Source organism: Pygocentrus nattereri, chromosome 23, assembly GCF_015220715.1.
Source record: "Pygocentrus nattereri isolate fPygNat1 chromosome 23, fPygNat1.pri, whole genome shotgun sequence".
Classification (NCBI taxonomy): domain Eukaryota; kingdom Metazoa; phylum Chordata; class Actinopteri; order Characiformes; family Serrasalmidae; genus Pygocentrus; species Pygocentrus nattereri.
Genome location: NC_051233.1, coordinates 19,448,423 through 19,589,238, shown reverse-complemented (window position 1 = coordinate 19,589,238; position 140,816 = coordinate 19,448,423). Strand labels below are relative to the sequence as shown.

The 140,816-nt window shown below is 37.7% G+C and overlaps 2 protein-coding genes across 4 annotated transcripts; both read right to left on the bottom strand.

Annotated features, from left to right (window-relative positions):
* Positions 1–20,631: 20,631 nt before the first annotated feature.
* On the bottom strand, positions 20,632–48,075 carry rabl6a (RAB, member RAS oncogene family-like 6a). 2 transcript variants are annotated; one of them, XM_017698318.2, is made up of 17 exons: positions 47,937–48,075; positions 44,854–45,245; positions 43,143–43,277; positions 40,947–40,994; positions 40,721–40,750; positions 39,408–39,460; positions 37,579–37,670; positions 36,712–36,852; positions 34,781–34,886; positions 33,226–33,329; positions 32,336–32,703; positions 30,057–30,219; positions 29,218–29,421; positions 26,984–27,224; positions 26,052–26,241; positions 25,914–25,972; positions 20,632–25,245 (listed from the first exon to the last, which is right to left on the bottom strand). In XM_017698318.2, exons 2-17 carry the CDS (start codon positions 44,981–44,983, stop codon positions 25,060–25,062), a joined length of 2,250 nt encoding a protein of 749 aa, XP_017553807.1. In that variant the 5' UTR covers positions 44,984–45,245; positions 47,937–48,075; the 3' UTR covers positions 20,632–25,059. The 2 variants fall into 2 exon arrangements, with proteins under 2 accessions (XP_017553807.1, XP_017553814.1); XM_017698325.2 differs by lacking the exon at positions 40,721–40,750.
* A 2,902-nt stretch (positions 48,076–50,977) lies between these two features.
* On the bottom strand, positions 50,978–132,393 carry zmp:0000000846 (tenascin). 2 transcript variants are annotated; one of them, XM_037533132.1, is made up of 23 exons: positions 132,242–132,393; positions 116,213–116,769; positions 111,221–112,534; positions 110,466–110,729; positions 106,553–106,668; positions 103,773–103,926; positions 100,590–100,856; positions 95,774–95,959; positions 95,501–95,590; positions 94,231–94,494; positions 82,840–83,115; positions 70,545–70,814; positions 68,456–68,578; positions 67,394–67,540; positions 65,639–65,758; positions 65,342–65,485; positions 62,420–62,550; positions 61,351–61,495; positions 59,781–59,932; positions 59,002–59,098; positions 57,809–57,970; positions 54,076–54,239; positions 50,978–53,972 (listed from the first exon to the last, which is right to left on the bottom strand). In XM_037533132.1, the coding sequence occupies exons 2-23, from the start codon at positions 116,685–116,687 to the stop codon at positions 53,862–53,864; spliced, it is 5,172 nt and encodes a 1,723-aa protein (XP_037389029.1). In that variant the 5' UTR covers positions 116,688–116,769; positions 132,242–132,393; the 3' UTR covers positions 50,978–53,861. The 2 variants fall into 2 exon arrangements, with proteins under 2 accessions (XP_037389029.1, XP_037389028.1); XM_037533131.1 differs by lacking the exons at positions 70,545–70,814; positions 82,840–83,115.
* Positions 132,394–140,816: the final 8,423 nt, after the last annotated feature.

The window sequence follows — 140,816 nt, the reverse complement described above, 5'->3', positions numbered from 1 at the left end:
AAAGGAAAACACAGGAAGTGGTCAAACCAAGACAATATAGAGACAAATTTAAATCCATCATCAGATGACATCATCACAGAGCAACAGCTAACGAAGCAGAAGAGGGAAATGAGTACAGTAATCATAATGGCCCTTCAACAAGCAAATGAATGTGAGGAAACTACGGGGCTGTCTGAATCTAATGACATCTCACTCAGTTCTATTCCTGTGATGATGAGCACCTGAGATACTCTGAATGATTAACAACATGAAATGGTGCAGTAGACTGGAGACTGTAGTGATCAACGAGTGATCAATACATTGGTTCAGGATACAGCCAGAGTAGTGTAAGTAGTAGTAGTAGTAGTCTTTTGGACACTAGGTGGTGCTAGGGGGACAAGAGATGCAAAAAACCTATACACCCCCACCTCCCCAATCATCCCCCCACCCCACTTTGAGACAATTGAGAGAAATGATAAAAGTGTCCTATGAAAAAAAAAATTTTTTATCTACATATTTGGAATAAAATTGAGTAACTATACAATTTGTTGCTCTCTTAAAGCTAAAAACAGACATGAATACATTTTAAAGAATCCATGTTAATGATATTATGAAGTCATTTTTTGATTTCTTGGAAGAGAAATGAGTTTCCATCTTTCGTTCAGACATCCTGATGAGTGGACCCTAAAAAAGAGACACAGTTGACTCTAAGCACTTGTATCCAGTGACTGAACATGACCTGAACTCAGATATATAGGTTGAAAGTATAGCTTGGGCTTTTAAAAAAGCAACAAAAAAAGGTCTGTAAAGGGGAATTATGATTTTTTTTAAATAATCATTAATTAAATAATTATAATTAAATAATTAAGATGTAAAGTTGTTCAGAGCAGTTTGATGTGAAATGCACCATCCTAGAGAAACTTAATGAGCCAGGATTGTTCACAGCAGTGGTGGCAGGAAACAGATGTCTGAAGCATTTAATGCCTCTCAAGGCTAGTTCACAGAAATGTATTATTTGTTATTTATTAATTTAAAACATGTTTTTTATATCAATTCTTGACAGAGAGGTACATGCATGGCATTTTAAGGCAAAGTAGTCCCCACCAAAAACTCTTCTATTACCATTATCAGCAGTGTGGTAAAGGTGGTTTTGAATAGTAAATAAAATGGCTATATTTGTGTTGTGTGTCATGACCTTTGGTTGTGTGTCATGAACCACCCCCCACCCCCCCCATCACCACCACTGTAAAGAATTACCACAATAATCCATTCATATTGAACCACTCTGAATTAATTTGTTTGCATCTGAATTATGAGGAAATTTTAAAAAGTTGGTGGAATTTCACTTTAAGGACCTCTGCACTATTGGCATCTCTTTACAAGCCATTGTGAGAACATGTAGAGTGGAAATGGGTTGCAAAACAAAAAGGGCCTTTGATGAACCTTAAAGTATCATGCAGTTCTGCTTAATGCTTAGTAGTAGAAAAAACGTTTTTTTAATAACATTCTTTTCCAGAACAAGAATTACCAAAACCACAATTAATAATGAACAAAAGAAGACAGTAAAATATAGCAGCCAGCAGCAATGTTGGGGGTCCAAGCACTTTAAGGAAACTAGGCCCCAGGGTGCAATTACTGTTAGATTCCCAAGTGTTCAAACCAAATGTTACTAAGCTCAAACTAATGTGGCACCTAATGTGAATGGCAGTAACACAGCAATTTTGTCATTGAAAGCTACCTGCTCAACTGCTCTAGTTTCGCCATTACCATTCAGTGCTTAATATTACCTTTGAGTTCCAGGTGGTATTCCATAGATGGTCAACAACAGTACTTACAGGTCACAAGAAGTGCAGGCCCACGGGCATGCAAAAGCATGCATTACACCCTCAGTTTGAATTTCTGCATTCTCAATTGAAATTTGAAGAAAAGGTAGTTAAGCACCCTATTGTCATGTGATAAAGACTATGTTTAACTTGTATAATGCCTCAAATGTACATGAAATCTCTCTGTGAACAAAATGGTTTTATTTTATTTATTGCTTGTGAATGCAATGAGCATGTGCACCTGCCATTCTGCCCTATTAAATCATGCTGCTAATTGATTATTTATAGGTTTCGCAATTTTCCCAAGTCCTCATTATTGTTGTGATAATGAGTAGGCCAATCCCCTTATAGGTAAAGACATAACTGGGAAAAAGACCTCCCTGCTGAAAAAAACACAGATTTTATGAGTACATGCTAGTCTTTGCTGTTTTATGCTGGTCTAGTGCTGCTCACACTTGTTGACCAGCATACCAGTACCCAAAACACAACATATGGTGGCGTTGCTGGTGACCAGCATGTTGACTGCTGTTGCTGCTGACCAGCTTACTAGCATTCAAAACACAACATGTGCTGCTTTTCTTGGTGACCAGCCATGCTGATCTATGCTGGTCTAGCAAGGCTATCATATTCTATGTCTCACAGGGCGTTTTCACACTTGGGCTATTTCAGCGTCTGAAGTGGACTCAGACTGCTGAGTCATGGACAGTGACAGTGAAACTACATGAATTTGAAATTTTTTTTTTTTAATTTTGTGCTTGTGTTGCCATTTTTGCTAGATTTTACCAGTGATTTCATTTGTTTTTGAAATGCTAGTCCAGCTATTAGTTTCAAGTTTAGAAGTCTCACTTCATTGAAATAAACAGGAGTGTAACTGAGTGTAATGCTGTAAAATAGCCTCTGAAGCATAGCAGTGGTGAACCAAGGCTTAGAGCTAGGCCTTCAATTTAAGCCATAAAAGACAAAACTTGGTGGGGAAAACCATAAGGAAAAGAAATAACCTCAACAATAGCACTAACTTCTCCTAGGGCCCCATGGGATTCTAGTAGTTTGTTAGCACTAATGCTAACAATGATTCATATAAACATTTCTTGGCAGTTCTAGATGAAAAACATTTGAAGCTTCTTAAAGACTCCAAAGTTTCTAAAAAGATATTCTATGCTTTACTTGAAGTTTGTGACAGACAGATTAGCATATGTTTTACACTGGAACAGTTTCAAGTTACTCTCAGTGTGTCAAGATTGGCCCCTCCCAGTCCGGTCCATGTGCATTTGTTTTGGTTTAGCCCATGTGTTTTTGTTTTGGTTTTTAGTCCAGCCCCCTCATTTCATGACTCCACCCCTGATTGTTTCCACCTGTTTCCCACCTGTCCCTCGTTTACCCTGTTATTTAATCCCTGGTCTTTGTTCTGGTTATACTGTGTGTTATTTGACTGTCTTGTTTGTTTGAAGTACTTTGGATTTCTGTACATTTTGTCATGACTTTAGATCTCTCCGTGTTGGCCATCTGACTTTGGACCATTATGATGATTTTGGATTTGCCCACAATAAAAGTGTCACTTATCTCAGTGTATACGTCCGTCTCCATGCTTCCCGTTACACGGTGGAGCTGCTGCTGCTATTTTCCATTGATGATGCTGCTCATGTTCACTGTAAGTGACATATCCAGGATTAGAGTGAGTTCTTACATAAACTGTCAGCATAATTATGAAGTATGTTACATTTGAAGGTATAACCACTAAGAGAGCTTGCTTAGTTTACCTAGATACTGCAAAGAAAAGCAATTGCTGGTGGCCAATTTTCTAATAATTCTACTCTTTTGTTTCTGTCCTGAACTTAACAATAAAACAAGTGTAGTCTTGTGATGATTCCACTAAATACAAATCTACAACAGTTACAGATATGTAATTTTTAGTTGCCAGAAATCATGAGCTTGGCACAGATGTGTCTAGATAGACATATCCAAGCCATTGATATTATTAATGTATTCCTTTTGCAGCTCTGGGTTTGGAAACAGAGAGTGGCTTGAATATTCACAGGAAGACAATGCAGTACAGGAAGGTTGGTGTAGGGAGGGGAATGAACCAGGTTATTTTTTCCTGTATGTGTAATGTATACTGTGCTAATATGTGCACCCTTATTAATTGTCAGCACACCCTCAATGATTATGAGGGCAACGCCTGCACCCCAGAGCCTTTCCATGATCCCTCATCTAACAAATTAGTTGAAGGTGCAGTCCAAACTTTGACAAGGTGGCTTAAATACAGCACAGGGGATGGCACTGAAACCTCATGCCCATTCCATGTAATAAATTGGAAGGATAGAATACTCCTCCACAAGGAAAGCCAGTACCTGTCCAGCAATAAAGAATTTCAGAAGGATATAGATGTGTAGCTGACAAGAAGCTGTTACTGAGGAAGGAAACTCAAACAAAGAAGCTGGTCTCAGAACTGGAAGACGTGGAAAACGCAACCAATTTCTAAGCCTAAACTTTGAACATGTGGAAAAATATCCTTGCAGATTTCTTTAAAAAACTGAAAAAAGTGCGGGCAGCTCTTATAAAGACAGAGTGGACAGACAACATACTGAAAATAGTGGTGTTATATTTAATTAAGGCTTCTGGGTAATTTTCTGTTAAATGTGTTTTCTGCTTTTTTTCCTGACACTGAAAGTTGAAAAACTAGCACTTAATGGCGAATTTGATTGAGGGTGGTGTCTTTTTGCACAGCCATAACCACAAAGCCGCATTGTACCATGGTGTTCCTTTTGTCCTGCTGTAATTACTTTGAGTTTGACACTTTACAACCAACAATCTCAGCTGAGGTTAGGAGGCAATTTAGTCACATTGTGTGCTAACAAGGTACTTGCTGCCTCTGACAGAACATACATTAAAACATACCCAAGCTTTTGAAAGAAGCCGCACATTGTTGATTGTGATGAAGGCTTTTCTAGCTAATTCCTGCATATTGTCAGCGAATTCTCATTCAAACATTGAATGAGAAATCGTCTCTCTCTCTATCTGTTTCTGTGTTTAGATTGTCCTTGATGTTAGAACTACATTGCCCTTACTGCTTCATGTATGGATATCTAATTCCCCTGGAAGACTGCAGTAAGCAGAGTTTCCAGGAGTGAGAATGGATTCAGCCCAGCTCAATATTGATCGCCTTCTAGGAAGAAGAAAAATATGCTGAACAGCACGAACACCTACTAGCATATCACAGGACACTGACAGCACCTTCTCTGCAAGAGGCCACTTCATATGAAATCACATTTAGAACCACAAGAGAGGCCCAGCAGAATATTGTCTATGATGATCAGTTATCCATTGTTAATTATCATGCTATTAAAGGGGAATTTCATTGATTATTCAACATTTCTGCATAATGAAATCTTTAACATGTAAGCATTCAAAAGTGTTTTGATGAGAAATGCTCTATTCTCAACTAACCTACCAAATCAGAATTGTTTGCAAAGGAGGATTGTTCTAAAAGCTATGCATGTAGCTTGGTGAAGGGGCACATTGTGAGGCAAAATAGTCCACAAAGAAAATATGTTTCAGGTTTATCACTGTTTTACCATTATTAACAGTACATATAAAAACTCAGAAGACACATGTAGAAATTTAAAAAATGCACAGAATTTGCTACGTTTTTGCTCTGGTAGCAAAATCAATAAAGGCAGCAGGAAAAGTTCTCGTACTGATTGTCTTATTTCATACTTATGATGCACCACTGCAGTTGTGCAATAGTTGTATATATACACTGACCGGCCACTCCTTGTATCTACACTCTTTATCCATTATGTCAGCTCCACTTACTATATAGTTGCTCTTTGTAGTTCTATAATTACAGAGTGTAGGTCATCTATTTCATCCTTTGTTAGCCCCCTTTTACCCTGTTCTTCAATGGTCAAGACCCCCACAGGACCACCACAGAGTAGGTATTATTTGGATGGTAGATCATTCTGATCCACTTGTACCAGCCCAACACACACTAACATGCTACCACCACATTGGTGTCACTGAACATGTAGCCACAGACAACAACAAACAACAACATCACATGGATAGCTGGGCACTTGTGCACCTTTTACCTGGGGAAGTGAAGGCATCATGGCATCAGGATGCACTGTGGGAAGAAGACAAGCCAGACGAATGAGTGTGATTCTCTTAGCAATGTTCTACTGGGAAACCTAGGGTCCAGGCATTCATATGGATGACGATTTGACTCATGCCACCTACCTAAACATCATTGGACCAGGTGCACCCTTTCATGGCCATGGTATTCCTCAGTGACAGTGGCCTCTTTTAGCAGGATGATGCACCCTGATCTTGTCTGAGGAATGTGACAAAGTGTTCAAGTTGTCCTGGCCTCAAAATTCCCTGGATGCCTATCATATCAAGCATCAGTGGGATGTGCTGGAGCAACAAGCCTAATCAGCGGCAGCCTAAACTCTTAAAGAATCTTTTTTACTGACATCTTGGTGACCTTTAGAGGTCTTGAAGAATGCATAGCTTTGCGGATCAGACCTGTTTTGGCAGCACGTGTAGGACCAATAGCATATTAGGCAAGTGGTCATGTGTTGGTGTTTTGGTGTACATCTGGCTATTCAGCCTACAGAGGTTTAGCAGTTTAGCCCTGCCCACTGATGCTGAAGTTAAAAGGAGACTACTTTTTGAATGAACCAGTCAAAACAGAGGTCACTTACATACATCAGTCCTAAACACAGAGTAACAAAAGCAGCATATTTCATTCTAAGGGATAAAGAAAGGTTGGAAAATGGCCATAGACACATTAGTTATGGGTACATAAACCCACATAAACATTATAAGTGGATCTCAAGGAAAAAATTAAGTTTTAAAAGGAGTTCAGAGAAGATTGTAGCTATTTTTAAAAGTGAAAGTTTTACCAGACATTATGTAGTTGATGTCAAGCTTTATGATGGCTCCATAAGGCAGTGAAATGAGCAGCAGTCTGAAACTGCAACAGGCTTTGTGAGCCAGCGCCTATTACATAACCTTCTCTAAATGCTTTCAGCATCTGATGAAGCAGCCTGAGCTCCAGATCAAAGGGGCAGTCTTAAACCAGCTTTGAGTGGCACAACTGTGAGGGCTCAAATTTCAAATGTGGGCCCATATGCAAAGACCTCGGCTTCTGTAAGGGGGAAACCAGATGTAATTATTATTGTTCATTGCTACAGAATAAATGTATTATTTTCATAACACACATCTTTGAAAGATTTTTTGCTGGGGTTTATTGAGTTTTTCAGTCAGACAAATCAGTGACTGGATTGTACAGAAAAAAACACATTACACATTTAAATAGAAAACAACATTTCAAATATGTTCGCTCAAAAAGGAAATCTGTACAAAATCTTGATTGCAATATAGTCAAAAGCTTAAAGCCACATGAAAGAATGTTGCAAACTATTTGTTCTTGTACATAACAGTGACGGCTGGCTGTGTTTTACGCAGAAGTCATCACTTTGTTTCTTCCTTCATGGAAGGCTGATGGTGTCACGAATGTCTGAGTTCTGTGAAACCGTTACAGATGGTAGTTGAGTGGATGCTTTGGCTGATTCATGTCCTTAATCAGTCTTACATTAGCCTATTCCCTCTCTGTGTAAATCAGACAGATATAAAGGGACCCCTAAAATCTTGTCATTATTTTGATACTCTTTTTCTGAAACTTGCACATGGTAGCTCATTGTACATCCCACAAGCAAAACCACCCCTACTCTAAATATGGTGTAGTATTATATATAAAACAGGTTTTCAACAGGGGCCATATTTCTCACTATTACGGTCTTTTAAGGGGTTTATCCACTACACATTCAAAAACTCACCAAAGCTTATGATTCTAGTTCATTTTCTGCCTACCTGAGAGACAGCTGGAACCACAATGATATCTGCGATTAACTATTTATTGTCATTTTGGTCATGTAACACCACTCTAAAACACGCTAATTAGCAACATTGCTGGCTCTTTATAGTTAGCTTATCTATTGACATGAAATGGAGGACTGCAATTTTGCACTTACACACTTGCAAAAATGTCTATAATAACAAAATCATGCGCTGAAGCAACATTTTTGGCTGTCCAGTGTGACAGTATGACCAAAACTACCCATTCTGTGAAAGATAGCTTAAATGCTAACAGCCTCAGCATTAGTTTCATAACTAGCTTACTTTAGCAAACTCTTCACAACGCACTTATTCTAAATATAGCATTTTTTGCACCAACATACCATCCTAGTTTCCATCCTGGTGCACTTATTGGTTATGTAGTAGTGCTTGGTAATTTTACCTTTACCTAACGCAGTTCCAGTTCTAGTGTCAAAATTTGTGATGCTTTATGCAGTGGGAAAATGCTCTTACTTTAAGAGGGTGGACGAAAATGCCTTGTTGATGTGAGAGGTCAGAGGAGAATGGGCAGACTTGTTCGAGATGATAGAAAGGCAACAGTAACTCAAATAACCAACCAAGATCTCTGAGGAATGTATCCAACACCTTGTTGAAAGTATGCCACAAAAAATGAAGGCAGTTCTGAAGGCAAAAGGGGGTCCAACCTTTAAATAGCGTAGTGTACCTAATAAAGTGGCCGGTGAGTGTAGATCCCAAGAAACTTATAGCTATCAACTCTCTCTACAGTAGTTCCGTTTGCAGAGGTGGGTCTGTGGTTCACTTCCTGAACTGAATGATTCTCCTGAAGTTAATGATGAGCTCCTTAGTCTTGCTGACATTGAGGCACAAATTGTTCTTGGAGCACCAGTCTGCCAACTGTTCCACCTCCTTCCTGAACAGCATCATCAAGCAAAACAAAACATTCCAGCTGCTTATTCCTCAAGATGCATACATATTCCACACCTGATTCACTTGGAAGAATAGGTTTCACATTATCTATTGGTGAGTCATGATTCTGCAATGAGAACAGCCCTTTTATTAAACTGGGCAGGCAGAATGGCACATAACGGCAAGGCCATGGAGATCACCCCCAGCCACAGGCTTTAATTTCACGGTGACCCCCACTCACAAACCACCTGCATCCCAGACACAGAATAACACATACACATACTTTAACTAAACAACAGCACATTAAAAACAATAGATTACATAAATAGTAGCTTTTTTACTGGGGCGCATGCCTCCCATGACCCCCTTTATCCAGCTCTCTGCGATGCTAGCTCCTGGTTGGCAACATGCCTCATGGCTGCTGTCACAATACATTCAAACATCTTACTAGCAGCAGCCGTTAAACACGTTATGAAGTCGAAATCAAGGCAAATTTGGGCTTCTCTGAATCAGCATCATTAATAGGCATCAGGGATAAAAAAACACAAAGGCTTACAGCAGCTTTCCTTGTCCATACTTACTTTTGGAAAAAGGAGAGAAAAAGGACAAATATTAAACACAAGAATTTACAGAGAAAGCACAGGAATATGGATAATGACAATGGTTCATATGCGGAGAACCACATGCAAGAACAGAGAGAGTCTAAACACAGAACTTAATAAGACAGATGTAACTAATGACTAAAGGAGGGTACCAGGGTGGAGGCAAGGTAGTGCTAGAAAAGAACAAATCCAGGACATGGCAGAGCCAATGCCCAACCTCCTCAACAGGTCCTCACACAAATAGGGGCCCCAAATCACAGAAACGAGTTCAGGCCAATAGAGTGCAGTAGCAGTGGTATGACAGAAAGGACGTCTGGAAGAAGGACTGAGTCCACAACAGGATCTGATGCCTCTTCCTTGACAAGGCTCAGATAGAGGACTAGGACCTTGATGTGAGTAGAAACAGACAACAAGACAAAAGCAGGGATAGAGACAGGGACGGGACCGTCTGAGATAGTAACAAGGTCAGGTGTAAACTGGACTAGTGACAGTGAAAGGGGCAAGAAGAGGAGAGGTATGAAGAGCAACAGATACAAGAGCAGAATCAACAGGGACCATAGATGAATTGGTGACATAGGAACTGGACAGTCTCAGTGAACTGCCTTAGAGTGCTCAAGGCCTGGTGTCAGGCCATAGAGGAGGGAAAATGCTTGTGCTCAGGGTAACTGGGGAATTGCAAAGTCTTTGGTCCAGCCCCATATATGTTTCTCCAAAATAAGAACTTAAGTTTAAAGACTAAAGAGTTGCAGAAGCTGAATGAGGTGTCTGAATTTGACAGTTACAGTGGGGTAAAAAAGTATTTAGTCAGCCACTGATTGTGCAAGTTCTCCTACTAGGTCTGTAATTTTCATCATAGATGCACTTCAACTATGAGAGACAATATGAGAAAAAAAAAATCCAGGAAATTACATTGTAGGATTTTTCAAGAATTTATTTGTAAATTATGGTGGAAAATAATTATTTGGTCACCCACAAACAAGCAAGATTTCTGGCTCTCACAGACCTGTAACTTCTTCTTTAAGAAGCTCTTCGGTCGAGTTACCTGTATTAATGGCACCTGTTTGACCTCGTTACCTGTATAGAAGACACCTGTCCACAGCCTCAAACAGTCAGACTCCAAACTCAACCATGGCCAAGACCAAAGAGCTGTCGAAGGACACCAGGAAGAAAATTGTAGACCTGCACCAGGCTGGGAAGAGTGAATCTGCATTAGGCAAGCAGGTTGGTGTGAATAAATCAACTGTGGGATCCACTGTTAATCTCCCTCGATCTGGGGCCCCACGCTATATCTCATCCCGTGGGGTCAAAATGATCATGAGAACGGTGAGCAAAAATCCCAGAACTACACGGAGGGACTTGCTGAATGACCTGCAGAGAGCTGGGACCAAAGTAACAAAGGCTACCCTCAGTAACACACTACGCCGAGAGGGACTCAAATCCTGCAGTACCAGCCGTGTCCCCCTGCTTAAGCCAGTACATGTCCAGGCCCATCTGAAGTTTGCCAGAGAGCATATGAATGATCCAGAAGAGGACTGGGAGAATATCATGTGGTCAGATGAAATCAAAATTGAACTTTTTGGTAAAAACCCAACTCGTCGTTTTTGGAGGAAGAAGAATGCTGAGTTGCATCCCAAGAACACCATACCTACTGTGAAGCATGGAGGTGGAAACATCATGCTTTGGAGCTGTCTTTCTGCAAAGGGGACAGGATGACTGATCCATGTTAAGGGAAGTATGAACGGGGCCATGTATCATGAGATTTTGAGCCAAAACCTCCTTCCATCAGTGAGAGCATTAAAGATGGAACGTGGCTGGGTCTTCCAGCATGACAATGATCCCAAACACACTGCTCGGGCAATGAAGGAGTGGTTCCGTAAAAAGCATTTCAAGGTCCTGGAGTGGCCTAGCCAGTCTCCAGACCTCAACCCCATAGAAAATTTGTGGAGGGAGTTGAAAGTCCGTGTTGCCCAGCGACAGCCCCAAAACATCACTGCTCTAGAGGAGATCTGCATGGAGGAATGGGCCAACATACCAGCTACAGTGTGTGCAAACCTGGTGAAGACTTGCAGGAAACGTTTGACCTCTGTCCTTGCCAACAAAGGTTATGTTACAAAGTATTGAGTTGAACTTTTGTTATTGACCAAATACTTATTTTCCACCATAATTTACAAAAAAATTCTTTAAAAATCCTACAAGGTGATTTCCTGGATTTTTTTTTCTCATATTGTCTCTCATAGTTGAAGTGTACCTATGATGAAAATTACAGACCTCTCTCATCTTTCTAAGTAGGAGAACTTGCACAATCAGTGGCTGACTAAATACTTTTAGCTAAGCACCCTGCGAAGACCTGGAACCTGTTAAAAAATAATACCTTGCTCTGACGCATATCCTCTATATCATTCTATGGGGTTGACTGTGGACTCATTCATCCTCAGGAAAATAAAACCCAGCTTTTCTCCTGGCAGAAAATTGGGGATGGGCTTTTTTGGATTTGACAGGGTATTGTCCCTCACTTCTCATCTACAGCCTCCTCCCTTACAGATATGACCTAAACCAGCCAGACAGGAAGCAGTGGAGCCCCGCAGGAGAAAAAGCTTTCCAGACTTTGAGACTGAGTATCTGCCACTTGCAGCGGCAATGTAAAAGGATCAGTGCCAATGTACTGAGCAAAAATGGGTCTACCATTGAAAAATCAGAGATCAAAATTATGTGGCAATTCATGAAGAGTAAATCAACAAAGAAAATACATTCACTGCCTGCCCTACAGGAATTCCAAAGAGTTGCATCCAAAAATAAAGGTAGCCTTGTGCATCTTTTATACAGTAATAAAAAAACAGCAGCACACAGAAAGCTCAGATTCCACATGCTAACACATTTTACTCTGGCCAACGTGGACTTCTTAAGAGATCTTCAAATTCTCAGAATGGATCCCTGGCAAGACGTTCAATTCAATAAGGTTAAACTTGGTTTATAGTGAGTCCAGTCTTAAATGTTAGGTACATAGAATTTTTTTTTTCGTGCTACAAAAGCAGAAATTATTTCTTACTCTACAGAAGAAAATGTATTTTGGATCATTTATTCATATCTCTATTGTGACAGGGTAACACCAGGCTCCACTGTCATGAAGTCAGAGTGAGTCATTAGGAGTTTGGTCAAGTAAACACTTATTACATATGGTAGGTACACCGGCCAGCCAGCAAATGACATTGCAAAGAGCCAGGACTGACACCACCATCTGTTCCAAGCCTACTCCACAGCCTGGGCATGTTTGAACCCACACAGACATACTAATAAGAGGGCTGCATGGAATAATCTGAGCAATCAAATGGCCAGCATGAACCATATGCAGCCATATGGACATCTATTGTGAAATCTGAGCACACATTCATACTTTATTAACATTATTAGGTACTGTCCGACTTCTGGGGACCATATGGATAGCGTTTCTACAGAGTATCCTGTCTTCTATTCAGGCCTTTAGGTTTTTTAACTATCCCTGATCGCATCCATACATCTAGTCGTTGGCTGTCCTCTTCATTTTTTTCTTGCCTGTAATTAACTGCAAAACTAAGCATTTTGGTAATGTGCTTTACATTGGATCAGCGCTGCCTGTATGATGCAAATGCTGCATAATGTGTCATTAACTCGAAGCACTCATCCTGATTCACTGCTCTGTGTTCAGGCTAGATCACTCTAAAGATTTACTTTCAAAACAGCTCTCAGTGCTCCAAAGAGTCAGTTTTTTTGTTATATATGACAGACTCCTTAACACTGCTTAAATTCAAAACTTCTGCAAAAAGTAGTGCAAAAAGAGGGAAGACTTCAAGAGAGAGTAAGGAGATTTTATGAAAAGCACATATAAAACTGGTCATTATATTTTAGCCTTCAGTTAAGGCTTATATAAAATAAAGCAATTGCAAGGGGAAATTTCATGAATACATTTAAGTTGCTATCCCAGTGGTTGCTAAAGTGTTGCTAGGCTATTACTATGGTATTGCAAGTGGTTGCTAAGGTGTTGCTAGGTCATTTCTGTGGTATCTCAGGTGGTTGCTTATAAGAATGTGTATAGACTATATGGCCAAAAGTATGTAGACACCCCTCTTAATTAGTGAGTTCAGATGATTCAGTTACACCCATTGCTAAACGGTACTTAAAATCAAGCAAAAAATGGCACACAATCTTCCTAGAGAAACACTGGCAGTCAAATGGGTTGTACCAAAGAGCCCAGTGACTTTAAATGTGGCACTGTCCTAGGATGCCATTTTTGCCACAAGTCAGTTTGTGAAATTTCTGCCCTGTTAGGTCTGCCCCAGTCAACTGTAAATGCCTTTATTGTGAAGTGGAAGTGTCTAAAAGCAAAAACAGCTCAGTGACGAAGTGGTAGACCACACAAACGTACAGAGCTGGACTGGCTAGTGCTGAAGCGAGTAGTAAATAAATATCACCTATCCTTCATTGCTTCACTCACTACAGTTCCAAATTGCCTCTGGAAGCAACATTAGCACAGGAGCTTCATGAAATGGGTTTCCATGGCCAAGCAGCTGTACACAAGCCCAAGATTATTATGTACAATGCCAAGCATCAGCTGGAGTTGTATAAAGCACACCACCGCTGGACTCTGGAGCAATGGAAATGTGTTCTCTGGAGTGATGAATCACACTTCACTATCTGGGAGTTTAATAGACTAATCTGGTTTTGGGGATAATGGTCTGGGGCTGTTTTTCAGGGTATGGGCTCAGTGAAGCATACTGTCGATGCTACAGCATACAAAGACATTTTAGACAATTACATGCTTCCAACTTTATGGCAGCAGTTTGGAGAAGGCCCTTTCCTGATCCATCATAACTGTGCCTCTGTGCACAAAGCAAGGTCCATAAAGACAGGGTTTGACAAGTTTGGTGTGGAGGAACTCCAGCGGCCTGCACAAAATCCTGACCTCAACACCACTAAAAACCTTCAGTATGAACTGGAAGGTCAATTGTGAGCCAGGCCTTCTCACCCAAAATCAGTGCAGTGAACAAATAAATGCACTTTTGGCTGAATGAGCACGCAGGGCTGGCTCTTAGCCCTAAGCAGGATTTTCTTGCTGGCTGATATATAATTAGAGGCTAACTAATAAAAAACCACCATGTGTTTAAATTACCTAAACTTATAACTAGCTAATTGCGTATTGCTGATGATTGGATGCTCATTTAGGTAGCTAATAAGGTATAGTATACTGACATTTCATGCACCCAAGCTGAAACTCTATATTTGTATTTAATTTCTAAAAGATGCAACTTCATGACTTGATTTTCAATCATGCTTATTTTTTTACTTGCTTTACAAAAGAGAATTATTCTGTATTTATGGTCTAACAAACAAATGCAGTTAGGTTCACATTACATTCTGTGGCCTGAATGGGAAAAAAACTAACAAACAAAAAAAATAATTATTTATCCTGATAAAGACATTCTGCTATTGGCTATGATTCATGTGAATTTAGCAACAGTTTCTGGATTATAAGCAACACATATGGGGCTGGTTTCCCAGACCTGTATTAAACACAGCGTTGGAGTAAAGTGCAACTCTTCTCCCTAAGTTTTTTATCCAACTTATTAAAAACATTTTTTTTTCTAAACAAGGATTAATATAAATATTTTACTGTATGTTGTTTCAATGTTAAACACATTTACTGGAAAACATTTTTTAAACAATTTGCAAATAAAGGAAGGCCATTACTTGGATGTCTCTATGCAAGCACTTTTAAAGTCCAATTGACTTATTTCTCCCCTTTAAATACAATTTATCTGTCAGGCAAAAAGCATGTCTTTAAAAGGTCTTTGGGTAAAGTTGTTAGCTTTCCATCAGGCTGCCAACGTGCTCCCCCCTGTGGTCATGTACCAGTACTGCACATACGCCCAGTACAGGAACAGTTGATTGCAAACGTTTGGGTGCCACTGGTAAAGCGAATCCTCTACAGAAAACACACTCCTGCACATTTTCATTTCTGATTATTTGCTTTTTTTAAAAGATATTGGGGAAAAAACCTTTATCCTATGCAAAAGTAAAAGTATATGTTTTAAGTTTATATTTTTTGTCCCCCCAAAGTTTTCTAACCCTTTTCTAACAAGCTTGACATTGTAACCTTTTTGGTGCTTTATAGAACTCTTTCAGATGTTTCTAGATAGAAACATGTACAGCACATTCTCCATCAATGCAGAGAATCGATTCAGCATGCAAAGAACCATATAAACATGTAAATGGCTCTTTGGTGATTCATGATTGTATATAGAACCACTGTCTTTACTAAAGCACACTTTTTAAGGTTGTACTTGAGTAATCGAGTAACGTTTTACGTATAAACACAACCTGAAAACACTTCTGAATTAACTTGGTAAAATCAGTGAAAATAATCTGTACAAACAAAAGCCAAACATATTACATGAGCAAAAACGTCTGAGTGCCGAGACTGATGACACTACGCTCTGCTAGTGCACATTTACATGTCTTTTCCTGAAAGGCTGCAGGGAGTTTCATACGGTTTCATTTTTTCAGTTTGGCCTTTAAAATGTACTTGATAAAGGGTCAAAATAGGATGTATGTAAAAATAAAAATGTATGTAAAAATGTCGTCTTTAGTGAATGCTAACATACATTAACTCAAAGGTATCGTGATAGACGAGTTTTAAATATCTGAAGCTTACATTTACAGGAATACTAGCTCACTAGTGAAAACACTACATTTTTGACCAAGGTAATTGCAGATAGTGTGACATTTGCTAAGCAGTGATTGGAGGAGAAAATGAAGCAGATGTTTAAAAAGTCAGAGCATCAGTATTGTGATTTGGCCAGAACACAATGGACAAGGCTTAAATATTTTTTTTATTTATTTAGCTGTGCTGCCACAGCCCTATGGAGACGAATTCATGCCAAATTGAAAATTGCTAGAGTTAAAAAAAATTTGAAATGCAATGCACACAACACTATTTTCCATAGTGACACAGAAAACATGCCAAAAACAAAACCTCTATTACATTGTTTTCACTTTGCTTGACATCTTTAATAAAAACAATGCATGAAGATTGGCATTTTAAAAATGAAATAATGCTGAATTCAGGCCAGAATTGAATACAATCCACCTTGAAATGTAATGAAGGCACAGCTGTTGCCATTTGCCATCATTAAAGTCTTAGCTACTGCTTTCCACCTTGCAGTACATCTCGTACGAACCTTGTAGTACATCTCAAACTCAAAGCAATCTTCTGTCGAGACTAACTGGAGACAGGAATGGCATTTTTCCTTGAATAGAATTTATTATGCAATTGAAAAAGGTCACAGAAAATGCAGGGAGTGAAACAGGGAAGGACAAAAATAAACAGGTGTTTCTTTATACAATCATTATCAGATAAACAAAAAAACAACAAAGGCTTTGGAATATATCTGATGAGCAAAGAAAAATCTATATAGTCTATAATGAAGATAAACAAAAGGACCACGAAGGGTGAAAGGTGGTAGTTTCATACAGAATTCCAGATTTCCTTCCCATTCTTGTGAAAATAAGTTAACACAAAGATCTCTTATTAAGCAGTATGCATGTCTGGGATGTGTTGACGGAGAAATAACCCTGGTTATTTTGCTGTTTGCCCAGCTCAAACACACCTGACCCAACTAATCGGCTAATTATAAAACACTACCTGAGTTGAAGTGGGTGTGTTAGTGCAGGAAGACTCTACAATGTGCAGGACAGTCCAGGATTGAGAACCACTGCAGTCTAGATGAAGGCTAATACAAAAAATAAAAGGAGAAGTTCCACATTTGAGGTGCTCTTTGCTTAGACTGGGGTGGGCTGCACTAAGGTAGTGACTCAGTCTGACAGTGAATGTTTCAATGTAGCCAAGTAAAAATCACAGTGAGCATGCAGAGACCACCAAATCACAGCTCAGTGCTACAATTTCATAAGAATCCAGGCTCGTCCTCAGCAAACAGCGATCTCTGTAGGCAGCTGTAAACAATGTTAGCATTACTACACTCTTAAAAATGAAGGTTCCTAAATGGTTCTTGACTTGGACATACAGTGACCCCAAAAAGTACACCTTAACTGCTGAACCCTTGTTAGACTTCAGTGAAGTCAGAGGTTCCTTTAGAAGCTTTACTGGGGCTGCAAACACAAAAGAAACTCATATTCTAAGACAACAAACATGAAAAAAGACGAAAAAAAAAAAGATGACATGAAAGTGTGGGGTGAAAGATCTCTGATCTTATCTGTCCAAAAGATTCAGGCCAACATCACCAGGACAGCCACACTTACAGCAAATCACCAACTGTTTCTCTTCTTTTGCAATTCAGTTTGTAGATTAACTTTTCCACATTATACAGCCAACACAAAGCAATGCAAACAAACCCTCCTGTGTTAACTGATGTAGTCATGGTGTAGTGATGTTTTACTCTGTTTTTCTGCACTATGAGTGCGCTAAAGCCCTCTAAAGAGAAGGAAACGTTAAAGTCTGGGGCTGCTTTTCATACAACAGTGTCAGTAAGCTTCTGTTCATTATGAGATCATGAACATTAGAAGCGTACAAAGATATTCTGCATGCAAACCTGCGGATGTCTGCAAAGAAACTGACATTGCCAAAAAGAAAATCATAATCTTGGAACTGACACAAATGCCCAAATACTTTCTGGAGCCACTGTACAGTTCTAGAAAATCCTTGATTGATGTAGAACCTTTACATTCTGTGGAGGTTCTTGACACGCTCATTTGATCTACAATAATAGTTCTTTAAAGCACCATCCATTGAAAGGAACCCTAGGGAACCAAAAGTAGTTCTTCTATGGCATCATTCCAAACGATCTTTTTTGGCACCTTTATTTGTAAGAGTGTGTTTCTATGGTGTCTTTAGGCCCCAGCTAGGACAAGTCAAAGTGACCCAACCTAAAGACGAACAAAGATGCAAGAAGCGACTGAATGGAGAACAGCACTGAAATACACTGCCTTGCAAAGGAATTCAACCCCCTTAAAAGTCATGAAATTCAACTGGATTACAAATGACACTTTAATATTGTGTGCTGTGTCATATTTGAATAATCTAAAGTGATATGGGTTTTATGTAAGAAAATATTCTGTGACAAAAATGGCTAACTGAACAACAGTGTGTAAGTATTTAAACCTTGTACTAAGGGAGTGTACACAGACGAAAGACATAGACCTAACAAGGACAAAATGGTGCACAACTGGTCTGAAACTGAAACACCAACTATCCCTAAAATGCAACCAATACAATGGACCTTAGGGAAAGCTGTGAAAATGAAAATCAAATTGCATTTTAAAGAAACTAGAAATTTATAGACATGCACAAGTGAGGAAAAGGCTACAAAACAACATCCAAGTGTCTGCATATCCTAATGAGCCTTGCTGAGCAACAGTGTGAGTTGCGGGAAGCCACAGAAAGACAAACAAGTCCTCTGAAGGAGCTACAGAGTTTAGTTTCTGAGACTGCAATGAAGGTGCACCAGTGAACAATCGCTAGAGCTCTGCATAGAACAGACCTGTTTGGGAGGATGTCTAAAAAGAAGCACATCTCACGTTTGCCAGAAAGCATCAGTGACCCAGCTAAAATGTGGGATAAGGCCAAAATGGAAGATGCTGTGGGGCAAACCTAACACTGACCTTTCCTCAACAAACACCTTTCCAGCAGAGGAGTACGAGGGTGGCAGTATCATGTTATAGGAATGTTTTTCCTTAGCAGGTACTGCTTATCTCGTTAAAACTGAAGGAAAAATGGTGAAAAAAAAAACAGGGACATCCTGCATGACAACCTGCTTCATTCTGACAAAAACAAAAGCTTTGGAGATACTTCACCTTTCAGCAGGGCAATGATCCCAAGCACAAGGCTGGAGGAGTGGTTGACCAATAAAAAGGTGAATGTTCAAGTCAAAGTCCAGAGCTCAATCCAATTAGGAATCTGTGGCACTATTTAAAAATTGTAGTCAACTAATCTAAACAATCTGGAGAAAATCTGCCCAGAAGAGTGAGCAAAAAAAATCACTCCCAAACAGCGTAAAACTGGTAGAAACTTATCAAACTTAACACTTAACATACATAAAACTGTTACTGTTATGAAAGGTGGTTTTACCAAGTGCTTGTCTGAAGAGGCTGAAGACTTATACAAGCAGGATTTCTCAGTTTGTATTTTTTAAGATACACCGACAAGCAATGAATTTTGACTTTGAAAGCTTACTTTCAGAGCATAATGGTTTGTAATGAAAAAAAAATGGTTAAAACAATCTGTTTAAGTGTCATTTGTAATCCAGAGGAATCTCATGATTTAGATGACTTCACCCCTTAGATGAAGAGATGAATACTTTTGCAAGGAACTGCCTTCTGGATATGAATTCAAATGCAAATTAACAAACCGACATCTAAGCACATCATTTATGTTCATGAATATACACATGCATGACCTATTCACCATTTGAGATTAAACATATGCAATCATATAAATGGTATTCAAAATATGATTTTCACAACAAACCTCAAAACTTGGAAAGGTAAGTTTATAGCTGCACATATATTTAAACCAAAACGGCATGTCTACCTAAAATGTTAATGATTTTGCGTTGATTCTGCTGGAGAGGCATGGCTGTATAGCACAGCATCTTAGAAAACAACACCAGCTTCATTTACCAAAGAGTTCAATAAAACTGACACGGTTATCAACATTCAGACATCTCTCTCTTCAGAGACACTTTTTTGGTTAAGTCAAATAATGAACCTCTGAGTGCATTTTTGATACACATCTGAAATAAATGATTAAATGTAACCTCTTTCAGCAAACATAAATAGGTGACTTGCATTCATACATCAGGACTGTGCAAAAACATGCATAATCAGATTTCCCAAAACAGTCCAACGTTATAGTCACATGTTGTGCGAACAAACTGTCAACCAAATCAAAAATCTTACTGGTGAAATAAAGATGCAATTTGTAAAGCTTTTATCCAATAAACAAAGCAAAACTGAAATGTATAAACTTGGGGCTGGATGCAACCAACAGTCAAACAATGACAAACAATGAGTTTTATATATTCACTGTATGTCCAAAAGTATCCAGACAGCCCTTCTAATCAGTGAATTCGGTTAAAGTGCATCAAACCAATGATACCAGCGTTCATTTTCAACTAGACCTGCACCCGCTAACCATTAACAACCTGTTACGGTGTACATTAAAAACATCCGCAGACCACAGCTTCAGGGCTCAAACGTCAGACAAAACAGCCCCAGATCTTGCTAAGCTCAGTGGCTACTGATGCTATGGCACTGTATAGTTCTTTCTTATTTCTAATTTTTGTAGTCAAATTAAAGATGACATCATACTACTACAACAACTTTTACTGAACTGGAAAAAGGCAGTGCTTTTATTATCATGTATAATGGTTATTTTCCATGTGGTTATCAAAAAAAAAAAAAAAAAAAAAAAAAAAAAGGAGTACCATCTCCATTACAACAGCTTGTACAACAGCTCCAGAGAAAAACAGCCACATATGAGCCTACAGACACCATGTCCAATGCCAAGCATCAGCTTGAGAAGTATAAAGCCCCCCCAGCATTTGGCAGTGGAGCAGAAGAAGCGTTCTCTAGAGTGATGAGGCTCTGTCTAATACCTTTGGGATGGAGTGGCAACACTAGTCATCACCAATGGTCATGTGGCTGAATGCAATTTAATCCTCACAGTAATGTTTCAACATCTGGTGCTGCCTTTCTAGAAGAGTAAACTGTTACTGCAGTAAAGGGTAAAAGAAAACCCTTGATTTTTGAAAAAATGCTGGACGTGACAGGGTCTACAAACATTTGGACATACAGTGCATGATGTAGAAGAAAGTTTAAATGGCTTCTGACATGCCCAATTGTGGCTTTAACTCTATGCTGCTTTGACTGAAAACTGATTACTTTATCCAGTGTCTTACACAGTGAATTCTACTCAAGATGCTTTGGTACTTTAATAAAACTTAAAGCAACTGCCTCAGAATAAGGGGTATTGAGGAAAATATGCTGATTTTCAGCTTGTCAGTTTGTTATCTGGTGGTCTAATAAGTAGTAATGGCCAAGTGGCCAATAAGTGGCCAAGTTGAACCAAATCCAACAAAATGGGCTCCATTATTTCATATTGTTCTGAATGTGGTTTTACAACATTTTGAAGTTTTTGGTGGTTGTTGGCCACTGGGGGGACGGATGGACCACCATATAAAGGGTTACCATATAAACAGTTACTTAAATATGAAGGTTTACATACTCTACACAAATTCAGTTTTTTTTATTTCAAAATAAAGATCAACTTGTACAGTTACAGCTTAAACAGTACTTAACCCTGTGTGGGAAATGAGTGTATACCATTGCTGGCTGGGTCCTAACACTGTAATTCCCTCAGAAGAAATTGTTATCTTGGTGGCAGTTATGTTACATGAAGTGAAGATTTCCACATTATTCACCATTATATTTAAATACGCCCTGCCAGGCATTCATGAAATGACTGGCTCAAAGTGGCAATAAAGATTAAGACTTCTAAAATTCTGGCTTTTGATTTAAAATGCATTACACTGAATTTGCCTATACTTTCAGATAACACGATACATATAGTCACAGTCCTCAGAAAAGTAAGGATCTCCACTTTTGTTGATTTTTAGTTTTCGACGTCATTCGAACACAGCAGTTCTCATTACCTTGTGTGAAAATTTCATGATTGGACCAATGGAAATGCCTCAAAATCATTTAGAATAAAATCTTTTTACATTAACTTACACAAAGTTAAGGGCATTTTTCCTCCTGTAAAGTTACCATTTTGGAAATACTTTTTCTTTGGACAGTGACGATATTTGAAATGTCACTCATTCTATAAATAAACTCAATATTTAAGATGATCAATTTAGAGTTTAATGGGGTTAAAAAAAAATCTTAAAAATCACAAAACTATTTGAAGCATGACACTTTGCACTGTTACATGAATTAAAGTGACTTTTTACTTTTTAAATTGATGTGACAGGGCAGGTTAGTGGAATGATCTTTAAGCATTTTCAAAAGCTTCCTTTATTAAATGTTTAATGTAAAGTATTCTGAAGTCTTAGAAAGACTCTGCATGGAATGTTCAGTTAGGCCTATTTTTTATTGCCAAAGTAATCAGTATATTACTTGGTTATTAATATAACTGATGGTGAAAACTTTGAAGACAATTTAGTGGGAAGTTGGCTTCTGTCATTATTCGCAGTGCAACCACCTGTAAAGGCTTACATGCTGTTTAGTGTGAAAACAAACCACCACTTAAGGCATTAACAGCAAACATTACAGTAGAACAGAAAATATTTCTCTTATAACAAATGTGCTTATGTAGTAGCCTAATTCAGTAAATGCACTAATAAGAGGTGAAGTCTGGCACAACTGCCACACAGATTTCTATATGAAACTGGAAGACACTGAATGCTGAAAACAACATAAAAATGTATGTTCAGACGGTAAAGAAACACACATATACAAACACAAACACACGCACAAACAAGCTAATGGGAGTAGTGTAAATTCCTTGTCATAGAAGATGATTTATGTCAAGTCAGTTCTTGAGTCTGTAGAGTGCGAATCAAGTCCAGGTCTTTAGTATTTTACTTCAGCATTGTTGTCAGCTACAAACTTTACAAAGGTAATCTAATAATAAAAACCTGTCAGGTTTGATGTGGCTTCAAATAACAAGCCTTTCCTTATAGAAAACTTTCACTCTGTCAGAGCTGAAGTGCTACACGCAGTAAATATGACATTTTACTGAAAGAAGCAAAACAACCTGAAGCAGCTGTTTAGTCTGTAATTTATATAGCATGTAAGCTAGCTATCTAGCTATCACAATAACTAACCAAGCTGAAACTTTACATTTTAAAGAACTATAATCTGTAGTTTACTACAAACTCTAGCCATCATGCTAGCAAGCATACTTGCTGTTAAGATGCTAGACAACAGTTTCAAATTCTTCTGCCTCTTTAAACACCACGTTTAATGCATGTAATGCTTTGTTCTGTCCATTAGACTGAAGGTTCTTCTGTAATGAAAGACAATTTTTAACTCTGCTGTGAGCTGCAGTAGAACAGCACTGCTGTCTGGGCTACTTATGACCACAGCAAAACTGACAGGCACATGTTTGTGACATGTATATTTGTTATAAACTAAAGGCTTTATTAATTTATTGCATTAAGATTGTCCTAATTTAATCTGTTTTGTTTGTGCATTTTTTGAGTTTCAAGTCTTTAGTGGAGTGTTATAGTTTAGCATCATTATCAGCTACGGGCATTGTCAGGTTTTTCTCAGGTAAACCCTAATAAAGAGGTTTCACATGGCTTCAAATAACAAGCCTTTAATCAAAGAAAACCTTCAGTCTGACAGAACTGAAGCTCTATGTGCTAAATGCAGTACTTGAAGGAATGAAGCAAAAACAACCTGAAATAACTGGTTAGTCTGTAGTTTAGCCTATATAGCGCAGAAGTTAGCTAGTTAGCATACTAATCCAACTGAGATTTTACTACGTATTACATTAAGGAAGGTAATCTGTAACTTACTAAAACTTTAAATATAAGGGCTAGTGTGCTAGTTAGCATCCTTGCTATCAAAGCTACTTGCTAGCCAACATTTACTGCAGAATTTATTGTATGTAGTGCTCGTAATTTGACATATAGAACCTGACTCCATTGTAAGCTGCAGGAGAATGGATTTGTAAAAATGTCGAATCAAGACTGTAGTAAAGTCACAAATATTGTGTTAGAAACTAAATGATTCACTCATTTACTGCACTAAAGGAACAGTGCGTAACCTATCAGTAAGGTTGCAGACTGCAACCAACTGTACCTGCCCCCCCCCTTCAAAAGTCTATGGTGGTCATGTTTTCTGCCATCACGTAAATTTAACTTTTCTGTGTGTTTTTGCTTATTCGTCAACAAGACTTCAGCATATATGCTAAATAAAGAGCATGATTCTCCAAATTTGGGTTCTAAAACCAAGCAATGGTACAGCATTTGTCCCACTGATAAGGTTATTCAGGCTATTAAAATATACACATTCTGTTAATGCTGGTAACATTTTCTGATAAAGACATTCACCAGCTTCTTGTTTGAATATTCCACCTTAAATGGTTCAGCAGTTACATTCTTGTGCCTGAGGCATTATAATGACCATTTAAGGTGGAATGGGAGAATTTGAACAAGAAGCTGGTGAACAAAAAGCTGAATGTCAGCACTAGAATGTAGCTGCTGCACCACTGAAGGTGCAAACAAGAAGCAGGCGAATAAGAAGCTTGTGAATCACGAGTCTTGAGTCAGAATCAAGTCTACTAAGTCAAGTCACTAGTCAATGAAGTGCGAGTCCCAGTCGACTCATGACACCCCATCTCAAAACCTTGTGTAACATCATCTGTTGCATCATTGCTAAGCATAATAGGCAGGTATACATAAATGACAAATATAGTTCATATTCTTTAAAGCAGCAAGAGAAATTCTTCTTATACCACTGTCTCCTCCAAAACAATGAATAACTACTGAGGATCTAGTGTTGCATGTGTAGAGTTAACTTCACATCCTTTTTCCGTGTATAAATAGCTGATACAGCTGAACTGGGCTGAGTCTCGTCTTGTGAAATCACATAAAGAATAAATAACCGACATGATGAAAGTGTGCAACTAATTACTGTTGGTGCATTGTAAACTTGGACAGCTGAAAACAGTAAAGAGGAGATAAATGAAAAGATTTCAACAAAGAAAAGTGAATTCAGAAAAGCTGGAATGACACAGACAAGGACCCAGGCATGGCTTGATCTGACCGTCATCTTGATACTGAAAAGCGAACCCTGGTTGGGCTGTTGAAGTCCTACAGTTCCTCGTAGTCTCCTCCCTCACTCTTGCCTCCTGCAAGGAAGGCCTCCAGATCACCCACGTTGTCAGATTTCTTGCTCTTCGATTTCTTCTTCTTCTTCTCTTTCTCATCACTTGTCCCAGACTCCTCTCTGTCCTTCTTCTTGTGTTTATGTCGTTTTTTACTGCTTTTGTCATCCTCCTAGAAGAAGAAGAAGAAGAAGAAGAAGAAGAAGAAGAAGAAGAAAAAAAAAAAAAAAAAAAAAAAAAAAAAAAAAAAAAAACCATTTGGATCTCTAGGTTATTCACCATTCTGTAGTGCAACACCGGTATCACTCAGCCTCAACTCAGTTCACAATTTTGTGTTGCTTTCATGTTTCCATTCTTAAACATTCTCTCACAACAATACCCAATAGGCATTACATAAATACATTATTGGTCAGTCTACTGCTACTTGTACTTGTAGTCTTCTCACAGCGAAAGGATGAACAGAAGCACCTGTAGCATATATATGAAGCATATTCAGATTTGAACCAAAAGTGAAGTTTGATTTTTCTGCTCCTATTATCTTATATTTAATCTCCACATAAGTATCTTCTGATACTTATACTAGTAATTAAGTAAATGTGTGGTCTCTGATTTTTGCTCAGGCTTGTACATCTGGCTAAAATGTGTCCAGAGCACCTCCTAAAAGTGATGTGATGAAGTAGATTTTAATCCTTTTTTTTGAGGCATCTTAGGTGCACTTACACATATATCTCTGTGTATGTATAAAGATGTGTATAATCTTCGCATACAATCCTGATACTCAAGAGACATGGCATGACCAGATGTAAACAGCTACATTTCTCATTGCTTATTCATCCTTACCTCCTTGTCTTTCTTTTTCTTCTTCTTCTTGTCCTTTGAGAAGTGCCTGCTGTCAATGTCTGCAAGGAATAATATAGGCTCAGAAATGTGTAGAACCCATACAATTTCATTATAGAGTACAGAGAAGGTGGACCCTACCGTCCTGGTCCTCACTGCTGTCTTTGCCCTTCGGTGTACTCTCTTCAATACCCAGGTCAAACAGGTCAATGTCACTGTTGAGGCTCTTGAAAAGGGAAGGAGTAATTTTTGGGGGATCCACAAGCCCAGCTAATACAAAACCATCATCTGACTTCTCGGAAATGTCATCTCGTGCTGGAAATGACTGAGACTGACGAATGGATTCATGAAGCGAGAACAAAAAAAGAGTGAAATTGATTATTTCATGACTATCAAAATAATCAGTAATGTACAAAATAAAGACTCTAAAAAGAACAAAGACTACAGCTGCGATCCAATCACAAGCTTATCATGGATCCTGTGCTGCAATTATTATAATGGAATAGTCTTCTGCATAGCTTTGTGCTCTCTGAAAGAAAAACTACACTTTTTGTCCAAAAGTATAAGGACACCCCTCTGCATGAGTGAACTCAACTACTTTAAGGTGCTCCCACTGCTGACAGAGAAATTTAATTGCACACAGACAGCATGCATAATCTCCATTGTAAAGCATTGCAATTAGAATGGAATGCTTTGGAGCAGCCATATATGAGCCTAGAGTCACCATGCCTGATGCTAAGCATCAGTTAGAGGAGTATGAAGGCCCCCAGCTCTGGGCTGAGGAGCGAGACTCCAGTTCTCATGAGTGATCAAGCTCTATTCAACACCTTTGGGAAGAGCTTGAGAGGCAGAACTATTCATCCAACATTGGTACCTGGCCTAACTAATGCTCTTGTGGCTGAATACAGTCAAATCCTCACAGCGATATTCCAACATCTAGTTTAAAGCCTTCACAGAATAATAGAAGCACAAATAATATTCCTGGTTTTAAAACAATTGGAAGATAAACAGGTGACTGCAAACATTTGGATATACAATGCAGGTAGTGAGAGCTCTTTAACAGTTTCTGTTACCTTCTGCTTCACAGTAACACCAAGTTCGTTGCTGTCAAAGCCGGGATCATCCATAACAAAGGAAAGGATCTGGTGGGCCACAGGACCCTCATCATCAGAATCAGATGATTCTGCCTCAACTGTACCTCCTGCCTTATGACCATGCTTTTGCCCTGGAGAGTGGGATGATGTTTTCAAGCTGTGAGGCCTTTCGGTGGGTTTAGATTTGGTTGACTGCTGCTTGACTGAATTCACTGTGAATCTTAGACCAAAGATAAACATATACAGGTTAGATTATCTAAGGAATCAAAACTACTTATATCAAGGGCCTACCTGCAGAGTAGCGTGACAAGTGAAGCATAATATAAAGGAATAAGATTGAAGTTTGGACAACACTGGTCAAAAGAAAACACTCATGCAATCACAAATATATTCAGAACATAATTGCTAAACACTTATAAAGAATTATTTAACAATAAATGAGCATTTAGTAATGCAATAGTAAATAGAAACATATCATTTGTAGCCAAGTCTCTAAATTTGATGTATTTATATGATATGTTAATAAGGTTTCTTTAGAATTAGTTATTAACTGTTTGTTAACTAATTAGTCAAATGTTAATTGTAATATTTCAGTTGTAAACACATTTATTTTGCTGTAATCAAGGAATACAGTAATATTGTAATTTTATACAATTTTCTTAAATTACAGTATTTTATTGTATTTTGCTAAAAAGGTCTGGAAGCTAATGTCCCTTTTTTTACATTTTATCTCCATTTTATGACCTGGATATATGATTTGTAGGCCCTTATTAAAGATACGGCTATTAAGTATGTTTAATTTCAGTTATAATCTTGCAAATTCAACAATCCTGCAAATACAACTTTTTTTGGATACTGTTTGCAGGTGATTTGTAATTATTTACAAACAGAAGAGTATTGATAATTGAGTACGTTTTACTTCAGTCTTGGTCTTGAAATTAATTAATAAAGATCTTTTAAATGTATTGTATCATTTGCACACTATTTTAAAGGAATTTGTAAACATTTGTAAGGATCTCTTCACCATATGATCATACTAAATAAAAGTTAGATATAAGTTACATAAATGCTGACAAATGCCTTCTTCAGCTCACATGACCTGCTTTTAAATATCCTCTGCATGTGTTCCAAGCCTCAGCAAATAAATTTTCATATATTTATATCAGAATTTGTCAACAACTGACAGCTTATTTTTGTATTTTTACACACACACACTTTTGAACTTAGTAAAATAAGCTGTTAGCTGTTGACGAATTCTGATTAACAGGACATGGAAACATTCAGAACACACACCATTTATGAGTATGCCTGCAACTGAGAAGTGACCATATACTTGCATTTACTACCATGTTTAATTATTGTGAATTCAGATCATTATTGCCTGTTCATATTTCTTGATTAACATCAAATTAAGATATTTCATGCATGTTTACAACTGAAAGGTTACATCATTTAACTCCTTAGTCAACAAACAGTTAACTAATTTACAGAAGACCCTACTACCGCATCACATAAATACTTTAACACCATGCTTCTAAGTTTGCTTACAAATGAAATGGATTTATTTACTAGAATATTACTAATAATTATTACTAAATTAAAAGTTAAGAAACAGACCTTAAAATAATTTTTGGAATCTTTACAAATATTCTTGGAATATTTAAAAAATATTTTACTTTGTAAAGCTAATCCTACATCCATTTTAGAACTCAGGCTAACAGAATATATTACATTTTTGATGACGGAAGATGACATAAGAATTGTACATAAAGACTTTAAAACATGTCCAAATGTTACAAATCCCTTCTAAATGCATCTGAAAAACATTTATTCAGATTGGTAATATTACTTGGAACAGTATTGCTTATCTCTAGACAAATGATACAATTTGTCCCACTTTACAACAACAAAAGCAGATCTTCTTCAGGCATAAGTCCTTAACCTTAAAACCTGGGACAGGGTTGTTCACATTTGACTAATTAAAAAAAGATTAATAACTCTTAGCGTTATTTGCTACTCAAACTGACAAGCTGCTTTTCTGACAAGATTACTATTCTAGGACATACTTCTGGACTCTTTCACTTCTCTTACATTTTGCTTCATTTTCAACCCATGCACAGATTTAACAAACAAAGGAATTCATAATAAATTAAGAAACCTCAAAAAAAAAAAAAAAAAAAAAAAAAAAAAAAAAAAAAAAAAAAATTGCATACCCTTTTGTGTCAAAGCCAGTGCTGAGGCCCTTATTGTGAGCAGCAGTAGATGTAGGCTTCTCATCTTCTTCATCACTTGTTAGGGTGATGCCCAAGCTTGGGGCTGTTGCTTTAATCATAGGCCGGGATGGCTCTTGATCGTCTGGGTCTAAATCATCCTGGAAACCGGAGACCAGTGGATTCCCGCCTCTCCCCTCTGCATCACTAAATTTAACATGAATGAAAAGTAAATCAACGATGCTTTATTTGGTACATGTGCAAATTTGCCACCCCTGGTCAAATTAAATGTTGACCAGAGGTGCTCTCTCCCTCTCCCTGTCAGTGTTCTCCTGCTATTTTAACTGTAAGGCACACGCACGCGCACACAAACACACATACGTGTGCACACACACGCTGTCGATTTGCTGTCTCTTGAAATTACTGACATTATGCATTTGTTGTCCCTGGGGAATGAACCCAGCACTATGACTGGTCACTGGGCTTTGATTGGTCAAGCTCTTCTTACTCTTTTCTAGAAGAGTAGACACCGTTTCTTCTTGCAGATTTGAGCACTGCACATGCACAATAGAACAGGTGTCATCAGCTTTTTGCGTAAAGTGACAAATCATATCAGTGTTATTTTGATGTCAAAACGTCTACCTGCTACGCAAAATGCATGAAGGTTGGCAGGTCTGCATTTGTACCAGCACAATACACACTGACACGCCACCACCACATTAGTGTCACTGCAGTAATGAGAATGATCCATCATCCAAATAACACCTGCTCTGTGTTTCTATATACAAGTAGAACAGTCAAATCGGTGTGTAAACATCTGCAATATATGTAAAAATGCTTGCCTGTCACTGTCCTGAGCAGGAGCTGCTGCCGGAGCTTTTTTCTTGGATTTGTTTGCTTCTCCACTGTCCTCCAGAAAGCCCCGGTCCAGACCTACATCTGGCACAAAGTCATCCACATTTTGTACCTTCCCAGAGGGCTTAAGGGCCTCAAAGGCTGCTGTTTCTAGAGAGAACAAAGAGAGTATATGTTCACGTAAAGCTCGTCTTCAAGTCTTATCTAACTAAAACGCTTAAGAATGAAGGATCCTAAAGAATTCTTGGTTTGGATTTCCACTTCTAGAACTTGCATTTCTATGCTTGCTTATCTCATATACAAAAACAGAATCATGCAGAAGATGACTGTTGGGAACACAAAGGGGTTCTTCAATGATACCGTTTCAAAGGATCCTGTTTGGCACCTTTATTTTTGAAGTGTCTGCCAAAGATACAGTCATAAAAGGTCAAGATGTATGACTTAATTTAATAAACATTGTATATAAACACAGGAACATCCAGAGGAAAACATTATCATGCTTGGCTGTGTCAGCAGTGTTGCTAAAGCACATGATTTTATTACAAGAATCTTTTCCTCACCTACAGAGGACATTTTAATGCATACATTGAGAAGAAGACCCAACAGGTTATCATGTGGGACATTTTAAAGAGTCAGTGTCAGTCAAAACAAATGTGTCACCTCAACACAGGACTGCACAGCTGTAAGCATCTAATTATAAACTAACACATCTACTCACTTAAATCCCCATTTCAAAAGACAGATAATACAGTAAGATAACTAAATGCATAGTTACTTTACACAGTAGTCTGAACACAATTTGTATGCTGTTTATTAATTTCTTCAATTTTTTTAAATTATTCATTTGTATCCACCAGAAAAGTTATACCAGCCACTATGATTGCATGATCCCAGTAATTAATTGAAAACTGATTAAGGCAACAAGTATAACCACATAATATTAGCAGAACAAACCTTTAAAGTGAGTTAGTATTAGTTTTTATGTAGGTCAGTATTTTGTTGAATATCTCAGCTTGGGCATAGAGTGCAGGGGTTTACAAGGGGGTGTTTAAAGGTGGTATAATTGCGCATATTAAATAATCTTCAAAGACAATATATGTAACATTTTACCTTTTGAAATTTTTCTATAAATATACACCCATTCTGAAACTGATGCCTGCAACATGGCCTTGGAAAAAGCTGGGACAGGGCAATTTAAGACTAGAAATTACATGAAATGTTTAAAAAAATGTCAAACAAGTGATGCGGTCACGCTTGGGTATAAAAGAATCATTCAGGGAAAGCTCAACTCTTTATTATTGAGGATAGATCAAAGCTCGCCACATTACAAAAAAAAAATGTCTCAACAGTTTAAAAGCATTGCTGAACTGGTATCTGCAAGGATTTTACCCTCTACCCTGTATGGTACACTATCATCAAAAACTTAAGAAAATCTATTGGATTTCTATGCATAAAGGGCAAATATGAAAACCAGTACTGAATGCCCATGACCTCAGATGATTCCTCAGACAGTACTGCATTAAAAACTGACATGCTTCAGTAATGAATATGATCACATGGGCTCAGGAATTCGTCATAGAGCAACAACCTTCAGAAACACTGCCGACTTCTCTGGGCCAAAGCTCATCTAAGATGGACTGACACAAAGTGGAAATGTGTGCTATGGTCTGACAAGTCCACCTTTCAATTTCTTTTTTGGAAATAATGGACATGGTTTTCTCCAGGCCAAGAAGGAAAATGAACTTCCTGATTCTTACCAGCACAAAGTTAAAACATTTCATTTCCACAACTACAACAATTGGTGTCTTCAGTTCCCAAATTATTAAGCGCTGTTAAAAGTAAAGATGATGTGACACAGTGGTAACTAGTGGTACCTAAATACCTACAATGTAACACAGGTCAAAAGAAATTGCAAATCACTGCTTTCTGCTTTTATTGGCATTTCACTAACTTTTCCAACTGTTCTGGAGTGTTTTTGCAATCTATAGTGTTTCAAATTTGAATATGTGACAAACAAAATGGGTGTGGGAGCTGGGATTTAAGGTCTAGGAAAATTCAAGACTTTTCCAGCACTTATTTTTCATACTTGTTCCATGCCAAAAAAACTAAAATTCAATAATCCATTACTTTTTCCTTTTCATGGCCATACAAACCCTGAAATAATGTTTTGGCTTGCCTTCCTGTTTGCACATTCTGAAAGTCGCTCTGAATAACATTGTCTGCAGTGGTTGGGACTAAAATAAAGCTTATTTGTGTACAGCCTTACCTGGTTTGTCTGGAGACTCTGGAGTTGAGGAGCCGAACAGGCGGGAAATGAAGCCTCGTTTCTGAGCAGGAGGAGCTGCTTGGGCAACATGTGTGGCTGTAGCGGGTTCTGAAGTCTGTGAGGGAGGGTGGTTCTTGGGCACTGGGGGTGCTGAGGACTGAAGTGGGAGGTGTGCAGGATGGGTGTCTGGTAGAGGATGGGGCTGAGGAGGGGCAGGGAGTGGGGCCTGGGGTGTGCTGGGGCTGGAGTTACTCGGGGAGGCAGCACCAGGCAAAACGATGGGGGACTGGGAGCCTGAGGAAGGGCTCTGGCTGTTCGAGGGAGCAGGAGAGCCATAGGCTTTGCGTGCCTCCATCATTTCCATGAAACTGAAAACAGAACAGCAAAAATAAAAAAAATTAAAAAAATCACTTGCATCCAAAAGAAAAAAAGGCAAAATGATGAATTGCAATTTGCTCCAATATTAATATTAAAAGGCTCACATTATGGAAAAACAAAATGTCTTTTTTTTCCAAAATACTTTAACATAGTATATAAACATTATTACATGTACTGATGCACTTCACAGTCCATATGGTCCACATATGGAAATTAAGCTTCAAAAATAGCATCTGAATTGAATTAATTACTTTTGTGATATCACAAAAACCAACACATTTATGTATAAACTAGTATGCCTAGGTCTACTGCTTATAAAAGTATGTTTTACAGGTTTAAATACATTCAAAACTTCATTATTTTGAGCACCCTAAATACAACTAATTGTGGGAGCCCAATTATGAACTAGCTGTTCACTCAACAAATGAATCACAATTAAATGAGTTAAAATTTTGATAAGCATCGAAATTAGTATCCCCAACATTTGTGATGTATGCATGCTTGCACGTTACATGTCATAGTTCTGGTCCTCGGTCTCCTGCTGAACATTAAGCTCCTCAAGGGTTGCATCAATGTCAAGCTGATTTGTTTCCAACTGCCGTAACAGCGTCTCCCTCTGCACACAGAAATGTACGTTTGCTGATAGTAAAGAAAAAGCTACACTGTATGTGATGTGAACCCTAATGTGAACACCTAGCTATCACACCTACATGAGCTTGTAGGACATCCAGCTCCAAACCCATGGGCCTTAATATGGAGTTGATCCCTTTTGCAGCCATAACAACCTCAATTTTTCTGGGAAGATTTCTAGAAGATTTTGCAGTGCGTTTGAAGGAATTTGTGCCCTTTAGAGCCATCATTCAAAAGAGCATTTGTGAGGTCAGGAATTGATGTTGGATGAGGAAGCGTGACTCGCAATCGACGTTCCAATTCATCCCAAACGTGTTAAGTGGAGCTGAGGTAAGGGCTCTGTGCAGGCCACTGAAGTTCCTCCACACCAAACTCATCAAACAATGTCTTTATGGACATCCCTTTGTGCACTGGAGCACAGTCATGCTGGAACAGGAAATGGCTTTCTCCAAACTGTTCCCACAAAGTTGGAAGCATATAATTGTCTAAAATGTCTTTGTATGCTGCTGCATTAACGTTACCCCTCACTGAAACTAAGGGTACTCATCCAAAGCCTGAAAAACAGCCCCATCACCCTTCTTTCACTAAACTTTACTGTTGCATTATGCATTTGGTACCATCTGACTTGCATTCGTTTAACCACCTACACTATACCAATAAGAGTCCTTGGGCAAGACTCCTAACACCATCTTGGCCTACCTGTGTAAAAATGATCAAATTGTACGTCGCTCTGGATAAGAGCGTCAGCAAAATGTCGTAAATGTAATGTAGTAGTAACCAAAATTTTTCCGTCAGACTGTGAAACAGTTAAGTATCCAGAGCTGATACTTGGCACTGTGCATAGTGACCTTAGGCCTGTGTGCAGTTTCATGGCCATTGAAACCCATTTCATGAAGTTCCTGATGCACAGTTCTTGAGCAGATGTTGCCTTCTAAGGCAGCTTGGAAAAGGACAGGTAATCTTCACATACTACACACTTCAGCACTCAGCTTCTCACTCTGAGTTTGCAGGTTTATTGCTTCACTAAACTGTTGTTCCTCGAGGCTTCCATTTCACATACTAGCACTTACAGTTGATTGGGTATGTCTAGCAAACCAGAAAATTCACTGAGCCCTTCAGTATGACCCACTCCACTGCCAATGTTTGTCTATGGAGACAGTATAGCTATATGCTTGCTTTTACATACTTGTTAGCAATGAGTGCGGCTAAAAAACCTGAACTCCATAATTAGGAGTGGTGTCCCCATACTTTTGTCTTCTTGATTTTAATGTTTCACAATACTTTCTAGTGGATTTCATTGCTGCTTATCACTTCGTTACAAAAGGGTCAGTGCCTTAAAGTTTCAGTATTCTGAGATTCGGTTTGCTCTAAATCAGTGGTACACTGTTGTTGTCTCACCCACTCAAAAATACACATGTTACACAACTCTTTCCTGACCTGCAACTGTAGAAAGGGAATGTTGAAGAAGCGGTGCAAGTATTTGAGACCGAAGCCGTTCTTCATGGAGGACTCTGCATAATGAATGTAGGAAGAGCCAGGAGGTCTGCAATCAGACAGGATGCCAGGGTCAGTGAGAGGTTGGGTGTAATATCAACCGCTGCTCCTCTGAACGACTGATTATAAATAGTTAAGTATGACTCAGACAGGATTAGTTTAACATGGGGAGCTGTGGTCATGTAATTATTATCAGAGTATATCTGTGATTTTAGTCCTGCTTGAATCTCCACTGTGTTAGTAATCTGAAGTAACATTTTATGGACCACAGAAAAAAAAGAAAAAAAGAAACAGTAGAAAATAAGGCGGCTTTTCACCTACTACAAAATGATGAACAGAAATATGGTTATACACATTACTGTGTGCATTTTCACATTTTAGTGTTTTAACATAAAGGGTAACAGTCGAGTTTCTCCAAAAGGCAGTCTTAGTAACCAGAAATACTGAACCAGTCACAGTGGTTGCAGAAGATTAATATCTATTTTTTTTATATAGCAGGGTCTAGGAACACATTTTCAGAACTGATTCTGAAGCAACTGTAAAACCACAGAAGTTCACAGTGGAAGAGAAATGACTGCACCTTTACAGGAGGTAAAGACACAGCAAAGTCTATGAAGCTCATGAATGCAAAAAAAAAAAAAAAGATCTTGGTATATTTCAGGTACATGTCGTTATGCAAGCACTCTTTCTAGCAGTTAAAGCAGTGTTATCTTAGTTATAACCTCAGGTTTTCTGTTTCTGCTGAGTGTCCACAGAAATCCACACAGTTCCAATCTGGATGTGATGCTGATTTGTGCTTCTTAAAATCTACTGGACTAAAGTGTTTGGCACTCACACAAATGTGTCTTGGAACAACAATGTGTTTCACTGCAGTTTAGGTTGTTTACATGCAGCAGGGTTTGTTACCTATTTCACAGTCTTTCAATGCTGAGTGATACTGACCGTCTTTTTTCCTGCATGTCTTATTGACTGATTCAGAGTAAAAACGTTTAATAATTCAGCAAAACCACATAGGCCTTTACAAAAGCATTGCCACGCCCCCACCAAATGAACAGTAGAAAGAAACTCTGGGGGATGTAGGAATCAAGCTTATGGTTGGAATATGATGATTCTGGAATAAAAAAGAGAAAGACTATTTGACAGCCCTGTCATCTATTCCCCTGTGGTTTGTGTTTATGTGATGATATTGATAGCTGTATGTTCTAATTATTATAAATTAATTTCAATGTATTTGTTAAAGACAGCTGGCTGTGTAGATGTTTAGGAACAGAGAATTTATGATAAAGGCCATGATACATGTTCTGCTTCAGACCAGCAGACGTTATTATGCATGGAACATTTTAGGTGTGTCATGTTAATACAGTAGATGCTGCCAATTCTGTAATGCATCCATACATCTCTTGTATTGTACATATTCAAGCACAACATAACTTGTCCAAAAGGCACTTTATGTGAAAAAAGCAAAATCAATGCTAAACACTTCCCAATAAATAAATCACATATGAAATTGAGAAATCTGTAACTTTCATTAGTTTCAGTTTTCTTCCATCAACAAAGCTACTAAACTGGGAGGGTGAGAACTAGCACATTTCCTTCAAGACATGCAAAATGGCATCATATCTTTCAAACAAAACAAGAATACTATTTGCCAATTCTGTTACATTATTTAACAGATGCCTATGGCTAACATCACACTGAGTAATGGGGGTAAAATGTTGGTACTCAAACAGAGAGAGCCCAATGATGCTCTCCTGGACTCATTAGCAGTAGCTAAGAGCATGTGTGTCCCATACATTTACATGTTTCAAGAATTACCAATAATAGAAGAATAACATGGTGTAATAACAAAAAACTGCACTGTTAGCAAGACTCACCTGTTAAGGCTGTTGATAAAGTCTCTAGTGTCATCGGGTAGGATGACCCGGTGTTCACCCATGTCCCTCTGGTTACCCAGAACACATACAGGCACATGTGTGGGCACCTTGGGCAACTCTCTCAGGATGTAGTTGAATGTCCTTTGGTGGAGAGAGACATAGAGACATGTTTACTAAGGACTGTGTAAAACCTTTGATGCAGCACTGGTGCCACTGGTAGAGGCACTGATATACAGATCCACTTCACATTTTAACCAGTTGTAAAATTAAAAGAAATCTCTTTAATCTCTTAAACTTAACTAAATTGGACAGAAGTCTGGCTTACTTAAGGAAAGAACCATTGGAATGATTACATTCAATGTCTCACTGTCCTCTAGCACACCATTTTTACTGCACCTCCTTTAGCTCTGTGGTGGCCTTGTATTTGCATGTTTAATAGGCACGGCTATTAATGCAGTACTAATTAAAAGAGAACTGTGAAGGAATTTAAGTACATCTTAGCCTTGGAACATCAGCAATATTGTACGTTTACATTTTTCCCTTCATATATAAGGATATAATATGTATAATATGACAGCAAACATTCATTGTGCTTCTGTGTTCTCCTCCTCCTCCTTTCACAACATTTCCAAGCTTCACTGAGATAGTAGCTCTGGTATCCTTACCACAAACAACTGAAATCAAATATACAGTAAAGAATAGACCAAAGAGGAAAGATAAAGGTAGAGGGAGAAGGAGCTGGGGAAAGAAGATAAAATAAGATACAGTAAAAATATGCTGACCCTCAGAGCTGGAGGAAGAAAAGATAACATTAAGCAGGCAGGGATGTAGAGGCACAATAGGAAAGAGAGCTAAATTCATCCTTACCACTGCTTGGTTATGTCAAACATCATGATCACCCCGTTGCAGTTCTTATAAACATCCAGAAATTCTGCATCTAGAGCCATCTCTGTCTCTGACTGCATGGAGAGGAGAACAGTATTCATGTTATACATTTACTGGGTTAACACACATTTATGCAATAGTGACACTATATCAATGAATTCTGGTCATCCAACAGTTTCTTAAAGTGAGAGAGACAGGAAGGTGCTCAGTAAAGCTGTTAGCCATTAAGTTTAAATAATTTCACTATAAGAGAGAGATTCCTTGGCATTTCGTCAACTGAGGGTAACTCACACGAATGAGTTTTTTAGTCTAGCAGTAGACGGTCAACGTTTTGACAAGCCAGTTATTTAATTGTTTTTAAATGAACTGCCACCTCCAGCAGGACTTACTCCATACGCAGCGGTGGAATAAACCTGAACTGGACACACAGATGCTGAGAGGTCATAGCTTAAGTTCCGAACTTCAACAAAAATACTATTGGAAATGTCAATATATCTTTAAACTGGAATAAAATAATGGTTCACACGATTATGTCACATAGAGGCCAAAACACTAGTAATGCTATCACCATGGCAATATTTACATGGCCTCATGTCGTCATCGGCTACGTAGTGTTGCCAATTCTGCTAGGAAGCACAGAACAATGGCAATATGTAAACACAACACTCAAACACTGCCGAATCACTTTCGATACTTCCTCTGTTAGGGTTGGGAATCACTGGAGGCCCCATGATGCAATGCATTCTGATATGCAAAACTGTTATATGCTAAAAATTGTGATGACATATCGTTATAAACTGCAATTTTTACGTTTGAATGCAGATTATACTTTTTATTAGAGCTGCGACTAGTAAACATTTTCAAATATTGTCTCTTATCTTGAATATTTTAATAGAAATTAAGAATAAGAAAAGCTCCTTTTTTCTCCTTATGTTTGATATTATTCATTATTTTTATTATTATTAACTAATGAAACATTATTATACTAGTAAGATTATGGGGAGAAAAAACATCACTGCTAAACAATAACTGTCATAGCAAGTAGCATAAAATTCTACACTGAAGGATCCTGTACAATCTGGCAGGTTGCTGAGACTGTTTAAGTGGGTCATTGGTAAGCGTTGCAGCAGAGGAAACGCAGGCTAGCTAGCAAGTATAAAGAATTTGGACTGAAGGCATCATCGTCTCAAATTAAAGATCTATTAGCACAGTTAGGAATCGAGTTTTGACAGCCTGACCTTTGATAACAGCTGAGATATCACCGAGTCTTTGACAGGAAATGATTAATTAACTGACATGAAAATAGGATGAATCACATTGCTGTTTTTGTGTGGCGTGCAGGCACATTATCTTGTCCTCTTTAAAATTCACTGCTATAGCACGCTACCAGAGACTTGCTAGCACTTAGCTTCTTAAACAAAACTTTTTTCCTGTCAAAATTGATGCGCTGAAGTGTGTGATTACATAAAAATTGATAATAGTCTCAGTTAACTGAATTGGTTTTCCATGCTCAAACATTTGACTTGACACAATTCAGAAGTAGACCAAGCAGACAATCCAGTGCAATTTATGATAGAGAAATGTAGTCCAAGGACTTATTACTGCAGCAGTGGTGTTCCTGCCTGAAATGGGATGCTCGATTGCTCGTCTCCCATATTTGCAGGCCAGAAGCAATAGTGTTATCATCTACATTTTAAGACGATCTCAACCATTTCCAGTTTCAACTCAAGGAGTTTTAGCGAGTTTCTACAGTGAACCTGCCCTCTACTGGCTATTCTGTTCTTCATAGTATGTCACAATAAATATCTTACCTCTTGAGGCTCGTTTTCCAGCTTCAAATTTTCTCCACGTCTTTTACCCTTGCCTATTTTGGAAAACAAGTGCAGGTTAAAAAGAAGTGACTACACTATATGAAAAACATCTGAAAGCAATTAGTCGAGGGCAATTAGTGTGTGATCCAGTCCGTTTTGTTTACACTGATCAATAGAGCTCTGTAGAATTAATGACACTGCATTGTACAAAGAAAAAGGCATGAAACTATAAAGGTGTGGAAATGTTGAACTGTACAACCTGGCTTTTGGAAGGGTAAAAGCTACTCATATTTTCAAATTTATTATCTTCCAAATTATGAAAAAGCATTTAATACTGAAATAGCATTCAGAACTAGCTCAAACAACAAAGTCCGTTTTTCTTATGTAGTCATGTGTAAAGGCGCCGTGCAAGAACCTTCCCATTTCCTTTAACTCTTGTATTAATGTGCTATAAGACCGGAACCATGAAGGAGGGCACTTAGATGTGAAGAAAACTCCAAAACACATCCACAACATAAAGTTTAAAGTAGCCCTGCAGAGGTACAAAAAAAATCATAACTGAACTGAATGAGCAAAAGTGTAAAAGGCCCATACTGAGGTCCACTAATGACATATGTGTGGTTTTATGTACCAAAAACAGTAATGAATGAATTTTGACTACTCACTATTTTCCAACCCTTCTGTATTCATTAGAATTAAACAAGCTGTTTTTGTTTCTGTGCCCTGAAGACTGATATATGTAAAAGAGCTCTGTTCTAATTGGCTTCCCAGTATTGCAGCTCATTCAAAAAGCATTGTGAGCTGAAACACTCTTTATACCTTTATAGTGTATACATCAAATACATTAAACTGAAAAATACAGTTTTTCATGATATGGGCCCTTTAAATCCTGATCCAGGTCATTGTTTTGAATAGTGGGCTTAAAGGTTTCAGTATTCAGTCTTTAAACATCATAACTACAGCAGCAGAGAGACTTTTTCAACCAGTATGTAAGGCAATACCACACACTCTTTAAAGGAATACTTCCATGTTTTCAACCTAGTTTCGAGTCAATGGGTTTGCAGTTCTTTTACTGAGTAGTGAAATTACTGTGTGGTAACTATACTTTTGGGGGGTAGGTTGAAAATGCTGGAGTACTCCTATACTGTCCTTCTATTGTCCTGTATGCTTATACTAGTGCACACCATAGCATACAGCACAGCACCTCTACAGTTCAAACACAGTCACATCTGAGTGAAAGAGAAGGGAAGAGAAGGGGACACTGCAAATACAAGAGACTTATATTTATCTACTACACGACAATCAGTGCTCACCTATGCCCTCTGGCAGAGGAATCTTTTGACCTACAGGTATTTCAGAGCAGGAACAAGATGACAAAAGTAATATAGCTTATTAAACAAAGCAACGTTTTAAGATTTTGATTTATGTTCCATCAACATAAGGACACAGCATTCAGAATTTAGTACTCTGATCATGGCTGGTTCTCGTTGTTCCTTATAAATGGACATTGACTTCGAAGGGGGTTAATTAAAGGCTTACCTTTATCTACTACGTCCCAGACTTCAACCTTCACCACATCATCTGTCGCTGAAGATGAAACAGAAAACAATAACAGCATGTCAGGAAGAACAGTCCAAACTACAAATGTGCATTCTGATTAATTTTGATAGTTGAGTAAGTAAATATCAGTCAATGAACTCGCATAATTTAAACTCACTCACTTGATATTAATGCATTGCGACATGTTAACATAGCAAATAGGTTCACTAGTGCTAGCAGGCTTCAAAATCAGGAGCAGATTACAGAGGTGCACTTTTGTAAGGGTGCGCAGGTTTATGTCTCATTACTCAAAAATCTGTTTTGGTTACTGTGCCAGTGTAATAAAGGCTGCCTTGAACAAGCTAATAAGCTGATGCTCATACCAACACTTCAGCTAAGCAGAGCAATGGTAGATCGTGATGACCCAGCAAGTTTTTTTTTCCACAGCAGGGCCTCTGACTACCACTCAGAATCCCAAAAATTAGGGGAGGAACCTAATGGTTAAAAGCTGTGTTCAAGATGACTGAAGATGAGAGGACTGTTACCACATACATGCTGTGTTTTTGTTTGTGTTTTTAATCTCGTGTTAGGAATGTGCTCGTGTATTAGGTATTTTTTTTACCAGTGTTCCCTTTAATTTGAGATTGTCTCTTGGGGAAGTACTTTAGTTTGGTATTTTACCTGCATGCTTTGTTTTACAGACAGAGTGATTATTTGTCCCACCTGGGGTTTCAAACAGGTAAGAGGGGCACATCTGTACATTCACACCACATGTACTCTGTCTAGTTCCCTTGGTCAGAGTTACATGTACTTCTGGCTGGTGGCCAGGGAAGTTTAATGTAGCTTGTTGTTCATTTTGTAGTTTAACAAAGTACTGCTGTTTCACTGTAGGTTTCATCTTGTTCTTTTTTTGCTTCTTTCTACAGTTTGGTTGTTCCATTGTGTTACCAGGTTTTATAGCATAGCGTTTTTATTGTGGTTGGTTTTAACAAAATAGTGTCAAAAGCTCTTATGTATCTGTTCTGCATTGTGTGTTATGTATCTGTTTCTCCATTACCGGTTCACTATTATAAATGCCACATGTTACTGATCCAACAGAGCGCTAGATACATAAGGTCATAACAGGGTCAGACAGCCATGACAACAGTGGGGAAAAAACAGATTAGAAAATTCAGAGTTGAGTGGAAACAAGAATGTGCCGCTGGACAATAATTTCAAAAAGGACGTAATGTTCTGTCAAGCATATCGGCAGTTTCCACAGCAGGCAGACACCACAAGCATTCTTGATCATTAAAGATTAACAAAAAGGGCTGTAGAAGGTACTATCAGCTTGATCTTGCACAGAAAATATTAGGAATAAAATATCAGTTTTAAATAAAAGCAGAACGGCATTAGATCAGCTATAATGTCTGGTAAATGACCGTATGTTAGGCTACAGCTGTAGCTGTTCTCTGCACTAAGGATTACTGGCTATAATTATTCTAAAATACGAGATGTATATGGACCAGTTTATCAAATTAGTCCAAACTGCAAAACTATTGAGTACTCATGCTAAGTACTAATACCTTAAATATTTACAGATAATCATATGTTCATAAGTTTAATTTTAAAAAATATGCTAAAAGTTCTGTCCAACATTTTTATGTCACTACCATAACATTTCTGCATTTTAAAGCAGAAAGTGAGACTGTATCCCTTTACCCCATTGCCACAAAACAGTTATTGTTCGTTTTGAAGTAAATGTGTCCCAAAGATTGAAAATCAGTGTGTAACATTAAGAATGGTCACTACCGAAACTTGTTTCCTACAATTTAGTAAACGCTTTTGTGTTTTAATGGAAAATATTATGATTTTATGTGTGTATAGCTGTCTAAAGCTATGTTTGCTGGCTATGTACTGCCTAGCATTTTTGAAAAAAGAAGCAAAAACTGTCTCTACTGAAATAAATGGTAAAGTTTCAGTAGTGTTATGACTGTTTTGTTTAATAAAAATGGAGTGTTCAATCACTTATTTTCATAAATTAAACTCAATTAAAGTGTAGGGTGAATCAAAGCAAAGGGATTTTAGTCTAAACTCTAAGTCAGTTAAAAGTCCGAAATGCGTTTTGAGCTCTGAGTTTGAGCCAGTTTGGCAGGGTGATCCCTATATGTTTGGAATAAGCCAGCCAACATGACTGCACTTATTTCAAGTACTAACTTTTGTAGTTCCAGTGAATGCTGGTGACCTGGATCTCCTGTGTGGGGATATACTCCTCAATAAATTTCTTCCCCTGGAGACGATGCCATAGCGCACTCTTTCCAGTGTTCCTGTCTCCACGGATTACTATTTTCACTGTGAGTATATAAGGAAACAAAAATGCTAATGAGACACAGACACACATGATTTTAATTATAAACACCTGAAATGACTTAATGATGCTTACTTATTATTATCAGTGCACGCACAGAAAGACAGACAAAAATATACAATTGTTTAAACAGGAGTGCTGAGGTTTTTGTTTTTTTTAGTACAAAGTGATGTGGGATAAATCACTTAAGCATTTTGTTGCTGATGTTACTGAACCACAGTTGACCCTCTTCTTCATGTGCAAATACTCTTATGTAGGCTATTTTTTTCTGCAGGTGAATGACAGTGAAAAATTTGTATGAGCCTTGTCATCTCAAGGCATGTGATACATTTAAGAAATAAAATTAATATAAATGTACAGCTAGAATAAGAAGAACATATTATGGCTTTATGAAACATTTGATACATGTTACATTTTTAACATGTCAAAATCAACTGAGTTTCTGACTACAATAAACCAGAGTGTGCTTCCTGAACGGTCACTGGCTATTTCCCCATCACCATTATTGTTATGCAAGGTCAACACTGACTATTTTTATTTTGGGCAAATTCATAACTGCTTATCACATGAAAATCAACCGAAATCAAAACTGACCTTTTTTACCTGGTTAGCAAAGGTACCTGATCATATCAAGCACAACTCATCACATCATATTTAAAACATAAAAATCTTGTTTCCCTTTAATCTTCCATCAAAATATTAATGACTAAAATGTCATCTTAGTTTTGATCACATTAACAGGCACCTGCGGGGAGCACGACACTACGTTTTCTCTTCTGACATCCCATGTATCAATCAATACTGATCCAATATTTTCTTCTTTTAAAACTACTAAACTGTATTTTCACAGTTGCATGTAAAAACCCTACGTCAAGTGACATATTTTGGTGATATTCTAAGTAAAAGTTAACACATCCTCTACAGGGAACTTTTAATGCACAAACAAATTGTATGTGCTAGAACTTTCGCAACTGGCAAAATTTTTTCTGTAAGCAAAACAACAAAGTTCCGTGAAGGTATTCAAATAACGAATGCTGCCACTGAATTAGCATCCAGGCAGCTAAGACAAAAACAACAGGTAGAAACTACAGGTGACTGGAAAAATAGGCCAACAGGCCTGATCATGTATCATTCATGCATTTTTTAGATCACCACACAGAGCTGCTCTGAACGTAACCCATTCACTACAGGATCAATGAGAAGATACTGATGGGCCTATAGCTGTGAGGCAGATCTATTTATGGATTCTATATTGCTACCAAGCAATCTAAAGCACACAGTAAACAGTACATTTTGCAGTAAGCTCAAAGGTTGTGGATATGAAAAGCAAGGCAAAATATACTGAAAAACCTAAAAACAACCTGGAACACTTTTTATTGGCATTACATCATGGGTGCAATGCTAATTTTATATGCAACAAATCAAGCTGGGGGTTCAACATCACAGAATACCAGCACAGACGTAGCAAAGTCCTGCCTGGCAGGCACAGTGTTTGCTAAAGCTTTTATGCCAACTCGCTTCTGCAAAAGACAACGTAAAGTGAATGTAGAGTATACTCACTGTTGTACTGCACACCCTTGGCAAAGCGTCTCTGCAGACTCTGGTTCATGGACTGCAGGCCAGCAGGTATGTTTTTGTCCCGGAACTGCCCTGCTTCAGATCCGACCAGCTTCTTCAATGCGGTGAACATCTTGACCCAAAGTATCTCAACAACGCGCGTGCAAAGTTAAAATCTATTCTATTAATAAACAACCCTTGCAATGTCACATTGACAAATGTTCAGCTTGTTAAGTCATATTGACAACCAATATGTTTTCACAAGGTGAGCTGGAGGTCACCTAAGCCAACCAAACTGTTGATTATATTGTTTACTGTAGCCTGTGGAGATGCATACAAGCCATTCTCACTGCTGGAAACAGTTAAATGACTGTTTTACATCCTGCTGGTGTCATCTGGAACAAAAAAAAAAAACATAAAATGATGAAATGTAGACTATTTATACCAGGTATTTATAAAAATATTCCTGCAGAACTCCACTGTCAAAAGGTAAACATAGAGTAGTTTGACATGAAATCAGCCTCTCTAGAGAAACTTAATGAGCCAAATGCAGTGAGAGGAACCAAACATCTAAAGCCTGTAATGCCTCCAAGAGATACGCCACAGAAAGTTCTGAATATGCTGCCTGATACACTGTTTTACAGAAGTTTTAAAAAGTTTTTTTTTTTTTGTGGGCCTAAATCACAAACTGGAATAATTTATACGATAACAGAGTAATATTAGGATACATTAAAGCTCAAAAATCACGTCAAAGTGTATTTCTTTGTGAAATATCACAAAATAAAAAGACAATAAAAAGAAGAAACAGGAACAAAAAAAAAAAAAAAAAAAGAATAGAACTGTGTGTCCAAAGGTCAAATATGAAGGTATTTTCTGGCAAAATAACGTATGTATATGTATATAACATTTAGCTATTATTTTAACCAAGTTTATTATAAAATGTGCATTGAGGCTTGAAAAGCTGTACTCAGAGTTGTCACATTTTTTAGTTTTTATCATTATCAACAATACATACAAAAACTCAGGGGACACGTGCAGGTTAACTGGTTGTTTTAAATAGCAGAAGGGTTACTGATATTGTTGTAGTGTAGACGTCATGACCGCTTGCTCCGATTATTTACAATGCCCCCCTTTTCACCTGTTTCAAATTAAACCACTGTGCATGACTTTGTTTACATCTCAACAACAGTGTTATGTAATTACTATATACAGTTATAACTTTAAATACACAAAAATTAACAAAATGTTGTCATAATTCTCTGGTGGCATAAAACCGACAGTCAGAGTTGGGCAAAATACTTTTAAAAAAATTAAATGTAGTGATGGCTGAATAAAAACTGTCCATAATATATTCAGTAACATATTCCATTAAAATACATAAGTAACTTATCCAGAATACATTTGGGATACATATTGGTAAGGCACATGGAAAAATTTTTTTTTTAAACTTAATTCACACTGTTACTCACTGTTAATGGTTGGCAGTTTTCTTCATGTAATTATTCAGTTAATAAGTTTCATGAAAAATTTGCTTAAGATTAAAAAAATTCCAAAAATTCTCAACATTAATTTTTTTTCCCCACATCACCTGCTTCAATCCACTGGTGCTCCCACAATCCCAGTCCCTAGTCCAGCACAACACCAGTGCTAAGTTTATTACTTTCAAACATGTCCACTAGTGAGGAGACTGTTTATTTGATCATCCCTAAGAAGAACTCGGTAACATTGAGATTAATAACTGATCATCACATCGATTTATCAGTCTACTCAGGCTTCAGTAGAGCTCAGTTACACTGAGATTAATAACTGACCATCACATTGATTTGCCAGTCTACTCAGGCTTTAGTAGAGCTCAGCAACATTGAGATTAATAACTGATCATCACATTGATTTACCAGTCAACTCAGGCTTTAGTAGAGCTCAGCAACATTGAGATTAATAACTGATCATCATATTGATTTATCAGTCTACTCAGGCTTTAGTAGAGCTCAGTAACATTGAGATTAATAACTGATCATCTCATTGATTTCTCGTTCTATTCAGTTAACTGAGATCCTCCCAACAGTCAGAGTTTGTCTAACAGACATGTCTTCTACAGGCCATGTAATGATTTAAAAGTTCATTTATTTATTTATTTATTTTTATTATTTAGTAGGTAAGCAAAGTATCCTTTTAAAATTTAAGAAGTAACTGTATTCTAAATACTGCCTTTACAACTGAATACAGTGAACATATAAAATACTGAAAGGGGAATGCTGGTCACATAGCTTTACTTACATACTTAAAGACGGTTTTTAAAGGGTTCCTTAATGAAGTCAATACTACTATTTAGAACCATGAGTTCTATATAGAACCAATTCAAGCTTAATGGTTCTTTCTATGGTGAAATGCTTCAGACTGATAGAGAATGTGTTAACCTATATACAGTACTATATACAATCTTTTTCAAAAGGGTCCTATATTGCTCCAAAAAAGGGTTCTTCTATTACTAGCTTGACATGATTGCAGCAGAACTCTTTTTAGTGCTATACAGAACCATTTTCTAGGATCTATCCAGAACCACACACAACACATTCTCCATTAATTTGAAGAAGGAGTTTACAGTTAAAGAACCCTTTAAGCATGAAGTGGCTCTATATAGAACTCCCGGCTCAGAACAGAACTATTCCCTTTACTAAAGAACCATTTTTCAGTGTGGATCCCGATATGCTAAACCAGACGCTACTACAAACACTCCGTGCAAGCCGTTCGCTTCGGAATTTAGCTAAAAGTGAACCACAGCAGGACGGCAGACAGGCTCAATACTTAGCCGTACCTTACATAACATAAACTAAACAGCCACCTCTCTCGCTCTCCTCTGCTCTCCAACTATTTCTCCATTTCTCAGCAGGAACCTTTTCGGCTAGTCAGAACATGAGCTACATCAGGTAGACATAACATTAGCTCTAACGGAGGTGTTAGCTAGTTATATGAGCTGGCTGCTCGGCTTCATAGCCTACTAACGTTACGCGTCAGCGGCTTTAATTCAAACCAACAAGACAAACACAACAATCCGACCGTGCAACATCACGTTTTTCAAATATTACCTTACAGGCTGTCTTCATGCTCTCGGCCTGAATGGTTCACAGCATCATGTACCTTTTACTTGTGGCCAGCATTTCCGTACTATCATCATTCCGAGTGCCTGCTGGAGAATTCAGGGATGAGAGAACGCTTCATCTGTTTATGGAAGCCTCATGCTACAGCGCCTCTAGTGGCAAGGTGATGAAATGACTGCACCGTAGACAACAAAGGGGATTTTTCAAAATCTGAATAATTCAGTGACTCTGAAGTAAATGCAGTCATTCAGAGTGTTTTGATGTCAGATGATGCATTGTAGAGAAACTAACAGACTCAGATTTCTTTACACCCTGCTGGAAAAACCAGCGTAGACCAGCATGGCTAGTCACTAGCAAAACCAGCATGTTGAGTTATGCAGGCTGTTATGCTGGTTAAGCAGCATCAGCATGATCATCTTAACCAGCGCTAGACCAGCTTAGACCAGCATGGCATTCATGCTTGTCTATGCTTTTTTTTCATTTATTTAGATATATTTATTTATTAGATATACACATTATTAAGAATGCATAATTGTTCCTATGCTTTTTGTCCATTTTATCAGCTCCACTTACTATATAGGTGCACTTTGTAGTTCTTCAGTTACAGACTGTAGTCCATCTGTTTCTCTGCATACTTTGTTAGCCCCTTTCACTCTGTTCTTCAATGGTCAGGACCACCACAGAGCAGGTACTATTTGGTTGGTGGAGCATTCTCAGCACTGGAGTGACAGTGATATGGTGGTGTGCTGGTATGAGTTGATCTGACACGGAAGAGCTGCTGGAGTTTTAAAGCACTGTGTCCACTTACTGTCCATTCTATTAGACACTCCTACCTTGTCAGTCCTCCTTATAGATGAAAAATCAGAAACAATAGCTAATCTACTGCTGCACAGTTTGTGCTGGTCATCCTCTAGTCTTTCATCAGTGGTCACAGGACGCTGCCCACAGGGCTGAATGTTTTTGGTTGGTGGACTATTCTCAGTCCAGTGGTGTTTAAAAACTGCAGCATCACTGCTGTGTTTGATCCACTCAGACCAGCGCAACACACACTAATACACCACCACCACATCAGTGATGAAATAGACAATAAGTGTAGAAACAAAGAGGTGTTCCTAATAAAGCATATGTCAAGAATGGCAACTTATTTGTATACACACACACACACACACACACACTGTGTTTAAATTATGCAGAAAAATAAAAATGGACAAAAACGGAAATGTTTTTTTCTTCAGTCAGCAACCATAGGTTTAGGATTTTATTACTCTGACTAAACAATATTTCACAGTACAGCAGAAGTGCCAGTCAGAGAACTTGGTCCTTGAGTCACACTGTACACAAACAAAAGTATTTTCACTGTAAGGCTGTATAATCTTTTTTCTTTTTTTTATTGATCGTAATATTATCATCAATATCATTAGATATAAAACTCCATACTTGGTTCTTGAGCTACACTGTAAAAAATTAAAATATTTCACTGTCAAAGTATTATAAAACGTAATGGAAAAAAGTTAAATTAAAGTAAATACACATACTGTATTTTAACACAGCAGTTGTTAATTTACAGAATTACAATGTATATTCACATAAACAAATGATCCCCTTTATTTCACAGACCTTTGTGTTTATTTTAAAGATTATAGTAAATACTTTTAAAATAACTAGTTGAATAACTAATGAAACTGCTGAATTACAGTAAAAGGCAGCATTTCTAAGAAATACTTTTTTTATCATTGAAAAAACATGCTTTTACCTTTAATTAAAGGCTTTATTTTACTTAATTTTGGCAGTTAAAAAAGTTTACAGTGTAACATTTTAGCCAAAATCTGCAGTATCAATGATTATATTGCTTATATTGTTTATTTTGACAACTTCTTTATTTCTCTAATCTACATTACACATTTTAAACCATCACTTGGCCTGCTCAGATTGGGGACCCACTGCAGAATTTATTACCTGAATTAAAATTCAGCTGCGATGCCTGTCCAGTTCCAGAAGGGGGCACCAGAGCTATTTATAGTGGTTTGATGTGAAATGCTCCATTCTAGAGAAACTTAGGTGTTAGAAGCTGTAGCGATGTGAACGAGAAGTCTGAAAAGTTTAATGCCTCTAAAAGTAAATCACTGTAAGTTATTATGTCAAATGATTATGCCTGCGAGTTAGTTCAATGATTTTATGAAGGTTTTGGCCTAAAATCTATTTTTTCAAATTGTTCATGCCAGAGATACAATTTATTTACTGATTTTAACATACTGGGAAAAAATAATACACAAAATGGACTGTTTTATGTTAAACTCAGCAAATGAACAGAACTTATGCAGTAAAATGTAAGTGTCCCAGCTAGAATCTGTTCTAAAACATTCTCAGAATGTTACACACATACTCTATTAATGTTTTCAATGGTAATTTTTTTGTTCTTCTAAAACATCATCATCAATGATCTATCAATCTGTGGCACCGACAAAATCCTCAAAATATCTCTGAATGTTGCAGGTAAAACATTAGGTCTTAGTTAACATGCAACCATATAGGAACATGATTTTAAATCATAACCATCTTTAAAATGTTTTTTAAACATTAGTTTAAAATGTTATCTTTAAACATTATTAGAACTTGTAGGTAACGTCTGCCAAAGTTATGTGAATGCCCACTGCTAGCTGAGCTGTTATCTGTAGCGGATGTATTAATTTATTTTCACTCATAAAATCAACAAGACATAATTGGGCCAATACACTTAATTTTTGGGATATACCACAACCAGCAACACTATATGTAAAACTCAAAAGATGTGTAGGTTCACTGGTGGTTTTGGAAAGTAAATCAAATATCATTCAGGCTGGTTTGATGTGAAATGCTCCTTTCTAGAGAAACTTGCTGAGTCAGAATTATTCATAGTGGTGGTGATAGAAACCAGACCTTCAGTATTTAATGACTCTAAAAGTTACTCCACAGAATTTTTTTATATTAGAAAAATGTCTGAGTTTTTTTAAAGGCTTATAATGCATAATTATTTCAAAAGAAATGTTTATTTATTTGTTTTTGTTTCGTTGGTGTCGATTCATAGCAGATACAAAGTGTGACGCTATAGGCTTTGTGGTCGTAACACAACAATAACAACAACAGTGACAATGATAACCATTATATACATGACAGAAATTTGCCAAATTTACAAACAAATTTTATTGTAACAAAGAAACTTAATTTTACCTCATTATCTATTCAATTTCAGGAGCAACTGTGCAGAGTATGTAAGAATGTTACATTTGTAGTATTGTGGTTGAATCATACTCCAAATTATATTTTACAAGTTCAATTTTACACATTTCACTAGTAAGAATACATTTAAGAAGTGTAGGAAGATAAAAGATCAAACAGTTCAGTCAATACAAAGGAATTAGAGGTTCTTTTGTTTAAAAAATAAACATAAAACATTCAGTTTTGGTTGGCTGAATAATGGCATGCGCAAAATGTTAGAAGGATGTACTAGTAAATTTATGAATGCTGAAATACACACAACTCTGCTACATATATAGGCTGAAGTAGTAGCAAATTACAGACCCCAAAAATGAGAACTGTTAAATATTCACCCGTTACATTTCAAACAAGACATTTATATGTGGATTTAAAGATTGTTTGGTATTATTGAGATTTGCATTTACTATTTAAATATTTTAAGACTAAGTATTTTAAATTGTTCTTTTGTTCTTATGTTTAAAAAACTACTTAATAAATGCTCATACAACTTTGTTTTATTGTAAAGCTGCTACATGAGTGCAAGAAAATCCAATAAAATGTTTAGAATTATGTTTTATGTCTGAAAGTGCAAACACATTGCCAAAAACAGAAAACATTGAATTGTAAACTTTTACAGATCAATCTTTTACAGCTATTTATTTGAAAACAGCAAGTGTACCATATTGGCAATATTGATTTTTGTAAATATAAGCTACTTGCAATTTGATTCCTGCAACACATTCCAAAAAAAAAGTTTGTACAGGTAACGAATGACTAGGAAGTTTGTGGTATGATCAAAATATACCTGTTTCGGAACTTTCCACAAGTAAACAGGTGAACAAGTAACAGATGATGCTATGCATACAGAATGAGCATGGACAAAAGGCTCAGTCGCTACTTTATGGTTATGTGGTTATATTTATTACAAATGCATGTTGGTTTTTAATGCAGTGCTGTCTGAGCGATAGAAGAACATAAATGATCAATTTTGTATAGTAATTAGGAAAGCCCTGATCAGAAAAGACAGCTCATCATTGCATCTACAAATTTAAGTTAAGCCTCTGCTGTGCAAAGTGGAAGCCATGAGTTTTCATCAACAACATCCAGAAACGCCACCAACTTCTCTGGGCTAAAGTTTATCTGAGATGGATTCATGCTCAGTGACAATAAGGGCTGTGGTTTGATGAGTCCACCTTTGAAATTGCTTTTGGAAGAATTGGATGTTATGGCCTCTGGGCCAAAAAGGAAAAGGACATCCCAATTGTTACCAATACAAAATTCAAAAGCAAGCGTCTAACATGGTATGTTGCCAAGTTAGTGCCAATTGCATGAGTAACTTGCACACCTTTAACCCTCCTGTCCTCTTTACCTCCCGCCCGTTACTTTAGTGTTCCCGGTGAAAATTGACCAGTCTGTTTTTACTGCTCTTAAATTAGCACAAAAAACATTTTTCACCACCATATTTTTATTCAACATTCTTTAGCTGTGAACAATGTCTCAAAGTAGTAAATAGAGTGAGTGAGTTGGGGTGGTGTGTATGAGGATGTTTTCTGTCTGATGGATGAATATAGACTGGATACCCATTCATTTCCTATGGCGGTCACTTTTGACCGGGAACACCACAGGTGTAACAACTGATTGATTAAACACTCAATTACAAAATTCAATGAAAGAGGTGATCATCACTTTTATATGTTCAAGTGCATAGTGTGGAGGATATCATAAGGCCTTGATCCAATCAGATGTAAAACACAATATTTATGAGTGTTTTAAGTTGTAAATCGGTCAGATTTGACCCGAACACTACAGGAAGGTTAAAGCTGAGGGGATACATAGGCAGTATGTGCTGCTGTTTAGACAACATATTTTTCTGCTTAATTCTGTAAGACAATGCTAAGCCATATTCTGCACATTTTACTATAGCATTTACAATATGAAGAGTGCAGGTGCTAGACTGGCCTGCCTGCAAACCAGATCTATCTTCCTTTGAAAACGTGGGGCACATTATACAGCACTATTTATGACAGCTGAGGTTTTGTATCCACCAAAAATGGGGAAAAAATCCACTTTCACAACTACAACAATAGGAGTCCTCAGGTCCCAAATGATTACTGAACGTTCTTAAAAGGAAATGTGATGTAACGCAACAGTAAACCTGCTCCTTTCCCAACTTCTTTGGAATGTGTTGCAGCATCAAATTGGTTGAAACACTAAATATCTTGTCTTTGTATTGTTTTCAATTGAGTACAAATTCAAATAATTGCTTTCTGTTATTATTCAAATTTTGTTAGCTGGGGTTTAACTAGATTACTATTAAAAACCCTTAAGCTATAAAAAACATACTAGAGGAAAAAAAGTGGAATAATTTGTCTTGTTTCCCTTTTTTAGTTAGAAAACAGATTAAATGAAAATAAAAGACTGTGCTATTTTCTGTAAAAGGACACTCATAACAACAACCAAAAGAAATATTTCTTTAAGTAGCCATTAGTAAAATAAAATTACATACAAAACATATGTGCCAGGTCAGGACAAGTCCCATTGCAATCAATTATTGTTATTATTGTGGCATGAAAAGCCTTAAAAGAAGTAAAAGAGCAACACTATCATTCACCGTTTTAATAAAGTTATCTCTGTGTCTGGTTATTGGCCCTGTAAATCAACTGAGTTTCGTGATAAAGTCTATGACCGTTTCCGCCTGCCTTCCAAGTTCCGGAAGTTGACTGGTCGAATCTTCATCTCTGCGAATGGAATTGAATGCTCATGGCCTTTCCAGTGGAACCAGTTTATGCCCTGTACAAATGAACACAAAGTACATATTCATAACAACAAATTAAACCAGATATCAGATATCTTTTATAAACAATCATAATATATAATCCATACACATTCTCACCTTGCTGTGGCTGTTATCGCCATATCGTCCCATAAGGTTAACACGATGGCAGTTTTTGTACCAGAAAGCACCTTTATAGGATAGTGCGCAGTTTGTAACAGCGATGTCATTGTCATTGTCATGGGTGGAGAAGGGTCTGTTCTGATGATAGGTCATAGAGTCACCTTGGGGAGAGATGGAAATGGGAAAAAAGAGTTAAAAGAATGTTCTTTAAGAGAATCCCCAAACCACCAACCAGTTTTAATATAATTAGTTTATTTCACACATCCCTCAGGCTCAGAGGTTTCTAGAGACTCCATCTCCCAGAATCCTCAGAGGGATCACATGATTCTCAATCTTCCATCCTGCTTCAATTACCATTCTCAGTCACCTGAGTACTAACTGGTTACACCTGCTCTAAATAATTAGTTTAGTATAAAGGTCAGGGATTTTAGTCTGATTCGATGTGAGGTATTGCTTCTTGTTCAAGAGCTACTGAGTGGTCTTTCTTCTGATTATTGTGATTTTTTTTTTTTCCAGTTTTGGACTCTTTGGACCTTTGGACTTTGTTTGCCTGGTTATGTTTGTCTTTTTGTTTTTCTTGTCTTTACTGGATTTGACATTTGCCTGTTTTTTGACCACAATTTTGGATTACGACTCAAACATTAAAGCCTCACTCTCTTTTTTTCAACGCGAGCATCTGAGTTACTCTGCCACGTTACAGTTTGAAGTTTTTTTTGTTTTGTTTTGTTTTTTTACACAACATACAGTTTCAATTCAATTAAAATAATTATATTCCTTATGTTTGTGCAAGTCTTCTACCTAAAGCAGAGTTTAATCCTACCCATAAAGGCTCTGTGGGGTCGCACACAACTGATCACGTGTGCTCCTACTTTGAGGCCCTTTGTGGATAACACTGAACACTGCTGATCAAAAGTTTTTAACCTGAAAGTTCCACTATGTAAGATTTGGGGATTTGGACCTCTCTGGTGGAAATGTGCAATTGCATGTAACATATGGAAGAACATTTTCTAATGTCAGTTGAGCTTCAGACCCCTACCCCAGCAGATGCATCTGTGAGTGCAATGAAAGAGTATACTTGGTGAAAGACATTTGAGACTATAAAGGGTGACTTGCAGCAGTACAACGATACCCTATATTGTTGCATGTTTTTTGTCTCAGTAAGGCTACTTCAATAAATTTTAACAAAAAATCTTCCATAGTCCAGTTTCATTTTTGGAGTGGCAACTGAGAGTTCAGCAGATTCTAACAAGTTTTGCTCTGGGTCACCAATGTCACTGCAACAAGAGCCATAGATCCTTAAAATAAAACTTTAATAGTAGGCAGATGGCTGAAGGTGTCAAGTGGGTAGTAAATAGTTCTGTTTACACTACAGTTTTTAAAATAAAAAAAGGCCAAAAACAGGTCTTTGCATGATGCCATAGTACAACCACTTTTGGTTTAGAACCTTTAGAACCTTTGAATCAATAGTTCTTTGAAGAACTATGTTTGTAAGTTACATGTAAATGTTTGCACATATGTATTTTTTTTTGTAAGTAATCTACACATAATCTAAAGGTTCCAGAAAGAACTGCAAAACTGCTAAAGAAACATTATGTACATCTTTTAACAAACGTTGTTTGCACTCAATCTCTTTATGAAACAAAGAGATGTTGCAGTTGCAGGTAAGCAGAAGGGTGCTATGGTATCAATCAAAGAACCGTTTATGACAGTTTTTTTAAAGAAAGCACTTAAAAATTCTGACATTCACCAGGGTTCTCTTTTGTGGGCTTTGTTCTTAGTTAAGAACAAAATCTACTCACACTCAAGAGCACAAAGGTGCAGTTCTGTACTTGAAGAACACGTCATGAGTCTGACAGAGACTTTTTCTTAGGACCTTTCTTAAGAACAAATTCAACAAAAACTTAGGAAGATATGAGGCTCATTGTATTTCAGTTTCACTGCCAGACAGAAGTTCAGAAGGACTGTTCAAATGTTTGAAATCACCATTTTCAATTACATAAAACCAATTAGGTTATAAATATTTATATTAAATGATTAAAGATGTTATTCTTTTGCAGCATCACAGGTCTAAAACAGGTAGTGCGACTCTAAAGAGCCATAAGGTGCCCAGAATGAAGAACGGAGCCATAGAAGACAAGATTTTCCAGAGCAGAATGTTTGTCAAAAGTGGTGACCAAATCCTGAGGCAAAATTTAAATGTAGACAGCTAATTAAAATTATATTTTATTATTAGTTACCTTTCTTAAAAACAACCTCTTGTTGTTCCCAAAATACCTGAACATAATAAATTTACAAGCCCATTTCCAATAAAGTTGGGATGCTATGCAAAATGTAAAGAAAAACAAAATACAATGATTTCCATATCATTTATATTTCATTGAAAATAGTACAAAGACGACATATCAAATGTTGAAACTGAGAACATAGGGCAATTTGCCCCATTTGAATTTGATGCCAACAACAAATTCCAAAAAAGTTGGCATGAGGCAACCAATAGGCTTGTAAAGTTGTGTAATGACAAAAAAACACCTGTAGGATGATCAACATCTCAGTAACATGATTGGGAGTAAAAAGCATCCCAGAGAAGCTGAGTCTTTCAGAAGTAAACATGGGGAGGGGCCCAATCAAATAGTGCAACATTTCAAGAATAACATTTGTCAATGTAAATTAGAAAATAACTTTAGCATTTCTTCATCTACGGTACATAATAACATTAAAAGATTCAGAAAATCTGGGGAAATCTCTGTTTCTAAGGGACAAGGCAAGGTAGTGGAAATTACTGCATGGCTTCAGAAATACTTCTGAAAACCATGCTCTGTGAAACAGTCTTTCACTGCATCCACAAATGTAAGTTAAATCTCTAAAATGCAAAGAAGAAACCACATATAAATAGGATCCAGGAATGCTGCCACCTTCTCTGGGCCTGAGCTCATTTAAAATGGACTGAAGGGAAGTGGAAAAGTGTGCTGGGGTCCAACGAATCAACATTGGAAATTCTTTTTGGAAATCATGGATGCTGTGTTCTCTGGGACAAAGACCATTCGGCTCGTTATCAATGTGCAGCACAAAACTCTGTATTCATGATGGTATAGAGGTGCATTAGTGCCCAAGGAATGGGTGACATGCACATCTGTGAAGGCACCGTTAATGCTGAATAACATATATACATGTTTTGGCAACATATGCTGCCATCCAAATGACGTCTTTTTCAGGAAAGTTACCAGGTTTAGGATAAGGGAGAGGGTTAGGCTTAGGTTTTGGGTTGAGGTTAAGGTTAGGGTTGAAGATGGGCCTGGTTTGGGAATAGAGAAAATTAAGATGAATTAAATGGATATTTAGTTTAATAAAGGTTAAATGCAAGACAAGCATCTACAAAGTATCTAGAGTGGTCTATCCACATTAAGTGATACCAAATTATTAACATGGCAAATGATCCAAACGTTTGCATAGTATTGCACAATGATAAGTTAACATTACACTTCTTCTCAAACTTTTGCTAATGCTCCAGTGATTATTTCAATGAGGTAACAATACTTGTATTCAAGCATCTTTGCCCACTTACAAACAGCAATTATTTAAAGATTAGCACCAAAAATGTATTGAGTAAGGAACGGAACACAGTTCTGCTGAAACACAGTCCTACGGTTAACATATAGCAATAGCAGAAAAGTGGACAGATTACAACAGTACAAAATGATTTAGCAATACTGAACAGAAGCACTATTCCTACCTGCAGTGCCACTGTAGGCACCAATCTGGACCTTATATCGACTGCGGGGTTCTGAAATAAAGAATTTGTCATATTGTGCATAAACCGACTCCTGGCCATCTCTCAGGTCCACTCGGAGCTCATACTGGCCTGATGCTGTAATTTTGTGGAGGTTGCTGAGTCCTGGTAGGAGGGAGCAGAGAAAGAAAAAATAACACAGTGACTCAACATCTTTCTGAAGGGTCAACTTACAGGACTCTGAACAAATATATCTAAACAGTGGGGCAGTGAATAACCACATTATGTGTGTATGAATGCACTGATTAAAAAGAAAAGTGCAATTCCTGAAGCAACTGCAAAGTGATTCTCTAGCATAGTATATTCCCAGTATTGCTAGTCACTACTATTTAGTGCTACCGTCACTAAATGGTTGTTATGGTGTTCTAAATGGTTGTCAGGAGATTGCTAAGCAAGATGTGTAGTATTCTGAGTGTTTCTAAAGGTGTTTCTAGTTGGTTTCTGTTTTATTCTGGTATTTTGGGAGGTTGCTTTGTTATTACTAAGTGGTTAGTATGGGGTTGTAGGTGGTTGCTAGGGTGTTGGTTGTTGGTTGGTGTGGTATCTCAGGCAGTTGCTAGGTAGTTGATAAAGTGTTCCAGGTTGTTGCTAGGGTTTTGCCAACTTGTTGCTACCCTATTCACGGTAGTTGATATTAATATACGTGTTGCTAGGGCATTGCCAGGTGTTTAACAAGGGTAAACTATGTGTTTTCTAGGGTCTTGCTAGTTGGTTACTGTAGCAACCTATGCAAAATTATTTCCTTGTTTAATTTTACATAAGAAAGCTGGTGTTTGAAAAGGACAGAATTATAAGGGATCCAGAATAAAATGGCTGAAGGTGTAAAAAATGTCTACATTAAATGCAATATTTGCACTAAACCCATTCTTCTACAAACATCAAAATATCTGTATTGTGGTCCTTTTACACAAGATACAGCCCTAAGATCGCATAGTAACCCTTCACTCAATAAACCACTCAATAAAAAACCAAGTACTGATTTGTCCTTTCTATGCAGAACAAACTTTGCCCATTTTTAACACTATTTATCACATGGTGTTTACATTTTGCAGCCTGCGTTTATATAGATTTAACATAAGTTCATTTGAAAAGGATGCCCTTCCATAATCATGTTCAGATGCAAAAAAATTACCCACCTAGCCAGAACTCATCATTCACATCACCAAATCCACTGGTATAATTTTTCCAGTTCCTGTAGAAGTCAACATTTCCATTCTGACGTCTCAGGAACACCTACAAAAGATTGAGACCACTCCAACAAGTAAGGGAATCCAGTTTCATCAAAATACAGCTAATTTGCACTGCTTATTTTAAAAACATTAAAGCTTTTAAAGCATCATGCTCATATCACTGACCCTTTGAGAACTGAAAACTCCTATTTCAATCTGAATCTGCACTTGGGGAGAGTTCCCACACTGTGGAAGACATCATGCATCACTCCAGTACCCAAGAGGGGGCGACCCAGTGAATTCAATGACTTCAGGCCTGGTGCTCTAACATCTAACATTTCATGAAGACACTGGACCACCTTCTTCTACATCTTCTCAGACCCCAGGTTTGACACGCAACAGACCCCCTGCAGTTCGTGTACAGGGAGAAAGTAGGGGTGAAGGATGCCATGCTATACCTATAACTCTTATCTGGACAAGGGTGGTTGTGCTGTAAGAGTCATGTTCTTTGATTTTTCCAGTGCCTTTAATACAATTCAGCCCCTTCAGATCTTACAGCAAAGTAAGAATTTCATTGTACAGTGCAACTGCCTGTTCTGTGTGCTGGGGAAGAAGCATAAAAAGGAGAGACGAGATGCGACTGGACAAGCTGATCTATCTATCTGTCTGTCTATCTGTCTGTCTGTCTATTTGTCTGTCTATTTGCTTTAGAATCAGATAGTCACTATTGTTGTGACACTACTCACCACCCAGCCACCTCCGTCAGTGGCCATGTCACAGTAGACCTGCACTGGCAGCTTCTCATCTCCACCAGGATAGATGGTGTATGAACCTGAGGTGATCTCTCCATTCATCAGAGCTTGTGAACAGTCCTTTGGATTCTTGTAGAGCACTCCAACTATGCACACAATTTGGGAGAAAAAGGAAGGAAATATAATTGAAAAGATAAACATGTATGATAATAAATGGCCATGCTAACATATCTGTTAGGCCTGTCCAGTCAATCAAAGATTTCCATGAAAAAAAATGAAGCAAAACTTAAAATTTAAAATGACTATAAAATGTATAGTATGCATAGTCAGTTAAACTGACTGACCTGAGCTGAAATATTAACTAGTTATTCATTCACAACACTAAGAATAATATTTCATTTTAAAAGGCCAAAATGAGGTAACTGCCTTTGATTTTTCAACCTTTGAAAATGTAAGCTTTCAATCATTTTTCAAACTCACCTTTGCAAAGCATTGGCTTTACGTAACATTTCTATATTTCAGCCAAAATCTTAGAATGATTAATTTCTGCATACAATATTTGCAGTTAAACTTCGAGGTCATGTTTTCATGCTTTTGCATGCTAAAGCAGTACATGTCTCATTATTATACAAAAATGCAGTGCTATGACTCCTTCAGGACTAAAAAAAAAATAAAATGAAGTATTTAACATAGAAAGCATTAACATAAAGCATAATATGAAGAAACAGTAAAACTGTGAATAGAACATTGGAGACCCTGAAGCAGGAAGGAGTCTGACCCTACTGAACCCTACTCAGTCAGTGAACCCTCAGAATTCTTAATAAGGCTGATTATCTTTATATTTTTTGTGTCATGCTCTGTTTTTGAACTGTTTGTGGTTTGTAACTGTGGTTGTCTTCAGGGAGGAGGGAGGCATGCTCATCACTAGCATCCATGCCTGCTTCCTCATTGAGGCAGGTTTCAAGGCTAAACTCACTGGAAGAGGTTGACAGTAGTACCTTCCATGAATGAAATCAATGTAGTAAAGCCGTCAATCTATTATGGTCCCACAGACATAATCTCAGCTAGAATAAGCTGGTTGGTAGCTACTTTACTAGCTGCCTCATATTTTGTCAGTGGCTTGCTTCTCTTAGCTCTTCAGGGTTAATATGATGCAAAACTCATTGTCATTTTGAAAGTCTTACAAGTTTCTGACTGTTCAGAAAGGAATAGAATGTATAAGTACAGGGGCACAGGAAAGTTTCAGATGGCATTCTGCTGGGTCATATGACACCTCCCTGATGTTTGCTTCTGACATTAAAATGAAAGGTTTATGAAAGGTTTATATATATATATATTAGTTATTTTAAATAAATCTCATACTTCCTAATTTAAGGATATATCTATCATACATAAAACGTGTTTGAGTGAACTGGTAAACACCAATTAATAACTTTTTACAACAACCAACTTTTCATACCATTTATTTTTTTTGTAGAGCACTGTAATTCCTTTCTACTTCCTAAACAAATATAGGTCTCCAGAAAAAATGCAAAAGTATGTGAGAGAATGCAAATGAACTCACCAGTGATGAAATCAGTACTGACTTTCTGGCTCTGGTGATGGCTTCTGTCAGGCCCAGCAAAAGCTTGTAGTCTGACAGAGTACTCAGTGGAGCCAATGAGCTTGGGCAGCCTGTGTGAAGTCACTGAAGGGTCCAGAATCTCTTCCTGATTGAACAGACAGCAATTAGTGATTCACCAAGCTTGGCTTAATCAGGTTCTATAGTCTTTTGTTATTATACATTCAGAACTACTTGTGTGTAAACTGATTCTTATTATATTCACTTGTACTAGTACTTATTGTCAATGTGTTTAAATGAGCATCAGATGTATAAAGACTTACCAGCTTTCTAAAAGGCTTGAAAATATGACTAAAACTCCACAGTGGGTACTATGTGTTTAATTTGAATGGAATACTGAAATATCTATGACTGGTAAGAAAAATAAAATACAAGTGAGCAGAAGCTCACATACTGCCCTCTGGAGATAAAGTTTAACGCTTTGACAGATAAAAGATGCAAACATAGTGAAATGCACTGAATGGCATTGCAAATGTGCCATGATGACTAACAATTATAATATGAGTCAACATGCAGCAAAGGGATTGTGTCATATACACCGACCAGGCATAACATTATGACCATGTCCTTGTCATTATGTCCATGTCCCAAAACATTATGATTATGTCCTTGTTTCTCATTGCCCATTTTATCAGCTCCACCTTCTATATAGGTGCACTTTGTAGTTCTACAATTACAGAGTGTAGTCCATCGGTTTCTCTTATTTATTAGCCCTCTTTTACACTGTTATTCAGTGGTCAGGACCCAATGGACCCTCACAGAGCAGGTACTATTTGGGTGGTGGATCATTCTCGGTACTGCAGTAACATCGATGTGGCTTTGGTGTGTTAGTATGTGTTGTTCTAGCACAAGTGGATTAGACACAGCAATGCTGCTGGAGTTTTTAAACAATGAGCATAGAAACAAGAAGGTGGTCATGATGTTATACCTGATTGGTGTGTATACTTTTTCTGGTTCCTGCACAAGGGATCTGCAAATTAACTGACATGATAGACTGCAAAAAGGCACTCACCTTGATAGTGCCATCAGATGACTCAATGGTCAGCACATAGCCTTTGATGGGTGCCAATGGTGGCTTCCAGGTGAGAACAGCACTATCAGTCTGAATATTACTGACCACCAGATCCCGGGGAGGATCCACATCTTCAGAAAAATGATATTACAGTCAGAGGCAATGTTTAAGGAATGGTTATTCCATGCTTTATATCCAGTATGGTACTTGTTTATATGGAATGCAACATTTTTAGCAGTCACACCATCCTTTTACATTATGCTGTTCTGAATAATTGCAGGATTCATTCTCATAATGGCCTAGATCAATGGTTCACAATCACAATGCTCTGAATGCTTTTGCTTTTGGTCAACACACATGGTTAATATAATGTACCCTTATATAAAAAGGACCTCAAGATGCAATTGTAGACCTTGTAGTTTTAAAGAAACACTATGATCGATTATTTAAGGGAAAAGTGACTATTCCAAGATTTCTGCCTGTTGATTAGCACTATCCATCATAGGCTGCCAAAGGTATTGCTTTAAATTCCATTTAATACTGTGAATACAGTTGTGAATTCTATCAAAGCAACAAATCACACATAAGCAAATGGGCTTCAGCCTGCACTACTACAGATGTCAAACTACTCTTGTTTTCCGACTGGCGTCTTTGTTGGCAGTACTTGTTTTCTATGGTCCTGGAGAATCACCCTGCAGAGTTATGCTCCAATCCTAATCTATCACACCTGATCCAGGTAATGAGAGCCTTCAGGACCATCTGACTGTCCATCTGACGGATTCAACAAACCTGACTAGAATCAGTATTCTAATAGTAATCACACGATTTGCTCTTGCTGGAGTCACAGGAGTGGCACTTTTCTGTTTAAGTTCTGCATCAAGATTTACATTATCAAGATTACATCATCATCAATCGCATTATAGCCCTCTAAATCATAATCTAATCAAATCGTGAGGTGCCTAGAGATTCCTACCCCTAGCTCCCACTGCTCTACACACAACAGTATGCCACACTAGATGATATACATCAATGTAAGATGATGTTATTTGTGTAAAAGCACAGATTTCCAGTGAATTAGCTGATCAGTTGGTAATTACTGGTGGAAGTAGAGAACAGACCAAAAATTTATTCTGAACATCTACTTGCTTAGCCACACGTTGTTTAAGGCTGTAGTTCAGAGGTCACCAATAGGTACACTGTGGTCTGAGTCCCGACCCAGACACTGTCCTTTGCAGATCTGGAATTATAAGGAATAAACTATGGAGAATTATTATAATTTCGACAGGGTGGTCCAATCCTAATCAGCGTATCTTTTCTAGCCTTTGCGGTACTGGTTTAGCAGCCCAGGAAACTCACTGACCAACAGAGGTGGACGAAGTACACAAATCATGTACTTGAGTTAAAGTAAAGATACCCAAGGTAAAATATTACTCCAGTAAAAGTAGAAGTCCTTACTCTAGACCTCAGTTTGAGTAAAAGTACAAAAGTATTTGGCTTCAAATGTATTTAAGTATCAAAAGTAAAAGTACTAAAAGATTAATTATGGCTCTAATGTCCTGTTATCATTTTTGCAACAAGACTTCATGAACTCATTTTAGGTGAAAATACTCCAGTGTATCTCTTGATAAACAAATCTTTTAATAGAATGTCATTAATTAGTGACGCTGACGTCTATTAAAATGATCATAAGCACACAACACTGAAGGCAAACAGTTCCAATCAGGTAGAACCGAGTCGCTCTGAAATCACTTTTACAAACAAGCAAAGTTTCAGTTTCAAAGATTTCAAAGATTAATTTGTAAATTAGTTACAAGTTGAATAAAAACTGGCTTTAAACTCAGGTTCACAAATAAGGTTTCCTTTACTGTATTGATCTGTAGGTCTCTGTTCATAAACATAAACAAACCTAAACTAATTTACTACAAAATATATGAATTCAGAAAAAATGAAACATGCCAGTCACGACTGCATATGTGTACATATTTCTATATTGTGGTCTATTTACAGATTAGGTTATTTCCATCATTGGTGTTCTTGCTTTGCACTTCTTTTGTTTTGACATGTTATGTTTTTATACACACAAAAACCAAAAGGAATGACAGATTTCTCAAAATGTAGTGGAGTAAAAAGTAAGATATTTGACTTTGAAATGTAGTGGAGTGAAAGTCACCCAAAATGTAAATACTTCAGTAAAGTACAGATACAGAAAAAAACTACTTAAGTACAGTAACGAATTACATTTACTTAGTTACTGCCCACCACTGCTGACCAATCGCATGCGTGGCAAAAATAATATGTGGCGCTACTCAGCCAATCAGATCTGTGCATTACGATGAGCACTGAAACTCGAGTGAGTGATGCACACACAGGGGAGGGACAAGGTGTGAAACAGTGGGAGGAGAAGAAAGTGAGTCAGAGGGAAGTTGTTTCACATGGCGTGCTCTAAAAAGATAAAACTGACAATAAATGTTTTTGAAATATTAGTGAATTGTACTTAATTTGATTTGACATCCAGTTGTTGACTATACAAGATGTTGATTTACCTACTAGGTTGCTTCAGTAAACAGTATATGGCACTGAATCATAATGCAAGTTAGACATTTTGATGTTCCAGACATTTGCTTGAGGAAATTTTCTCTAACTGGGCCTTATTGAATTTTAATTAAACACTTCTGCTCTAGTTCTTTATTTAGACAGCAGGTGCAGCTATGGGGGTTTATCAAGCTCATCATGCCTTAATGAAAAGATTAATTAAATTATTATTACGAATACTGTGCATCAGTCTGGCGCAACTCTTAATGGAATAATTATTAAAAATAATTATTACCATATACTGTTAATAATTCACATAAACTGTCTTTTTCCAGAAACTTTGTGGGGAGGACGTTACATTCTGCTAGGACAAGTATGGACTTGGCTTACCTGTGGTAAAATCAACAGTAGCAGGAGCACTCTTATGGCCATCTTTCACAGCATGTACAGTAGCTGTGTATTGAGTGGCTGGTTCCAGATTATTCATCTCAAATTCTACAGTGTTGCCAGATACCTGTTCTGTCACTGGTGCCACTGCAAAGAAAATGGATTTTCTTTACATTAACTAGATAAAATGTGTCCACGGGCAAAATATGTGATGCATTTCATAAAATGCATTTCAGAAATGCATATGGCACCAAGAAGAGTATTAGTAAATACATAAAACAAGAAAGACAGATTTCAAACCTGTGTCTGCACTGTATGTGATGACATATCCATCAACAGTGGCTACAGCAGGTTGCCACAGCAACAGTGCTTCTGTATCAGTGACATTGGTGGCAGTGAGACTCTGTGGCATGTCTACAGCTGCAAGTGTAGAAAACAAAATCAAGAAAGAGAACTTTGGTTTCTACACTGTTGATTCCCCTAACACTCTGGTTCTTGCTTGGTTTATATTATGTTGATTCTTTTGACATTTTACAGATTTAAAACACATTTCCTTCTAATAAATCATTTAGTCTTTGTTAACCCCTTAAGATGCCAGCTTTATTACATAATAAGGCTAATTATTCAGTAACTACTGTAGTAACTACTACAGGGAATCCAATGCAAACTGGCTGAGCTATTCTTAGGTTATACAAGTGTATGATAAAACTTTTGGCCTGTTGGTGGGGGCCCTGTCCATTTAGGCCAGACTGATAAATCTATAATAATATATTGTCAACATGCAAATCTAAATTCCAAAAAAGCTGGGACAACTTGAAATGCAATTAACAACAAAAAAGTAGTGATTTTTCAATGATTTTTATAAAACGTATGGTCTTTCAAAAATTGGTGCTTGCAACATGTTTGGAACAGGGGCAGTTCAAGACTAGGACTTTTGTAAGATGTTCAAAAATCTTTAAAAGGCGATTCAATTATGCTTGGATATAAAAGAAGGAATCAGGAAAGACCTGAGGCTTGCCATTTTGCCAAAAAATGCATCAGTGAAGAATCTTACTATTTAACAGCATTCCTCATTGAGTGTCTGCAAAAATTTGGGGTATTTCACATGGGACTGTGTTAAATGACCACATGCTTCTGTGATGGAACTCATTTAATTGGCTCGGGAATACTTTTGCAAACTGTTGGCGATAGAAATTGTGCACAACTAACAATTTCCAGAAATGCTGTCGACTTCTCTGGATACTAATGCACAGTGGCAATGTGTATTTATGGAAATAATGTATACCATTGCTCCAGGCTAAAGAAGTAAAGGACCATCCAGATTGCTCCCAGCATATCAAGTTCAAAAAACAGGGTCAGTCAATGTATGGGGGTGTATTAGTGCCCATGGCATGAGTACCATACACATCAGTAAAGGCACCTTTAATACTGAAAGATACAACAGTTTGGCTGCCTAATCCAAAAATATGGTGCATTACTAAGTACAAAATATAACAATTAAGGCTCCATATAGTTGAGCAGCTGAAGACTTGTATTATGTAAGAATAGAGGTCAAAGAGAGTGTACTAATCACTGATTTCTGTTTTAATTAGCATTTCACATGTCATCCCAAACTGGCAATCATATGAAGTCATCACTTTTTGACCATATAAAATTATATCAGGGCCTCTCAAGTAACACAACCATCTAAGCTGCAAGATTGTAAGTTAGATCCCAGGCGATATTATAGTCATCTGTGTTCAGGACTCCTAAGCAGCATAATTGGGCCTCATTCTCCCCCGATCCCCCTCCCTATCCCCTATCATTCAGTGTGATGCTAGCCAATGCAGGTGGCTGTTAGTGGACGTAACAGAATTGGCCTTTAGCATTCTCCTCCAATTTTAATTTATCCAATGTCATGAGCAGCTGCAAAAGATGCAGTGGCAGTTCATGTGTTTTGAAGGAAGGAAGCCCTCACCCTGCTAGCTTGATAGCATCACATAAAAGAGGGAGATCTAGTTATGACTAAAGAAATGACTAAAGTAGCTGTCGATCACAGTCAGCCATATGACCTACCTGCAGTGACAATGCCAGTTACTGGATCACTCTCCTCAAGACCTTTCATTGCTATGGCTGTTACTTGATATGATTCACCAGGTGTCAGGTTGGTCAGAGGCGTCTGAGACTGTGAACCATCCACTTCAATCACTCTTGCAGGGCCACCTTTGGCAAAACATTGCAGAGAAATGTTAACCTAGTTAATAAAGCAATTAATGAAGAAGTTAACCAAGTTGAGGTGAATATGTTAAATGCTGTGGTACAAAGAGAAGTTAGATGTAATTTTGTTGTGACTACTTCATGACAGAACAATAGCTACTTGTATGCACTGTTATGCAGTTAAGTATAATATATTTTAATACTTCTTGGTTTTGCATCAAAATCATATTAAGATACCTTGTTTTTTTCTTTTAAGACGAAGACAAAACTCAAACTTAAACCTCTGTGCAACAATTAAGTGCCAAGTGTTCAATGCTATCCATTTAGACTTGAAAACATGCTTCTCAAACTACTGAAAACTCCATTATAACTAACCAATTTGATTCTAATTAACAAGCAACATCAAACTACAGACACTGTTAAAAGGTCAGCTAGGTGTGAATTCAATACTTTTAAATACTTTTAGCAGCAGCCAGTTTGCTGTCAAGTTTAGTAAAAACCCATTTACAAAAAACAGACCAAATGTATAGCCAAATGTTTGAATTAACTTTTTCAGTTGTGACAGTATCTGGCAATGCAAACTCAGCTATGTGACAAAATTACTTCTGATGTAACAGGAGAGACAAAGTTAAAGTTACCAAGTTAAAATATCATGAAACAAAAGAAAGGAAAGCACAAATACTTTCAGGTATGTGACACTATTTAGAGTTTTTTTTAGTGTGGTTTATCACATCCAATAGTTAAATAGATTTCATGACGTGATCAAGTTACAGCACCAGAGCTCAGCTGCTGTTACCCCTTTATGTGTTACCACCAAAACAGCGCATGACTGTATTGCACTCAAAAACATACACACAAAGAATTAAACAGACATGAACATATGCTTTATAATAGGATTTATAACAGATGGGTGAGTTTTACCTCCATGGAGTGGCACATAAGTGATGCGGTAGGTGTCAATTGTATCATGAGGGACATTCCAGTGGACAACAGCAGAGGTGTCCATAATGTCAGAGAAGTGAATGGACCGTGGAGCTCCAAGGCCTAGTAGAAAGATATGAAATGTAGGTATTTTATTTAAGAATAATCAGAGCTTATAACGCCATACTGGTTCAGTGCGTCTGGATTTGGAAAATAAGAAAAGTAGGATGACAAAAACATTCCCAGCAAAAAAAAAAGTTTCTGGTTATCAGGCTGAGAAGAAAACCTAGAGGGAGCAATCCTTAGAGACAAAAGGACACTTTCATTACGGATACAATCAGATGAAAGTCATTTCACAACATTCAGCAAATCAACCGGCATGACAAGTCTGGCTGAAAGGAAGTTTGGATATGATAGACAGATGTACAGTTGTGTGCAAAGGTTCGAACATCCCCAGTCAAATGCATGTTTTGTTGATTTTCTAAGATTTTCTAAGTGAAAACAGATTAACACATCTACTGTTCTATATGCAACCCCTTATGCTTCACTTAGAACAGCAAAAAAAGTGTCATTTGACAAGGGGTGCCAGAACTTTAGCACACGGCAATATGAAAAATCATTAGTTTGCATGCTGGGGAACAAAAAACACTTAGTTAAAAGTTTCATTTTAGAATCATAACCATGGTTTAGTAGTCAAAAGGTATACAAGGAACTCATTCCTGTTTAAATCAACATTCATTCATTACAAAAACTTTCCTAGTGATGCATAATCACATGCAAAGTTCAAACCCAGAATGAAATGCATCTTCGTCATCAGTGTGAGTAGCAAACAAACACATCTGTAACAAAGCTAAATCATACTTCCACAGAGCATAACTATCTGTTCAGGCCCAGAAACAATGCAGGTTAAAAGTGGAGAGATTGTAGAGATGCACAACATTTCATTGGCCAATACATTATTAACAGATACATGGGAAATTTCAGTTATCACCAGTATTGGAAATATAGCCGATAATTACAACTGATAATTTAACATCCTGCTCTTCTCTCACAAACATATTCAGAATTTCCAAATTTGATTCTTTTGAATGGATAAGAAGAGTAATGTAGAGCCCCACACATGGAATACTGGAGAGGTTTGATTCCCTGTTCAGGCAGGAGCACTACTGCTACACCAATAAGAGCACTATCATACTTTTAGGGTCAGATTTACTAATGTTTTAAAATTTACTTCTTGCTATTTATCAACTGTTCACAAGTGGTAGTGAATATCAACAAGATGTGATTGATGTGACATGATTTGAGGGTCTGATAGTTTTCTTTTTTGTATGATCACCATAAATCAAAATCATACATTTCCCAAATAACTACGATGCACACAGTGACATTCACCAGGGAATTTACAATATTAAATGGATCCCTAGGTGCTAGGCATGAATCGCATGTTCAGCTTATCCTTTCAACAAAAAAATGAACTTTTTTTTTTTAAAAGGTGATGATAATCACATTGTCTAAGACATAATATGTTGAAATATCTTATTATATATAATGTATATATGTATATTATATATGTATTATATATAATGACTTCTTGTGTAAAAATAATCACCTTCATTTTCAGAAATAGTAACTTTTTCTCCAAATTAGTCATCATTTTGAGTTACTAAGAAAACTCATTCTTCTCCTACCTGGCAGAATTGTGCTTTCAAAAAATGTTAGTCAAACATATATTGCTGGTCATATGTTAATTACACAATTGCAGCTGTAAGAATTTATAGACATTTGCATATAACCAGCTATATTGCTCACTCCCACTAGTACAAAGTGTTGGTAGACTGTCATAAATGAGAGCTTCTTTTAGTAAATCTGCCCCAAACTGTCTTACGCATATAGCACATATATGGCTTACGATGGGAATTTATCTGTTGGGATAACAGTTGGTAACAATAGGAAATGATCAGTTGTCAGTATCGGCCACAACAAGGTGTTAATTATCGGTTATTGTATCGGCCCAGAAATTCCATATTGTTGCATTCCTAACACACTGTAGTTTTAGAACGGACTAGAAGAGGATGATGTAAAATGGTACCTGTTCTGGCAACAGCTGTTATGGGCTGGGAGCGACGTTCCAAAGTGACACCATATAACTCAATTTCATACTCAGTCCCCCCAGTAAGTGCTGTCAAAACTTTGGTTCTCTCATCCCCACGGACACTGAACTCCTGTGGGTAGGTAAGCTTTTTGGAACCCCTGACTTTAATGACAAATCGATCAAAGATGTCGTCTGCTGTCCAAGAAAGGCGGAAGCTCTCCGGAGTGATATCCGACACAAAAAGGTGCTCGATCTCAGGCTCAGCCTCTGGTTTGACAAGGGAAAACGTATCTTTTTTTTTTCTTTCCTTTCTTTTAATGTGAAAGGACACAATCAGCAGCCTGAAGACTTGTTTTAATTCACATCCCACAGCCTTTTTCCCCTATTTGGCCATGCCTTACAATACAAGCACCAGAGGCCCTGTTTTCAGTTCACAGAGGAGCGACTTGGCATTCCTTTATTCGGGCACACATGCAACCACAGTTCATCCACAAATATTTGAGATGCAAAGTGCATCAGAATTGGGAAGAATGATGGCTCAGACCATGCCCCTGTGTTAAAATCACAATAGATTAAAAAATGCTAAGTGTTTACATTTACTGATGTCAGGTCAATGGGTTTAAAGTTTCAGTTTCAAGTTGGACACTACATGTTGCTTAGATATACATATAACTAGCCTTTTAGCAAGTGTGTAAAGTGACTGCTAGCCTAACAATATTTAATTTGTGTGTATGGATGGAGCATTGGCTTGTGTTGTGAAGTGGGGGGGTTAATTATTTTTCGCCTATAGCAGTGAACTGGCATGCACCCCGATTGTAAATGTATCGTAACTATTATGTATCTTTAACATTTAAACATAAGGTTTGACTTGATCAACCAATTACAACAAATTGAACGTAATAAGGCTTGAATAGTCAAGACCTTCATATTGAGTTAATATAAGTAGGACAGTGGTTCAAATGAAAGTCTAAATATTTGCACAGGAACCTCCAGGACTAGAGCTGTAAAACACGGATGTAAACACTTCTTTTTTCAGATCCTGACATCAATAAAGACATAAACCTGCAAGCTTCTTTGCTTATGTTTACCTGTTTTCTAGACTCTCATGTTAAATATTAACTGCAATCCATTATTGTTTGCATTAACAGATACAACTTCAATATTAAAGTTGCTAGTGCTTGGCAAAAGGTAGGTCGAGTTTTACTAGAAAACAGTTTAAATATGGCAATAGTGTTTATTGCACATATTTTTTGATGTAGAACATATTCATTCATAGTGGACAGGAGAGAAAGAAATAGATCTGAGGAAGGAAGAGGCTTAGTACGTTTTATAGAGGTGTTTGGTATTTGTGTTGCAGTGTGACTTCCCAACCAAAGGTTACATTCTGTGTCTCTGAAATCAAGCCAGTTTTGGTAGAGTATAAATGAATTAGCACATCTAGTTATCATCAACAGGGAACCAGAAACTGTTCTATTGACATCAATGATCAATTCGTCTCCAGTGCACTCTGCCAGTGTATACCAGCAATGTCAAATGATGAGCACAAATATCATTATTGAATATGAAATTTCCTTATGAGACAAAATTACATATATGAAGGTTCAAATGGAAGAATACACTGTCTTTACATAGTACAACTCAATTAAATATTGCCTTCAGTATATTTCCATGGTGTGACCACTACCCCAAAAGTAAAATCTTTCTCTGTTTAATAGTACTGAAACAGTATATGGTAATACAGAGCTTTTGATAGAGAGAGCACTGATGGACATTGGGCATTTGAATAATAACTGTGGATTCCACATTACTTTCAACCATCCAAAATATTGTGTTGATGTTAATCTATAAATAAGCTTTATAATTAACATCCTTAAATAATACTAGATTCTTAGCTAATGCCATGTTTATCACAAAATATATTGTCAGTTGTAATACCTGGCTAACATTATAACTGACAGAGCTCCTTAACTGACAGTTTTTTGCTGTTATATTACATATATATTACACAACACTGCTAAGGTAGGAGGGTGAAGTATGCGCATAAACATAAAGCAGACCCATGCACCTTTTCAAACCGTGCTATGCTAACTTGCTAACCAATGCAAACCAATTCTGTCAGATTGCCCAAGAGACGCATGTGTTAGCTATCATACTTTGTAAACTATTCCTGCTATTGCAGTATGTCAAACATTTTTAGCAACTTTTATTCAGCATTCTCTCATTTGCCTTGTGCAATATCTGGAATAGTTTACAAAGTATGATCTAGAACAGCATAAAACATTAGCAATAGAATGGGGCAGGTCAGCCAATTCATTTGGCATAAAACCCCAAGTTTTGGTTGGCTGTAAACATGACACAATATTTTGACAAAGATGAACACTCAGGCAACAGCTGTAAGAGAGTATGGTGCTACAAATGGTTTCTTTCATGTGTTATTGTTGGTTTTGTTCTGACATTTCTGACATTATTTGTTTTTTTCTTCAATTATTCTCTGTTGTAGTATCAATAAGCATTTTAAATTCAAACAATCAAAATGATTTTAGTAGTATGAATTCTAGTAGTTATGGAATTACAGCTTGTTGGCTAATCTTGGCATTATTGTTCTGCTTAAGTATTACAAGATAGTAACCTTATTAACAACAAATATTTTTACAGAGTTGTTTAAATGTCTTGAACAATTGGGTGGCAGGTGATACATATAGTGTTAGCTTGCTTCTTGATTTAACTTAGGAAACCATTTTCTCCATATCATATGAACTACAATAGTCAATAGAACATTATGCCCTCTCAATCAAAGGATCTGCTGCAACTCATCTAGAACTGTCCCATATTTAATAAACCTTTTGGTAGGGAAGTCCCCAGAGCAACACAGAAAGCCTCAAAAGAAAAGCAGAAAAGCTGGTACCTGTCACAGCCACTGTGGTCACTGGGAGGGACTGCAGCCCAGACCCTGAAACCCCAGTCAAACTGATCTCATATCCAATGCCAGTTATCAAGCCCCAGATTTCCAACGAAGTCTGGTTGCCTGGCACCTGGAACTCCTGTGGTTCCAGCAGTCGGCCAGAATCTGACACCTTTACTTGAAAATGCCTGAAGCCCTCGCTAGACCGTGTTGTCCAGGACACCCGGAAACCATATGGAGTTATATCTGAAACTGTGAGGTTTTCCACTTTGGGTAACGATGCTGGGGTGGTCGGCACAGGTTTCATTTAGGTTCCGAAGTCAGGGTATCAGAATGAGGGGAACAGTAGTGAGATGCAAAGTTGATTCTGCAGTGATTGCAAGAGTCAAAATAGCTTGTCACAGAATTATATCTAAAACCTTAACACTATCTAATACATGAACTACATTGGTTTTACCATACAGCATGAAGTGTGTTGAAAAGTAATTATTAAGAACAGCTTCTTGATAATGTAAATGCTATACCTTCATTCATAGAATATCAACACCACAACATAGGCAAACATTAAAAGACTAAGTATTTAGCTATATATTTTAACAGCATGTATATGCTATAATGTTTAAAAAGATGTATGTACATTGTGTGTATTTCCATCACAAAACCTGTGCTTGTGACTTAACTGGAATTGACTGAAATCTAATACTATGGCTATATTAAGAAATGGTACATTAAATTTATAGTTTAACTTATTTTCTGAGCTCATGTTGGATGTTTAAGGGATTTTTTAAAAGGCTATCAGTCTTATTCACTGATAGTTTGACTTCAGAATAGAGGCTTTTGATCCAGTAATCCTGATTTATATGATATTATGCTCTCACAGTGCTGGTTGAAAAAGTCAGCAACATTCTGTGGTCAGGTCCAGGACGCACAGTTCCCACATATTTCAGTGTGTTCACTGCTCCCAACACACCTGATCCAACTAATCAACTCATTAACAGGCCCTTGCTGAGTTTAAGTGGCTAAGTCAAAGCACTTCTAGGGAGAGTAGGTGTCTCCGTTGATAAATACTTAAACTGTTTGAGATTGCTTTGTAACTCTTTCCAGCATTCTTCAAATCAGATATTGATTCTAAGATTGCTCTTTTATGAGGCATGGTTCACTTTAACTGTACCTCATACCTCCAATCTCACGTTATTGATTGGACTCCAGGTTTGCTAACTCCTGACTCCAGTTAGCTTTCGTTGAAGTCATTAACCAAGGGGTTCACATACTTTTTCCAACCAATGCTGTGGGTGTTTGAATGATGTTTTCAGTATGAACAAAAGTATTTAATTCCAACAAGTTCAGGTACTCTTTAGAAGGTTTCAGGTTGGTAGCCTGCATCTGAGCCCAGATTAAAATAGGTTCTATTAACTAGTTAACTTGTTGGAAACATTCTTCAATTGACCAAATATTTTATTAAACGATCATATTTTCAAGGGCACATTATCAGAAAACCTTCTGATCTCGCTCCAAGAGTTTTATATTTCCTACCTGTGCCATGCAGGCCATCTGCCTATATTCTATTGCCTATTTTAGCTTATAATTAGTTCTGAAATGCTTTTGAACTGTTCATCATTTTGCTACTTCCTGTGTGGAGAAATAACCAAAATCAAAGAAGTAAACCTAAAAACTTTACAATCTGCATTATTACACACTTCTATAACCTACAGTTTACTGTGTTTCTTTCTTGCATTTGTGTGGTTTTATTTTTATGAATAAATTAATGAATTAATTTATGAATTATTAATGTTTATGAATTAGATCAAACAATTTTTTTTTTTAATGAGGATAATTAATTTTTCTTTGATACTGGTCCCTTAAGAATAACTCAGCTTGTATTGTCACCTGTATAGTTACTGAATAATAAGCTGTCATCTTAAAGTGTGGCTAAAACATTTGACCAAAGGAATCAACAGTGCATAAAACAGTACTGACTAAAGTACCATTTGGATGGGAGTAGTTTAACATGGAGAGGTGTGGTGATGAAATTATTACAGGAATATATCTTAGTTTTCAGACTCATCTCATCCGGTCAGTCAACTTTCACGGACTGCGTCATCTTTGCATCTGCAAAGACTATGGAATATTTTAATTCCAAAATCAAACCTGTCACAGAAGGTGATTTACATAATCATGCCATAAACACACCATGGCATATGTCACATGCAGCTGCAGTCATATTCAGCTTTGACCTGGAATGTAATTAAATAAACAACATACGTTGTATTCAGGGTGAACCAAGACAAATTTTGAGCACTGTATGTCCAGAAGACTTATCCCATCCGAATAATACTTAAGATTATCTTAGCACGTGTGAAAGCATAGAGGAGCTTGAGAAGTTAGATTGTACCTGTGGTAGTTTGAAGGGAAACTGAAGGTGTCTGGCGACCATGAGAAACGCCATAAAACAGGACATTATAGACCGTAGAATCTACAAGGCCAGGCACGGTTACATTTCGAGTCGCACCCAAAGGATTCAGCTCAACTACATCATACAACTGCTCCATGTCACTGACACGAATGACAAAGCCATCGAAGTGCCCTGACACTGTGCTCCAGGACAGGGTGAAGTTATTCGGCTGCGTATCAGATACCACTATGGGACCCAACTTGGGCTTCGGTTCTGAATGAAAGAGAATTTTATTCTTTATTTTAAGTCATTTTTGTTCAAGCTAATGGCCCTTATTCATCAAAGCTGCAAAAAAACAAGTGCAGATTTGACCAACTTTAATCACAATGAATTTAGGAATTTAGAAATTCATAGGTCTGATTTAGTAACGTCTGATTTAGTGAAATCAAGTGCCAGCCTACCAGTAACTAGTTTACACATCATTTACATTAAGCATGGCCTAATTCATGCAGCTGTTTCGGTAGGGAACCAATAAAATGATAGCATTCAGTAGGACATGTGCCAATGGGTGTGCTCATAGGTGAAGGTTGAGGTCAAGCAGTGAGTGCACTGCTCCCCCTACTGACCAAGCTTTATAGTGTTAAAATGATGCTAACTAGAAAGAATAAATGTGAGTTTGATAGTATAGATAATACACAAAGATGAACCCGATAAATAACAAATCTGCAGGAGAAATTTGTATGCACTCATTTTATGATCAGATTGGACCTTTTGCATTGCTGATGAATAAGGGCCAATATGTATAGGGGAAAGAGTGGTGATTTGAGTCAGTGGGAGTCACACTCTGTATCTAAAATATAAAAATTTGACCTGTAGCTCTAAAATTGGCCGGACTGCATATTTCCATGCATGTTGCATTGCAGAAAAGCACATGGAAATTACCATGAGAGTGTTTTTTGCCTGCAGAATTAACTCATGAGTTTCCTGCATGGAAACAAATACACATTTTTACTGTGAATCATATTATCTAATTCATACATAACCTATAAAAGTAATCCTAAGCCTGGCATAGAATCAGCTCCAAGTTGTAGTGTGAATAGAGTGTGTGTCAAAATGGAGGATATGGGGTATTAGCTTATTTATCACCATGTGCACTGAAATCTTGTTGCATGTGCACATAAGAGCTCAACTGAGCTTCAGATTTTAGGACACTTGATATAATGATTGTGCATTTTAGGGCATGACACAGAGAGAAGATTATGCAAATTAACAACTGATTTACTAATGTGAACTGACCAAAAATATTGCGTATCTTTTAATGCCAAGGAGAAAGAAACTTTTTTATGAAAAGCACGCTTTCTTGTCATGTCTTCAGTTAAAAAAACATTTACTTGTGCCCATTTTTTAGATTTTTCCCCCATATTTGTTCATTTATTAGTTTTTCTTTATCGTTTTTCACTATGGGCCAAAATGACAATCTTTATTTTAGTGCCCCCATGATTCTAGTTATCCAGTTTACACGTCATTTAAATGGTAAGTAAATCAGGCACAAACTACAGCCAGCTGCTCATGCCAAATTTTAGCATGGCAGGAGATTCTGTACACTCTGTGTCCTTAGTAAATCTGGCCCTTGATAAGGGGAAAATGTGACAAGTTTGTTTTACTTAGTCTCACTTTAGTTGTGTGGCACAGAACTGGTTAGGTTACAGAAATGCAGTCAGCTTATGCCATTAATAAATGTATTAATAAACAGCACTTAAGCAGATCTCTTTGTTTGCACTTTGATTTCATGTCCAGTGGTGTACATTTCTGTCAGTTATGCTGAAACAAATGGATTATTACCCCACCTTGTTTAAGCATGGCTTATTTTACACTATATCACACTAAATGTACCCCACACTTGGGGCAGTTTGTGCCAAATTACCTCGTTTAAAGGTGAACTCCAGTGTCAAATTTCACCTAAATGACAAAATCCACACAATTATTACTACATTTGTTATATTATGTTACATACTTAATTTGAAATCTGTACCTTTGACAGTTTCTGCTTGAACAAAATTTCCTCTTCTACATAAAATCCTCTTGTTCCTCCCAGTGTTTTGTGACTGCCACTTAAAATATTCCTCCAGTACCATAATATTTCACTCCATGCTAAAAGCCTGTCGGATGCTGATCAGTAACTGGTTTTCATACATTTCTATAACTGAACCACATTGTGGTTGGGATAGTGAAGTGGTTAACACCTCTGCCTTCTACACTGTAGACTGGGGTTCAATCCCCACCTGGGCAAAACACCCTACACTATACCAATAAGAGTCCTTGGGCAAGACTCCTAACACCACCTTGGCCTACCTATGTAAAATGATTAAATTGTAAGTCGCTCTGGATATGAGTGTCAGCCAAATGCCGTAAATGTAAACATTCTGCCCTAACTGAAAGTAGCTAACAGCCTAATATTGATAACTAATAACTTGGACATTTAACAAAGGAATCACTGTAAGAACAGTGTACACTGTAAGTAAGAGTACAAATTGTTGTGTACAAAAATATGTGTGTATTTCTGTTATGCGGCTAGCATGTCTGTTGAGATAGGATTGGCAGCAAAAGCTATAAATTTCTAAGGCGCTGAAGGAACTTAGCCTTATGTTAATAACTACTCAGATAAATAGTGAATACTTATAAAGTGAATTAAATGATTTCTTCATTAGATATTAGAATGTGATTACATTTTTTACAGTTACTTTATAATTACATGACTGAAAGGGGAAATAACTGGAATATTTCCTGTTTTAGTTTACATTCTGTTACGTCTATGCAATTTCTAAATTCTGTGCTCTTGCTATAAATGGCAACTTAGGTTAAATGGGGGCAGAATTTTGAATTGTATAGAAAAATATATATTTAAAAAGCGAAAAGTAACTCGTTAGTAATATAGCCCGGCTCTTCTTTTACTTCTCTTATTGTTTGTGCTTGCGTGTACTTGTCAGCTATTCAGCACAAGCATCAATTTACATTCATATGACAATTTCTTTTCTTTTCTTTTTTATGTGGCCACAGTATATGTACAAAGTAGCCCAAACTAAAATGTACCCTGTGACTGTATAAAATTCACTTGCAACTGCACTTTGCAACCAGCCTGATTTGTCAGGAATATCATAATCCTGTGTGAAGGGCAAAGAACATGAATAATATAATAATATAATAAAAATATGGTATTTAAGTTTGCTATGGCAACCCTGCAGCTTAAAATCCCCACTGTTTCACTATAGCAGCTGTTCTGTGCAATTATTCTACTTTGACTTTGGTGGGATGTTGCCCCCCCCCGCCCCTTTAATTATGAGGGGGGACCAACGACCCAGTTACTCTCGTAGTTGGTGCCTACGGCTCTTGCCCTACACTCAAACATGAACAGTACATACTCATGCATGCTGAAGTAAGTGCTGACCTGCTGTCCTAAAGTAGGAAAGGTAAAAGAGTTCTGTCTCAATCACTATGGCTGGTGGCGCTATTTTCCTTTACTGTGCACCCTCACATCAAGATATACGTCAAGTATCTGGCACTGGAATGCATCTTTAAAAGAAACTTTTCAAATTTTGTCAAAGGTTACCTGCACTTCTTTTAGATCAGTAGTTGACCAGTAGTAGACCCATTGGGCTGTATTGTGGATGCAGAATATGAAAACTGGCTCAGATCACCCCCTCCCCTACACACTCTTCATATTTCTTCAGATGTAAACTTGGTGAGGTGCCTTTTAAACATGCAATGCAGTACCTGTGGTGACCACAGCAGTCAGGGGAGCTGAGTTGCGATTGCCAGAGGAAGCATACAGCTTGATGTGGTACTGTGTGTCTCCTTTTAGCCCACTCAGCACTGTGGAGCGCGCCTTGATGGGCAGAGTACGCCCCATAGCCTGCGAGGGCAAAGCAGACTCTCTCACCTCGACTATAAAGTTATCATACATCTTCTCTCCCATCCGCCAGGAGAGTGACAGTCTGTTTGACGTAATGTTAGAAACAACTAGCCCGGACAAATCTGGTTCTGCCGCTACAGAGGAAAGAAAAGCCAGCAGTGACATTGTGTTTCAGTGCGACATAACGTTCCTACACTGCTGTCTTCTGTGACAGAGACTCCATCATACTGAATAAGGCTTACTCCACATTTTTTTCTGCTAGCACAGAAATTGATGAAAACTAGAGTGAAAGGAGAGGCGCCCGGTTACCTGTGGTTGCGAAAGCACTGATGGTGTGAGTTCTCTTTCCCTTCACAACTCCACTGAGGTAGGCTATATAGTCAGTGCTTGGTCTCAACCCAGTGACATCATAGGAGCTTGCATTGCATGATAGGTTATATTCAGCTGGCTCCCTCCGCAAGCTGGAGTCTATTATCTCCAGAATAAACCCTTCAAAATTCCCTTCAGTGCCATTCCAGGAGAGGGAGAAGCTCTCTGATGTCACATTAGACACATACAGCTTTCCAACCAGTGGTGCACTCGCTGAAGGAAGAAATATGATAGGATTAACACGCTGGAAAACTGAAAAAGCATGTGTTTGGAGGTGTTTATATAAATTCACGTGAAAGATCATCATGACATAGACAGCGCTGGAAAATGTATCCATTATTGAGTGGAAGTAGAGTTTGGTAAGGTATTACTTAAAAAAGGGTTCAAATGGGTAACACTTTCTTTTGCAGCCCCATATGGGGGAATTTCAATACTTTTCAGAGTGGTTTGAGGTATCAGAGCCTTTGTCCTTCTAGCGCTGGAGGTATGGTGTGTTGGGGGGGTTGGGGGAGAGTCGTAACTAGTGGGTGGAATTGGACACAAGAAATTGGGGAGAAAACTGGGGAAACCCAACCTCCAATCCTTTGTTTGTTTTTACGATTTTTTACTGATAAAGGAAAACACCTCATTACTGTGTGGAGAAACAAAGTGGTTAGTACAAAAATACTACCAATGAATTTCAGCATAATCTCACAAGTTCCAAGGCAGTCTAAGTAAATCACACCAAAAGAAGCCAAACTAGTACTAGTTTGTAGGTATTAACTGGGCAAATATGTTGTGTAAACTCCACAGTACTGTGTATTTGAGTGAAACGCATTGATCTAAAAAGATTTGTACATTAATAAATTATAGAATTTTACATAATATGTGTCTGAAACAGAATTTGAGCTGTAAAGGAAAATGATTCTCACTATGGTTTAACTGGGTCTTTACCATTAGCTTCTTGGTCATTTTATGCAATATAACGTACCCATTAATTGGAGGTGTTCTGATTTACCTTGCTGCATAAACATGTGATTTTACATTGAAATTTAGTGAGTATTTCTTTCCAGCTCTTTCTTTCACATTCTTTCCACCTTTATACCCCAAACAATACTAAGGTAGTTTGCCATATCCTTTATTAGCTTAACAGCAAGAACCTGTAAAGTTATTTCAGTGTGTCTCGGTGCTTGTTATTTATCCAAAATAATAACACAACACTTTGGAGATTATCGCTCACCTTTACCCAGTTAGATATTTAAAAGCTGTTTGGTATATCAGTGCAGTTTAGCTAAACCGTCTTGGAACTTACTATCATGTTACCCAAAATCATTTTTTAGTACTTTGCATTTATGGAATTGTAAAAGAAAGTGTTACCAGTAAAAGTGCTCTTTTCATATTTTTTCTTGAAGGACCAAACTACTTACGTTTTAATGTACTTTATCAAAAGTGAAAGCATTGTGAGAGATTCTGACAATCCAACAATTCTGCTCTTGTATCTTCGGTTTAGGAAATGGGTAAAATTTCATTCTGTATCCAAACTCCCAGAGTTACAAAGTATCTGACTGAAAAAAGCCCTGCACAACATGACATTTTTCAATACTGAAAGCTTGTCTGGGCCTACTTACTGTTACTAAGACTGGAAATTGAGGGAATTCTGCTATTTTGTAGTCAAAACATAGTGCAGAAGATTCCGTGCACTCAAACAATCCCACAATGCAAAAACTTGACTAACTAACAAGGCATTTCTGAAAACTGATTAGATTTAGCACCATGGATTAAATCCACAATGTCAGCACAAATCAGATTTATTGGGGTGCAGAGAAAATAAAACTGCAGCAGACAGGACTTGCAGTTTATCAAGTATATCAACTCATCACAATGCAAGTAACATACTGACCAGGCACTCGCTGACCAACCACCTTCTTATTTCTACACTTATTGTCCATTTTACCAGCTCCACTTAGTAGTTCTACAGTTACAGACTGTAGTACATCTATTTCTCTGCATACGTTTGTTGTTATCCCCCTTTTATTCCATTTTGCAATGGTCGCAACCCCCAGACCACGGCAAAGCCGGTATTATTTGGGTGGTGGATCATTCTCACAACTACAGTGACACTGACGTGGTGGTAGTGTGTTACTGTGTGTTGTGCTGGTACGAGTGGATCAGACACAGCAGTGCTGCTGGAGTTTTTAAACACCTCAGTGTCACTGCTGAACTAAGAATAGTCCTCCAACCAAAATCATCCAGTCAAGTGTCCTGTGGGCAGTGTTCTGTGACCACTGATGAAGGACTAGAGGACGACCAACACAAACTGTGCAGCAATAGATGAGTTACTGTCTCTGACTACAAGGTGGACCAACAAGGTAGGATTGTCTAATAGAGTGGAAAGTGAATGGACATATTGTTTAAAAACTCCAGTAGTACGGCTGTGTCTTATCTACTTGGTCAGTGTATAAGCATGAGATGATTGATAATGGTCAGGGATCTTTAATTTGTTCATTAATCATTCTACATAAATTTGTCACCACTTGTAAAGACAACTGTTGTCAAAAGTAGGAATCTCATGCAGTACTGATGCATTAGCTCAAAAATACAAAAAAATAAACAGCTATCACACATTTCTGCTGAACACCACAGATCAGTGTGTCCATCAATAGGTCAATCAAAAGCAGACAGAGAAATTAAAACCAGGTAAAAGAAGCTTACTGTCTCTTATTCAGTGAAATGGAGGTACCTGTGGTTGCTTCAGTGTAGATAGGTCCTAGTAGGGAGCCCTGATGCATGCCATACAAAGCAATAGTGTATGAGGTGTTGGGGCTAAGGCCAAACATGCCCAGGCTAAGAGCATCACCGGATACTGACAACTTCTGCCTCTCTGGACCCTCTGAGTTTGCCACCTCAATCACAAAGTTCTCAAAGGCAGTGCCCTCCTCAACACTCCAGGACACATTGAAGCTGTCCCATGACACATCAGATACAATGACATTCCCAATTTGTGGCTTATTTTTCTCTGATAGACAAAGAGACCAGACTGGAGTTAAAGCTTAGATATAACACAATACTTATCAACATTTAAAATGTTAGCGAATTGAATAGCAACATTTTCCGCAACAGTTGGTGATGAAACAAGAATGATGAAATGATGAAACAGAATGATGAAACAAGAAAAAAGGAGTGTTGGAAACACGCAGTTTGTAAGTTAGTTTAGAAATGGATGCATTTCTACAGGCGTCTTCACGTTTTTACACAGTTTGCTATCAGTGAATTATTGTGAAATGAAGCCAAAATCTCCTGTCCTTCTCTTTGTTTTGAACTTATTTACCATGACAACTATGTACACAACATCACCATTTAGGAACAACGTAGGGAAACAAAGATTTAAGTGCCTTTGAATGGAGTATCATAGAAATCTGTTGACTTAAATGTGCCAAGAACTTCAACCTTGCTGTTTTATTAGGGATCTGGAAAGTCCCATTGTACCTGGAATGTTCCACAATGTAAAAGACATCCAGAAAGTGACTCATTGATGAAAGGGCCATTTAAATTGCACATAAATTGCACAGATAAACAGACGTTCTAGTGAGCAGAAAATCAGCTGACTAACACCAACTATCATTTAATCCAAAAGGTCCAAAACAGAATGAATCCACTGGCATTTTCTGGATTTTTGCATATCTACTTAAATTCACTTTTAAAGGCATTTGCATATAACATGATACCAGGCATTACTTTCTAAAACCACTGCAGCAACTTCAGTGGTTGTAAACTTTCTGCACATCACTTCACGTGTCTCAGATGTCAACTGAATAAAGAATGGTTTTCCAATGTGATGGTCAGTCCTTTGTGACTTCCTGAGTGTCCATTGGTTAGTTTCATACATAATGTAGACACACACATGAATCCACCAATTACACAGATTGAGAGGCAGATAACCCCTCTTTCATAGCCTCCTAACTCCAGATATGAGTCAAATATGATCTTACAATAAGATGGAATCGAAAAGGCGACACTACAGATTCATGAAGTGTTTGAACCAGTTTTCTGGTCTGCATTATCACAAAGACAGAGAAAAATGTGTAGAAGCAGCAAATTTGATGTGTGGCAAGTTTGTAGACCCCAGAAGGTAAATAACTTCTTCCTTCACTTTGCACTCTGACACAAGAAAGCTATGGCACTCAATAAGTCTGCTCTGATTATGCTCAACGATTAAGCTAACTAACTTAAAGTTAAGTTGAAAGTTTTTCAGATAACAAACAGGCATCCATAGTGGTTGAAGGAATAAAGAAACTGAGAACTGGAGGTTTGATGAAACACAGGCTTGTCTGAAGACTCCTGGTTCCTGATGACCCCCATTGCCCCTTTTGACTTTTGAATGCTGAAGTGTATCTGGAGTATTACAATTCTTCAGGTTAGAATGAATAGAACAATGAATCCATCTATGAATTTCTTCATGCACACTTTCACAAGACTGTGGATGAATGGTTTTATGAACATGACTCGTTTCAGCTGTGGTGTCAGCATGGAGTGCTTTTAACGCCTTTGAGTCTGCATCACAAGAAACTGAGACTGTTCTGAGTGTAAGAGAGAGTGCAAGGCAAAATTACCATAAATTATCATAAATTCATGTTTAATACATTTCAGGGGTGTTCTCACAGCAGAAACAAGAGTGTTGAATGCACAGATTATGGGAGATTATTCCGAAATACTTTTTAATTTAAAATATACAAATTAGCTTTGTCATTAGTGCCGCTTGGTGGTTAGTTTTATCATTCTTTGTCACGAAGTAGGACTGAACGATTTGCAGTTTGAAGGAGTGTAATTTTCAAATCACAAGAGTAAAATTTTTAGTTTCAGCTTACTTTATCAACAGGGTTGTCTTAAGTTTCAAAACAAACATTTAATCTAATAATGCAGAATTTGTGATCTGCATGTAGGAGTTAGACCAGTCAGAAGCAACCAAACAACTGGCGATCTGTCACACTATGTTCAGTGTTGAAGCCTCGAGGCCAGGATAAGTTTTTCTTTCCAAAAAAAACAAAAAAACAAAAACAAAAGAGGCCTGGATCTATTTTAAGGTCCACTACTTGACAATAACTGTTAGCAAGCAGTTAATAATGCTTTATTAAACAGAACCTCCTGATTCGTAAGCAAATTTAGAAATGTGACAAATGTGAGTATATAATGTGGTATTTAAGTCTTCCATAAATTAGTTGTCAACTGTTCATCGATGAATGTTAAATATTAATTAATCATAACCTTCCCATTACAAGCATGCTAGAAATATGTTTATGACTTGTTAATCAAGAAATATGTACAGGTAGTAATTAAATAAATCTCAATTCATAATGACCAAACATGGCAGTAAATGCTAGTAAATGGTAACATTTCAGTTGCAAAGCCATCTGTATGATCCATATGATGGTTTACGGAGAAGCTTACAAGTGTTTATAAATTCCTTAAAATCATGTGCAAATGATAAGAACACATTTAAGAGGTCTTTATCAATAAATTTGCAAGACTAAAACAAATGTAAAACCTACTTTTACTTAATTACCAATACTATACTGTCAGTAAATGCTTATAAATGTCCTGCAAACAGCTTCCAAGGAACTAGTTATGGTCTAGTTCTTTAATATTGAATTTGCAAGACTATAAAGTGGAACATGCCTTAATAATTGCTTACAAATAATATTTTCTATGCTATAAACTGTAAAGAATGGACATTAGCTCCCTTCACAGCAAAATACAAAGAAATATTATTTAGGAAACATTGTTATTGTGAAATGTTTTTTTATATCACTGCAAAATTACTGTAATCAGGCATCCCCATTTTTTGAAATGTGATTGTCTACTTGCAATTACTATCATGTTATGCGAAGATATGTGAATGTGTAGCACCCAGAGCAACTCGAAATACTTAGGGTGTGCTATTTGAATAGGGTGTGCTATTTGAGACAAATGCTACATGTGCATTCATGTGATTTTTGCCAGATTTTTAGCAGTGATTTCAGGTTGATAGTTGAAATATTAATATTGCTTCCAGTTTATAAGGACTTTTCTCAACTCAAAGAGTGACAAGTTATTTTTTTATGAGAGGAGTTCATGCCTATAGGTCAGCAATCTGTGCAGTTATATCCTTGATGATGAAGTGTCCTAAAAAATCCTAAAAGAATCAAATCTAAAGAGTCAAAAAATGGAAAAATGGTGCTTGACCCTGTGGTCCCAGCAGCTCTAATCAATAACATCTTTCCACCATTTCTTAGTGTAATAATTCTATTTTTTTAATTTACTGCCAGCTTTGTTCTCATGTTTGTTTCAGGAGTTTAGCTTCTTGATGAAGAAAAGAATGTTTAGATAATTGTGATTGGCTGAGAGTTGTGTCAATCATTATTTTGTAAAGTATCACTATTTAGCAAAGTGTCACTATTTAAGTATCACTTAAAAGGTCAATTATTGGCCACTTTACAAAAAAATGTAAAACAATTTGCTTCCTCTTTCTGTCCTTAAGAAATGAAATCTTTCAGATACATATAATACAATGTAATACAAACATATGCATTATTGATTTGTACTCTCATATTTGACCATTTTTAAATATATACTTTTAAACATATCGATTGTGTTTCCATGTGGAAAGGCACAGTTTTTCATCAATATTGGGAAGATTAGAGAAAAACATACATCAGGCAGTGGCTATAAAAAAGACTGACACCTCTACAGCTGTGCTGGGCCTACCTGAAAGTGGACGCACATGTATTTTTCCTACAACTTATGATAAGTAGGATAGTTAGAAAAGCCAAACTTTCTCTAGAGATCACATGTGGACAACTGCATGCGTTTGTTGCACTTGGGTGTCACCAAGTCTAAAAGTACAATTTTAGGCCAATTTATCTCCACGCCAACAAATAAAAATGAAAGGCTTGCCAGAAAAAAAAAACCTCTGCAGATGCCAAATCGCACAGTAAGGCAATGATCCAAGGTTTCCTTCCAAATCAAAATCCAAAAATAGTTCACTGACTACAGAATCAAGCTTTTTCAAGGGCCATCCTAATCCTCTGACATAAAACCTGTGGGATGACTTGAAGCAGAAAATCCACAAGGAAGGGCTAAAATGGTTTTACATCCCCTTATTCATGTTCTCCACCTCATCTAGCATTTTTATGTATTATGAGCACAGGCACAGTGCAAAATGCGCCTTGATACAACTACTGAATTTAACATTTGATTTACTAAGACTGCAGCTTATCTCACAAAATGTGCATAACTCTGCCAACTAACTTGTGAGGTGCAGGGCAGTGAATAATGGCACCATTAACACGTTCAAAACCCAGTGTGAAATTGAAAGTTCAGTGAAAAATAGTAATACGTAATAGGAAAAATAGTTGAGGTAATAAAAGAAGTCCTTCCCCACCAAAACATTAAGAATTCACAGTTTGTGAAATGATAGCATGGAATGCATGTGCCTACTGTGGTGCACACACTTCTTACATACTAGTGATGGGCATTCAGGCTTTTTTCAGTCAGTTTACCAATAAGAGTTGACTGTTCTTTGTTCCAAAATTAGCCAAATTATATATGAACTATAATTTAATTTTCAACAAAATCTTAGACTAACTTCTATTTAATTCATTAACATTATGCATTATATTTGCTAATTCTTATTTTAAGAAAAGTCCAATGTTAATACGTAGCTTCACTGAAAGAATTTCGAGAGGTAGCAATCACAAAATATTCTGACTAATATCATCAAACAGTCATCAACAAATGCAGGTAAAAGTCAGAAATCAGAAGAACTGATGAAACACACTTGGAAAATTGACAAACAAAGCTAGCGACAAACTGACATAACAAGCAATAGGAATTAGGGATGATGAGGAGGCAGAGCTGGAACATTCTAAGGAGATCCAGGAGGATCTTAGCTACATAAGATGGACCCATTTCTTTTGTCTTCAATATCTTGTTCTGCCAGTGTCTTAAATGCGAGTCGGCTCCAAACATTCACCTAAAATCACATGCACATCACTATCACGTATGTATATCTGATCTTGACAGTTTAAAGAGTGTTATTCTATTAGATCAAATTCTTTCAGCAATGAAAAGTCCCTCAACAAGATATCTAATGCAATATGTCTAATTCGAACAGGTGGCATGAGTTGCTCAAGCTTTAGTAAAGAGCAGAGTATATAATCACAGCTACATGTATAATATCTCCATCCATTCTTTGCATGATCCTTCTACGTTTTACAAGGCCATCCCTCAAACGCTTATGCATGAAGAGGAGAGCAATGCACGTAGCCCATAAACTGGCTCATGTACAAGTTTCCCACATAACATGCATGCAAAATGTGTCTGACTGTGTCAGCAACTGACATAAAAAAGGCTTAGTACATTGAGTTAGCAGTGCTAATACTTTGGCAAAGTGAGGGTGTACTAAATACCACTGACTTCCATGTCTTAGACTGGTGTTCGATTCCCTGCCTGGATAAGCACACAACACTTCTAATGCTACATTCGCCTACCTCTGTAACATAATTGTAAGCCATTTTAAATGCAGAAGGCACTGTAACGATCCAGAACTTTATACCTGCAGAATTGCATCCCATATTGTGTGAATGTTAAGCAACTGACATCACCACTAATGTGTAATTATGGTAGAATGGAGTAGGAGATAATTGAGGAGATGAAGAATTTCAAAAGAATGTTAAAATCAGTGATGGATGAGGGACAAAGCTGATTCCATGTACCTGTCTTGACATGAGCATTGACTGGATGAGATTTCTTTTCCTCCAAAAGCCCATTCAATGTAGAATTATATAGGATTCCAAGGGCCAAGTCATCTATTTGGTTTTCTTTTGCTCCCTCCGAAACATCTGTTGTATTAACATTCGCTAGCTCTGAACTCGTTGGCTTTACATCTGTAACGTTTAGACCATGTTGAGGTTCATGTGTTAAACTCTCAGGTTTATCACTTGCTGCCACAATCACTGACTCCTCAGTTACCACAGTATAGGTAGGGCCTGTTGTATGAACCCTCAGTGGGGAGGCTGGCAGCTTTGTGGGAGCACTTACGACGTTCAAGGCAAGGACATCTAGAGAGGAAGTAGACTTTGGTACTAAACAAAAACACATCAGAAAAATGTTAGACAGAGCACAGAATGGAAAGTGAGCGAGATATTATAACCTGTAGGAGAAATGCAACGTTAGATGTTTACTGAGAGAGTCAATCACTGATGAATCACTGCAGAAAAATCAGGATTAGATCACGTTTTAATAAATCTTTATCCTTAGTCTCTCTGCTCTTTTTTATTTTAAGCCAGAGCTGCCCAAAGTGTGTCCTGTGGCACAAAGTTGTGAGAATCTTAGGAAGTTGAAAAAAGTGGTTTTATATTTTGTTGCTGGGGCTGCTGTATAATCTGCTGTTACACATTATGTTTCCTGAAACTAAAAAATTTGTGCTTGTACTTACACGCAACTGGAATGTGAATTAAATAAAGAGTGGTCTCTGATTTTGCACAGTACTGTACATTTTAAAAAAGATTTGAAATCTACCTTCTTCATTTGCATACAGTTTTGTCATTATGACATTATGAGTCCTAGCAGTAAGAGTGACTCTTAAACCCTATAATTTGAAGGGATTCAAAAACACATAAACCAAAATGTTTGATCATTTTATTCATTTTTCAAGTCACACGCTTAATTGGCCTTCATTGTGATATTTACTTATGCTTTTTAGATTCTATTCTCAAACCTAATACCTAAGAATAGGTTTGCACTAAAGCTAATTCCAGTCCTGAAGTGCTGAAGTCCATCACAGTTTAGTTATTTCCTTGCACAATCATGCCTGATTCAACTGCCATGTTTATTTGGTTTGTTGAAGGTGTAATATATGAGATCAATCCAATACACTTTACACAACAGGCACTTTGTCAGATTCAGTGAATATCTCTGCATGGTCTGCTAGCTGTCCGTTCTGTGTGTTTTGGAAAAGGGAAACAAGCAAAGTGCCTAATCCAACATCAATATTCCACCCAATCACTGACAGGCAGGTGTTCGTGCATAGGACAGAGGGAAGGGGAGGGTCCAAAGAGGAGATCTCTTAAGACCAAAGGCTGAGAAAGAAGTTCTTAGATCAGGTGTAGGTGTTTCTACAGTGGAAAGACCACAAAGAATTGATGGAGAGGCATTTTAATGGTAGAGATACCTCTGAGAGTTGACGAGGCTGAAGTGGGATTCCTATTCACATTTTCCCAGTCCATCTTAAATCACGCTGCAGTTCCAGCTTGGCGCTGCAGATATTTACAGGATTATGTTATGATGAATTTAAACCCAAGGCATTAATTAAGATAAATAAGATAAATATATACAAAAATCATCATTTATATGGTATTTTATATTAAGATGTGGCACTCCCAAAACCTGACCTCTACATTCCAACTTAAAAAAGAAGAAGTTGTTTTTTTTAAGTAAAGAAAGTTGCTTTTTTGTTTTTTTAAATAGTAAGAAAAACATTTGCCCCTATCCTATTTCTTCTATTTTTACAAATTTGTCACACTTGAATGTTTCAGACCATCAAACTATTTTTAGTATTAGGCAAAGATAACCCAAGTAGACACAAAATCTTATTTTTAAAATGATGTCATTTGTTGAAGGAAAAATGCTATTCAGCCCTACCTGTACCTTTATGAAATAGTAATTGCTCCCTTAGCTTCTAAATGAATTAGTTAACCAGATTCAGTTGACTGTTGGGTTCAATATCACTAGCCACACCCAGGCATGATTACTGCCAGACCCGTTGAATTTAAACATCACTTAAATAGAACCTGTCTGGCCATTTGAAGCAGGATAGATGGTCTCAAAAAGCAGCACATGATATTATGTTCTAAAGAGACTCAAAAACTGCAATGCAATGCAAAAATGCAAAACAAGTCTTCGTAATCTACCAGTCAGGAAAGGGTTACAAATACCATTGCTAATCTCTGGGACTTATCTACAAATGGAGAAAACAGCAGGGAATCTTTGCAGGAGTGGTTGACCTAACAAAATTTCACCAAGAACGCATCAACGACTCATCCAGGAGGTCACAAAAGAAGCCAGATGAACATCTGAAGAACTGCAGGCCTCACTTGCATTAGTTAAAGGCAATGATTCCACACTACATGATTCCACATTAAAAAAGACACTGGTCACCACTGCTGACCAAAAAGAGCACAAAGGCTCATCTTGCACACCCTAGAAAACATCTTCAAGACTTTGGGGATAAAATTCTATGGACTGACGAATCAAAGGTGGAACTTTTTGGAAGACATGGGTTCTGTTAAATATGGGGTAAATTTAATACAATATTCAGCCATAAAAACACCATAGTAACAGTCAAATGTGGTGGTGGTAATATGATAGACTAGGGCTGTTTTGCTTCTGGTTAAGATTTTGACCAAGTCAAAGTTCTGACTTGTTGTGGCAAGACCTTAGACAGGCAGTTCATGTTTAAAAACCCTCTAATGTGGCCAAATTAAAACAATTCTGCAAAGAAGAGTGGGCCAAAATTCCTCCACAGTGAGGTAAAATCCGCATCACAAGCTGTCGCAAATGTTTAATTGCAGTTGTTGCTGCCAAGGGTGGCACAACCAGTTATTAGAGTTAAGGGGCAATTACTTTTCACATGGGTGATGTTTTATGGTCAAATGGTGAGCAGTTATATGCCATCATTTTATGCGTTTTTAACTGTTCAAAGCTGTGTTAGTCATGCACTAGCTAAAGTTTCTGAGCTAAAATTTTCATTATCCATACAGTTCACCACATCAAAAGGTACTGTTTTGATTGTTTTGGTAGTGACAAAATGTTGTGTTCAATAATTTATGTTGATAAAATAAGCATAAGTTTACTCACATATTGTCATTCAAATTGTTTTTAGTCTAAATTCTAAGTCAGTGAAAAGTCTCAAATGTGGTACAGTTGTACAGTGGTGCAAAATTATACCATATCCACTCTGTTTCTTAGGACTGCACCACTGATATGTCTATTGCACACCTGTACATATCTGAAGAGGTCAAACTCACTCCGGGTAGTGTAGCATTTCATACAGAGATAAACACAGCGGGCAGTTAAGTTTATGGCCAAACCACAGCTGTTCTGACGTCAGCTGAGAACCAGTCACTGGTGATTGAGTAATCCCATCATTCGTTCCACACTGAAACTCAGTAAGTCCTTCCAAATGACTGAGGTATTCCAATGACAATATTGAACTTCTGTAAAACACTTCCTGCCTGGATGATACTTTAGAGCAGGGAAATTGCCAACTGTGCTGAAGTCTGGCCCTCCAGGACCAGAATTGATGACCCTTCCTTACACTCTGCGACTTGGCTAGCAAACTTAGACTTTTGTCATGTGTATTTGACAAATATCCTGCAAACTGTTGTGAATATCCAGCAGAGAGATAAGACTAATTGAATCATTTCTATAGCCTAGCTACTTAAATTAACATTGTGGAAATATCCTAATACAAATAGCCTAATTGATTGGAACCATTTGCAGAGGAGATGCAAATAATGCTTTTACATATAATTATTGATACACTTAGAAAAGATGGTACATCAAGAGTTCTTGAAAATGGCTCTGTTTGCATGATTAAAGGGTTTGTTGCATTTTAATTATAACAAAGAACTATTTTCTTCATCACTAGCTCAGGTGTCCCAATTGTAAGAAATTCTATCATTCAAGAATATGAAAATATTTGGAATCTTTTGGCAAACTGTGCAAGGGGCAAGCACTAGTGTGTAGATCAGGTGTACAGAGGCCTAATCCTAGATTCTTAATCCTATTTACAAAGAGGACAATTTCAAGGGAGATTCCAGGGTCTGAAACACTCAGGCACTAATGCCCAAAAATGACAAGACATTAATCATGGACGTTTCCATGAAAAATGCCAGAGGAAGTGCATGGCAAACCTCAGATTGATGAAGATGTCATGTAGATATAATAACACTGTGAAATAGACATATTTTCACTTCAGGCTTAAGTGACTAATTTCTGGCATTAGTAAAATCCTAAGGGTACATATCCACAGCAAGCTTTAGTGAATTTTGGACTTCTTTGACCATACATCACTGTCAACTGTTCTCTGTCTTAAAATGACAGCAGAGCGCAAACAAAGAACATAGGCTTTAGAATTGCCCTGTGTCCACTAGAGATTTGTCCAGGAACTGGCAAAGGGAGCTGCAACTATATGAGCCTAGTATATTTAATGCATCTAATGCATCTATTTTACAACAGTATATTGCTGTTAACTTTTCAGACTGACCATAAAAATGTGTCCTAAATCTGAGCCTGACTGTAAATCTCTAAGGCATCTGTAAAAAGAATATGAGTCTGCATGATATCACATTAACAGCTGCACACTGGTTCCACTCTCCCAGCACATCATTAATGGTGCTGACACAATTCTTGCAGGGTTGCAGCAAAATTATCAAGTGAAAGGGAAAGTAAAAGGAAAAAAGTGCTGAAGGTAAGGATGTGGAATTCTTGTTGCCTGTATAAAATTAATCATGCAGCAGAAGATTTTGCTCCATTTCTGTTGGTCCATTTATCATGAAATTTTAACATAGTGCAAAGGGTAACTGGACCTTTCAAATTATGCAAAACGTAAACCACAAAAATGGACGAAAACAAAATGGAGCATACTTTTTGGGACACAGCAACAATATATTCTTAAACATGACACAATAGCCACAACCCCTACCCCTCTTCAAATGAGACAGCCAATAACAGCAGTGATCATTAGCATACATAAGCACCACCCAGAAAATGACCTGAGGAATGAAAGACAGTGTAAACACATCATAAAAATATGGATATGTTTCAACAGAGTTTAATACTTTCACAGGGTACTGGACACAGATATTAAGATCAATAGAATAAGATTTAATTTCAAACCTGTGTAACAAGCTTTTATTTATGATGCATCTTCCAAAGGTAGTTTGGGTTGAAAAATCGATTTAAAACCAAAGGCAATTTCAAACCAAAGACCATTAAAAAAGGCAAACAATCAAATCATAGTGCTAATCATTAAACACAACAGAGTAACATTAAAACACCTCAATAAACAACAGTTCAGACCTCTCTCACTTACCTGTGGATGCAGTAAGAGTAGTGGGGGCACTTTTCTTCTGGCCCCGTTCTGCCACCAGGGTGATGTTATATTGTGTGCCAGGCACTAGATTTTTATGAGTGTGGGTCGTAGCAGATGCAGGCACCTCCACTTCCTTTCGTTTGCCATCAGGTGAGAAAAACGCCAGCCTGTAGTTAGAGATCTTGGCTCTGGGCCTTTTCCAGACCAGAGTTATTGTGGTCTCTGTGGATTCACTCGCCTCTAGATTTTGAGGGGCATCCAGTTCTTCAGATGTGGTGTTGGGTGAGGGGGGTCAAATCAAGAATATGTTAAAACCTTTGGAAACCTTTTCAAAACTTTTTCATGCATTTCATTTTCATTCTAGCTAGAAGGAGCAGGCAATGTGGAAATATGCTAAATTTTGAACAATCCTCAGTCAAATGCCATTTTGTTGACTTTGTTGAAGTGAAAAAAAGGGACACAGCCTTTACAGAGAACAGACTTTCAAAATTTCAGTGCGCAATTACCATTAATTTGTTAAACATATTGGAAAAAAATTAAATATAAAATATATGTGCCATGACGTTTGCACATGCAACATTACATGTTTTTATATTTTCCTCAATATGTTAAATTCAGCTAATAAACAGTAATCATGCATTAAAATGTGTAGGAATGTGTTCTCCTTGTAGAGCATGTGCTTTAAATTAGTTTTAATTTAGAAAATCAATAAAACATGTTCTTTAACCAGGAGCAGGAAAACTTTTGCATATGACTGAATAAACTGATAAAATACTGTTATGGTGAACCATCTGAATGTAGATTTCTAAATAAAGTCTTTCTAAAATGTAATCTGATAAACAAGGCATAATAATAAATAACAATCAACATCGACCTCTTGTTATCAAACAAAAATCACAAAACATAATATCACTAAAATGATTAAAGGAAAACTGTTTCCACATATGGAATGTATCACCTGGGAAGTGAATGATGTATTTGGAAACTTTACCAAAGTTTATGTATTACATCAAACTCCTCTATTTCAGAAATGTGAGAAAAATTTTCTATGATACGGCAGCTTCAATAATGTTTACATACTCTGTTACTATGAGTAAATTTCCATTTTCCATGATAAATGTGCTTTAAACAATTTGTTCAATAAACAATGTAATAGATGTTAAATCTATTTGCAACATAAAATGCTGTATTTTTTCCAAATAAGACTTTATTTTTTTGCCTTTAGTTATATTATTATTTATTACTTTTTAGATGCCACTAAAAATCTCACCTGTAATTGCATTGATGGTGACTTGCTGACTCTCTTTTTCTTTATTAATTGCTGTAACTCCAATCCCGTACTCTGTTCCAGGCTTCAGGCCTACAATGCATATCAGCATGTCATAGTAAAAAATCTCAAAGTAACAGCAAATATTTTCTTTCTAGGCTACAGACACAGGCTTAGTGTGGGTTTTCTGCTTGCACATTTCATAAATATGATAAAGGTTCCACAAAATGCTTGTATATAAAATAGGTTTAATTTTAAGTACAGCATGATACTCACCAGTAAGGGTGGCCTGTGTTGTATTTCCTAGTCTCCTGGGTATTATATCTTCACCATGGCTACCTCCAACAACAGGACCATATTTGATACGGTAGCCATCCACAGATGCACGACTATTTTTCCATTCCACAGTGATACTGTCATCTGTCTGACCCACAGTGTGTACTTCACGAGGAGCATCCAGGCCTGCAGCACAGTGAGGTTATAGCAGGATTAAAATGTGCAATTGAAGGTTGTTAAACAAAAGACAAAATATTCTTTTAAAACTTTATAAGTGAAAAAGTGAAGCAGGGCCCAGCCGATGTGAAAATTTTGTACATAATAGCAACACCAATTTTATGGAGCTAAAATTCGGTAGTAAACCCTCCTGTTACATTTGACTGTATGGAACAGCAATAATGTTCTCAGTGCATTTTTAACCATTCAAAAATGCATCATATGGACAAAAGTATTGGGACAGATACATTCTAAATCCATAGGCATTAAGGCATATGTTGTACAATAGTCATATTATATTCAGTAAATGACTCGAGTCACATTTTTAGTCCCAAGATTTGTGGTGGCGCAAGACGTGCCAAGTTAGTGCAAAGCAGTGTTAGCACAAAGCTTCTCAAAAGGTATTACTGGTTTTTGTTCATTTCTTATTATTTTTCCATTTTTTTAGTTCTATTTACAAAAACCTTTTATGTTGTGTTATTCCCACATTTCTTTCATGTAAAACTCATCAGCTACTGGTGACATGCATGTAAAAGTACTAAATTGCCAGAAATGATCTGGCTTTCTCACCTTACACATGTTTTACTATATAAAATAATTCACTAATTATTGGTATTTTACTGGATGGATTTCTCCCAAAACTGATAAAAACCTTAAGTTGTCAATATCAGCTGATAACAGCGCTTTGACTCTATGAAGTCTTCAAACTTCTTAGAGCAAGAATATCATTCAGTGGGTTTGCTCTGCACAGGCAGACTGTGATTTATTTGCTCATTGGCCCTTAGCTCCACAAAAGCCAAACCTTTCCTGTCGTCCTGCCCAGCACTAGACACATGTGCACTGAAGCTGAGCCATTAACATGAAAAGCAAATGCCCAGAAAGTAGGCTGCACAATACATTAAACAACTTTGTTGTTGTGTCTTTTAAGAATATCATGGAGTGCTTTACTGAAAACCACTCCAATTTAAATTATGTATGGGATGTTATTTGTATATCTTAAAAGCCAAAGCGTTTATAGCAGTGCAATTTGTTTCCAGGAATTTGTTTTAGATGAAGTCCTATTTAGGGGCCAAATAAATGCAAAAGATCTTCATCATTGTCTAACAATATCTCTAAATAAATTTGTTATGAAGAGAATCATTTTAACGCATTAGCCACATTGCCAATATAGCTCAACCCACCTATTCCATGTTTTATAGTCAGCTTTAGACATGGTAGAAGATGAACATTTCACAACTATCTCATTCAGACATGCACAGTAGTGAAAAAGGTGACAAGTACGTAAGCCAACCCCCAGTTGGCTTATTTAGCTCCCCAGACATTTTTTTGTGATTCTAATGTGAAAACGCAAAGCATTCTGGTGTCCACAGAGAGTAACATACAGAAAAAAAGCAGTAATTGCTGTAGAGTGATTCAGTTCAGAGCCCAACAACTACGCCAGTAGAAGTCAGGACAAAATTTGTGTTGATAAACAATTATTTTGACTTATTTGCTAACCATACCATGGTCAAAAGGTCAGTGGTGCACAAAATCTGCCACAGTTATTATAAATAGAAGCTATTCTAAATATTGTAGCTATAGAAATATGACTAATGTTAGCACTGTTTGCACAGTAATGTCACTTTGTATGTCACTTTGTCTGTGTTTATTTGTGGCATACCATTAAGGGGGTTATGACGAAATTCATACCTAAGATAGAATTCCAACCAGTACCGTGCCCTACAATGGTAGCTTACAGAGTATAGTTGGCCACACCCCTACTTTGTTTTACTTATCCTGTCATTCTAAATTATATTTACACCCAAAATTATATTATTATAGATTCAGATTTACAGTTTTCTAATACAATTTTTACATAATTCAAACTAGAGGTGTAATGATATCATAACAATTTCATGCTACGATACATACTGTTGTTTTTACAGCACAATATATTTTTGATACAGTAGTAGAAAAGAAACATATCTAACTAACATAACTTCAACATTTATTTTCATATTTCAACATATTTTTCTAGCTGCTGATGTTTTTTTTTCACAAGGCTGAAGATGGCTTCCTATTTGCCAAAAGAAATTGAATAAGAAGATTTCTAACTTTAGCTTCATGGCTTCTCCTCACTCCAGTTACTGATATATTTGAAAGATTCACAAAAGATTTAGCATATCTGAGGTACTAGCACAGGAATCTAATCTTGTGCTAACCCATCTCCATTTGACCTACTGCGCTTTGTCCATCATTATTGTACTTGAATGAGAAACCTCGCCATTTCAAACAGCTTGGCTACTCAACCATCTAAAGTAGGAGAACCAAATCATCTGTTTTTCAGTTCCAAGAGCTGCACAGTGTAAGTTTTTTTTGTTTGTTTGTTTGTTTTGTTTTTTCTTTTTGGTTATCACTGGCAGGACTGGCATTGACTGTGTTGAGCAAAACTGTAGAAACCATTCTCATCATCCTACATTTTATAGCATGACATCCCGCTGTACTTGAATTACAGCATGTTTCACTTCCATATCATAATCATAAAACCCCTAATTCACCTGTATGTGAATGTGAATTAGGCCTGGTAATTGCTTGTATAAACTAGCTTATATGTCTGAACATTATATTCAATATTTGTTTCAGACTATTTAGTGCATTGTGCTAGAAGAGATATTGCTTATCTGTGTGCTTGGCTGTGTGTGAGAAAGTCAGAGAGGGGGAGTACAGACAAATCACAGTGGGACCATTTGCCTGTCTATCTAACTGCTACTGGAAACATCCATCACTGCTGCATTAGTTTTTTACTACAAAGCAGGCCTTTCCACTCAAAGTAAAATTGCAGCAAATGCAAGCAGATGAGTGCATTCGGATCCACACTGGTTTAAACAGACATACAGGGTTTGCACCACAACAATCAAATATTCAGCTGCGGCTGTTTATTTATTTCCCTCTACTTCCTCCATTAATGTGCATCTATATATAGGACAAATCTTTCCACATTTATAATCTTCAATGGAGCAATGCTATAGAAGAACCATCTTTGGATCCTCAAGAACACTTCAAAAGTGTAGTTCTTTAGGAACCCAAAAGTGGTTCCTCTATGGTAATGTTCCAACTCCTTCAGACACTTTTGTAAATCCAAACTGTAAAAACACAATTTTTGGAGGTAACATTTTTGAGTATAATTGCAAAAAAGTGAAATACATTCTCGTAAATCATAACTCTCCAGTTGAAACTTTACAGTTTACTGCTGCTTCTCTGTGTCTTCATGTACAAACTAATAGTGCTTCAACAGCTGAAAAAACAGGGTATGCAATTTTCCCTTTTGCAATGTACTTAAGTCAGGAAATGGTTGTTGTCATAGGGATTGGGGAGCCTTTAATAAACAAAGAATGGATAATCTTAGCTATATTACAACTATGACAGAAAACAGGTGGTTGAATTGTTATTTCGGCTCAAGTTGAGGTCAGTGGACCTCCTACATTGTCCTCCTACACAGCACATTAAACAGCAATTTCACTGAATTCTCCTTTAACTTACATTCAAAGAATCTTTTTCCCTTCTCCTGTAAAGTTACCATTTTGGAGTTAGGAGGATTTTGTCACAACAGCAACAATATGTAATACTTAAATAAAACTGGGATTAACTAATGCTTGAATATGAAGATGAATATAAAGTTGAATGCAGCAAAAAATACACTACCTGCCATATGGAGAGCAGGTTTTGACTAAATAACGTGTTCAAACTGCTATTAAAAGTATATATTAAGTCTTTTCTTTCACCTGTAAGGCTTGAGTGCTGATGATTACTCATAAAAAGTGTGGGTCAAGTCATTAATCTATAATTAGTACTGTCAGAAGTGTTTATCATATATATTTACACATTTTGCAGCTTGGTTAGCCAGTCAGGGTTTAAGCCTAATTCAAGATTGTATTTTTTTCTTTAAATGGAGAATCTCCATCCAGAATGATTAGACTTCATATCTGTCCTTTGAAAACCTAAAATGTTTGAAAAACTTTTCCACCTTTAAATGGCCAGAGTATTATGTAGGGCTGAAACAGATACTGAATACATTTGATAAATGTCATAGACAAATTATTTATAAAAAAGCAATTCTAAAAACTTAATTTTAACTGCTGATCGGCTTTTACCAGTAATCCCCTCACACACTGACAAAAGTTGACTAAAAAGCTGTTTCCAGTTTTTTAAGACAGTGTGGTTAGAGGACTGTTTCCTCTGCTCTCCTGCGCTACTCTTCACTGATACCAGATTAGGGCTGCCAGCAGGATCCCCTGAAATAGCATTCATGCTACATGCTATGATGATAATTGTTAATTGATGTTCATTGAAGCAATGTTTTTTTAAAAAATATAACACCAACAAATAGTCATAATAATAATAATAATAATAATAATAATAGTTGCAGCTTTAAGTATAGGGCATGATTAGTTAGTTAACCTAGAGATTAGGTTAAAAACAGGATTTAAAGGACTATTTCCTTTAAAAAATTACAATGAAATGTTCTTTAGAGAATCAAACATGGTTCCTGAATGACACCACTCCAAAGAAACCTTTGGCACCCTTATATGTAAGTGTGTACTTGTAGTTCATGACTGCATACCTGTGGTAAAGCTCTCATAAACAGGTTCACTAGTTTTGTTGCCCCTCTTTGAATTGAGAGACACTCTATAGTCAGTGTCGGGCTCCAGTCCCTCCAGACTGTGCTGCATGTTATCTGCGGGGACATCCACATGTCTAACTGATGGGTCTCCACTTGGGCCATATGATATTCTAATTTTGTCCACGTCTGCCACTGGCTTAGACCAGGAGATCAAAGCAGATTTGTCTGAAACATCCCGAACTTCAACTTCACCTGGAGCATCAATTTCTGTATAGGGAGAGAGACATAAAGCATATGTATTACATTTGTTGCTGAATATAAAAATACATAAGACTCACAATTTTGTCATATGACATTATCCATCACATATTAGTGTCATCATGATAATGAAATTTGGGGAATCTTCAATAATAGCAGGATAGTAGTAATGGCCACTTTCACACTGAGCAAAAAAAACCCAAATAAATCATTTTAAACAAACAAACAAACAAACAAAAAAACAAGCAAAAATGCAAGGGATTCACCCTGATCTGCACCCCTACTGGATACAGCAGAGATGGGGATGCAGTATGCATTTTGTTTTGCCTTATTTTTGGGCCATTATTCAAAATTGACACATGGTGGTGAATGACCGAGTAGATCAAATTCCCACCTGTTTCTGTTGCATACGTTTCTGACTGAATGGTTTTTAAAAATATAATCTGTATAATCTGAATTCCAGAATGCATCTGTTTATGCTACTGTGTGTGTGTGTGTGTGTGTGTGTGTGTGTGTGTGTGTGTGTGTGTGTGTGTGTGTGTGTGTGTGTGTGTGTGTGTGTTTGGATTCCATGTGTAATATTCTTAACTTATATGCTACAAAATGGTAGCATAACTCTGGTTAAGTCAGCTTAACCAGAAATGGGCTACTATGCAATAGCAAGCACAGAGCACATCTCAAACTCCCATATGCAAGTCTCCATAACCTGTGAAGAACTTTCTTCCCAAGAACACAAGTCTGTTCTTCTCGTTCTTCAAATTAAGAAACACTCAAATGTTTCTTTTTGTCTGCCTGCTACTGGATCTATTACTTCCTGTCCAACAGGAAACATTATGTCATTGTGGCTGGCCACATTTCGGACCTCATTTTTCTCAGCTCTGGTGTAATATGTGCTCTTTCTCTCGCTCCATTCACTCTACACCAATGATACCAGCTTCTAACTCTGGCTCTGTTAAGCCTATTAAGTTTGCACCTCTTCCCCTTTTGCACTGACCTAATATAGTGATGAGGTAAGGCACCAAGGAATGCAATTCAGGACATGAATTTTCCATATATCCTAGAAGTTAATCTGATATTAAGTCTACCCTTGAGCAAGTTGCTCCTGGAGGACTATTCTTGCAGTACACAAAGACGTGGAAATGCTGAGGAGCTAAATTATTTAAACGGGTGATTCTCGTTAATCAATGTGCCCATCAGCAGTAATGTAACTGTAAAACTGCTAAAAATGCACTTTGTACTGTAGCCCCCTGCCATTTTCAGAGCTGGGCAAAAAATTTGGAAAAGTACTGATGGCTGCATACTGAATACAGTGGCCTAATGTAGTGAGTAACATATGTTACAATCCATATTAAAGAAACACATTCAGAGCATATTTAGAATACATTTAAAAGTCATTCAGAAGTCAGAGACCGCCCATAATTTTAATTTCCAGTCAAAACAGCATTTGAGAACAAGTTATTCAGTATCAGGATTTAAAAAAGCACAAAAACAGATTTAACAAAAATTACACAGAAGATTCAATAATTAAATATAAAATCTGGAAGATCTAGGGGCCTCTAAAGGAAGGTGAAAGAACAGATGGGACTGCGGCTCAATATGAAGAAGTCTAAGGTTACGACTACAGGAAAGACTGCAAACTTGACCATTGATAGAGATGATGTGGAAATGGTGTGCAGCTTTTTCGCACTTGGATCAATTATTAACAAGAGACGATCCAGCACTCAGGAAATATGACACAGGTTGGCACTAAGCAGAACAAGGATCAAGGAGCTTAAGAAGATCTTGAGATGCAATGCTATGTTTGCCAACAAAGATCTGATATGTCCAGGCTGTGTTCTTCTCTGTGGTTCTTCACGGATGTGAATAAAAAAGTGAGAGAGGAAAAAACTGATATCTTTGAACTTTGGTGTTGACAAAGACTTTTAAGAGTATCCTGAACTGATTCATTGGAAAAGACCACCATGCTTGGAGGTGTTCAGAGTGAAAGATGAAGTGGACAACCACAAACAAAATGAACGGATACAATCAAAGGAATCATGAATCAGCAATTCAGAAGCCTGAAGAGTGAAAAAAGACGACAGGATGCTGCGGAGGAAGATTATCCATATGGTTACCAAGGGTGAGAAGCAATGTAACGGCACTTAATAATGATAATTATACTAATAATAATGTGTGTCTACTCTTTACTTTTATTACAGCTTCTATGCTTTTACAGAGACTTGCTTTCAGTTTTACAAAAAAATCTGCAGGGATATTTTTCTACATCCCCAGTATGTTTCAAAGGTTCAGTCTTGGACCTTTTCCACTTCTTTAATTCAAGTAATCCAAAACACATTGTGATGTTGAGGTGTCAACTCTGGAAAGGTCAGTCCACTGTTCTGAGAATGGCTCCTTTGTTTGATTTGCAAGTTTCCTTTTCTTAGTCTCATAGTGTTGAGTTGTCCTCTCACAGTGGAAGGATGGACAGAAACACTTGTGGATTTATTAATATCTGAAGCAAGGGTGGAGCTTGATTTTCATCTCTGTCTCAAAGATGAAAGCATTAAGTTTATCTAATGAGGAAAGTTTTGGTGGTCTACAAGGTCTTACACAGGTGTTAGGAATCCCATTTTTTGCATCACTATTTATCATTCTTTGAACCTTTTTTCTTTCTTACGTTTCTCTTCTCATTAGAAATAGCATGTACTAAATGATCATTTTAACTGTAAATTAAATGAGTGGTGGCCTTTTACACAGTAGCATAAAGAACTAGCTCATCAAACTGATTTATATGCGCCTATACAAAACAAAATGTGAACACTACTATTTTCTGTATTCTGATTAAATGTTCCAAATTCTGTTATTTTTCCAAACCTGGCGAATTTACTTTATGATTTAGTTCATGCAAAGTTTATGTGAGTTTATGTAAAGAGTATGCTGTATTACTTGTCACGACAGTCCTTTTCAGTGGGGGTCCTCTGGTGTTGTTCTTGATGAGGCGCACAGAGACGTTGTATTTCTGTCCTGGTCCAAGTCCTGGCTGCTCAAAGTGTGTTTGGGAAGGTGGTAGAATGTTCACAATCTTTCCATCCTCTTCTTTCTGTGATTGCAAAAGCAGAAAAATAAGAAATCATGTGATGCCCTTCTCATGTTGAGCTCTTAAAGTCATAAAGATTCATACTGAATTTACAGGATAGCTTATTTTTAAATAGACAAATCATGCTTCAGTATAATATTATGGTGTCTTCCAAAATTAGCTCTGTGAAATTGCTCCAGTGTCACTGAATTATTCTCCTTTAAGGAATGAAACAAACCTTTGACTGCTTAAGATGCTATATTTAGAGAGGAGATGGGCTGACTGTGGAGACTTCAGAGGCCCTTTTGAAGAATAAGGAACATAGCTGCGCAAGCACTTGACTGAAAATTGGAGGTGTTTTCCTGAATGTCTGTGGAAAGACCCTGCTGAAAAGTCACTGAAAGGACTTCTATAATAAATATTAACTTGCAGGACAATTCCATGCAAAAGTTTGAGCACCCCTGGCCAAATTCACAGTGGTTTTGGAAAATGTCTTTATGCCAGGGAACAACCAGGGAAGTTCTGGACAAAATGGACAAGAAGATTTTAACACACAGTGTAATCTGTTTAGATGTCAATGTCTATATTTATTGGCTAGTATGGTTTAACACTGTTGAAATGTCATTTTAAACAGACAACAAACAAATTATAAATTGTACTTGACATTAGGCTACAGAACTGTTCCATTCAAGAGGCTCATTCCTAGAACTGTTTAAGTGGGTAGGCCAGAGTAGGAAAGAGATAATGACGCATTCCGATTTTAAGGTTGTTTGCCATAAGCCCATAGCTTGGTCAGTTTGTATGCTGGCATTGTGCTTGTGCACAGACCTCATAAAGCTCATTATAATGTCTTCAAAATATTCCCTGACCACCAAGGTTCCGGATAAGGGCCCACCAAACATTTGTGCCCTGGGACCTAAAATGGGATGATTAGGGCCTGCATACAGCTATAACAAAAGGCACTGCTTTTTAAATGGGGGAAAAACAATTCTCTTTAGCATCACATTTGGGCAATAAGACAAATGTGATCAATCACAATGAATTATTTTGAGTTTGACAGCCTAAAGTTCTATTCGGATTTGTTTTACAAGAGGAGGTTGGGTAATGTAAATTTTACTGGTGTTTCTAGGTGATTTTAGTCCTGTCCAAATGTCAGTCATTATTACCAAATACTCACACTTCAGTAAAGGTTTTGGCATCTTTTACCTTCTATAAAACAAGCTATAGAAACAACCTCAAGTTATATTAATCTCATGCGAATCAACACGTCAGTAATAATGCCATCATATTCTTTGGACAAGGAGTTTCCTAAATATGGAGGACCTCAAAGACGTAATTATTTATGTTCTCTGTGGCTAAATTAGAGTTTGTATGTAAAGTAACTGCCCGATCTCACATGTACAACTCAGAACATGTAAAATTACCTTTAAACTTTCGATTTTATGAAATGACTGTTTGTTGTGAATTCCCAAGCTAATGACATCAGACAGCAGAGAAGATGGTTAGGGTACATGAAATGTTGGCTAAATATTTTTTTAATGATGTGGCCATTGAGGCTGTTTAAGAATTGTTTAAGAACAAGTCTAAGAACTGGTTCGCTGAGGTGAGTAAAGCAAATCAATGTTGAAACAAAACAGAAAGAAAGCAATCGGCACACACACACACACACACACACACACACACACACACACACACACACACACACACATGTTCTAAACCTATCCTCCTGGGTAACAAAACTAAACACAAAGAAAAACTGATGAAATAACTCAAAACAAGAAACAACTGAAACAAAACTGAGGAAGCCTAGAAACAGTGAACAATAAACAGAGGGATCACAAGAACATGAACATTGAACAGTGACATCAACACCACAAGGCAAAGTGACTGAACAAACACAGTGGTACAGGGAAATTCACTCAAAATTGGCCCCGAATGCTCTGCATTAACTCTCGCTATGACAAAACAATCTGAACGAAAAAATGTGCAAAGTGCTCCTCAGCATATGAAGCTTCCAACAAGCTGGAATGCCCCTGTGTCGGAGCAACGTTTAACCTCTGTTTGCAACTTCCGGGTGCAATACCACAAGATCACATCCAGCATCTCATGTAATGCAATCCATTACACATACGTCAAGGTATGTAGCATATTTTTTGGTTCAGATCGCTTCATCCTAATGGGATTTACAACAGAACATTCATGGCCTCTTTTGAATGAACCTCCATGTAAAATACACTGATAAGAAACAAGAAACATCTGGGACTAATAAGGGGGCAGGCTACAAACTATTGAGACAAATAACAAGAAGACAGAAGCACATGGAACAAGGAAACAAAGACTGAAACAGAGAATGAAAGGACGAGAGAGGAAATAATTGTTTTAATCTTTTCTGGAGAAAAAGCGGAGTGTAATTTAATTGGTCACTCCACATCTCTGTCACTTACACCAAGATTTCTTATCCTGTGTGAATAGTGCTTTAGTGTTTTAGAAGCTTTTCTATTCAAATCAAACGTCCACTTTTGGGCAGCTCTGACAAAGCCAATATCCAGTATAGGCCTAAATCTCTTTACCTAATAAACAGCTTCCCCCCACGTTAACACTGGTCTGTCTTTAGGCTAGTTTCCATAGTAGGGAATATGAGAGGACCAACCGTGTTATGAAAGGTGAGTTCCCAGCCGTCAAATGGAATGTCCAGCGGGTCCCAAAACACCTCAACAGATGTTTCTCTGATAGATTTAAACTTCAGGCCTTTTGGTTGGGGCAGAGCTAAAATAAAAGGACCACAGAGAGCAGAAATGTGAGCTATTCTGTCTTTTCTTTTTCCATTCACCCACCTCTCCTTTCCTTTGACCACCTATTATAGGAATTGTAACACTTAATTAACCCCAAGAGAATCACAGTATGACTGCTGCATTACCTACAGGAAAAAGAAACGAGTGCAGTGAAGGTAGATAAACACATGCTTTTTCATGATGGTCATATTCTATTCATCATATTCTCAAAATTTCAGTGTAAAAATAATTTGACTCAAAATACACTTGCAGCAGAAACTGATGGACAGCTGCTTCAGCACAAAGGTAACCATGTGCCACTCATACAGTAGATCAGGTTAGAACAGGGGTTGGCAACATGCAATTCTTTTACTGCCATGTTGCAGCTCCACCGCAGAATTAGATTTTTAGGTAAAAAGAATTTGATCCTCTTTTGCAGTACAATAAAGCTCTGCTGGTTGTTGTAACACAGTTCTAATACAGTTTTAACAATAAATGGTCTAAAACACTGGAGTTACATAACCGGTTATTCAGCCTTTAACCCTGAAGGTTGGCCATGCAGGCTTCTCATCACCACAGCAGTACAGATAACAATCCGCCTAGCTAGTAGTTAATGAAATGGCAAAGAGAAAGATTTAGGATAACTATTGATCGTTTGAAGATGAATGGACTTATTTGCATTTATAAGCACATTTATAACTAGTTTCCTTATATGTAGAATCTGCAATGAGAAACTGACAAACACTAAAAAGTCACCAAGCAAGTCAGCTTCTCTTTCACCAGCTTCTTATTCGAATTTTGCTGTTCCACCTGAAATGGTGCATCACTTAGCTACATAGCTGGCTACATTCTGGTGCCTCAGGCACCATTTAGGGAGAAAGGGAAAATTCAAGAAGCTGGTGAACAAGGAGCTGAATTCAGCCGCGTAACAGTTGAACGTTATACAGTTGAACATTATACAGTTGAAGGAGATATTTTACAAATTTTATGGAAAAGTTCCCAGCCTGGGCAAGAAAAGTGGCTACAGCTCAAAACTAAAGCTAAAGCTTAAAACAGAGCCAAATAAGTGTGCTGTCATTTACATTTTATATTAGAACATTAGCAAATACTGAGACATACTCACAGCCAAGATGGTCAAACCTTACGTGAATAAAATGGACATGAAATTTTGTGGCTTCCAAGGTGATTAGATTTTTGTATAAACTTGATAAATATAGGTTAGAAAAACACCTGAGTATTTCTTTAATTTTAAACTGAAATGTAATTGTGTCACGATTGGCTCCTCCCACTCCTCCATGTGCTTTTCTGTTTATTTTTTATCGTCCATGTGCTTCTTTGTTTGGTTTGCTCCCGGTTCTGCCCCTTGTTTCTTGTCTCCGCCCTTGATTGTTTCCATCTGTTTTCCACCTGTGTCTTGTGAACCCTCGTTCGCCCTCTTATATTTAAGCCCTGTGTTTTCCTTAGTCTAGTGCTGGTCTTTGTTAGATCGTGTTTGATGTGTTGGAATTGTTTGGTGTGTTTCTCTGTTGTGTTTGTCCTGTGTTTCTCATTATGTCTGTTCCCTGATCTCTTCGTCTTGGCTATTTGAACCTGGACCGTTCTGACCATGACCCTGGATTTGCCCTTAATAAAAGTGGCTTACCCGCTACGTCCTCTGAAGGCTGGTCTTTCTGTAACGCAGAGAGAGGAGGTGGACGCATATGCAGAGATAAGCGACTGAAAACCAAAACATGGACAGGACTGGGAAGTAAACAACAGGAGCATATGGACAGGACTGGGAGGGGCCAATCGTGACAAACTGTAATAAGGCTTGGTTTAAAGATGGGTAGTAAAAATACTGTATTAAATATAAACAAATATTCAATAAAATATAAATTTTCTCATTAATATTTAACATAGATTAAGGTTAGACCTTACGTATTACATCACCTTTCAACACCTTTTCCTTCTAGTTTAGAGACATAAGACACCAGCTGATCCAGTTTTGAAAACAGATTTTTTGCTATACTCCCAGAATACAACTCTTCAGCTGTGCATTATGGACTTTGTGGTTGTACTTTGCACTTCATTATGCACCACATGTTTTTAACGGGGCCATGCTGTTCAAACATGTGCAGAACATGGCTTGGCACTGTCATGTTAAAATAGGCATGTACTGTATGTCCCTGAAAAAGACATCATGGTGTTTTTTACAGATGTGCAAGTTACCCATGACATGGGCACTAATATACCCCATACCATGACAGGCTTTCAGACATTTGAACTTCATGCTGGTAACTGTCTGGATAGTCCTCTTCTTCTTTTGCTTGGAAAACACACTGTAGTTTGTGAAAGTATTCACAGGCACAGTAGCATGTTAGTTTTTACTGCTACACTGTCTCAGAGGCCATAAGCATTCATTCGTGGTGTTCAGCCTTGAGCTTTACACACAGATATTTTTTCGACATACCTGAATTTTTTGATATTATGCATTATATAAATTAATGAAATGCCTAAAATCCTTGCAGTCGCTTACAGATTTTTTTTGGCAAAGTATTGAGCCTAAATTCATCCTTGCTCTTAAAAGGCCGGGATTTTCCTGGATGCTCCTTTTATACACACGCATGGTTGTATTACCTGATTAAGAGTTTTTTCTTTGAGTGTTTCTATTTTCAAATTGCCCCTGTCCCAACTTCATTCAAATTCAGAATGAGTATATACTATTTACAGAGAAACAAGAAAGTTGAGACAGTAAGACATTAATTACCTTGTCCTGGTAATGTTTACATTTATAAACAGATCAAAATGAACAAATCATTGTTTTCTGTTTTGATTTGCATTTTCTAAAAGTTCTAAGTCTCAACTTAGAACTGAAATTGACATTTGTACTGGGGAAACAAATAAAGACACTACTTCAGTACATATTAGCAAACAATCACTGACTCATTGATGCACCTAGAGAAGAAAAAGGGGGCTTATCCTCACTTAATGGAAACATGAAATAGGAATAAGTCATTTTATCAGGTGTTTATAAATACTCTGTTTGTGACTATCTGTGTCACTGCTCTGATGCAAATAGTCCATCACGCACATAACGTGGTCTGCAGTAGTGCGTAGGTGGTCCTTTTCAAAGATAGATGGTGTATATGGGAGTGATGAATTGCAATAACAGATGGGCAACAGACAAACTACATGTATATGGTATGTGTACCTGATAAAATGGCCAAGGGGTGTAAGCACTGTGTGTGGTGTATTATTTTGTCACTCAACAAAAAGTAATCCATTACAAATAACTAATTACTTCTAAAACCCACCAGAGTTTGCTTTAGGAAGCTTGCTCTAAATCCAAGAGATGGCTATCAGTCAGGTCAGCTAAAGTAGGTGCCACTTGCCTTCATTTTGGCACTCAGAGTCAAAACATCACATGTAGCTAAATATGAATAAGCTTAATTTATTCACAATAATCCAGAAATACTGATTTCTTGATGACACGTGTGAAAAAGGTTTAGACACCCCAGTCAAATGATTTTTGATATGTTTTGTTCATATCGAGGTGAATCAAAGTTAAGACATCCTGGACAGGGAACATACCTTTCAGCCAGTGTTAGTGCACAATTTATTTGCAGTGCTTAATAAAAAAAATAAAATAAATTTATTCCTGAATTGGTTCCCATGAGGTGTTGAATTCCACATAAATCAACTTGTAATTTGACCAGGGGTGCTCAAACTTTTGCACACAACTGTAAATATATACTAATTATATGTATATGAATAATAAACATATGTTTAATAAATGATAATGCGTTTACATACATGTGCGCACTCTGACATTGACCGGGATGCTTTTGTCGCTATTAAGGACGGCATGGACATTGACAGAGTACTCAATGCCAGGTTCAAGCTCGGTCAGAGTAGCAGATGTCTGGTTTGCAGGCACACGGAAGTCCATCTCCAATCCCCCTGGTGTTGTGGGGACATAGGTGACCAAGTATTCCTTCACCAGCATATCATTGGTCCATGTCAGGTTCATTGTCTTTGGGTTTACTTCAACAGCAATCAAGGATTTTGGTGGAGAGACTACAAAAAGATTAGAAAACATGTTTTTGTTGTCAAGCATGATGTTTTAAAACAATACATGAGAGGCCATGTTACAATGAGGGTTGTTAAGTACAGAGCAGAGTAATATCACTGTAAAGCACCAGTCTCAAGTTCATTGCTGTTAAAAAAACAAAAAAACAATAATATATAATTTAAAATAAATAATATAAAAATACACCAATGCTAAAAAAGTTGAATTTACGATAAACAATTAATGCAACAAATGGTTCTTCCACTATTTACATTGGTGGTTCCTGATTGTTATATGACATATTTGCATGATACATGCTGGGTTTTGTAGTGAGGAAACACAAAACAATCTGTTTCTGTCGTACCAATGAGGCTGAGGGACACAGTGCTGTGCTTACTTAACATGGCAAATAACATGTCACAAACAAATGCTAGCTTTAGACTTGAAAGTGCTTTTTACAAAATTTCTAGAATCAGGGAACTTTTACAAATTTCCTTACCTTCTGAACAGTCCTCACCAATGTAACCTTCGTCACAGATGCATCGTCCATCCACACACTGGCCCATTTCATGGCAGTGGTTTGGGCATTTTTTCTCTCCACAATCATTGCCCTCAAAACCCTCATCACAGAGGCATACACCATTGATACAATGGCCATGGCTGTTACAGTTGGCAGGGCAGGATTGAACAGAGCAGTCTTCACCTGCATAACCCTCCTTACAGACACAACGGCCATCCACACAGTATCCGTGGCCTAGGCAATCATTGGGGCATTTCTTCTGACTACAGTCCTCTCCAGTGAAGCCCTCATTACAGATACACTGCCCAGCTACACAAAGGCCACGGTTCATACAGTTGTTGGGGCAGCCCAGCTCACTGCAGTCTTCACCTCTATAGCCTGCAAAGCATACGCATTTGCCATCCACACAATGACCCTGGCCGTAGCAGTGTGACGGGCAGGTTTTAACACTGCAGTCCTCACCTCCAAATCCCTCTATGCACACACACTGCCCATTGACGCAGTGCCCCTGGCCGTTACAGTTGTTGGAACAGGAAAATTCTGAGCAGTCATGACCACCAAAACCAGCATCGCATTCACAATTACCGTTAACACAGCGGCCTCTGTTGTAACAGTTGTTAGGACAGGAGAGAACGCTGCAGTCCTCACCCTGGTAACCACTGTCACAAATGCACATGCCGTTGAAACAGCGACCCCTTTCGTTGCAGTTGTACGGGCAGGTGAGCATGGCACAGTCTTCACCTGTGTAGCCAGCATTGCAAACACACCGGCCATCCACGCAAAAGCCCTGGCCCATGCAGTCCTTGGGGCAAATGCGCTGTCCGCAATCTTCCCCTCTAAAGCCTTCCTCACAGTGGCAAGTACCATTGACACAATGTCCACGGTCATAGCAGTCTTTTGGGCAAATGAGCTCGGAACAGTCAAAGCCAGTAAAGGGCTCGTCACACATGCAGTCTCCATCCACACAGCGGCCACGGCCCAGGCACTCATTGGGGCATGCAGTCTTTGAGCAGTCATCACCAGAGAAACCCTCAGCGCAGACGCAGGATCCACTGATGCACTGACCGTTCTCGCCACAATCAACAGCACAGACATCCATGCTGCAGTCCTCCCCCGAGAAGCCTTCAAAGCATTCACATATGCCATCAACACAACGACCCTGGTCACTGCAGTCTTCTGGACAATCTGGGAATGTGCAGTTGGAGCCCTTCCAGCCTTTCTCACAGATGCAAGCACAAATTTCTGTGCTGTAGTTTCCACGGCCACTGCAGTAGGGCTTGGTTCCTACCTCACCTAAACAAAATTGTGAAATATTAAAAATGAGCAATGAAAACTGGATCCTGTTAAGTAACTGTTATTACTGTTAGCTTGGCTATTGCTAAATATATGCTCACCAGTGGATAAATTAGTCTAAAGCTGGTAGGTTAATTAAGATATGATCATGTAAACAGCACAATTTGAGTGTCATGTGTTTAGGTTGAGAGTAAACCGGATTTTCTATTGTTTTCAAAGCAGCAACAGAAAATTCTATCACCTCCAGATTTTCCCAACTTTTGCCATTGACAAAATGTTCCAGCGGATATTGTTTTGCATGTTCTTTTTGCCTATAAATAAAAATAGAAGTATAGAAAATGTTTCTGAATTATTTTACCTTGAATAAACAGTTGTCACTGCTAAAGCTCTTCACTGATAATCATCTATTTTTGGTGGTGTTGCTGCCACCATGGCAGCATTTTCATGGCTGAATGCTGCAATTGCTGGTTTTGCTACTATGAGGCTCATAAATGTTTCAACACCAACAGGTAAACACATCAGGGTCTGATATGATCTTAGGCAATAGTGTAATTAAGTTTAGCGTGTCTAAAACATGGTCTATGTTGACACTGGTTGGAATAGTAGCGGACAACATATACCAGTTCATCCAGTTTACTCATTGAAAGGTATTAGTTTTGTCCTCACTGTTATACACAAACACACACACACACACACACAGACACACACACTTTCTAAGCCGCTTCTCCATTAGGGTTGTGGGGGGGGGGGGGGGGGGTGCTGGAGCATATCCCAGCGGTCATTGGGGGGAAGGCAGTTATTATAACTTGCATACCCTTATACCTTACTGTTATAAAGGTATGTAAATAAACACAGATAACGTAAAGTACAAAACACATTGCTTCTTATTCAAAATTTCCTGCACAGTTGCATAGCTGCAAAACAACACTAACCTGTGATCATTAGTCTACATTAGATGATGAATTTGATGTAAACAATAGATCAAGATAATGTTCACATTTGCATTTCACAGAAAGTAGACTGTATCAGCCCTACAGCTAGCTGCTACAGTTAATGGTATGAGCCCTACATTAGCCTAACAGCATGAACTAATATCAAAGTAACATTTTTACTTACACTGAGGTAGTAGTAGCAGCAGTAGTTCTACTAATTTACATTGTTCTAACACACATTAAATAACAAAAAAGCCAACCATGCAAGTGCAGATAAGATAAGATAAGATAATCCTTTATTAGTCCCACAGCGGGGAAATTCACAAATTTTGTGAATAGGCTTCCCCCAAGACCTGTGAAGCCAGACACTTGAACTGCCCCTAACGCAACGTCACTGGACAGCTGAACGCGCTCAGAATAAAACGCCAAACGCCAAATCTGGTACGTCTGCTAACAGCCGCCTGCGCTGTCTAGAGCAGTGCTTTGACAGTTGCGCCACTCAGGAGCCCATGATACTTTACTTCTATTCAAGGATACAGCACTGTGCAGAAAGTTTTAGGCAGCCAAGAAAATGATGATAGGAGTAAGTGTTTTTATGCTAGTAAAACTTTAGAATAAATACAAATAAGCATCACTGCAGTAAAATGTAACAGAACTTAATAACAGTAATTAATATATTGGTCAGACGAACAAAGTTAGAGAACACAAGTTTGGTTCCTGACTTTGGTTTGGGATTCGTGCACTTCAGCCACTGCATTTATTACTGGCTGCTAAAGATAGATAGATAGATAGATAGATAGATAGATAGATAGATAGATAGATAGATAGATAGATAGATAGATAGATAGATAGATAGATAGATAGATAGATAGATAGATAGATAGATAGATAGTGACTGACTAGCTATCTATCTAAATTCTATTAGCAGAACAATTGATTAATGAAGGACTGACTAGATAAAGCAGGTATTGGATGGTAACTAAATACTGGACTTCCTCGAGGAGAGGTCTGGAAATGGTTAAGAGGTCTGGAACTGGACACATGCAAAATAATGTGTTTGTGTGTTTATTCTGATGTTAACATTCTCTTGAGCAGATACACCTCAGATAAATGGCTTTACATATCATTGTCACTGGTGGCTAAGCCACTGTTGTGATCAGGTGTTTTATTCCATATTTCCTAGTCTTAGCAGCACAACAGATAGATAAGGAATTCCAAGTCCATGTCATGAAATTTTCAGCTCTAGAGTAGAAAAGAGGATTTAAATTTTTTATTCTGTTATACAGACCTTATAGACTTTAAGATGCATTAATTTTCTATCCATTTTTTTATTAAAGTGTGCAGTTTCAGTGTAAAAGCACAGCATTAAGGGTCCTTGTTTCTACGCTCATTGTCCATTTTATCAGCTCCACTTTCTATATAGGTGCACTTTGTAGTTCTACAGTTACAGACTGTAGTCCATCTGTTTCTCTGCATATGTTAGCCCCCTTTTACCCTGTTCTTCAGTGATCAGGACCCCCATGGACCCTCAGAGAGTAGATACTATTTGGGGGGTGGATCATTCTCAGCACTGCAGTGACACTGACATGGTGGTGGTGTGTTTGTGTGTTGTGCTGGTATGAGTGGATTAGACAGCAGTGCTGCTGGAGTTTTTAAACACTGTGTCCACTCACTGTCCAGTCTATTAAACACTCTTACCTTGTCAGTCCACCTTGTGGATGTAAAGTCAGAGACAGCAGCTCATGTGCTGCTGCACAGTTTGTGTTACTCATCCTCTAGTCCTTCATCAGTGGTCACAGGACACTGTCCACAGGACACTGTTGGCTGGGTAAAATGGGGCTAACATATGCAGAGAAACAGATGGACTGCAGTCTGTAATTGCAGAACTACAAAGTGCACCTATATAGTAAGTGGAGCTGACAAAATGGACAATGAGCATAGAAACAAGGAGGTGGTCAGAATGTTATGCCTGGTCAGTGTATAACAATCACTTTTTCATCTCTAACGCCCACATCTGTAGTATATGGTTGGTTACCATGGACAATGATTTAGACAATTTCCTCTTCTAAGGATGCACAATTGGAATTGGCCAAGATGGGAATTGGTAGTTTTTTGCTGAAAACACAAAATCAGCAATCGGCCGGTTTACTGTTTTCATTTTGGCAGATCTGTGTGGTAATTTCAAGGTGTAAATAGCATGAGTGAAGCAAGTGCATTCACACTACATCAGAATGCTGATGCTACAGTTGTACCAAAATATTGTAGCATAATTATACTTGATTCATCACGCTAAATAGCCTCTTGCTTTCAATGTAGCATTTTATTTGATTCATGTTATTGAAATAGGCAACCGATTTGAAATTGAACAAAAAAATTGTCATTCAAGGGCATATATTGTTGATAAGTTTGGCTGTTAGAAAGTGCTATTGTATGCTAGTATGTTTCATGTGCTCATTCACCCCTCACAGTGTGAGCTTTGGATTTACAAAAGGCTAATACAAATCAGTCAAAACTTCTCCACCTGCAAAGAAATTAAAGAAATTAAAATCGACCATAAAAGTTCATGATCGCTGCCCTATACTTAAAAAAAAAAAAGAAAGAGAGAGAGAGAGAGAGAGAGAGAGAGAGAGAAAACTTCTAATAAAAGCCAGGGGTAGATCTTCTGTTGGAACCGTTTTGGCACCTTTGTTTTGAAAAGTGCAAGCAAAGCAATTGGGCTTAAATGACCTTGTAACATAAACAGTACCTGTGACCTGCGAACTGCAGCAGGTGGAATCCCCACTGCACTGCTCTCTAAGGGTTGAAACTTCTCCCTCCAACATTTCCAGCCGGTTCAGAAGCTCTTTCAGTTCAGGAAGGCTGTTGGTGCAGCTGCATGCCTGCTTGGGGATGTTGATGCGGTGAGTGAAGACAATCTGATTCTGCCCATCTAAAGTGTAATCAGAGGCCTCTGGTTCAGAAGGTGCATCCTTTGGCTCAAGTTCTGAACCTGCAGGAGGATCCAAGTCCACCGAGCAGAGGGCGCTCTCTGGGATATTGATATTATAGACATGGCTGAAGATGACTGGCTTTTCAGTGTTGGGATGGGTGACATTGTCTGTACTTTGAATTGCCACAACTTTACTCTGGTGCTGTAGAACCTTCTTTACCAAGCCGGCTTGATTCAGCTTCATCAGGGTGGTGAAGAGTAGACATCTCAGAACCAAGCCTTCTATCCTCATGTTACTGGAGACTCAGAATTTGCCACAATGGAACTAGGCAAAGTTAAGAACTGGAACTGGATCTGTTAGCAGACCAGTAAACCTAAAAAAAAAAAAAACAAACAAACAAAAAAACTTTATTAATTACTAATTATATTAAAAAGGAATAGTTCACCTGGTCGGATTGCATGAAAACAACCCAAATTGTGATCTCTATTTTATGAGTTATGAGTTAAGAAAAGGACTAATTGCACCAAATTTATTAGACATTTCTAGCATCTGTTAGCCCTGAGCCCCTCATTAGGTATATTGTATTTCCTGTTGCTGACAGGAAAGTTGGAGAGACTTTCATTATCTTGCAGCCCACTCTAGACAGGATGTAACAGTTGTCATGACAGATTTTGGTTAGTAATATATCAGCGTCATGTTAACATTAACAGTAAGTGTCGAGATATGCAATTACTGCCATGACATGGTTATGACCTGGCTATGTTAGGGTTCAAGTAAATTATTGCCCCTTTCTATTCAGGGTTGATCAAGGATGTACTCCCTCAACATTTGGATATTTAAAAAGATACTCTCAGTGGCAGCAACTGAAATAAATATCTGTTTTCCCTAAATTATAATCCAAAATGACTGGATCTTTATGGCTTTTCCTTGTCCTGGCAGCATTGAGGGAACTTTCCCACATGGAAAAGAGGGATGAAGAATGTTGGCTTCCATCTCTGGCCATCTGTTATGCCTGGTCCACAGTGTGCGTGTCATATGCTAGAATGGAACAGCCCTGGTCTTCAGACATTTTTTACAATTTGTTACATTTCCCCCTGGCAGGCGTGCAGTAATAGTGTGGAATCCTGCAGCTTAAGGAAAGTCGGCTTATGACTGTTCTCAGACAGGAAATACCCAGCTGTTGACTGTCTAGTCAGCTTTTGGCCATTATATCTGTAGAACGTCCTATGTATATGGTAGCACTCTTGAGAGCTGGTGAATAAAAACTTCTGATCTGTTTTCATGTTCTTCCTCTCATAGGTCTACAAGGATTAGTGATGTGATCATACTACAAACCCAATTCCAAAAAAGTTGGGACAGTTTGTAAAATGCTGATAAAAACGGAAAGCAGTGATTAATGAATTCTGTTTCAACATGTATTAAAATGAAAATGGTAAAAGTACACACAACTTTGTTTTACCTTATGAACTTCACTGTTTTTGTAAATATACACTCATTCCAAATTCAATGCCTGAAACACAGTCCAAAAAAGTAGGGTCTGAAGTATGTTTATTTGTGAGGGAACTTTCCCACATGGGTATGTGTTGCATCACTTTTCCTTTTAACAGCACTGAATAATTACGTGGGGACTTTCTTTAGCTGTGCAACTGTATGAGGCTTTTGTTGTATTTTGCACACCTTTTCAGTAGTAAGCAGGCTACTCTGGCAGCAGCACTTTCTGATTACGCAGCCATGCTGTTGTAAATGTGCAGAATGTGGCTTGGTGTGGTTTTATTAAAATATGCATGGACATCCCTGAAAAAGATGGCATCTAGAAGGCAGCATATGTTGCTCCAAAATGTGTTTAGCATTAATTGTGGCTTCACAGACACGCAGGTTACCCACCAATACCCGTGCACCCCTGTGACTTTTTGTAAGTCGCTCTGGATAATAGCGTCTGCTAAATGCTGTAGCTGTACCATCACTGGCCCTGGCTTTCGAACTTTATGCTGGAAACAATCTCGACGGTCCTTTTCTTCACCTGGAGAAAATGACGTCCATTATTTCCATTAACAGCATGACCACAGTTTTACTTGTTAGATCACAATAAACATTTCCATTGTGCATCAGCCTATTTTAGATGAGCTTTAGCTCAGAGATGTGGGCAGTGTTTCTGGACATTGTTGACATATGACATCTGCTGTGCAGAGTACAGTCTGAACTTTCATTTCATCACTGTCCAAAGAAAAACATGTATTTCCTTTCATCATAAACTTTTCACACAATTTAAAGAATTGCTGTGAAAAAAGAAAAGTGAAAGAGAAAAAGAAAAGTGAAGGGGAAAAGAGAAAAGTGAAAAAAAAGACCAAAATTGTTTTTCTTTGCACAGTGACGATTTGTGGATGCAGTAATGAATGGTGTTTAGAATAGTATGTCAAAGTATTCTTGAGCTCATGTGGTGGTATCCATCACCAGTTTTTAATGCAGTGTCACAAGAGATTCTTTGCATTCATTGTGTTTTTTTGCCTTGCTCTTTAAGCTAAGATTTCTCCAGAGTCCCCGAAACTTTTGATGATGCACTGTAGAGGGTGAAATGCTGATCCATTTTTGGCACGGTGCCTATCCTGAATGCTCTTTTTGACTGCTTCACCTGTTTGACATGTTTCATGAACATTTCACAAAGCTCCTAGACTTAAACTGCCCAGTCTTCAGTTATACATTAAATATCTAGTCTTTGTACCATTTTCATTCAAATACAGGTCAAAGTAGATTTATAAATCACATATATATCTGTTTTGAAATGCATTTCACCTACTGTCAACCTTTTTGGAATACTTGTCTGGAACTGCTGCTGTCACGACAAAACCTCATAACTCTAGAATGACAGCTTTGGCTGTGTCTGAAATTGAATAAATGGTTTCTACTCAGACAGTATAGTGAGGTGCCCAGTCATGGCTGAATTGAATGCATGGATGCCTCCTGAGGTTTTTTTAAGGCAGTGTAGATGCATCCTTTGCTGCCTATATTCCATAATCCTATATGTCAGCACTGATGTGGTTAGGAAAAATAGCAGAAAACACCAGCACTGACTCAGACAACAATGCTGCCTTCTAAGGCACTGACTTACAAGACAGCAGAAGCAGCAAGGCATTGGGACAGACAAACACAAATACCAAAAAACTTTCTAATCTTTGCAGCCATCCTTAGAACATTAAGAAAAAGAAACTTACATGCACAATGAACTAAAATGAATTGTATATTAATGAAATGTTTGTTTGTTCATGTGTGTTCATGTTTCTCCCACTCATTTACTCTTACACCAGGCCTTAGAAGTCATAATCGGAACAGATGAGTCACATTTTTTAGTTCTCCAGGAAAAAGTGTGATTGAAGATTGAAAGCATAGAGTTCACTTGGGAACACAAATACAAATCATTTGAAAGAACCTGGACACCAGCTCAGTCAATGTGTTCTCAATCATATTATTGTAAAAAAGGGATCCTGACTTTCTCTCCTGTGTGTTATGTGTCTACAATGATCATTGTTTGATTATGAGTTATTATTACATCTTAATGACTCCAGGCTAAAGTCTTTCTTCCTTAAGATTTGTTTTATACATCGCTTTTCTGTCTCTTTGAGGATTGTCATAGTGGCTCTGAATGTCTAAAAGCATATGTTTCCCTTTACAGGAATATGGCGATCCTAAATCAACATCAGCCACTAGGAAAGTTTTGATTCTGGCTGTATGGGTTTCTGTTGGAACTGTACTATTTAGTGAGCTACACTGTATGGCCAAAAGTATGTGGACACGCTACTAATTACTGAGTTCTTATTGCTAATTGATGTATCAAATCAAGCACATAGTCATGCACTCTCCACAGACGAACACTGGCCATAGTTTGGGTTGTACTGAGGTCTTCACTGAATTAACACCACTCTTGCCACAAATCAATTTGTCAAATTCCTGCAATGCCAAATCTGCCCCGATCAACTGTAAGAGCTATTAACCTGAAATGGTACCATCTAGGAGCAAAAGATCAGCCACAAAGCAGTAGACCAGGCAAAATTGCCCATCCTCTGTTGCATCTAAACTGCCTCTGAAAGCAACAGCAGCACTAGGAACTTTGCATCAGGAGCTTCAGGAAACCGTTTCCATAGCTGAGCAGCAGCACACAAAATAACTATGCACAATGCCAAGCGACAGCTGGAGTGACATAGAGCACATTGCTACTGAACCCTGGACCACTGGAAACATACTGTCTAGAGTGATAAATCGTGCCTCACTATTTGGCAATCTAATCAACTAATCTAGTTTTGGCATACGTCAGGAGAAGGTGAAGAAGGTAAAATGGTCAGCTTACTCAGGGTTTGAGTGAGGTGTAGCTGGTTTAGTTCCAAAGAAGGGTAATGTTAATGCTACAAATTCCAAAGACATTTAATTATATGCTTCCCACTATATAGCAACAGCCTGTTCCAGCAGGACTGAACCCCTGTGCACAAAGGGAGATCCATAAAGACATGGTTTGATGAATTTGGTGTGTAATAATTCCAGTGGCCAGCCCAGAGCCCTGACCTAAACCCCACTGAACACATCTGGGATAAACTGGAACCTCGATTGCAAGCCAGGCCTTTTTGTCCAACAGCAGTGATGCTCTTTTCACCGAATAGGCACAAATCCCCAGATGCACACCAAAATCTTGTGAAAAGCCTTCTCAGAAGAGTGAAGGCTGTTGCAGCTGCAAAGAGAGGACAACTTTATATCATTGTCCAAGGTCGTTAAAAGAGATGTCAAAGAACTCATGTAGATGTAATGGTCTGGTGTCCACATACTTTTGGCCATATAGTATAGACAGAAAGCTCTGGCACTTTTAGGAGTTGATTAATATTACTAACAAGCATTGTTCTGCTAGCAAAAACAAGCTAAACTAAAAAAGCTGCTTTTCATTATCGTTTTAATCCATGCTCAGTACTCAACCAATGCAACACTAAATCCTTTCTGTATCCTACAACTGCCACTAAATACCCACCTTCTGTTTGATCTGAAGTGTCCATGACGTAGGCTAGCTGACCACACAGAGTTTTCACCCAGCATGCCAAAAAGTGGGCCTTTCATTTCAGGAACAACTGAAATGCCATGTGAATGCCCCAAAACACCCTTTCCCCACCCCCCACAACCCCAAAGCTTAGAAAGGCACAATACATACCTACATTTCACACAATACACACCTTTTTTGACAAGATATGATCTGAGAGATATCTAGAACATAAAAACCCATGTCAGACTTTAAGTCATAATCATGAGAGTATCATGTATAATTAAATAAATGAGTATCAGTATAATTATGACTTAAAACAGGGAATATGAGATACTAATGATAATGGCCATAATAATGGCAATAATAGCAAGTCATAATTGAGGTACTAAAATCATACTTGACATAATTGACATACATCACAGAAAGTGATAACTATGCAATACCAAGTAGTAATTACAGTGACTGAAAGAAGTCTTCATGCTTAGTAGGTTCTTGGTTGTATACATCTGTGGCCATGATTGGAACACCTGAATTCGATGATTTGGATGGGTGAGTGAATACTTTTGGAAATATAGTGTATATATCTCAAAGGGATCTTTTGACCACCAATACCAACTGCTACGATTTCACGATTTCTTGTCTGATTTTGATTTTATAATAATATGGTGCTTAATGAGGTGCCTGAATAGAAGTTCCTTTTAAATAAAGTAAATAAATAAAAAGAAATCTGGTTTGAAAATGTAATCAGAAGAAAGTACAGATTTTACTTTCAAGTGTAGTGAGTAAAAGTAGAAAGTATTAAGCAACAGAAATACTCAAGTACAGATATTTAAAATGTTTTACTTAAGTTGAGTATGAAGTGCTTTTACTTGCTATTTCCCATCCCTAGCGATGGCCGACTACATCATGACAGGCTACAGTCTACTGCTGACAGTAGTGTGGCCATCCTCCTGCCTATTCCAAAGCTATAATACAGTTACAAGACTGAATACACATAAAACAGAATAAGAGAATGAAGGCTTCACATGTACTCAATTAATGTAGAAAAATAAACAGACAGGGAGCTACATGTTATTTCCTGGCAGAGAAGATAATGGAAAGTTCTTATTAGATTGCAAAAAAATGTAATCTGAAGTCAGTGCATCAAGCATACTAGTTATTAAGCTCTTTGCAAAAGTGTTATAAGGTTGCATGCAAAAGTTGAATACGCCTGGTCAGATGACATGATTTGTTGTTAGAATAGGTTTATACCCTCTCTATTGAGAACACACTTAAATATGACTTTTTTCAGCAAGTCTTAGAGCATAATTTCTATTTATTAGCTGAGGTCACACTACACTGCTGGCTAGATGTTTTTGGTTTGTTACTATTCTCAGTCCAGCAGTGAAACATGACACACACTACCACACCACCACCACATCAGTGTCATCACAATGCTGAGAATGATCCACCACCCAGATATTACCTACAGATGGACTACAGTCTGTAAATGCAGAACTACAAAGTGTTCTTATATGGTGAGTGGAGCTGATAAAATGGATAATGGAGTGTAGATACAAGGAGATGTAGTTAAGGAAGTGGCCAGTCAATGTGTGTTCCTTGGCTCAGGCTTGTAAATTAACTACTACATTACAAATACCACATCAGCATAATAGTAAAATATGGGATTCCTCCATCTCTGTTCATATGCCATGCACTAGAAGAGACTGTGTCGACTAGATGACATACAGTCTCAAAGTTTGAACTCACTTCAAAGCATACTTTCTATGTTACTGTCACTTTGTGTCTCTGCAAACAGGAAAAATGCAGTAGATTTTTCCTATGCTCCTGATTCAGACATACAACAACATCCGACCCAGATAAGCAAGAGGCTTTTAGTAAGTTCACTTCCTATGAGTTGCCTCGGGAGCATAATGCAGGATGCATGCTATAATACATACACTATATTGCCAAATGTATTCACTCACCCATCCAAAACATTGAATTCAGCTGTTCCAATCACTTTTATGGCCACAGGTATATAAAACCAAGCACCTAGGCATGCAGATTGCTTCTACAAACATTTGTGAAAGAATGGGTTGCTCTCAGGAGCTCAGGGAATTTCAGCGTGCAACTCAGCCACGTGAAATGACAGAGCGGGACCAGCGGATGCTGAGGCACATAGTGTGCAGAGGTCGCTGACTTCCTGCAGAGTCAATTGCTACAGACCTCCAAACTTCATGTGGGCTTCAGATTGCTCAAGAGAGCTTCATGGAATGGGTTTCCATGGCCGAGCAGCTGCATCCAAGCCTTACATCACCATGCGCAATGCAAAACATTGAGTGCAGTGGTGTAAAGCGCCGCCACTAGACTCTAGAGCAGTGGAGATGTGTCCTCTGGAGTGATGAATCACGCTTCTCCATCTGGCAAACCGATGGACGAGTCTGGGTTTGGCGGTTGCCAGGAGATCGGTACTTGTCTGACTGCATTAGGCCAAGTGTAAAGTTTGGTGGAGGGGGGATTATGGTGTGGGGTTGTTTTTCAGGAGTTGGGCTCAGCCCCTTAGTTCCAGTGAAAGGACCTTGTGGCATGCGCCCACCCCCCGGGCCCTGACGATGACAGCCGCAAGAGCCGGCAGGAAGGTGGGGCCCGAACACCCAGTGGTGACGAACCTCGGCAAGGATGCCGGGGAGAGAGGCGCGAGTCTGGAGGGGGCCGAGCACAAAGCCCGATGACAGATGACAGTGAGTGCCCCCTGAGCCCCGCCCCTGGTTACACAGCAAGGCCGCCTCTCTACACCTCACGTTTGACCCAGGTGGCCGAGCTGCCAGCTGGGGGCGGTATTGAGGAGGTGGAGCTGCGAGCTCTTGTTCTCTCTCGGCTCGGATGCTGATCTGGTAGGCAGTGTGATTGTCTTTTAAAAGACCCGAGAGGGAACAGAGAGAGAGAGAGGGACGAGAAGCAGCAACAAGAGGACTGAAGAGCTGAAAAGCTTGTGTAAAAGGAATGGAAAGTCTACCTAGCTTCAGCCGATGAAAAGTGGCCAGCGTTGTGTTTTGTATGAATGTGTTAGTTTTGTATGAATTAAAGTAATGGCTGCTGCAGCATCCAGCATCCTCCTTGAGCCCAGGGTAGGACATGCCGTGCTACAGAACTCATAATGCTTCAGCAGACCAAGAGATTTTGGACAATGACTGCGCACCAGTGCACAAAGCAAGGTCCATAAGAACATGGATGACTGAGTTTGCCGTGGAAGAACTTGACTGGCCTGCACAGAGTCCGGACTTCAACCCGACAGAACACTTTTAGGATGAATTAGAGTGGAGACTGTGAGTCAGGCCTTCTCATCCAACATCAGTGTCTGACGTCACAGATGCGCTTCTGGAAGAATGGTCAAAAATTCAGATAAAACACATTCCTAAACCTTGTGGAAAGCTTTCCCAGAAGAGTTGAAGCTATTATAGCTGCAAAGGGTGGGCTGACATCATATTAAACTCTATGGATAAAGAATGGGATGTCACTCAAGTTCATATGTGTGTAATGGCAGACAAGCGAATACTTTTGGAAATATAGTGTGCAGATATTCCTGATAAATATGATTCAGATTATTCCCTACCTTCTTGAAAAAGCCATGTATTACCCAACGGTATTGATCTAAATCAAAACAGGCCAGGACTCAAATTAAGGAGGACTAAGGGGGTCCAAGACTTCCTACAAAGTGTAAAAGGGCCTCCCCATATGAGAGACAAAATTTAACTTGGCGGTGTCCCACTTTATTCCCTTGAATTAAATATGGATTTTCTGACAAAATGAATGCCCTCACACAAAGTGACCATCCTCTTTTCTAATTTTCACAGGGTTCAACATTAGATTCCTCCTCTGGATAAACTGTAAACTTGCCCAGCTCAAATTTATAACGTAACCACAGAATCTAGAGAGCTGAACTGCACCACTCTGGTTAAAAACTGAAGAAGGCAAAAAGCTTGAGTGCATCTCAAACTGCCAAGAGGGCTATTAGATCTACTTGACCTGTCATTCTGTCAGAAGACCACCGCACACCATTGTGCAGCAGTGGGTTGCAAATACACTACAATAAACACCAAGATCAAGTTCATTTTTACACTCTTTTCATATATGTTTAATGGATTACAACTACATCCGTGTGAGAACCTTCACAATGTTTTTTTTGTTTGTGTTTCCAGATGCCACCCGACATGATGTGTTCAAACCTCACAAAAACATATTTTAACACATGCATGTATCAATAGGCAGACATATATTGGCTGATATATACATAAATGTTTAGGGTTCATTTATGTCTTACCTGTGATGATTCAAAAAACTGAAATGACACTAGATGTTTGCTTTGATATTTTCTCAAATCCTGTGTCAGGTTTTGTTGCAAAAGATCATTGTAAGCAAATTTGTAAAACTGGCAACCTTGTGTTTTAAATTTGTTTCTGGCACTAAATCAGAAGAAAATGACACTATGTGACAGAATCTCATTTGTAATTGTGTCCAATTACATCATTTATTCAGAACGCTAGTTCACTGACACACTAAAGGCTGAATGAAGGCTTGAGGCAATGGTGGAAAACAAAGTGATTAGAGGGCTAAGAAAAGAAAATACAATAATTTCATTGGCTATAATACAATGACAGCACTCACAGAAACCAAATGAAATATCATTATCTTAAAAAAATGGCATACTACATTTATTTCCCCATTTGATTGGGTGAGCCTATGATTAATCTGGGCAGGCCTAGGCTTACCCATGCTTAACCATGGCTATGCTCCTGGTTTGCCTATGTGCATTTGGGCCTTAGTGAATAGTAAACATTGAACTCACAGCACACAAACTATCTCTAGCTGTTGACCCCTATAAGCTTTAAAGGTGGGAAATACCTACTGCCCTATACCTTGTGTGAAAATGCACAGTGAATGTGACAACAGAAATGGTACAAAATTACTTGGAATCAAATATTTTTAGGAGACTTTCATCATAAGTTAAAAGTGTTTTTTGTCCTTGAACAGCTTACCATTTTGGAGATACGAGGATTGTTCTGATAGTGATGATATGTCAGCCTGAACAAATATGCATTTAAAAAACACCTACAGAATTAAAACTAATAACACAGTTCTCTTAGGGTTGACAGTAAAACTACAATCAGCCACTCTAAACATTAAAATAGATTGCTTATAAATAGCTATAGTTGACAATTTCTTACACTTACCTTGTACCTGGACATTTTATTGGAAACACCTACCATATACATGCTATTTGTTAGTTTAAAATGACAGACTATAGCACATCTGTTACTGTTCAACTCATCAGCCCCTCTATCCAATTGATCGACCAAAAGGGAACAACATGGGACTACCCATATTATTACTATATTAACTATAACTATATTATTTGGACAGTGGTTCATTCACCGCTCTCAAAGTCTATTCATTCCCATTTGTGCTGAATATTTTTTGGTTGTACTTTTCCTAACAGTGACAGTGATGTTTTTAAAACTCCAGCACTGCTGCTGTGCCTGAGGCACTTGTAGCAGCGCAACACACTAACAAGCTACTATTATGCCAGTGTCCCTGCTGTGCTGAGAAAGATCCAGCACCCTAATAATACCTGGTCAGCTGTGGTCCTGTGCAGTGGCAGCAGATGAATTTTAACACAGGTAATAATGTTATGGGGGGTGGGTATAATACATATAAAGTACTGTTCAAATGTTTCCAATCACTCAATATAAAGTTACTTTATATTCAGTAAGAACAAAAATGTACATATCAGGCCCAGGTCAGCAGATTTTTGGCCTCTGGGCACAAAAATGCAGTGGCTACATGGTGGTCAGTGAATTTTTTATATCATCACAGCAGGTTACATGAGGATTTTGCAGCACCACAATGACAGCATAGTAATCAGATTGGCAAAACACATTATTTTTCCAATTGGGACAAACAATAGAACTATTATTATTATTAGTGCACAGCTAACAAACACAACAATGATGCAACATTTCCTTACAAAGCATGCATCCACTTTAAGCAACACATTTACCCCACTGAAGAGGACATCGATTAAAATCTAACAGCTGAAATGAATACGAAGATGAAAAAGCAGCCAAACCTTTCAAGCATCCTAGCTTAAGCATACTGCCATCAGACATGAAAAAAAAATTTCCCCATTTATATCTCACCTCTGATGACAGTTCTCAGATTACTGCCAACAAGAACGATGCAACATTTCTCTATAACTCAGGTGGCTGATGTTTTAGATTTACTTTGGCATCCTCTGCTCTGTTGAACTGTCAGGTCTCGCTTTTACAGATCCCCCAGGCACATCTTTTGAATATCTGGAGCTTCAAATTCAAAGTACATTCACAGGAATGTTAGCTCACTGCTAAAAACCTGAAAGCTTGAAGTAATAGTGACCAGTGTAACAGCTGCTAAGCAATGATTAGAGGGGAAAATGAAGCAGATGTTTAAGAAAGACATGGATAATGTCTAGATTAAGATCAGTGGTAAGAAAATTACCCATTTTTGTCCACTATGCCACTCATATAATTCCCATCATGATTTAAAGCAGTGGTTTAAATTTTTACAAAATTACTCATGGGAGTCCCATGGCTCAGAACCGTAGGCATGCAGCCATAAAACCCAGTGGATGATCTGGACTGGGTAGATACAAATATCGAACTAGAGGTATTTTTTTATCTTTAACTCAAAGGTATTTTTGAGAAGCAACAAATGGGTGTATTTTATTCAAAATATGGATTCCAAACTTGCCCTAGCAATTGCAACCCCAATTCCAAAAAAGTTGGGACGCTGTGTAAAATGGAAATGATTGTAATTAATGTAAATAAAAACAATGCAATGGTTTGCAAATCACATAGACCAATATTTTGTGCACAGTAGAACACATAGCAGTTTGTGAGACATAGAAAAGTGAGACGTACCATTTCATGAAAAATATCAACTCATTTAGAATTTGATGGCAGCAACATATCTCAAAAAAGTTGGGACAGGGCCATGTCTACCATTGTGTAGCATCCCCTCCTCTTTTAACAACAGTCTGTAAACATCTGGGAAGTGAGGAGGCAAATTGCTGGAGTTTTGGGAATGTTGTCTCATTCTTGCCTGATGTAGGATTCTAGCTGCTCAACATTCCTGGGTCTTCTGAACTGCATGGTAAACTGTGTTCACAGACAATGATTTCTGGAACTGTTCCTGAGCCCACGCAATGATGTCCAGTACAGAATCATGCCTGTTTTGAAGTGCCGCCTGAGGGCCCGAAGATCACGAGTATTCAATATCGACCGTCGGCCTTGCCTCTTGCATACAGGGATTTCTCCAGATAGTCTGAATCTTTTGATATATCAGAAAACATTTTTCTGAAATTGTTCCACAATTTTTAGTTTTTTTGCAGATTTGTAAACCTCCAATCTAAACCTGCCAATCTATGCTTTTGATAGACGCTACCTATCCAAAATGCTCTTTTTATACCCAGTCATGTGAGTTGGTTGCAAATTGCTCCTCCAGCTTTTTTTTATATCTACCACATACTTTTTAACGCTATTTGTGATCTGGTGTTGACTAGAGGAGGAAGAGTTCCCCTTTTCAGTGTTGGTTCCTTTCCTCTCGAGGTTCTTCCTCTTGCTCTTAGGGAGTTTTTCCTTGTCACTGTCGCCATTGGCGACCCTCATGAGGGTTTGGACCTGGATTTTTCTGTAAAGTTGCTTTGTGGTAAGAGCGCTATACAAATAAACTTCAACTTGACTTTTCTAGTCTTTTGTTGCTCCTGTCCCAACTTTTTTGAGATGTTTTGCTGCCATCAAATTCTAAATTAGTTAATATTTTTCATGAAATGATAAGATGTCTCACTTCCAATGTCTGATGTGTGTTCTATGTTCAATTGTGAACAAAATATGGGTCTATGAGACTTGCATATCATTGCATTCTGTTTTTATTTACATTTATTTACAATTTTTATAAAGTTTATTCAGAACATTTTTGTGATGGAAAAAGACCATAAAAAACATTATATCAAATTACAACATTCAGTAATGCTAGTTTAGAAATGAGTGCAGCAGCTAGGGTGCATTAAACAGACAGCAGGCAATGCTTAAGACAATGTCAGTCATGCATATTATTGTGTCAGCATTGGCAGTACAACATGATTTAGTAAAAGTACAGTTCAGTACAGTTCAAAGGGATGTGTCCACTGGCTTTGGCAAACATATTCATGACTGTATTGTCTATCAAATGCAACTCTTGTTAAATCTCTTCACTGCCAGACTGCAGTGAGAGGAAATTTCACACTTTTTATTCGCTAAAAATACTTATGGTTATGAGTAATAGGTACACTGATAACCCCTTCAGTGCTGTGTTGCGATAGAATTTTAGTGGAAGCCCATGTATTCTTGGGAAAAAAGGAACTACCACAGATCCTCTGGCTGTCCCTTTCCACTAAAGGATGGAGTAGAGTGGGCTGATGAATTGTGCAGAAACCAAGGTGCTCCACTCAATAACTGTAAATCTACTAAGTACACCCATATGAAAGGCATTTCTGATAAAATGGCTAGTGACTACTTGTACAATGTAGATGCAACTAACAAAGTGGCAACTCAGTGCATACAGCAGGCTTCATTTCAGTGTGAATTGTCCATGCTTCCATAGGGCTATTAGTAATGGAAAATATGCATCACTGTGGAATCGAGCAGACTGATAGCATGCTGCACATGGAAAAAAGGCTTGACTCACAGCAGTAAACCACAGCAGTGGTTATTTAATTTGCTTAAATGACAGAACTAACTTTAAATAACAGAACTTCCTTTGTCTTAGATGGCTGAGTACAGCACGTTTTGAACATGGAGAAATACTTTCATCATTCAAACTGCTGAGCTTATGCACTCTATTCACCACCGCCCACACTACCACCACACACATAAACTGTTTCTCACTCATTCTACAGGCAGACATTTCTCTTACGTCACTGTGAACAGTAGGCAACGAGGATTTTTCTTTCACAGGTCCATATGATGGAAAAATGATTTTCTTGAAGTTTGAAGTTAAAGTTTCAATTCATGTTATTTCCTCTCCCGTGCTCTCGTCCATATTTAAGTTGCAAAAATAGCCCAATTTGAATTCACTGTGGTGTCCTAAAAATCAGGGCATTTACAGGAATACTGTACTTAAACACTGTTACATAACATTGGCAAAAGCATGTCACATACTGTCAAAAGGCACCATGACACAGGTCAAATGAAATGGGTATCCTAGCTACACTACTTTGCTGGGCAGGTCGGGTGTATCTACTAAGTCTACTTAGCCAAGCATACTAGCCAAGTATCCATATTAATCAGTGACACAAAACAAACAATAATTTGGTGTTGTAATCAAGACCAAAACCTGGACACATCGATTCCAACTGAAGACCAAGACTTCATAGTAGTTAAATCCAAGTCAAGAGCGAGACCAGGAGTGGCTGAGACCGAGATAAGACATATTTCCAGAATATAAAAACGAAAAAGAAGAAAATGTGTAAAAACTTGTATTTGATTGTGCATTTATATGATAAATATTAATGAATTATTTTTTAGATAATTTTGTAAATTCTAACTAAATTTTGCCTAAAAGTATAAATGAATTATTATATTACAGTTAATATTTGTATTGTATCTTTTGTAAGCAGGTCATTCTCTGTCCCATATTCAGATTCTCCACCTAAAGTCAACTGAATATAAACCAAACAACACATTCTGATCTTTGGATTTAGAACCAATAAACATAAGAACACATACTATCCAGCTAAACCTTCATGGAACGGATCAGTGAGATTCTCAACCAGCAAAAGAGATTTTATTTAAACATGTAGAGAAAGGACTGTTGTATTCTGTTTGAAGGTTTTGTTGATATTTAGTAAAAACAGAAAAAAGTTCAGTTTCTAGTTACCTCAGACAGAGGCATTGGACTCTTCTGATCTCAAATGATGTCGAGACAGAGAGAAGTCAGAGATCATCATCAGAGTACAGTCTTGAGGCCTCGAGTAGTTAGCTACAACACTACCTATTTACCTTTAACTTCCAGCACTGACAACTTCAAATTGTTTTCTTTCTATTAACCTTCTTTATTATATTTACTAGAAGGGCAATAGAGTTCCCTCCTCTCGTCCTCTTCACAGAGTTTCTCCTCATCCATTCTGAGGTGAAGTGGCAAGCGATGCACAGATCAGAAATAGAAATGGGGCATCCATTAAAAACAGCACTCTGCTGCTTGCAGTGGGTGTAGACAGGTTCACTGATTATTACTGGAGCATTTTGGTTTTGTCATTGTCAGATCAAGGTTTAAATGGAAATTATGTTACAGGGTTCAAGCTCAAGTGTTTCTGTATTTGCATATCTCCGTCTATTCAGCAGCAGTCCCACCCATTCACATTGACGTTATAAAGAGTGTTTCCCCTCAGGCGGCTTTTTGGACAGGGCATCCAATCAGAAGAGAACAATCAGTCTTAAACGCACAGTAACAAAAAAAAGTCTAAGGGAATTAAAAATACATTGAAAAATGACTTGCTTAGGTACATAAACCCACACAAATATTATAATGGAAAAGTAAAATACATGAAAACCATATGACATGGGCTCTACAGTAGAGACAAGCACCAAAAGCAGATTTCACAAGTAAAGATTTAGATTTAAATATATGAGATTTTAATGCACACTACAGCCCATTTGAAAGTGCATCCTGAGAGTGCATCGAAGACTCCTACTGAGATGGACTTCAAAGACTTAAGCAAAATCATGCCAAAAAACCCAAAAAAAAACTTATTTTGAAAGAAAGCACTGAAGCTTACCTGCACCAAGCACCGCTGCACAGCTGAGCAAATCAGACGTATATAACCAGCGAATCAAATTTGAGAAAAAGCAAAAAAAAGGCAAAGGCAGCTTTTTCTGTGTCTGCCTCTCCACGTGCCTCTGTTCACTGAGCTAAAGCTGCGTCTGTATTCTGCACACCAGAGTGTGCCTTGCCTCTGGGCTGATGTGTGTGTGTGTGTGTGTGCGTATGTATGGCAGAGAGAGCGAGTGAGAGAGAAGAAAGCGTAAAAAGGAGAGGGGGAGAATTTTGGTCAGACCCATGTGGATTACAAAGACTGCCCTTAAAACGCCCCTTTTTCTCTGGTGCTCTCTCGCTCACTTTCTCTCTCTCTCCTTCTCTGCCTTTTCATCTTTTCATTTCCTGCATGCAGCAGAGATCACTCTGTAGCAATTGACTCATTTTGTGTGACAGGTTTTTTATTTCTTAGGTAAAAGTCAGTCAACAACTTTTATTTATGTGATTTCCAGTCAAAATGCCCATTACGAGTTAATTCATTTATTTTTTTTTAGGAGATTTCTATGAGGAGATTAGATATAAGGGAATCCATTGCCTAACAACAGTGAAAGAGCTGGTAGACCACCAAAACTGTCCCCTTCAGATATTCAGTGCTTAAAGCTTTCATCTTCCAGAGAGAGGAGAAAATCAAGCTCCAATTTGCTGCTGAACTGAAAAAAAGGTGTTTCTGTCCATCCTTCCACTGTGAGAAGACAACTCAACACTGAGTCTGAAAGTGATGTGAGGCTGTCAAGAAGCTTTTACAGAGAAAAGAAAATAGACAAAAAAGAAGAACATTTGCCAATCAAACAAAGAAGCTGCTGGTGCTCTCAGAACAATAGACTGACCACCCAGACCTCAACATCGCTGAATGTGTTTGAGATGGTGAGAAGCCGAAAATGCAACCGACTTTAAGACTGAACTATGAAGGTGTGAAAAAATATCCCTGTAGATTAAAAGCCTCCTGAAAAGAATGGAAGCTGTAATAGAGGTAAAGAGCAGACACACTAAATACTGCAGAATATTATATTTAGTTATTGAGTCTTTTGTGTAATTTTCTGTCAAATATATGTGCTCTGCTTTTTTCCCTGACACTAAAAATGAATAGCTTATTTCCATTGGATGTTCTGACGGGATATTAAATAAACTAAGCGTGATGACTTTTTGCACAGGCTTGTATATTAAGCTTTCAAGACAAATAATTAAACACAGCAGCCAAAGGAAAGATAAACACCCCCCACATACACACGGCTCTAAATTGCCTTCTGATTTTTGATTGTCACTGTGCACCAGCATGTGGTGAAAACTAATATTAGCCAAATCATATTTCACATCACCTTCCCACCAGCCTCACCAATTATCAAGTGTCTGACTTTTGAATAATAATGAGTTTACCTATTATAATGAGATTACTTTTGAGTTATGATGTTATGAGGAAATGTGGCTGTGGCAATGTGGGGTCCAAGCACCACATCGCCTCACTTTTGCAATTACTGTTAAGTGTCACGATTGGCCCCTCCCAGTCCTGTCCATGTGCGTTTGTTTTGGTTTAGTCCAGCCCCTTGTTTTGTGACTCCGCCCCTGATTGTTTTCATCTGTCCCTCATTTTCCCTGTGTATTTAAGCCCTGTGTTTGCCCCTTGTGTCTGGTCTTTGTATCGGTCTTTGTTTGCTTCATTTGAATCTGTGTTGTTGATTGTATTCTGGTTTGTCATGTCTGCACCCCGTTCTCTCTGTATTGGCTCTATGACCCTGGACCATGATGACACTGATTTTGGATTTGCCCTCAAAAGTTGCTTACCTCTGCACATGCGTCCACTACCTCGCTCCCCATTACATTAAGCTATTCATGTTAATGTGGTTAACATACTGTAGTTTAAAACTGCCTGATTACTTTTGAAATTTAGAATAAAAGTAATATATTGACAAAGTAATTAAATAGTGTTTAAACCCAACACCATTTCACTATTTTAGTATACTGAAATTTACCTACCTTTGAGCAAAGTGAACATTGTAGTACCCTTCGAGGCCAATCTGTACCAAATGTATCAATCCAGAAAAACAGCCTGTTGCTGACAGTAAGTTGGGAAGTTATATAAACTGTAGTTACAGTACAGCATACCATTTTGCCATCACTTCAGTCACACAGCAATACCCATGCTGTACAGCAAAACTAAATTTCAAGTTTTGGAACCACTGAAGAAGGTAAATAGAGTAGCAGTAATATGTCTATCATGAGGATGTCTATCATGTGCTTTTCATCACCAATGAATTGCAGCTCATATGTTGCATTCTCCAAAGAAGAGCAGTGTCTTACAGCCATACCATAGTTCTGGTAAGAGACAATACCTCTAATATAAATGTTGCTGCACAGCTGGCTAAATTCCTGTACATGAAATGTAACACTCACACACCGAATTTGGCCTCAAAGCGAGTTGCCTACTGCATCAAGGCTGTTGGGGAGGATCAGACCAGTGGCAAACCATGTTAGAGCTAGACATTCAATTCTAGTCATAAATGTCAAAACTCTGTCAAAACATGGAGAAAGAAACCCAGCTGTGGGTTTTGTGTCCTCATGGAGTTCTAGCAGTTTGTTAATCTTAAGCTATCAATTCTCATAAAATTTGTCCCGCCTATTGAAAATCAAAATGTGACTGGTTGATTACACTGTACCTTATTAATTATACAAAAAATAAAATAGCATGTTGGGACTTTTAATTAATTCTTGAATAGCTTGCTTACACGCCTAAATACCATGGAAAAAACATTTCCTGACTGACTGAATTTTTTTGCATTTCAAGAATTCAACCTCTTTATTTCCGTCCAAAATTATGATACAAACATTGCACTGTAATACATGCAGAGTTAACCCCTTAAAATTTTAGGCTTATTACATACTAAGGCTTATTATTCAGTAACTACAGGGACTTCAATGCAAACTGGTTGAAAAGTGCAATAAATGTTTGGGCCATTGGTAGGCCCTAGCCATGTAAGGGGTTAAATACAAGCAAGATTCTATTAAGTAAATGAAAAAGAAAAAAAAATACTTTTTTTGTTGCCAGAACTCATCCAGAGAAAGCCTAAGGCCCCGAGTGTTCCCCACTGGATTAGAAATAATACCACTTTTTTTCAACTGAGCTCTATAGCAAAGCACCACCCTGAGGAGAAGTAGAAGCTGTTTAATCTACCATGCCAAAAACTGAAAACGTCATCAGCTACAAGATGATGGAAAGATTTCTGAATCAGCAATTTGCTATCTGTGCCACCTTGTTTCTTCCCTAGATGAGAGGAGGAGAGGCGAAGCTCTGCACTGTGAAGAGCCGTGAAGCATATGTCACTATCATGGCTCTAAAGTCAGAGGAAGACGGCACTGCATTCATGTCATAAGAGAAAACTCTCAAATTATCTATTATTGCTCTACTGTATGCTCAACTCATCCACGATGCAAAAGACAGAGACATCAGTTGTCTGGCAGATAAAGCTCAACATCAACAAAGACCTCACCAGGAGGTACATCGATGAGTAGGAGAGAATCTTTCTCACAGATGTTGCTCTTGATACAAGTTTTGAAGAAGCAACTGTAGATTTGTAGAGGTGTTTACAGTTATAGCAATGTTAGAGGGACTGTGCTGGCAGGTAACATCCATCCATCCATCCATCCATCCATCCATCCATTTTCTAAGCCGCTTCTCCGTCAGGGTCGCAGTGGCAGGTAACAGTGTCCATGTAAATTAAAAAAAGCAAGTCATTTTTTCCTGCATAGTTTGTTAGATGGTTTAACTCAGCCAAAAAATGCCCATGTTGCTTGAATGATTTGTCACTTATTGTAGCCATCTTGCCATAAAGCTACATTTCAACAATGCAAAGAGTACTTGCATTCAGAATTAACACATACAACCATCACATTAACACTTCTGCAGTTACTGTTGTCATTTCTGGTTGGACTTAACTTTACCTCCATGAGCCCACACAGATCCAAAGTTTGACTTCTGCCAGAAAATAAAAGCATAAAAAATTGTCACCATGGGGTTACTTATGTTGATCTGGCATGGAAGTAACAATCACCATGTGGCCTGAAACGCCCCCACAGTCCAGATCCAGCACAGTGGTTTTTCCAGCTTCTATCTCAATTTGATAGTGATTTAGACTTAATTTGGATTTATTCAAATCTGACTCATGAGGCATAGAAGAGTGACTATTGAAACTGCTTCACTAGAGGTAAATAATAAACATAACATCCCTTTCAGCTTAAACCCTTTTATAATGTTACAAACGTTATGCATGGCTTCTGATGAGGCTTAGAGAAACCAACATTTCCATATTGCAAATCAGCCCTTGCCAGAGCTTTGTGGCCAAATATTGTATTTCCTCACCACTCTCTCTCAGCATCCTCTCAGTTAATGCAGTGTCAGTGAGATGATGTTTCCCATGTTGTCCAAGCTAGTTTTTACACCTGGTTTAAAAACGGCAGAGAAAAATTCTCACAAAATATATATATATATATATATAATCAATATGTGTAAACAATATGGAATATGTCACGAGCTTCAATTCTAATATGTCCAACCACTTTTCTACAACTCTTGGCCAAAATCCTACTATTAAACCACCAAAATGTGTTTTATTTTATTACAAGCCTCTGACATAAGGACAACTACTTTTGAAGACTTAATGGGCTCAAATCCCACGTGCTAGTCATTATGACTTTTAAACAGTCTTCTCTGCATCCATACCTACACTTTAGTATGAGGATAATTTGTTATAACACAAATTTATGAATTAATGAAAACTAAGAAACAAAAGTGAAACAGAAGCCAATACTATAAAGAAGTTTCTGTTGTTTATTTAATTTTAAGGAATTTAAGTTGGTCATATTTGCCATTTCACAGTTCAAAATACAATCCCATCAGCACTGTTGAACAAAAGTCATTGGAGTTTGTTTAATTTTTGCTTTAATGCTTATTTTAATGTTAAATTATATGCATATATATCAGTCATCAGAATTTTTAGCTCCTCAAAATTGCAATTGGTCACTTTTTTCATATCAGTCAGGCCCTTCTGTCATGATAATTAGTCAAAGTGATTGCTTTTGTTAACTAAGCTCAATTCAAATCATTAATTGGGGTCTGATGACTACATTATGTAGAAATCATGAAAATATATTTAAGTTATTAAGGTTTAGCCTCTTGCTAATGTTCTGACACAAATTTAAGACAATGGAGTAAAATGAAGAAGAAATAAAAACTAAGAAAAACATCTTGGGTGCTGAATAACCCTAAAAATCATGAATGTTATTAGGTAACAACAGAGAGAACATGGTCACTGCAGACATTGCAACCTTTAATCCTGCTCTCCAGAGCCTTATTCTCTAGACACAAAACAGATCTGCTCTGTCATTTTGGACATAAACATGAACAAATATGGGATTCTAGGCACTGGTACCTTCCGTTTCTGTCGGCCACTTTGAGCCTGCCAACTCATGGCCTTCCACGTGGAACGCTCTAGGCTTGTTCACACTCAGAAGAACCATTTGCTTCCAATGAGAATGTGTGACTCAGAAGGACTTGACATTTTGTGCAGTTGCTTAACTATAGGCAAAACAAAATTCATGATCATTTTTATAGCTCCTCTATATTCCCTTGACTGAACTGAGCCTGTTTCAATGGCAATTTTATGTTTGGAGATTTACATTTACATTTACAGCATTGAGCAGATGCTCTTATCCAGAGCGACTTACAAGAAGTGCTTTGTCTACTAGAGAAAGTATCTTTGCTAGTTACCAATAGGTTAGAGAAAAAGACAGTCCTGAGCTCAGATACTGCTAGAAACAAAAGTCACTGTAGATACCCAGAAAAAAGGAACAGAGTTGAACACAGAACTCTGTGCTGTGCAATGCAATACAATACAATACAGTAAACTACAATACACAGTGCATTCAACAATAGACTACAATACACAGTGCAATACAATCAGATATAATATATAAGTGCACCACAATATATTGCAAAATGTCCAGATAATGTCCAGAAATCATTATTTCAGTTATCAGTAAAGGAGTTCTCCAAACTCTCTTATTTTATCTCACTTTGTCTTGTTAAAAAGTAACTCTTTCCCATCAGTTTGACCAAACAGACCTCTACATCTCACCATTATCATTAACATGAAATTTCTTGTTTTCCTTACTGTGATCTGTCCATCATTTTTTTCTCCTATCAGGAATACTGGTAATACTATGACTGTAGTAAGTCTACATGATACCTATATAAGCCCTTTATGACAGCTTGATTTTTTCTGACATTAGGTTGAGTCAAGACAATTTCTGGGGTGAAATGACAGATTTTGTAGCTCAGTGACTGTCACAGTGAATGCTGATAAGACATAGCTTGCCATGTTGGGCTGGTTGAAGAAAAGTGAACAATTCATGTGGCTCTTATAAATGGCACTGAAACTATTCTAAGATTTAAACCAGGTCGCATTATCAGCATTATGTCACTGCCATGTACACTAAGCTACAAAGTCAGTTGTCATAACAAGCTGTCATTTTACCTAAGAAAAAAAAAAGTGTCATAACAATACAATGTCAGAGGGAAAAAAATAATAAATCAGTCACCTGATCTTATGTCAACTTCACAATGCTGACAAAAGCATCTTAAAGATGTATATCATAAGATGTCATAATAGACATCTTTATAAATGTTTGTCAGTTGTCATGAAGAGCATGTGTGATGTAGCCTTGAGAACTTCACTCTACAGCAAGTTATTGAAATTATTTTTGTACACTTGGTTTTGCGAGAAGAAAAACCTTCTTTTACATTTAGAAGCAAATAAAGATTAGCTTTTTAGCTCTTCATTTAATTTTTCATATGGTGTTGTAAACTACACTGATGTGTCTGTGCGACTTGAATAGAAACCTGGATATGTTTTATGTTTTAAGTTTCACGCATTTCATAAGCGGTTTGGGTAAATACTGACTCCCAGTGTTTGATAACGTTAGCTCTAGCAGCTTCGGTTCTAAACTAAAAGAGCAAATCTGGACATCAGACATAGCTTGGTTGTTAACTGCATTTGGGTAAGTGGAAAATCCAGTATATTATACCTTTAACATAAACATATGAACACAAGTTTATTTGATACATTTTTGCTGTATCAAAAAATTGTATTAATGCATTTGGTCACACTTAAAGAAAATGGGTTCTTTAGTAAAGGACACGGTTCTTTACAGACCCATGAACACTCTAAAAACACTATGATAACAGGGTCCTTTGCATTGCAAAATTCTTCAGACTGATGGGTAATGTGTTATAAATGTGTTATATATGGTTCCATATACCACATTTTTGAAAAGGGCTCTATATAGCACCTAAAAGGGTTCTTCTATAGCTACCATGTGAAGCTTGTAACAATAAAATAACTTTTCTTCTTTTTTTTTTTTGGTGTTAGAACCCTTTTGTGTGGTAAAACCCTTTTCAAAAATGTTCTGTAGAACTGTATGTTACACATTACCCATAGAACCATTTGGCAATGCAAAGAAACTTTTAATCATAGTGTTCTTTGAGTGTTCATGGTTCAGTACAGTTCTGTAGAAAAGATATTTCAGAATGATCTTTCTGAGCTTGTTTTGCATTTTACATGTTGACAGATACTGGATGTACTAGGAAGTACCACTGTAGTTTCATATTAGTCAAGTAGGTTCCAAGCATTGTAGCTTACAGCCTAACTCTGACATGTTACACATGGCTAAATTCTGCACACCAGCATCGACAAATCTGAATTCTTTTAGAACAATATACCATGGTCAGATGAAAGAAAAATTAGTTAACAGTAGTTCAGCTCATCTTGTTTGGAGAAAGAAGGGTAGCAAAGGATTGCAAAGCATTTGTAAAAGTGAAAAAGCAACACTGTCACCACTGCCATGAGGGTCAGTGCGAACTAAGCTTAAAGTTAGCTGAGTAGGCAAGAAATACTGTGAGGTTTCCCCCGACAGTTTGCTGGATCCAGAATGCTGAGAAAGTTTTCTGTGCCATATGGAAATCAGATATATGAGACATATGGACACATATCATAAAATATATGTACATTTGTGTTGTGCACATATATGTAAATATCAAATAAGGGACATACAGATCATACATACATGTCAGATAGGTGGGGGAATACATGCATTTGTTACAAATACTTATTTACAAAAGTATTCACGCACCCATCCAAATCATTGAATTCAGGTGTTCCAATCATTTCCATGGCCACAGGTGTATAGAATCAAACACATAGGCATGCAGACTGCTTCCAGGGATTATGGTTTGGGGTTGCTTTTCAGGAACTGGGCTCGGCCCCTTAGTTCCAGTGAAAGGAGCTCTTAATGCTTCAGCAGACCAAGAGATTTTGGACAATTTCATGCTCCCAACTTTGTGGGAACAGTTTGGGGACGGCCCCTTCCTGTTCCAACATGACTGTTCACCAGTGCACAAAGCAAGGTCCATAAAGACATGGATGAGTGAGTTTGGTGTGGAAGAACTTGACTGGCCTGCACAGAGTCCTGACCTCAACCCGATAGAACAC

Coding starts and splice junctions, on each gene's coding strand:
- zmp:0000000846 (XM_037533132.1), bottom strand. CDS start 116,687: ATGAGGATAGAAGGCTTGGTTCTGAGATGTCTACTCTTCACCACCCTG. Junction 83,116..94,230: donor TACTCTTACTGCATCCACAG/GTAAGTGAGAGA, acceptor TTTGTCTATCAG/AGAAAAATAAGCCACAAATT. Junction 53,973..54,075: donor GCGATAACAGCCACAGCAAG/GTGAGAATGTGT, acceptor TCATTTGTACAG/GGCATAAACTGGTTCCACTG.
- rabl6a (XM_017698318.2), bottom strand. CDS start 44,983: ATGTTCACCGCATTGAAGAAGCTGGTCGGATCTGAAGCAGGGCAGTTC. Junction 32,704..33,225: donor GAGGACCAGAACTATGACAT/GTAACGTGCAAG, acceptor TTCTGTTTTCAG/TTTCATGGAAATGATGGAGG. Junction 25,246..25,913: donor AGAAAAAGAAAGACAAGGAG/GTAAGGATGAAT, acceptor TTCTTCTTCTAG/GAGGATGACAAAAGCAGTAA.